Source organism: Micrasema longulum, unplaced genomic scaffold (genome assembly GCF_059751315.1).
Source record: "Micrasema longulum isolate JH-2025_06_02 unplaced genomic scaffold, ASM5975131v1 h1tg001261l, whole genome shotgun sequence".
Classification (NCBI taxonomy): domain Eukaryota; kingdom Metazoa; phylum Arthropoda; class Insecta; order Trichoptera; family Brachycentridae; genus Micrasema; species Micrasema longulum.
This window is the reverse complement of record NW_028278448.1, coordinates 1-110,942: the sequence shown is the minus strand read 5'-3', so window position 1 is coordinate 110,942 and position 110,942 is coordinate 1. Positions and strand designations below refer to the sequence as shown.

Below are 110,942 nucleotides of genomic sequence, written 5' to 3'. Positions count from 1 at the left end.
CGCATTTCTTCTGGTCTTCAAACTGCTTAATACCTCCCTAGGGAGTAAATCCAGTCTGTCTTTGAACGCACCTAAAACATTGTTGGTTAAACTAGCCGGTATAAGAAGAGGTTTAAAAATTGGAAAATTGTTTTCAGGCGTTGCCTAGTAGGTGAATTGGTTCAGCCGGATGAACCTCAACCATGCGATGAGGATTTCAGCTCTTTTTTTATTTATTAAATCATCCATTTTTTTTGCACTCCCAGGAGTTACAACAAACTCGTTTTGGGACATAATAATATTTACATAAAGGTATGGTAATAAAAATAATAAAGTTACAAGTAATAATATAGCATAATATGTACATAAAACTGAAATAAGATAGCATAATATGTACATAAAACTGAAATAAGATAGCAAAAAAATATATAATGCAGAGAAATTTAAACAATCCATAATAAAATTTAAAATGAAATACGAGTATTTACATATTGTAAGAAAGAAATATCCGAAGAAAAATAAGAACTTAAAACTAAAGTTCACCTTCCACGTACCTCCTCAAGTAGTAATTTTGTTAATGAATACAGTCATTATTTGGTCCTATAGGACTCCGGTAGCTTGTTGTACTCACTACAAGCGAGGTACAGCAGAGACCTTAGACCATACCTTGTCGTGCGTGATCCAGGTACGTGAATATTTTGACTCTGTCGCGTATTATACTGATGGACGTCACGATTGAAGGTATAGCCGATATTAGTGAGAGTCTTTATTTACACCTTGACGCACCGTTTTTGCAATCTCATAATGGCGGTACGACCAAAAATGGGAGAATGACAGTAAGTTTGTAAATGTCTTTGACATGCTATACCGTATATGTTTCTTATAGCTGTATTTTGTATTACTTGCATTTCTGATATACCCTTTTTTGTGGCAAATCCCCAGATGCACGACAAGTATACCATATGAGAGTGTATCATTGAAAAGTACACTGCGCGGCGAAGTGAGATCGGAAGAACTCCCCTAAACCTATGCATTATACCAGAGATTGAAGAGATTTTAGATTTAACATAATCAAAATGATGAATCCATGAGAGCTGTGAATCTATGTAGATTCCCAAATATTTTTTCACGTCAGTCTTTTCAAGATAATCATTTCCAAGAGCGATATTGAGATAAATATCTCGTTTTTTACCAAATGTTATGTAGTTAGATTTTTTAACGTTGAGACTGAGCTTGTTGATACGAAGCCAACTTGCAAGAATTTACTTCACAAAAGTCAACAGATGGAAAAACGTAGCAGCGGACACAGAGAGACACAAACAGACCCATTACCCTAGACACCCCCTTTACGACCATCGAATGGCTCCTCCGAGACTGGAATCGAGAAGGAGTTTCCTCAAAGTCACAACTGACTCGGAGACCTCTGCAGAAAAACGCACAGAGGATCTGTGGAGAGAGGAACTCGGCGATAGGCTCTGGATAATGCCATCTGAAAGCACAAACACCGCCCACAATTTGGACTTCCCTGCGTGGAAAGTTCTCAATAGACTAAAGGTAGGGGTGTCTAGGTGCAAATACAATCAACAGGGGTGGGGTTTTCTGGAGGGAGATGACATGAACTGCGATTGTGGCGAGGTGCAGGATGATCCTCATCTGCTGCGGTGCCCACAAACGCAGTTGACTTGTGATGATAATGATTTGAGTCTGGCCACTGACAAGGCGATATCTGCCGCTGCACACTGGAGTGGCAAGATCTAAAGTCCGGACCGGATAAGTAAGTCAAGTAACAGGTGGAAGAGTTGAGAGAATGTTAAACAGTGTATAAAGTGTCTACTTAAACCAGCCAATGACAGGTCAAAAGCCGTGTACATGCCTAGACTTCGATATTCCCTTCTCAAAACGTTTTCTCTCTCTGTTGCAACAAATTTGGATCATTGACATGTCAAATTAGTAGAGAAATATTAAGCAGATGTTACAGTCTATAGTGTGATTAAATGCGTATAGAAATAAGAATGCAATCAGTCTATTCTTGAACCATGTGTTCAGCGTTTATGGCGCTTACGAGTACTAAGATATCGTAACGAGAATGGAGAAAATTCTAAAGTGGATGTAGAGAGCTAATCTAAATGGGTATTGAATAGCGTCTTTCTTTTACTGTGCCAATCCGTGTTCTCTGGGCCTCGATTATGAACGCTATCTTCATCTGTTCATATCGAGACATGGGGGCCACATGAACTGAAGTACTCTCTTATTTATTTATTTATTTGGTTTACAAATGAAAAGATAATACATAATACGCATAAATATTGAAACAATTTTGCTTATTTTTCATCAGTTACATGTAAACACTTACTAATAACTATGATAGAGGAAATGCAAAAAAAACTACTATTTTGAAGAAAAAAAATGGCGGCCTTCGTGGTGTAGTGGTCAAGACGCTTGACTCACACACGGAAGGTTCCGGGTTCGATTCCCGGTGAGAGCACAAAAATTAAATGTGATTTTTCTCAAGCCTGGGTGTTCTGTGATGTAATTTTTTTCACTTTTTATGAAATTTATGAATAAAAAAATATGTATATTAAGTAATGAGACTGAGTGTATTTAGCGCCAAACACTCGAGGCTTGAAGTACTTACGTGAAATGATGGGAGTACGTAATTTGTGAAGTGCATTTGAGATAGTTATAAGTGTAGCATTAAGCATTATGTTACTCAATACTGTTTTCATAATCCAAAAATAGTGATGTAAATAAAATAATTCGATCATTATAATTTGGAGGGTACAGGGTATAAAGGGTGGATGTCATTTTTTTGTGTTTTAATTATATCAACAATGTTTTGAGTTTGTCCAAATTTGTGTGTACAAGAACTGGATTCAACCCCCTAGGGAGCTATTTTATTTTATTGAAATAAACAATACTTAGTGCCTTTTACATATAAGTTGAATATAATAAAATACATACATGCAAGTGAAATAAGTAAAATATAGCATTTAAAAGAAATTATTACTATATAGTTATTTGCAAATTAAGGAGTCAAATTTTTTTTTACAAAAAGTTACTAAAAATTCTTGAAAAATGAAATATTTGGTGATACAAATATTTTGAACCTGTAAAAAAAAGAGAAAAAAAAAGTAAGAAAGCAACACATATTAATAAAAAAAATAAACACTTTTGGATAACACTAAACGAAGATTTTTCTTTTTCAAATTACATGTATTATTATTTAAATCTACTACTTAGGAAACTAATATGAATATACACATGATTACATACTGTTAAAAAAAAATTGATGAGAAAAATATTTTGTACTTTTAAATAAAATCAAGAAAAAAAAACATTAATTTAAACAATTTTAGAGAAAGAATACTAATTGATCTAGAACTATTAGGTACTAGCTTCTCCTACCCATGAAATACAGGTGAAGGGCCGTCCTATAATAGGTACACTAAACTGAACATGCAATGAGTCACCAACGTCTTAAATTGCCTAGAGCGTGAAGTCTTTTGATGACTGCATTTTTACTATATGAAGTCGAAGTATTTAATATTAAAATATTACATATTACTATTAATATAAACATATTACAACAGAGATGGAGAACATTTTAGAGAAGGGATTATCTAAGTCTAGGACTTAAAATTAACAAAAATGAAGTAAAAATTCGATTAGTGGCCCTTTTGAATTTCAGCAGCGGTATATTTATGGAATAAATAAATACCAAACTGTGGTTGAGAAACCGGAAGTGCGTGACAGTTCAAACACCTCTGGGCCTCGATTATGAACGCTATCTTCATCTGTATATATCGAGACGGTATACTTAACTTCTGTACTATCTGTATCTTACCTCGGTATGTTCTACCTACTTGTCATATCCACATTATATGATCGAAACAAGCCAATGGAATGACCGCAAACAATTACTCCGCGTTCCTTACGTCATTAACATTTAAAATAGTTATCATTTATATTTTTTTATATATTTTTTTGAAAGCATAAATTACATGTACTTTTTTTCGCTTCCTATATTTAAGTTAGTAGTAATTATTACTATAAAACCATGTAGGACTATCATATGATTAATTGTAAAGGATCTTTACAGACAAGCCATATTCATTGGCTTGGTGAATCCGGTAAAAAAAAATAATTTAAAAAATGTTTTAAAATAACTAAAATGTAATATTGTATGTAAATAATAAATAAAATAAAAAAAAAGTTAAAAAAAATACAGCTTAAATAGGCTTCTGTAATAAAACGTGCTCACTTCAAAGCGATTATAAATCCCAATTCAAGCAAAAAATGCTCGCTTGAATATGAATTTTGCATGACTTTTGGAAATCACCTAGACGGTACACTTAACGATCGTCTGTATGTATCTACCGATGTGTACCGATCGACTACAAAGCCGGCTCCTATAACGTCTCGATACATACACTCGGAAAGATAGTAAAACAGATGGAAAAAATATAATAACTAAATTATTTTTTTAGAGTGGTAACTTTCTGACGCATGTAATCTGTGTCTGACGCCTAGATACTCTTATTTGTTAATAGGAGGAAACCTAGCGACATTATTTCCACATCTAGGCGTTCGTTTTATTGAAGTGACAGTTATGTCGGAATTTAATTCGACTTCGAAACTTACTTATTTCTCTCTCATATTTTCAATAGGCTTTTAAGAAAAAAAGTGCCAACCTCAAAACGATTAAAATTGGTAATAATTCATAATTAGAGGAAAAATTGCTCGGTGGAACAAAATTTTTGACACTTTTAATGCGTAGATAAACGTATCGAGGGGTTCTAGACTTTTATCTTCAACTATGACGTCATACTGAAGCTATGTCATTTTAGAGCGTAGATATGTGTACTGTGACGTACCCTTCCCTTGTTTCATATCGATGTACCTATCCAAAACTAAGAGGTAAGGGGTCGGTAGTGTATCTTCGTAATCGCTCAAGAAAATTTATCTTCAACTATACCGTTATGATGAAGGTATGACGTCTTTATCTTCCTATCACAATCGAGGCCCTGATGTGATTTAGTGGTTTATAGCGGTTTCAATTTCCCACAGTTAATATAATCTATATAGAAGCACTTAGACTTCGCTTCTTATAACACTCAGTCAAGAAATGTCCACATGTGTTATGTCAAAAGAAGTACACATCGCACATCCGATAAAATAGAGTCATAACTCAAAAAAATCTGAAATAAGTTAAGCAAATAGAATAAATTATTTTTAAAACTTCATATGCTTAAAAATTGTTAAGTGGATTTTTTTTAGTTTTTTTATTTGTGAATAGGTTATCAAACTAGGCCAAATTTTTATTATGTATCGTATTATCATCGCTACGGTTTTTCAAGGTGATTTTTTGAAATTGACTCTGCGCGTGACGTCACTCGTTTTCTTCGGTGAGTTGTCCTGATTGGTGGATTGGCTTCCCTAAAACCGGAAATCTATCACAACACTCTGATTTAGAAGAACTTGTGACTTTATTAAAAGTAGTTAAATTATCCAGTTGATCAAACCAGTAAAATTATTCTCAAAGGTTCTGAAAAATAATTGAGTCTCTAGTATTGTTTTTTTTTTTTTCATTTTAAATTATATATTTATATTTGTCAATTGTTTATAACCTCTATATATGTAAAAGCTCTTCGAACGTTAATAAATAAATAGATAAATTATATGTAAGAAAACGATTCAAAAACATTCTGTCGGCCTAATGGTGTATTGGTCAACGCGTTTGCCTACCATGCAAGAGGTCTCGGGTTCGATTTTCGACATGGTTGACACGAAATCGGCACGGCTCAAAAGTCCGTGATTCAAATCCCACCCTACCCCAACTTGATTCCCATTTTCTAATGGTGATACTAAGGTAGGTACCTAAGTTTTAATAATAATAATAATCATAGTTTATTAACAAAAATAACAATTACTTTATCTACTACATACACACTAAGGTAAAAGATTTCTATGGATCATGTCTAGTCTGCCTAACTAGGTACAACCTGTTTTAAGGCAGACATTTTTATGCAAAATAAACAATAACATAACCTACTAGTTAATTGACTATACAGTTATACAATATTAATTTATACCATTTATTATTTAAGAATGTATTTTGAGTAAATTTTCCGATTTTTCTCGACCTAAACCCAGTAACCATTTTATACAAATTTATTTAATTGAATCCGGGTCATGGTTTAACAATGTTCGGGTAACATATTGAGTATTTTGGGGCCCAGAAACCTAAAATTTCTTTGCCCGAATTCAGAGTTTGCGGTAGACACCATGACCCATCCTCGAGTTTGACTTCTAGTAGTGTGGAAGTGTTCCTTTTGGGATTTGGCAGAATAATTTGCTTTCACAAACATTATTATTCTAAAAATATATAATTGCCTTAGATCACAAATTCCTCAAATAACTTGATGATGGGGTACCTGAAGGGCTTTTTAAAAATTATTTTATATATTTACTTTTGAGCAGATTCGAGAGGTTTGAATATTGATTTATTAGTGCCTCCCCATCCTATTATGCTATAAGGTATAATTAAGATACATAAAATATAATATAGTTGTTAGAGATTGATAGGGATAAGATGTTACGTATCGATTTGAAGATATAGGAAAGTTTTCTAATTTTTTGTGTTATGTATTCTATGTGTTCTGTCCATTTAAGATATTTATCAATAATTATTCCCATATATTTTATATGGTGTACTGATTCAAATATTTCAGAGCATATTTTTAATTGAAGGTTTTGTTTAGGCTGTTCCATTTATTTAGTTTAATCAGAATTTCAAGTCAAGTTGACGTCACTAAAACTAAAATTGTCAAAATGTAAAATGTAATTAGCCTGTATTTATTTATTTCGACGGCTTACGCCTTTGAAAAAGTATAAAATAATGCAACAAAACACCTGTACACAGTATAGAAAATATAGATACATTAAATAAAATCAGCAGAAAATAAGAAAGAAAAATTGAATATGAAATTATAACACGGGTATGCAGTAAATTAACAATAAATAAAGGGTTTAAATATAAAAAGTATTGAAGTAACAGAGGCGATGTATCATAGGCATAAAAAGTAAAACAAGAATCACTTAGTACATTTTTATAATTTAGAAAAGAAGTGATTAAAAAGTAATGATTTTAATTTGAATAAAGATAAATGAAATAAATCTAAGCACTGTTCTTCGAATAGTGCTTTTTTTATGAGATTTTTAATTTTTTTATTTATTTAATGCACAAAATACACAATTATATGTTTTTTATGTCCCGACTTGTTAGAAAATTCCGTGTTAAGTCGGGACTCTTCGATATAAAAATCAAAAATATTTATTTACATATTAAAACAATATACAAGTGATCAAAACAATGTACAAAATAATAATAGAAAAATATAAATAATAAAAATTTATACATGTCGAAAAATGGAATATAGAAAAGTTATATAATAATACATACGTATGACAGTGATGATATACACATGTACGTATATGGATAATAATGAAGACAGCAGCGATGTTATATATTTATTCCCGAAGCAATCTCATACAGTGGTCTCTACCCCTCGATACAATCCAGTTATGGATCTTCATCTTAAATATAGACGTTGTTTTGGAGAACTTAATATGTTCATTCAAGACGTTGAACACTCTCGGAGCTATATATGAAAAGTGTCAGCGAGCAAACATCGTACGCGTTCACGGTATTAAAAAGTTTAGGTTACGCGAAAACCTCGTACGGGCATTCTGTTGGGACCTCCTTCCGTAGTCGCCTGACCCAAAAATTGTCAATACATTTTTGATATAGATTTGACGAATTTCAAGAACTTTTAGCAATTGAAATAATGGTTCAGATGGGTAGGTCGGAGGGTCCCGAAGCATAACTCTAAGAATAAGTTTTTGCGTCTTGATTAGGGGGTTCGTGACAATTGTCGAGCATCCTCCCCAGCCAATTATGCCATAAGCAGCCACCGATCGGAAAAGCGCAAAGTAGACATTTTTAAGAGTGCTAACGTCCAGGATGTTTCCGAGTGAGCTAAAGACATGGCACAATTTTCTTAATCTAGATACCAGGGACTGAACCTGTGTCTTCCATCGCAAATTTCTGTCAATTACAATGCCTAGATTTATTTATTTATATATTCATTCAAAATTACACTAGTTTAAACATTTATAAACTTACTCAGGATTTTTAGGCTCTACCCGTGTCAAGCCACAATAAATAACAATAAAAATACATAGTAAAATTAATTAGATCAAATTATAATGACATAGAATCTAGAAAAAAATGCAAATGTAATAAATAATCAAATTCCAAAGAATACAATGCAAAAAAGATAATCAGAAATAATATTTAAAATATAAATTATACAAATTAAGAATCGCACATAATCAAGTATACAAAATAGTGGTATCATTAAAAATATAGTAGTGTTAAAAAAAAAACAAAATGATAGTATCATTTAAATCAACAGAAAAAGAATATATATGTAAAATCATAATTGAAATTGAACGGAAAGTGATCAGTGTGTGAATTATGAATGCATTAGCTTCAGATTAAATTAATCAAATGAACCAGAACACATTTTAAACGCATTACCCATACATGTTTTTATTGGGGTACAATCTATTTGTACCGTGCCGCGCCTCATTGAGAATGTTTTATATTGAAGTTATTATCGCGTTCAGTGTTGATATAACACGATCTTACTTACGCTGAACAGATGTGGGGGGAGATCCGAGTGCATAACATTAATTTGTATAATACACAGCACATGTATTCGGTTGTATGTACAAGATTAAATATTTTATTTTTTTCTTAAACAAACACATGTATGATGAAATTTACTTGTGACTTCCGGTAAATTCGAGACGTGTTAAAACAAAGACCTCAATCTGCATCATTGTGTTGGTCTGAAACATTGACGTGTTAACATACATCGACATGCTTTGAGCCCTCAAAAATTATGTTAAAAATCATGCTCAAACGCTCAGTTATGCCCAACGCGTATTCATCTATTTAAACGCCTTATCGGATTTTACATATTCACCTATAAAGACAGACGTGTATTTTACACAAAAGTAAAAAAATATATAAATGATTTTAAGAAAAATATGAAAAAACATATTTAATGTTAATATAAAGATAGCCATGTATTTTAATCAAAAATCATCTTTACATATTATAGTCCTTAAATATAGCTTGATTAGAATGACAGTTATCAGCAAAAGTGATGACATAACTTTGAAGTTACGTCTAAGGAGTGATCAATATTGACACACAAAAAATCATTCGTATCTGGGGTGTCAATTTCTTTTTTTAATACAATGCTTGACATATAAATCAACATAATTATATAAAATCAGCTTTAAAACTAAAATAAACCTTATTTTTAATGACGTTCTTACAAGGTTACATCATTTTGCAAAAATGTTAGAGATGGGACAAATTGATCAATGTAAATCGATCGAATAAAAAAATTTTTTTTTTTTTTTTTATATTTAAAAAAAAAGAAGAAATATTTGCGTTCTTATGATTTACCCAAATATTTCACTTCGAGGGCCATTTTCAACGAGTTGTAAATAACTCACTATTAGAAAATGGGAATCAAGTGGGGGTAGAGTGGGATTCGAACTACAGACCTTTGGTCCGTGAGTCCGAGACACTAGCCACAGGACCACAACCCGATTAAATGATTTGATGTTGTTCATAAAAAAATAGTATAAAATGACTTATTTTTAGTCTAAAACACAATATAATAGTCTTGTTTTTGCGTTTTAATATCAATTTTCGGAAACAGAGTTTCCTTTTTGCATAAAAAACTGATAAAATCGATTTGATCGGTACATGGTCAGTGATCAGTACTTTACCACCACTAGTCACATTAGTTTGGCAGCTGTCATTTCAATCAAGCTATATTTTAAGGACTATAGTAAAAAATATAACATACATATATTGCAGTGGAGAAAGCAAAATTGTGTTTTTTTCGTATAAGTTATATTAAAAGAATATTAGAAGTAGTTTAAAAATATTAGAAATAGAATAAAGATACAAGTCGATAAACGATTCTTATTTAGTCGTAAACGGTACGATTTAATAGTTATTCGACCTCCAGCCAAGCGTGACGTTTATAATCGAAACCAGAACGCCTGCTTGTGTCATGAAAGTGTGTAAAAAAAAAAACGTTTCGGATAAACATTGTAAAATGGATCGTGTAACTTTTCATTTGTGAATATTTGTTCATGAGTGATTAACAAAGTTAAAAACAATTAATATTCAAATATATTTTTATTTTTTTTATAAACGTCTTACTACGCTTAGCGGCGCAATTGCGAGGCTTTTCTTGGTTACAGGGGTGCACTGATAGAAATACGTTTTTAAAGTATTATTTTTTTATTTATTTTACGCTTTATATACATATACAATTTATATAAAAAAGGGCTGACATATACTATTAAAAATTAATACAACTTTCGGTCAAAGAGGATTGGCCTACAACTCGGTTTAAATGTACAATCTACTTCCATTGTCCATAAGGACAATTAGTAAGTACTCTATACTAAGTACTTTTTTATATAGGTATAGTAGAACTCTAATTATCCGAATCAATAAGGAACTTCAGCCCTACGAGAAATTGGATAAAAAAATGTTTTCTTGCGCGGGGTAAAAATTAAAGCATTAAATTGTAAGCAAAGTTTCTTGAAAATGTACGAATTAAAAATAAAAAAAACGCACTACTTTGAACGACGTCACTGGTTCATATGAACCAACAAAAATATGAGAGCTATGAAGGATATCCGGTTTGTTTACCGTAAACGAACCAAATCGGGAGAACTGACATGAAAAATCTCTGACGTCACACGCGGAGTTATTTCAGAAATACAAAACTTTAAAAAATCCTAGCGCTGTAAACCAGCCAATGAAATGTCATAAGCTTTGTAAATGCACCTCTTTCAAATGTTCTCTTTCTTTGTTTAAACATGTTAATGTTAATACATCAGGGCTGCGATTATGAACGGCTGTCTTCATCGGTATATACAGAGACGGTATAAACGAATGTCGATATTTATGTACAAAAGTGTGTATATTTGTATGAAAATTCAAAGTATCTTCGTCGGTAACCGGTAATTGAACTTGTTTAAAAAAAAAATGACGTATTCTATTTTTCATACTTAATTAACTTAATTTTACTTTGTAGATAAATTTTAACTTCCATCAGAATACGTACCCCAGTAGCTCAATCACAAATAACTATCGAGGTGTTTAAAACATGCTAAGCATTTGAGCGAACACAATGAACAATAATGAACATGCTTAAGTTATTGCAGTCATAAGTCAACGCGTGCGTAATCTCTAAGTCAACGCTCGTTACGTTTTGTTTTTTGTTTTCCTCGTAAATAAATACAGTTCATTGGCGAAAAATCGGCGTATACTATAAAAAAATATACAATTTATTGTATTTGCAAAATAGTAAGGAGTATCTTATACAAAACAGTTAAAATTAAATTACAATTACTATAGTCCTTATGTAACATGATTAGAATGACAGTTGTCTTTGTAACTTTGTAGTAAGATCAAAGGAGTTATTTATATTGACACACGAAAAATCATTTGTATCTGGCGTGTTAATTTATTTTTTTAATACAATTCTTGAAACATAAATCAACATTAATCTATAAAATCAGCTTTAAAACTAAAATAAACCTAATTATTAACGGAGTTTTTAGAAGGTTACATCATTTTGCAAAAACGTTAGAGATGGGACAAATTGATCGAATAAAAAAATAATTAATTTGATGTTGTTCATGAAAAAGTATAAATGTCTCATTTTTAGGTGAATAATTGTGTTAAAGACACTATAACAGGTTTGTTATTGCGTTTTTTATATCAATTTTCAGAAACAGAGTTTCATGGTTGCATTAAATAACTGATAAAATCGATTTGATCGGTGATCAGTAATTTCCCATCACTAATGAAATTAGTTAGACAGCTGTCATTCTAATCAAGCTATATTTTAAGGACTATATGGCGACTGCTTTTCTTGACATTGGCCTGCCAACCGCCGGCCAAATGCAATAAATAGCATGATAAATAATAAATAAATAAATAAAAATAGCTGTTTTGGAATATTTTCCATATTTACACCGGTGAAATTCAAATATGTGATTGCGCTGCAGGATTATACACAGTGTTCACTAAACCCTGTCACATCCGAAACCACGATGATCAGTGTGAGCAAGAATTGGGACATAAAAATAATTTTTAGAACGAATAATTTTTTTTTTTTTAAATATCAAAAAAAGCAAATGGTTGCTTACTTCTGCAGAGGAGTAACGAGGAAGGGGAGAGGGGGGGTCTGATATGCGGCCGCGCTCCCCTCACTTATCCCCTACAGAAGTAAGCATTTTTTTTATTTTTTAAACAGTTTATTTTTAAAAAAAACTTTGTTCCAAATAGTTTTTAAATGTGCTAATATGTCTTCTTGCCCATACTGATCATCGTAGTTTCGGATGTGACAGGGTTTAAAGAACACCCTGTATATACGTCGCGAAACGTAATTTTGTTGACATTTAATATTAGGTGTTCACGGATGTTGCATTGTGAACGCGAATACGACTAACAACCACGGTGAGAAATTGTTATCGCGTCGCTTATCAGCACGTCGATAGTTATTTGTGAGTGAGTTACAGGATGCGGATTTATCGACGGTCCCTTCCAACGCACTAGATACTATCAAAACTCAATTTTGTAAGGTTTACAGGAGAGCAAAAACAAAGCTTGATGTTTTTTTAAATTATTGATAATATACAATCTCTAATATTATGACAAAGCGACATAGATTGACGCCAGTTTTAAGTTGTCTCGCCTTTTCTCTCGTGGGAGTCGCAATCCCAACAAGGACCTAACGTAGGCGATCCTGCAAGAATGTCGTCGTAGTAAAAATGCTTATTTGGAAGACAGAATGGTCATAATTGTTGGCCAATCCAAAAAATAGTCCACCAGACATCACCCCCCACGCGAGTGATCTAACTGTCAAACCAGAATGTGATTTATAATCATTTAATTGCAACCTAAGTGATTAGGACAGGTGAATTGTGTTTTTGAAGTTCTGAGGAGTCTTTCCTTTGAAACGTTCATTCTGCAGAACTCATGTATAAAATGACTGGCTTTTACCCGCGGCGTCGCTCACATGTATTAAGGAGAAATTATTTACGAATTAATTAGGCTAATTTGATTAATTACGTTTTTTATTTTATTAAACTGTTCAAAAAAATATCTTAAAATTAATGCTTCACAAAGATCGCACTTTTCCCTCTTTCCAATTGTTCCAAGAAGCTAAACTTTTAGGTATAAGACAAATATATTGTTTTCAATGTTGAAAATATATATTTAAGAACCAAAATGTATTTACAAGCAATTAAAATAGATCAAGTCAAAGAAGAAATCGTGTGTTAGAAACACCACTTTGTAGAACGATGCTAGCACAGAGACATGCATATTTTATAGGCCCAAATTTTTTAAAATTATTTTTTACTAAAAAAGTTTTATTAATCCCAAACTTTCAAAATTTTCCTCATTTTAAAAAACACGCACTATCCTGGATTCAAACTAAAGATATTAACTCTTTTTTCTATGATATATTTTGTTGTCCTTTAATAATGAGTATTTTTTTGTTTTTTTATAATTTTTTTCACTTTTTAATTACAATAAAAAAAGTACCTTATAATCTTTTACAAAATATTTTCTTTTCTCTTTCTTGTATTATCTTTCTTATGTTGGCGGCCTCCGTGGTGTAGTGGTCAATACGCTTGACTCACGCACGGAAAGTTCTGGGTTCGATTCTCGGTGAAAACACAAAAATTAAAATGTGATTTTTCTCAAGCCTGGGTGTTCTGTGATGTAATTCACCACTGTAATTGGGCTTCCTGGCCTGTGGTGGTGCAAATAAAAAAATAATAAAATAAAAAACTTAAAGTAAAAAAAAATATACAAAAATATTATAACTTACATTATAACTTACTGTAATTGGGCTTCCTGGCCTGTGGTGGTGCAAATAAAAAAAATAATAAAATAAAAAACTTAAAGTAAAAAAAATTATCCAAAAATATTATAACTTACACAAACATTTCTTGTATACCCACGAACAGGCCATGCATTTGTTGGATTTTTTTGTTTACTGTTAATATGTATTTCATTGCTATGTAATTATCCTTTATTTTTTTAATACTCTGGTTTACCTCTTTAATGAAAAAAAAAAAACTTTAAAAAAATAATTTAAAAAAACTATGTTATATAACTAATTTAAGGTATGTTTCACTTTTGTAAAATGTTCCCCTCGGCACAGGACACACCCCAGTGAGGGAAAATTATTCTGTATAAAAAAAAATATACAAACATTGTAAAACTATAAATAAATAAAAATCAAGTTTGTCAATGAGGAACTTGGAAATTGGATACAATAAATGTTTTCTTGCGCGCGGTGAAAATTTGAGTATTATATTGTACGGCAAAGTTTCCTGAAAATGTAAGAAAAAAAAAATTCAATATAATCGAACTACTTTGAATGACGTCGCTGGTTCATATGAATCAACCAATGATAAGAGTCATGGAATATTTTCGGTTTGCTTGCCGTCAATGGACCAATGGGCAGAACTGATCAATAATAAGCGGAACAGAACCTCTGTCGTCACACGCGGAGTCATTTTAGGATTACAAAACTTTAAAAAATCATAGCGCTGCGCTGATAATACAATACACAAAAATTGAACAAAAAATGTTTTGGCTTAGTTTAATGGTCTATAAACAAATAAAAAAAATATTTTAAAAACCACTGAAATTCCTCGTTATTAATGTTTCTAAAGGAATGCTTTGCTTTGAAAGGGCTACACTTTGCTTCATATATGGCCACACTGATGATTATACGTCAAATGATGTACATAAAGGAAAAAAATACGACTTTCCATTGTAATGGTTACCCAATACCCATTAAACTCACGCCCCTCCCTTGATCCCTTCACTTTTTTTCCAACTATACCTCCACATCAAACATTTTCATAAACGATAATCAGTGCATGTTATAGGGTTACCAAATCAGCATGTTGGTTAACATGTTTGTGCAACTATGATGAATGTGTACAGTGGGTTTTGCAATTTAGTTTAATTGGTGTCCTGACGAAGAGACGGGTACGTCTCGAAACCGGTAGACATAGAAAAGTCGGTAAGTCGTTATATAATGCGAAATAATATTGTAATAACATGTGTATTTTCTTGAATAAAGTCTCGTATATAAAAAAAAAATATTAACCAAGTACCTTAAAAACATTATTTTACATATTGGTTTAGATTAGAAACATTTAGTATTAAAAATACTTTGAACCAGTTAAAAAAACCGAGAAATCAATTTTGAATAACACTAAACGATAAAAATATATATGTATGTATTTGTTTTTTTAATATTGGTTTTTTAATATTGTTCTATTTTGTTGTAAATTTATTTTAACTTTGCTAGAATTCCACTCGTCCATGCGCTTTGTAGCTGCAAGATTATCGGTTATCTAGCTTTCATATCTCAACATATTACAACAGAGATGAAGAACATTTAAGAGAAGGTAATATAGAAGTCCAGGCATCTACGGGGCTTATGACCTGTCAATGGCTGGTTTAAGTGGCCACTTTACACACTGTGTAACATTCACCATTCTGCCTATATTTGAACATCTATATTCCTTCAATTCTTTCATCTGTTGATGTTCTTCTCTTAAATGTTCTTCATCTCTGTTGTAATATGTTAATATAAACAGCTCCCCAGGGAGTTGAATCCAGTTCTTGTCTACAAAAATTTGGACAAACTCAAAATATTGTTCATATCTCAACTTTAGAAAAACCTAAATTTCGTAAATGAGGTTTAGAATTCCAAACGTCTATGCGCTTAGTAGCTGCAAGACGTATTGTAATCTTACTCCTTTGTATTATTCATATTATTATTTTTTTTAAATATCAATTATAAACTAAATTTATTTGTCAATTTTTAAAATGTGTAAATGGGGGCTAAATTTCTAATTGTCTATGGACGTCAAGACGTCCTGTAATCTATCTCCTATCTGTTATAATTTTTCACTGATCTAAATTATCCAACTATATATATGTTTTTTTTGTTGGGGGAATTAGCGATTTGGCAATTAGCCCGCTGCTGTGCAAATAAAATGTACGAAAAAACTTAAGTAAATAAAAATAAAAGGTGATTACTTAAATATTTGATGAATACAATTTGGATTGGACGGTCATCGAACCCGAGATTTCATGATTCGTGACCGAAACACCTCTGTTAACTGTTAGATTCTGAATAGCTGTTCCAACTGTTTTTAATTTAGTTACAGACTGTCTCGATCTAGGAATTCAACCTTAAATGCACATTTCGTTTTTGTAATGTAACATTTTAACTGAAAGCCGTCGAATGGCCGATATTCACCCAGCCGGACCGAAGGGGGGGGGGATTCGAATCCCCCATAGACCGATTTTAATTCGATAACTCAAGTATTATTAAAGCTAATTGCTGTACATTTTTTGTAATCGTGAAATTAATAAAAAGAAGCATTTTCCTAACAATATTATGTATCTTTTTTGGGTGATACCGTGTATGTTGGATTTGATCCGACGTTTCGGCTACCATTGCAGGAGCCATCTTCAGGGAAAACTGTGTGTTTTATAAAGAAATGTATGTGTTTATGTACTAGTAATTTGTACCGTGTCACAGTCCGCAGTAGGCACATTTCTAGTTTTGTAGGAAAGAATAATTATGTTTATGTACTAGTAATTTGTACTGTGTCGCAGCCGGCAGTAGGCACATATCTATTCGTTTTTGTCATATGTAGTGCTGGGAACCATATTGATAACAGTGACCGTGAAAACCTTCGCACCTATTTAAGCATTTCCCTGTTTTTATTTTTAATTTTTGAAATAGTTGTTTTTTTTAATATTTTTTTATTTTATTTTTTTTTATTTTATTTTATTTTGGAAAGCCAACAGATTACAATATTTATTAATTACAGTGTAGGTTAAATTATATATTAAGATCCAATTACAGGCCTTCTCGTAAGCTAAAAGATAAATATTACTAATAAGAAGTTAAGAATAGATATTAAATTTAGATATGTATGTACATTTTACAGTGCGGATAACATAATAATAAGTATACATACATATGCAGCGAGTATAACATTTGCGATAATTATTGAGCCTTATAAGAAGAACAACTTAATTGAAGAAAATAATAATTATAAAAATACAATAAAAAACTCAAAAACTAAAATAAAATAAAGTGTTTATAATAATTAACCAAATATCAAACTCACATACACATGTACATGTACATATCCATACACAATGTAACTGCACAGGTAGGTATTTCGGTTAAATAAGATATTATATAAGAGAATATTAAAAAACATATTTAAAAAAATAAAAAAAATAAAAAAAAATTAGTGAAACATAAATTGATTTTCAATTACTTTTCTAAAATTGTTGCATGTTATATTATTAATATCAATATGGTTAAATTTATTGTTATACAGATTGCAAGTTCTACATATATAAGAATTTTGGCAAGCATTAGTTTTATATTTAAAAATATGAAATTGGTTTTTGTTTCTGGTCTGCGCTACAGGGATCCTAAAACCAATTAGGGATAGGAGCTGTGGACAGTCAACCTGATTATTCATAATTTTGTACAGATATACAAGGTCAGCTACGTTTCTACGGGTTTTCAGTGGTTTTAGGTTAAGATGAGTGAGAAATTCATTGGTTTCATTTTCTGAAATCCTTAATTTAAATCTGCAGTATGATATAAATTTTGATTGAATAGATTCAATTCGATGAATGTATTTTTTATAATGAGGGTTCCAGGCAGGTGACGCAAATTCTAACTGACTTCTTACATATGTACAGTACAATAGTCTAATGGTTTGTATATTACTAAAGTCATTGCCTATGCGAATTAGGAAACCCAACATTTGATAAGCTTTTTTAACGACTGCATTAATGTGAGCTTCAAAAGTTAATTTAGAATCAAGTATAATTCCAAGATCGCGAATTTCGTTTACTCTAGAGAGGATATTGTTATCAATTGTGTAGTTAAAATTAGTTTTTATTTTATTTCTAGTGAAGGTCATTACATAACATTTATTAGTATTTAGTTTAAGGTGATTTAGTTTGCAGTATTCATTTAGCCTAATAAGATCTTCTTGAAAATTAGAGCAATCTTGATGTGAATTGATTTCAGAATAAATTTTCATGTCGTCTGCAAAAAGTAAAAATTTGGCAAATTTAAAACATTTACTGATGTCATTGATGAAGATGATAAAAAGTAGCGGCCCCAAGTGCGATCCTTGGGGAACACCTGAGGGCACGCTTACGTCCTTTGAGATAAACCCGTTAATGGCCACTGATTGAAGTCTATTACTTAAGTAGGAAACGAGCCACCTGTACAGATCACCATGAATACCCAAACTCCATAGTTTAGTAAGGAGTATGTTGTGTACAACGGTGTCAAAGGCTTTGGAATAATCAGTGTAGACTACATCTATTTGAACCCTTTCGTCCATAACCTTTGAAACGTATTCTAAAAATAATGTTAGGTTGGATGTGACAGATTTAAATTTGACAAAACCGTGTTGATTTTCAATAATTATGCTCTGGACAGCATTGTATAGTTGATTGTAAATAATTTTTTCAAAAATCTTACTCATGACACACAGTTTAGATATCGGGCGGTAGTTTTTCACATCATTTTTGGAGCCAGATTTGTATATCGGGGTAATGAGGGCACGTTTCCATATGTCAGGAAATACTCCCTCACTTAGTGATATTTTAAATATTAGTAACAGGGGTTTGGCAATTTCATGACAACACATTTTGATAAAATATGATGGAATATTGTCACTTCCTCCACTTGAGCTATTAGAGAGATTCTTAATAATATTAACAATCATATTTAGAGACATAGGAACACTAGAAATATTAACACAATCATCTTTTTGTACACTCGTATTAGGTGTTTGTGGATGAGTATGGTAGTTGAATGAGGATGCAAAGTATTGCGAAAGCATCTCACAGACTTCTTTAGGATTATCTGCTTTTGTGTCCCCGAATATCATTGATTGTGGTAAACCTTGATTTTTACGCTTACTTTTGACGAAATTCCAAAATAACTTTGGGTTTTGTTTAATTTTTTGTTCAGAATTATTAACAAAACTTTTGAAACAAAATTTAGTCATTCGTTTTTGTCTTGCGCGTAATATACCAAAATCAATTTTATCGAGAGGATTGTTGAATTTTTTCCATTTTTTAAACATTTTGATTTTCTCTTTGGTTAGTTTAATTAAAGCAGGGCTGTACCAAATTGGGTAAGAATTATTTTGACTACACTCTCTTGTGGGGACATTGGTGGAGATAACGTTTTTCACTTTCTCATAAAATATAGGTACTGCTTAAAAATTAAAACAAAAAAAGACGTAAATAAAACAAGGGTCAATTTCACTTTATGTACATAAGCATTCGGCAAACTAACAAAAACTAATAAAATACACGAATGAGTCAAATATGTGTACGCGAAAACATTAATAAATTATTGCGCGGTCATAAACACTTCCAACGTTTTTAATTTTTTTTTTTAAAGAAAAATTAGCGTTCCCATAATTCACCCAAATATTTCAAAAATGGCGACGAGTTGTAAATAACTCACTATTAGAAAATAGAAACCGAGTTGGGGTAGAATGGGGTTCGAACCTCAGATCTCTGATCCGCGAGTCCGCAACACTAGCCACGGGACCACAGCCCGATTCAAAACAGCTTTTAAACGTTTTTTTAACGACAGACGCCTGGAGGATCTTCGTGGACACCATACTGTGTTTATTTATTTTTTTTATTAAAGAAGGTAAAAACATGTACAGAAAATATAAAAGGAAAAATAATGAAACCCACTAAACCGCGAAACCGGCTGTCAGCAGGTTTCTTATTTTTCCATTACAAAGAGAAACGTTAGAGAAATTAAATAAATTTAAAAAGTAATATAAACATTATTAAGAACTAAAAGCATACCTAATTTTCAAACAAAATTTAATTATAAAAATTGAAATAGATGATATTAAATGATAATCAATATAAAGCTTTGTTACACATTAACCATTTAATTATTTTTTTCTTGAAATCTTTGTCAACATTTTCTTTTAGAATGATCTTAGGAATCTTATTAAAAATTTTAGTAATTGTATAAAGAAGTGTTCTTTGGCCATACTTGTTTACAAACCTCGGTACTGACAAGCTTTCACGTTGTGCTAGCCTTGTATTATGTGAATGTAAATGCCTCTTCTGGTAGTTACTATCAAATCGGTATCTAGTAACCAATTTGAGCCATAGAATAGCATTTACGGACAGGCACCCTTGCTTTTTAAAAAGTTCGGGTACCTCTTCTTTATCAAGTCTAGGTGATCTGTTAATTAATTTAAGAGCCGAGGTTTGTAAAGATTGAATTTTTTTAATGTTGGTTTTACAACTAACGGAACTATGCATTCCGGATGACCTAGCTGACAGGCGTCTTACGCTTATATCAGCTACGTCTACGGCGAGAAAAGGTACAAAAGATACCTCTACGCAAACAGCGCACTAAATTTGGTGAACGCGCATTTGCGGTCGCAGGCCCTATGGCATGGAATGCTCTCCTAGCAGAGGTGCGAGGCTGTGAGAGTGAAGTGATGTGTCGGAAAAAGCTTAAAACCCACTTGTTCTCTAGCATGTGATAACAAAATAAATTGTTTTGATTAAATTACTAATTTAAAAGCTTTAATTACATTTATTTGTCTATTGAATCACTATGTAAAGCGCCCTTGAGGTATTATATTACGAAAATGGCGCTATATAAGTTATCCATAATAATAATAAGTGTGAAATTGTTTTTTAAATTATAAATAAATATTATATTTTAATTTTAAACTGGTGTAACTTTGAATCGCAAAAATATACGAATCAATGCTAAAAGCTAACAGTATTCCTGCGAAATTATTTAATTTTAATTGGATTTAGCATATGTGAGATTGATTCATGTGTAAAATTCTAAAACTAAATTGAAAAACGATTGGTTTGGTAATTAACATTATGTACTGTTAAGCCATTTCAATTTAATTAACACCGTCTGCCTACATTAGCTAAACATATATCTAACAGTAAAAATCGGATCAAGGCAAAGCGATTCGCCGATCTTCCTACGTATATAATAGAAATTATCAATTAAGTATGTAGAAAAAGAATAAAACCTTGTCCATTTTTGGTTAACCTAATTTACATTTCAAATACCAAGGAGCTAAAAAGTTTTTATAATAGTTTTACATGCAAAAATTATTTTTTTGAGAAAAATACTTTCCTTGTTTTACATTTCAACAGAGAAGAAAGTACAGTAAAACCTCTATCTATCGTTTTTAAAGGGACCTTTTGAAATAAACTATGAATGCGGGAATAAGAGGTCAATACACAAGGAGATAAGATCGGGTAAAGATACCGCCCTGGAGCTCAATCACAGATGGCTATCGACATGCTAAAAAACGTGCTAAGTATTTGAACGATCACCACGAACAATCATGAACACGCTGAAGTTAAAGCGGTCGCGTTGCAAAACGCCATAGATAAGTTCCTGTGCGAGATTCAACCAATCCTCTTGAACTGACCGAAGTTGAATTTCGTTTTGCAACGCGACCGCTTTAACTTCAGCGTGTTCATGATTGTTCGTGGTGATCGCTCAAATACTTAGCACGTTTTTTAGCATGTCGATAGCCATCTGTGATTGAGCTCCTGGCAATCTGAATAACCATTGGCAGGTTAAAATTCTAAAAAAGATTAAAAGTTTCAGGTGTAAATAAATGTATTTAAATAAAATTAGAAAGAAGAACAAAAACAAAAAAAATATTGAAGTTTATTGCATTGGAAATAATCTTTCATCGACGTTTGTTTTTTTACTGTTTTATTCCCGTAAGTCAACATTATATTTTCGACTTAGCAAATAATATTTTTTTCGACATCAGTTAGTGAATGTGAGTGGTAGAATGTTTTTAATCTTTCGAAGATAGTGTATGCTTCTGAAAATGAAGGTACAGGCGGCGGCTCCTCTTCATCAATATCGACCTCTTCAGCTGTCTCCTTCAACCTCGCGTCACACGAGCTTTCGATAGTTTCTATCCCACATGTTGGGATATTTTATTTATTTATTTATTTATTTACACTCTTATCAAAATACAATTCCACGTTCACTTTGCCCAGCTAACAAGGGTACATACACATGTACGTACACACACGTACGCATGCACATACATACATTTATAAAAACAAATAGAATTTATTTATGCGAAAATTAATTATTATTTAAATTATTCCTTATTTTTTATATTTTATTTTCGACATCCAGTAAGAATCTCCAATCCATGGCATGCATGAAAGAGCGAGGTCAACACCTTCCGTAACTTGACAACACTCCCGTCTTTCCACGATTCTGGCAAAAGGTTATGGACCTTTTTGCCTACGTAGTGTTGTCTCGATGCCAGAACAGTGTTGACCCCTTCACTTAGTATCAGGTCCCTATTAGAGTATCTTGTATTATTGTTGTGGTTGAGGCTCGGGTAAATGTCTCTCTTTATGTGTGTAACCACTACCGTTCTCAATATATACTGTTGAATAATATTCAGTACTCTACAAGTCACTTGCATAACGAAATGTTTTTTTTTAATTACTCGGATTAAAGATTTCTATGCAATTGCTACAGGTTCAAGGTTCAATTGTCGTCAAATGTGACAAAATTGTTAAAATTCGTCTGTATCAAGTCTTAGCCAATCATCTTCAGAAACCTTAACTTGTTCTAATTGTCACTTTATCTCTCTTTCTCTTTCGAACGTTCTGCGCATTAGAACATACACAAAATATTAAAATATGTCAAATACGCATCGTAATTCAAACGATGAATGCGGTAAAATGGTGGATAGAGAAACAATCGATGCGATTAATTTTTGTATGTTTTATATGAAATTATTTCGGAGTTGGAAGAAATAAACGACACATCCGGAAAAAAGGTTATTCGAGGAACGATATATAGAGGTTTCACTGTATTTTAATTCAGTTCGGTGCCGAAATACGGCGTTTATTGACAAAAATAGACAGGCGCCGCAGGGTTGCGTTTCATACAAGCTAGACGGTAGAAATTGACTTTTGAATTCTTGAACAATGACATCATGGATAGGCATATTCCCAGATAATTAACATAGCAAAGTTATGCTTCATTTGGATGGTTAATACAAGCGTTAACTATTGGGTGCATCCGAAAATAAAAATATTTTTTGTGATTACTTCTCTCATTGTCGCGCTGCGTACGATCAAGGCTGTATTTGGTGTTTGCTTTTGGTTCCAAAAAAACTGGAGTTTCTGTGGTAGGTATGTACTATATTTTTGCTCATAATTAATTTAAATTATGCGACGTGTTCCTATAAAACAATACAAAGTTGGTAATATAGAAGTTTATTATGTTAATTGGATTAATTACGTTTTTTTTTTATTGTTATTATTATGTTAACTTTGTTTAATAGGTAATCTTAGGCATGTTTCACATTTTGTAAAATGTTTCCCTCGACACGGGACACCCCAGTGAGGGAACATTATTCTGTATAAAAAAAAAGAATACAAACAATGTAAAAGTATAAATAAATAAATATTAAAAAAAAAAAAAAAAAATTCAGGGAGTTCTGGATTTTGAGGATATACATATAGTAATGCTTCGGGCGTTTCGTGAAGGTGGCTAAAGAAGGTGAATTTTTAAGAGGTAGCTCATTCTAAAGTCTAGCACCTTGAACATAAAAGGAATAGCTGAAAATTGATGTGCAATTTATTTATTTTTTACAGAAAAAAATAGTCAATTATGATATAATAACATAATGATATTGCTCACTTGTTCGTCCTCTTTTAGAATATGCATACGTGATCTGGTCTTCCTTCTATGTAGGCCGGATAAATCATATCGAATTGGTGCAACATCGTTTGCTAAGAAAGTAGCATGGATGATTAGCCTCGAGAGGGGAGGCTACATTTACGGAGAAATGGAGGCAATGTTAAAAATCTCAAGTCTACAAAAACGTAGAAATAACATTGACTCCATATTTATGTTTAATTTGCTGAATGGCTTAATTGATGTACCATCGTTACTGGAACAAGTGGCATTCAATGTTCCAATCCGAAATAATAATGTGCTGTTCCTCGATCAACACAGCGCAAACTATGGCTTGCATGCACCAATGACCCGATTAAACTCGAGACAAGATCTGGACTTTTTTGGTGTAAGTCTTTATAGTTTTAAAAATTCACTAAGATAGACCAGATCTTCTCTTGAGGTAGTATTTTTTTTGTACTAGTTTTAATTTTATTGAGTTGTATTTTATTTTATTTTATTAGTGCCTGTATCTATTTTAAGAAATTGTATTTACCATCGTTAGAATGGACTGCATAAGTCCGTCAAATAAATAAATATTATTGGCGACATTTATATTTTATTTAATTTCTCGAGTGTTTTCTAAAAGCATTATTTTTTTTTTTTTAATTATTATATATATACGGCCTAAGCCAATAACAACAGTTACATGAAGAAACATAAATGCAAGAAACTGAACAAAAAGAACATAAAACTATTTAGCAAAGACAAACAAGGGCAGAACAATAATAGTATACGATATATTAAAAAAAAAACGAAAGACCAAAAACTTTGAGCTAAACCATGCCAATCCAACATCATTCCACACTGTTTAGTCGCAAAGAGATCTACGAAAAGCCGGAAGATCTATCCCAAAAAATTCCAAGTCGTGTGATAAATTGACTAATCATTGCATTAAAATTGATTTTAAAAATGCGTACATAAAACAAATAATGGATAGTTTAATTCAATTAAGGTTTTTTGTCGCAACTCATTGCATCATATTTTTATTCTTATTTTTCAGACACGATTTCCAGACAAGAATTTTCTTTTAACATGGAAGAGTTTTTTTTATTATTTATTCATAAAAATACACATACAGGATGTTCTTTAAACCCTGTCACATCCGAAACCACGATGATCAGTATGGACAAGGAGACATGCTTTTTTGATATTTTAGTTATTTAAATTTTATTCGTTCCAAAAAAATATTTTACGGTAGCAATATGTCTTCTTGCTCATACAGATCATCGTAGTTTCAGATGTGACAGGGTTTAATAAACACCCTGTATATTACATAAAATAATAATAAAGTATCCCAACTCGGTTGGTATACAACATAATAGAAAGTGGAAGCATGTACATTATTAAATAAATGCAAAAATAAACATAAAATATTATTACATAAACATACATATATTTCAAGGGGCATCTGGACAACACGCTTAATAGTATATAAATCTACGCAATATCTCGCTGCAGTCTCCTGCAATGGTCTCTTCTCTTAGTTTATCGAAGCAATATAAGTTTGTAGGAGTATATTAAAGTGAAATGGATAAATTTGAACTAAAAATATGTAATATGTTAGAATTATAATAATAAAAATACTTTATAGTTTTATTCCACTTTTATTTATAATTATTTTATAATTTTTTTACCAGTGACCGGGTTTCGTCGTGACCGAAATCGTCAGACTGGTATTTTTTGACATTGTATTTAGTAATGCATAGAAAACTATAATTGGCCATGAATTTTGGTTTATTTGTAAATATTTTTTTTGTTGTTGTTTTTTTGTTGTTTTCTTTTAATGAATAAAAAAAAATGAAATGATAATTTTCAAAAAAATAGTAATCATATTTGGCACACTGGTGAATAATTAAATAGAGATGAAACAATAGTTTGATGTTATTTTTTTTAAATAAGCGATGTCGCGTCAGCATTGCCAAGCGCGTAGTAGAGTAAAAAAACTAACTGTCAACGTATATCAGTATTTACGAATTATCTCTTCTTCCATTTCGTAACATCTCAAAAAGTTTCACTCGATTTAAATCTAGAACTAACAGTTATTTGCATATGAATGCGTCTTTGCTAAGTTTTCACTGACTATACAATTCTTCATGCAAACGAGGCGAAAAGTACCGTAACGAAAGTTATGGTTGGCAATATTTTGCGTATGTCCAAATCTTTGTGAATAAATTTTCATATAAGATATTTTTTAACAGATATACGGTTAAATGCCACTAAATAATCGTATTTAACCACTAACCAAATTTTCTATGTCTACCGGTTTCGAGACGTACCTGTCTCTTCGTCAGGACACCTATTAAACTAAGATGCGAATTCCACTATACCTTAACCATAGTAATTCACAAAAGTGTAAAACCAACGTGCTGATAAGACATTTGATTTTAGTAACTTTAGTGGTTGCATACATTAGTCGGCCTCGTGGCGTAATGGTCAGCGCATTTGCCTACCATGCAAAAGGTCTCGGGTTCGATTTCCAACATGGTTGATATGTAAATATTAAATTTAGTTATACTTATGTAAATTATAAATATTATTTAAAATGGTGTTTTTACACTAGAATATTTCAGATTGGTACCTGAAGCGTAAAACTGATCACTTTACTTTCATGTAACAAAAATTATAATGATACGCTGCGATTGGTGTACGAATGCAGTGCCCTATGCACCATAAGGTGCGGAAAGGAAATGATGATGATGATGAGTGGTTACATAAAATTATTTACAGGCACTTAACAAAACATTTCTTAAGGGGCTTAAGTCAAAAAAGTAGTTTTTCAGGAGAGCCATCAAAGTTTTGAGTTTGTCTAAAAATCGGGAAAACAGCTGCCAAATCATAAGGATTCATCTGTTTTGAGTAATTTTTTTTTACTTACTTAGAAAATCGTTCTTGACATTTTGTGTTTTTTAAATTTTGCATTTAATTTTATTTTTAACATGACTAAAGTCTTTTAAATCACAAAATCGACAAAAAGTATAACTTAAGACTTTTGACCTGTGTTACGATTGATTAGTATCAATAACTTATGATAAATACACCAAAAAATGCGCAAAAAACTAGCTTCTTAACTGTATACCTAAGTCATTTTGACAATTTTATGACTTAATCCCTTTTTTTTAATGCGACGACGCACGCGCATGCGACGCGCACGGAAGATTTGATCACAAAGTTCATGTTTAAATATATATATTTTTTTTTTTAAATGAAAAATATGAACATGACATAATTGTACTCCCCCTGAGGTTGCAAACTCATTCTGGAGTAGTATTCTGAATTTTCTCTATCCCCTAGGGAGTGTTTTATTTGGGAACTTAATTTTTTTAATGCGACGACATTTTGCTTCACATAATGGCCACACTGATGATCAAACGTCAAATAAATATGAACGCGGGAAATCAAACATGATGATTTTCATTTAGAACATTATTGCGAACTTAAGCATTACCCTAAACATTTAATTAGGTTGAATTAACCGAACCGTATTAGTTTTTTTCCCGTTTTTTAAAACAGTGTATGTCATCAGTGTGGCCATTAAACGAAGCAAAGTGCAGTTGCATGCAAAAAATAAAAATCCCCAAATTAACCGCCCTCTAGGGGGTAGAGAAGATTCAAAATGGTAGTCCAGGGACGGTAAAGTGCAAAAGGTAAATAAAAGAAACTTTTGAAATGACACAGGCAATACAAATCATCAGTATGGCCACATATGAAGCAAAGTGTAGTCGCATGCAAAAAATAAAAACACACAAATTCGCCACTATCTAGGGGGTAGAGAAGATTCAGAATGGTAGCCCAGGGATGGTATTCTGAATCTTCTCTACCCTTCTTTTTCTCTAAATTGTTACTTTATCCTTCTCCTTTCCTTCCCATCCCCTCTCCTCTCCTCTCTTCATAGTATGGTGTTAATTGTTTTTTTTTTATATATCTTTATTTTTGTTAATCTTTGCTTTTAATTTTTGTATAAACTTGTAAGATTCAATGTGTCCATGTATTTATAATTTTCTCAAACTGAACGGTTTGGGTAGGTAGGAAGAAATTGCATTAAGGCAATATGCCCACCCTTATATGTATATATATTGTATATGTTTATAAAGTGTCAAATAAATAAATAAATACCCCCTAGATAGTGGCGAATTTGTGTATTTTTATTTTTTGCATGCGGCTACACTTTGCTTCATATGTGGCCATACTGATGATTTGTGTCATGTGTCATTTCAAAAGTTCCTTTTATTTACCTTTCGCACACAGAGCTTGAAAGTGCCATAAAGAGTCACGAGTGACACCCAATTATGCGTCAGCAGTCGGCACATTAGCATTCCCGTCGCACTCAGCCGGCTGGCGAAACACCTCGAGGCTCTGAATTTAACAAGAAAGCGTAAAGATACACATCGAACTTAGTGATGCGTCGTATTTACGTTTGTACAAGGTAATGATATAACATATTATGCATAGACAACATCAAAATGTTACATTGTTTGTTTATTTACTTATTTATTATGCACTTTGATCAAAAAGTTACGGGAATTTGTATTTTAAATGAAGCACGCTTAACGTGAGCGCCGCCTGTAAAATGAGTAGTTTGTTTGGCGTCTGTTTTTTTCTTCCTTAGTTACATGGATTTACAAATTATATTAAACACAAAGTCCCTCAAGTGTATCTTCTTTTGAAGCCAATATCTGCACAGTACCTATGTGAATTATATTACTAAAATTTTTTTAAATTAATATTTGCGTTCTTATGATTTAGCCAAATATTTCATTTTGAGGGCCATTTTAATTCAAACCACGGACCTTTGATCCGTGAGTCCGAGACACTAGCCACAGACCCCAACCCGATTCAAAAGTCCTGCTGCTCTTATACAGGGTGTTCATTAAACCCTGTCACATCCGAAACCACGATGATCAGTATGAGCAAGAAGACATATTGGCACATTAAAATATTTTTTTAGAACGAATAAAATTTCAAAAAATAAAATTTCAAAAAAGGGAAATGGTTGCTTACTTCTGCAGGGGTGAAACGACGAGGGGAAAGGGGGGAGTCTGATACTGCGCCGCGCTCCCCTCCATTTGTTTTTTTTTTTAATATTATGTATTTAAAAAAATCTTTGTTCTAAATATATTTTAAATATGCTAATATGTCTTCTTGCCCATACTGATCATCGTGGTTTCGGATGTGACAGAGTTTAAAGAACACTCTGTATGTTGCTTCGATTTTTTATACTTAACCTACATTAAGTAACCATAATTTTATTTGAAAAACATTACATATTTTACCATATTCTACGTATTTTTTAATTACTGTTATTTTATTTATTTTTTTACAAAATACGTAAGACGTAAAACGTCGTAAAAATAATAATTAAATATTAATGAAATACATATTAACAGTAATAATAGTAAACAAAAAAATCCCACAAAGGCATGGCCTGTTCGTGGGTATACACGAAATGAATATGTTTTTTTTCTACTACAATAAATAGACAGGTCCAATATTTTTGTGTAATATGAGAAAAGAAAATATTCTAGGAAGGTAGTAAAACAGATGGAATTTTTTTTACAGTTTTAACATTTTACGGTCAAATGCTCTTGTAACGTTAATAGGGCAGCTAGATAAACGTAGAGAGGGGTTCTACACCCGTCGATACAAACTGATGTACTTACATCAGAACTTGATGGTGAGGGGATCGGTAGTGTATCTTCGTAATCGGTCGGGAGAGGAAGAAAAAATATTAGTATTTTTTTTTTATTGTGGCAACATTTTGACACCTAGATGCACTGTCGCAGCTATTGTAAAAATCACGGTCCAAGAGACGATTTATGAAGCAACACCAAACGATCCTACCACGACGAAACACAATTACTGGTGACGAAACATGGGTTTACGTATATGATGTCGAAACTTCTTCTTCTTCTTCAGCCTTCTGTTCTCGACTGCTGGATATAGGCCTCTTCCATATTCTTCGATTTTCCTCGGTCGGTTGCTACTTGCAGCCAATTTTTACCCCCTACAGCAGCTGTCGTCGGACCATCTTTTTTGAGGTCTTCCGACGCCTCGCTTATTCTCCCAAGGTCTCCATCTCTTGTAACACCAAACGATCCTACCAGGATGAAACGCATAATTACTGGTGGCAAAACATGGGTTAACAATTATGATGTCGAAAGCGCGTCAAAGTCGATCAAGAATCAAGGTTATGCACACAGTTTTTTCTTTAAATCGAGGCGTTGTAGTAGTAGCGAGGCGAGTAGGGCTGAGCTTCCTCATTGCTGTACTGCTGATCTTTGGCTCTTTCCTTTTAAAACAGTTTTCGGGTATGTGGAGGGAGTACTTTACGCTGTGTTAATACTGTGGGTTGACCCGGGTATTGAAACTAATACAATACGGCTACAATTGCGCATATAAATCTAAATAGATCGATACACTTAAAGGTATTATGTCCAATTTTCATATGGGATTTGTAACTTTATATTCACTCACCGAGCGTATTTATTGTAGCACGCTTGAATGCAAGGGTAACCCAATAACCGGAAACAAACACGTGTGAATTTATTTCCACAATATTATCACGTTTTATTTACAAAGTAGAAATTATTTATTTATTCTAAGGAAGCCGATTCCACTAAAGTCCTTAAAATGTACAATGATTAGAATGACGGTTGTCAGAAAAAGTGACGACATAACTTTGTAGTAACGTCAAAGGAGTTATTTATATTGAGACACGAAAAATCATTTGTATCTGGCGTGTTAATTTATTTTTCTAATACAATGCTTGAAACATAAATCAACATTAATATATAAAATCAGCTTTAAAACTAAAAAAAACTTAACTAAACCAAATTATTAACGACGTTCTTACAAGGTTACATCATTTTCCAAAAACGTTAGAGATGTGACAAATTAATCAATGTAAATTGATCGAATAAAAAAATTATTCATTTGATGTTGTTCATGTTCATGTCTCATTTTTTGGTGAATAATTATGTTAAACACACTATAATAGGCTTGTTTTTGCGTTTTTATATAAATTTTCGGAAACAGTTTCATGATTGCATGAAATAACTGATAAAATCGATTTGATCAGTGATCAGTAATTTCCCATCACTAATGAAATTAGTTTGACAGCTGTCATTCTAATCAAGCAATATTTTAAGGACTATAGATTGAGAAATATCTATCTCTTCTTCCCAAAAACTCTGCGACCAGAGTATAGCGATGATGCAGTTATAGATTACAGACTATTGGGTCAGGGGTCTTCTAGTCACTGCTGATAGGCCCTGCGCCCTCCAAGCCCACGTCCATAAAGAGCCTGGCTACTGTGTGGAAGGCGAGAGTTTACATTTTGCTAAATCTCCCCCTCCAAGCCCAGATCCGTCAAGTATTGGGCTATTGGGTAGGGGGCGAGCTCTTTAACATCCTCAGGTTGAACCCGAGGATGAGGCTCCTTTTATGATGTAAAGCATCACATTCACATAAAACACGTATGGGTGTTTCCTCATCTGCACTGCAGAACCTACATCTAGAAGTTTGGGAAAGGTTTATTCTAACAAGGTGTTTGTTTGTTCAATCTGCAGTGCCCTGGGCGGGCTCTAGTGATAACCCTCACTTGATGAGGCTGAGCTTTATTAGATCGAAGGCAAACCTTTGCGAGTACCCTTTGCTCTGATGCCTAACATCCAAGTATGATTTAAGTGCACCGTTCTCCCTGTTCCCGGCACACACTTTTCTTTTGATATCTTATTCCCTAATAAACATACTTCCCAAATAAACAAATCTGTTTCATAAATGATCAATCTATCTATATATATAAAAGGCAATGTTCGTATGTGTGTCCTCGATAGACTAAATAACGACTGGACCGATTTACGCGTGGATTTTTGCGTATTGATGAGCTTTGTCCGAAAACAGTTCTAAACATCTTTAATCTGTTCGGTAGAAAAACGTTAGGATCGTAAATGCTTTATTCATTACCAGGGCTGCATTCGACGAGAATGCATATACTAAATAATTGGGAGGATGTTGTTTTTTTATGTTAAAAAGTTTGTATTTGAATGTTTGGAAACAATATTCATTTTTTATAGATCCTAATACGATTATTTCCTTAAATTCCTTAAAATTTCTACCAATTTTTTTTTTACCGGATTTTAGGTTATAGGTACCAAAATAATATTAACCAACATTTAATACATGTTTGAAAATCGTATTCCTATATTAAGTTCACCCTTGTTAGCAAAAAGAGCAGTTTGACATTTGCAAAAATAATTATAAATTTGAGTATTTATTATTTTAAGTTATGGAATTCAATCATAAACCAGTACCTGGATACCTACTTACAAATGAAAAGTTACATCATACACAATCAGGCGTTTTGGTTTTGAATTAAATGTAAAACTCACGTCAAAACCAGGCTGGCGGTTAAAGAACGACTAAATACGCGTTGGGCATGACTGATCTGTATGTGTACATAATTTTAACGAAATACTATAATTGAATCGATCCATGTTAAAAGGGCATAAGTCGCACTTTTGGTGATTTCGACATTTTTATGTAAGAATATTTAAAAAATACACATCTTACAGTCTCATTTAATATCTAACAAAAAGGCTCTAATCAAACAAATATCTTGTAGACAATTGTTATAGCGATTTTGGTTCCATGTTAAAAGAAGACTAGTCCATTGACAAGTCCCCTTTAAACATGGAATTAGAATAAATCATTTTATTTAGTGGCAATACTTTATGAGTGTCCTGGCAATACGACAGCTGTCAGTTTAGTGGTTTTACCTTGAAAATCCAACGTGACACGCTGCAGTATATTTAAGTCATTTCAACATGGATAAAGAGGAGAATCTGACGAGAAAGTGGAAACAAAATTCTGCTAACCTAGACCGTCGAATGTGATCACGATGTTGACGAGATGGTAAAAAATAAATGAACACTTATTTTTACATCGAATTCCTTTAAATTTATTGATTTCCAATTAAGATATTTTATTATTATTTTATTAAATATTTAACTGTAGGAAATAGGCGGACGCCGTGGCGCAGTTGGTTAGATGGCCAACTGTGAAACTGGCGTCTCGGGTTCGATCCCGCCAGTTGCGAGAAAAAATCCAAGAATTTTTTTTTTCTCAATTGGTCCGGGTGTTATGGTGTGTGTTTCATTACCTCCTTCCATATCCCCTCTACCCCCACTGACAAGTCTAAAAAAAAGAGGCTAAGCGGGTTATTTCTTTTTTACTGAAAAAATAATAAAACATTTTTGATTTTTTTTCGTTTGAATAAAAAATATTTAAATGCTAAAAGGGAACAAGTTCGTGGATTAAAAAAAAGTACAAAAAAAAAACTTACCAACAAAATAATATTTTTTATAAACTTTTATATCTTACTTATTTATACCAAATTATGAATTAAAAATATGACGAGTTCCTTAAAGAAAATTAAGAGACAGTTTTAATCGATTTTCCCAAACTTTGAGTCTATGGACTTGTGCCCCTTTAACATGGATCGATTCAATTGTTATCAAACTTTCGACCGTGTTCATTTAATCTATATATGAGTATATCAGCAGACATTGTTTAATTATTTTTTTATATCTAAATATGTTCTTTATACGAAACTCCTTTGTTATGGTATTTTTGTAACATAATACTTTTCAATTTGAATTTTATGTTTTTCACATATTGAAGTGTTTATATTCTTTGTAAGGTAAAAGGCACTGCGTGCCGTGTATATTACTAAATAAATAAATACTCAAATCTAGCAATAACAAAGCATTGTCGGGTTTAGCTCGTAATATAATATAATGATCCGTCTTACGCTTTATAATAAGTTCAAGAGAAATATCCCGAGGTCCTAGTAATTGTTCATCATTAAAACGTATAATAGTCACAGGTAATTGCTGTTTGTAATTGCCTAGGTACCTAGATGCCCTGAATAAGTCGACCAATGCAATAAAAAATGTTGTAAAAATAATGTTTAGTGTCGAACATAATGGAAACGTCTGATACTTGATTTTGCACAGGTAGGGGAAGGGCGAGAACCCAATTATAACATTCTCAGACTGGCCACACGGCCAGGTATGATTTTTAAGTGCATAATCCTGAACAAAATAACGGTTTATAACTCTTTATCGGAGAAAATATCTCTACCTGACATTTCGCATAAGATAATGGCGTCGCAAAAGTTCAAATTTAGAGTTGCCACAGCTTAAAAAATAGGGTACTTTTGGCGAAAAATGATTTATTTATTCAAATATGGAATAGGGTCAAAGCGTCAAAGGACCAATGAATGACCGTTTAAGGTTCAGCTAGTAGTAAAATCCACATTACTGGACTGGTCACCAGTCTGAAGATGCCCATTAGAGGGTGAACGCGCTAAGTGGTCAAATAAATAAGTGAAAGTGTAACAAGTATTTTTGAATTAATAACTTATTTGTAAATACAGGGTGTTCATTAAACCCTGTCACATCCGAAACCACGATGATCAGTATGAGCAAGAAGACATATTGGGACATTAAAATAATTTTTAAGAACGAATAAAATTTAAAAAAAATAAAATATCAAAAAAGCAAATGGTTGCTTACTTACTTAAAAACGTATTTAACCAAATTATCATTAACATAATAAGAAATATAAACTAAAATAATCATAAAAAACATAACTAATTTATATTGACCTGAAGCAAATTTCATAAACAGGACACAAATGTTTACCTATTTGGCTTGATCCACTCATCGATCCGTGCGCAGCCCACCTCCACCATCCATTTCTTAATGGCAATTTTATATTGTGAGTACTTACTAATTGTCCTTATGGACAATGGAAGTAGATGGTACATTTAAACCGAGTTGTAGGCCAATCCTCTTTGACCAAAAGTTGTATTAATTTTTAATTGTAAACATTAAATTGTTCATTAAACCCTGTCACATCCGAAACCACGATGATCAGTATGAGCAAGAAGACATATTGGCACATTAAAATTTTTTTTTAGAACAAATAAAATTTAAAAGACTTAAATATAAAAAAACAATTGGTAGCTTATTTCTGCATGGCAGAAACGAGGAAGGGGAGGGGGGGAGTCTGACACTGCGCCGCGCTCCCCTCACTTCTCCCCTGCAGAAGTAGGCAACCATTTGTTTTTTTAAATATGCTAATATGTCTTCTTGCCCACACTGATCATTGTGGTTTCGGATGTGACAGGGTTTAAAGAACACCCTGTATAAGTTATTACATCATTACAATGGAATTCCATCAAGAATTGTCAATAAATCATTTTAATAAAACAGATTTATTTTATTTTATTTTTAATATTTTTATATAACAACGTTGTTTTTTCTTAGTAAAAATAATAAAAAAAATAAGATAAAATACGAACTACCGTCAAAAAACTTAAAAAGTCTTTTCAAATACTCTAAATATTTTTTTTGCCGATTCTAAAGTGATTCTGAGAACGAGTTCAGGCTGGAATGTCCGGTGTAATCTACACTCTTAAATCAGTATTCATAAGCTATTACTATCATCACGCCATTCCCGCAGGGATTAGGCAGAGAGGATAGACCGCCACACATCTATCTTGACATACAATCCACAAAATAAATACAAACACGTGACACTAAACATGGTGATTTTCATAAATAAAACAACTTTGTTTTTAACCACTAATATTTATTTTCCACCTACCGGTTTCAAAGCAAACAAGCTTCTTCGTCAAGGTTTACGTATCTAATGAATTGATTCCTTTTTTATTCTTATCATTTTAACTAAATACTCACGTGGACCCAATAAACCAAGTCGTTTTTTCCTTACACGGGTGGTAATTTGATATCACTATTTTCGAAGTTAGACAGGAGAGGACTAAAAGAAATATTGGTTATTTGGTTATTAATTATTGTTTTCTTATTATGAATCGCTTTTTTAATTTCTAAGTAGTCTAATTTTAATATTTTATTTTTAACATGAAGTACTTTTAATCCAGTGTCTTTATTGAAGTTATGATTATTTTCTATCAGATGATTTGCGAACTCAGAAAAATTATTATTATTTAATCATTTTAAGTGTTCTTTTACTCTAATATTAAAGTTTCTTTTAGTTTTTCCAATGTAGATTGAATCGCAATCATTACAATTAAATTGGAATATCCCAGATTTATTATATTTATGGACTTTGTCTTTGTGATTTTTTAACAATGTTCCTATATTATTAGTTGTGTAAAAAGCCGGTTTAATATTTGATGGTAGGGAATTAGATAATTGTTTTAAAAAGATTAACATTTAGAAAATTATTGCGACATTAAGGATTACCCAAAACACTTCATCATTCCGTTTCAGCACCTAATGGTGCATAGGGCACTGCATTGGTACACCAATCGCAGCTTATGTTGTTTTTTTGTTATAACATGAAGGTTAAATTATCAGTTTTACGCTTCAGGTACCAAACCAGGGACTATAAAATATTCAAGTGTGAAAAGCACCTTATAAAATTAAAATATCATATCAACCATATCGGAAAACGAACCCGCGACCTCTCGCATGGTAGGCAAACGCGGTGACCATTACACCACGAGACCGACAAAACGTTTAATTAGATCAAATTGACCAAACCGCATTCGTTTTATTTCCGTTTTTAAAGGCTTATAATGCCGAACTATGAAATGTCATTATAAAGTTGTTTATTTTAGTCCATTTGACGTTTAATCATCAGTGTGGCCATATATGAAGCAAAGTGTAGTCGTATGCAAAAAATGAAAATCACCGAGCTGTACACAGCAGAAATCTTCTCTAACTCCGCGAGAAGATTCAGAATAGCAGCTCAGGGAGCACAGAATTTTTTTTAAGTGTATGATTTAATTAATCAAAATTAAATAAAGGTTTCAGCTCTTTAACTTCACAAAAATCAACAGATGGAGTAATTTAAGGAATATAGATGTTCAAACATAGGCAGAATAGTGATAATAATGTTACACGGTGTATAAAGTGGCCACTTAAACCAGCCATGTTTAAAAAAAATATTTTTGTTCCTATATAAAACCTGTGATTGGTCTTGTTTTTTCAAGTTTTTCTTCACGTTTTATTTATAACTATGATTATGTTTATTTATTTATACTTTTACATTGTGTGTGTTCTTTTTTTTATACAGAATAATGTCTCGCTGTGTCCCGTGCCAAGGGAAACATTTTACAAAATGTGAAACATGCCTAAGATTAGCTATTTAACAAAGTTAACATAATAATAACAATAAAAAAAACGTAATTAATATATTTAACCTAATTATCATTAGCATAATAAACAATAAAAAACTAAAATAATCATAAAAAACGTAACCAATTTATATAGACCAATGGAACAAGTTTCATAAACAGTACACACATTTTACCTATTTGGCTTGATCCACTCATCGATCCGTGCGCAACCCACCTCCACTATCCTACGGTCTATTCGCGTCAGAGTGTTTCCATACTTTCTCGGGTGTCCCGCAAGGCTCTAACCTGGGTCCATTGTTGTTCTCAATTTTCATTAATAATATTAAAAATGTAATTTTGAACTCGCGTTTTCTGTTGTTTCCGGATGACTTAAAACTGTTCTTAAAGATAACAACTTCTGACGATTTTCGTCTTCTCCAAGCCGATATATCTAATATATTTATTTATTTATTATGGATAACTTATATAGCGCCATTTTCGTAATAAAATACCTCAAGGGCGCTTTACATGGTGATTCTATTGTTAAGTTAATTTAATTGAAGCTTTTAAATTTGTAATTTAATTAAAATAATTTATTTTGTTGTCACGTGCTACGGATTTATTCAAATGATTTAGAGAACAAGTGGGTTTTAAGTTTTTTCCGAAACATCACTTTCACAGCCTCGCACCTCTGCTGGGAGAGCATTCCATGCCATAATATATCTGAATGGGGAAGGCGAAAAAACTAAGGTTTAATGTTTCCAAGTGTTCGGTCACGTCCTTCACTAGGGCCCAAAAAACTCTTTCTTTTCGCTACAAAATGAATGACCAGAATCTGATACGAACATCGAATGTTAAGGATCTGGGCGTTAGATTTGTAAGCACTCTGACATTTCATGAACACATAGAGACAATCAGTGGTGATGCATTGAAGATGTTAGGATTTGTTCTGCGTACTGCCAGGGTTTTCGAAAATACCCGCGTACTGAGAACTCTTTACAACTCCTTGGTGCGAAGTAGACTCGAGAGTGGCTCGATGATTTGGGGGCCACATGAACTGAAGTACTCTCTTATGATAGAGAAAATCCAAAATAAGTTTCTGAGATATCTCTACATGAGAGAGTGCGGGTATTATGACTGAGTTTCTCCAGGGTATGCTCGGCTACAACAGTTTAGAGACTAGAAGGAATGTGTATTTGACTACACATTTTTATCGATTGTTGCGCTGTATGATCGATAATTCTGAAATTATGATGAGCATTGGTTTGTATGTTCTTGATAATTACCTAAGACAGCGTCAGCATAGATTGTTTCATATTCCGATATTCAGGACCAACCTGCCTATGGCTATGCCTGTTGGAAGGGCTACCGCTATGCTGAACAACATCGCTCTGGATATTGATCTGTTCCATGTATCCGAAGGGGTTTTCCGGAGCAGGATTCTTCTACTACTTTGGCATGAGTCTCTTTCGTGTATTTTTTTTTCTTTTTTATAATATGTACGTATTGAATATTTTTTTATAATGTATATGTTATATTTAAAATAAATGAATTGAATATGTTGATTTAAAAAATAAGCAAAAGTTTTCAAAAAAAAATTTTAGCATGCCCAAATGCTTGCAGACTGGCTGGATTTCCTCCCTAGAAAGTTATTTAGATCTAAATTTGTTGCAACAGAGAGGGAAAACATTTTTGAGACCGGAATATGGAAGTCTAGGTGAATGTTACACATCGTGTAAAGCGGCCACTTAAACCAGCCAATTACAGGTCATAAGCCCTGTAAATGCCTAGACTTTCATACTCCCTTCTCAAAAATGTTTTCCTTTCTGTAGCAACAAATTTAGATTATCATATTACGAACATGCCTATTATTGTACACATTAGCGTTATGTTCGTAAGACGGATTCTATTTTTCGCTATTTGCTATTCACACAGAAAATAGTCATTCTGCTGAAATAGCGTCTTATTTGTATAACATAAAAAATAATGTGGAATCGAATAAGACTTGCAATGCCAAACAAAATAAACTGAAAACTAATAATATTATCGGATTTGTACTGATTTATCGAAACATAAAATTGATGAATTTACACTATTATTTTAATTAAGCGAGTAATATTTGTGTGTTTAAATTTTTACTAAAGTTGAATAATTTTATAAGCGCCGTTCATTGTGAAATTCCCCCCAAGGGCGCTGTACAATAAATACATATTCCAGCACGTCTTGCATCTACAGAGCGCACAGCCGTTTGGGATTCTAGTTCCTCGTTTCAAATTAAGATTTATTTCGATCTAAATTTTTGCAACAGAGAGAGAAAACATTTTTAAAAGGGGAATATGGAAATCTAGGCATTTACAGTTCTTTAAACCCTGTCACACCCGAAACCACAATGTTCAGTATAGGCAAGAAGACATATTAGCATATTAAAAAAATATTTAGAAAGAATATTGTTTCATTTTTTTATAATAATTAATAATATTGAAAAAAAACAAATGGTTGCTTATTTCTGCAGGGGAGAAGCGAGGGGGGCGCGGCAGTGCGGTTGACGGTGTATCAGACTCCCCCTCCCCCTCCTCGTTTCTCCCCTGCAGAAGTAAGCAACCATTTGTTTTTTTTTCTATATTATATTTTTTAAGATTTTAGTCGTTCTAAAAAATATTTTAATGTGCTAATATGTCTTCATGCTCATACTGATCATCGTGGTTTCGGATGTGACAGGGTTTAAAGAACACCCTGTATATACGCCCAATGGGCATTTTTAAGGACATATTTATACATAGAAAATTATTATAAAAAAAGTATAAAGACTCAATGGTACGAGTATATAGTAGACTTTGTGGGAGTGGAAGCGGGAGAGAGGTGTTTATAATTGAATTTGATTCAGTGATCGATGAAAGAAGACAACTTGTTATCAAAGAAATCAAGACTGGTATGTTTGTTGGCAGACCTAAGAATTCTGGGCATAGGGGAGTGAAAACCACAGTTATGACCTGTCATTGGGTGGTTTAAGTGGCCACTTAACGCACTGTGTAACATTAACCATTGAGTGAACGCGTCGAAATGCGATTTCTTAGACGAATATGTGGAAAATCAATGTATGACAGGGTTACAAATTACGAAATCAGGCGAGAGTGTAAATCTGAGTCAGGTATAATTGATAAGATTAAGAAAGGGTCTCCGAGATGGTTCGGGCATGTAGAACGAATGGATGACGAAAGAATGGTAAAACAGGTATACATGGCGAGAATGAATGGTAACGTGGGACGAAGACGTGGCATGATCAGATAAACCAAACTCTTAAGTCTGGTCATGTCAAAAGCGGGTAGGACCGAATGGCATGTATGAATGTGGAAGAAGCTAGAAATGTATGCCAGGATAGACGCGTGTGGTAGTAGTAGTAGTGAAGAATTTTCAACAAAGCTGCACCGTAAAACTAAGCCAATGATTAAAACGCGACTATTTTTGCTACATATAAAAGAGAGGGTTTATTTTTGAATTTGTTTATGTTTGCATCGTGATATCTTCCAGATGCTGTCATTACAATTTCCTGTTCCGCGTGGAGGCATTGACATATAATACATAGACATGCCCTATAGAGTAAAATATTTTAAAACGCAGGACACTAAAACACTAAAACGCACCCATAGTAATTAAGTACTGTTTATTTACACCAGTAGCTCAATCAGAAATAACTATCGACGTGATAACAATTTCTCACCGTGGTTGTTTATCGTATTCGCGATCACAATAGAACATCCGTGAACACATAATATTAAATGTCAAAACATTTACGTTTCGCGACGTATAATCCTGGAGCGCAATCACATATTTGAATTTTACCGGTGTAAATATGGAAAATATTCCAAAACTGCTATTTTTCTTTCTTTATTTATTTATCGTGCTATTTATTGCATTTAGCCGGCGGCTGGCAAGCCAAATTTCAAGAAAAGCAGTCGCCATAGTAATTGTAATTTAATTTTCACTTTTTTGTACTAGATACTCCTTACTATTTTGCAAATGCAATATATCGTATTATTTTTTATAGTAAACGCCGATTTTTTGCCAGTGAGCTGCATTTATTTACGAGGAAAACAAAAAACAAACCGACACGAGCGTTGACTTAGAGATTACACACGCGTTGACTTATGACTGCGATAACTTAAGCATGTTCATTAATGTTCATTGTGATTGCTCAAATGCTTAGCATGTTTTTAAGCACGTCATATAGTTATTTGTGATTGATTAGGCTGTATTAATAATAATAATATTTGGCTGATTTATATAGCGCCATTTTTTGTAAAAAAATCACCTCAAGGGCGCTTTACAATTGTATATCTAAACTTACCTTCTAACTAAACTTAAGTGATACATTATATTTCCAGATTTAAATTTGGGGGTATGATAGTTTAAAGAAGTGGGATTTTAGTTGGGATCTGAACTGACTGGGACTGTCGATGATTCGTAAGTTTGAAGGCAATTGGTTCCAGGCAGAGTGGCCGGCGGCAACAAAAGCACGATCTCCAAATCTAGTGTTTGGGGAGCGCCGGATTACAACAAGTTTTCCTCTTCCTGAATCAAATGCTGACCTAAGAGTAGATTTTCTTTGACATGTATTTTCCCTAATACAAAGGTCCGATAGGTATTTTGGAGCCATTTCATGAAGGGATTTGAATACTGTCCAGCACAGCTTGTATTTTACAGTATTTATTCTACAGTATCGCCGAGTATTGAGTATCTACCATCACCGTTTCAGCTCTTTTACTTCATAAAAATCAACCGACGGAAGAGTTGAGGAAATGTAGATGTTTAAAAATAGGCAGAATGGTGAATGTGTAAAGAAGCCACTTAAACTAATGTGTGGGCAGTAAATTTTTTGTTGAATTATGGATAAAAAACCGGATTAAAATGGCGTATTTTTTCAATGAATAGCATTTACTTTTTCTAAAATTTTCTAATTTTTTTTTTTTTAAGAGTTCTAGCATTTTAACAAAATATTTATCGTATTCCTCCAGTAGCCTACATTAAAATTGAAAATAAAACGTATACCCACACACAGGCTTTGTCTTTATGGGATTTTTTTGTGTTTACCTATTGTAAAATAAAAAGAAAAAATTGAAATAAATATTTAAAAAATTAAAAATAAAGGCAACCAGTGACAGGTCATAAGCCCTGTAAATGCCTAGACTTCCATAATCCCTTCTCAAAAATGTTTTCCTCTCTGTTGCAAAAAATAAGGTTTAAAAACACTAAATCTCTGAATAAAATTTGCATACAATCGATTCTTTTATATGCATATAACTATTTGGATAAATATTCGGATCAAGATACGACATGGGTATATAATTATTAAATTTAATGTCATGATTAATGATGCAAATATTATAACGTTTTGTTCATGTATGCTTAACCTTTCCGAGCCCGAACGCGAAAAAAATCCCTATGTTCCTGAGGGGGTACCAGGAATACCCCAGCTAAAATTCTATACATGTAAACACAATAAATTATTATTTTTTTTTTTTTTTTTTTTTTATGTATCGTATTATCGCGCTATGATTTTTAAAAGTTGTGTACTTCTGCAATTACTCCGCATGCGACGTCAGAGGTTCTCTTCCGCTTATTCTATCAGTTCTGCCAATTGGTTTGTTGACGGTAAGTAAACCAGAAATCTTCCACAACTCTCTTATCGTTAGTTGATTCATATGAACTAGTGACGCTGTTCAAAGAAATTTGTTTTGATTTTTTTCAAATAATCTCTTCGTACATTTTCAATAAATTTCGCTGTATAATTTAATGCTCTAATTTTTACCGCGCGCAAGAAAACATTTTTTGTGTCCAATTTCCCGTTGAGCTGAAGTTCCTCTTTGTAATGTTTGCTGTTTGCATGGGAGGAAAGAAATGACAAATGTAAATATTTTATATACATTCTTAACATTATGGCGTAGGATTATGCAAAAAAATATTTGAATATTTTTTATACATTCTTAACATTATGACGTAAAATTATGCTAAAAATATTTGAATATTTTTGACACATTCTTAACATTATAGCGTAGGATTATGCAAAAAATATTTGAATATTTCGATACATTCTGAAAATTATGGCGTAGGATTATGCTAAAAAATATTTGAATATTTTTTATACATTCTTAACATTATGACGTAAAATTATGCTAAAAATATTTGAATATTTTTGACACATTCTTAACATTATAGCGTAGGATTATGCAAAAAATATTTGAATATTTCGATACATTCTGAAAATTATGGCGTAGGATTATGCTAAAAAATATTTGAATATTTTTGATACATTCTTAACATTATGGCGTAGGATTATGCAAAAAAATTGATTAATATTTTTTTGTAAAATTATGCTACCTGGGCCCCGATTACAATGGGAAGTTAAATTTATTTACATGTTAAGTTAATCTACAAAGTAAAATTAAGATTTGTGTATGAAAAGCAGAATATGCATACATTTTTTTCTTCCAAACATGTTCAATTATAGATTACGGACGAAGATACTTTAAATGTTCATGCAAATATACTCATTTTCGTACACAAATATCGGTTTTTCTTTATAGACAGTGGAAGATAACTCTGTTAACTTCCCATTGTAATCGGGGCCCTGGGGGACCCTAGATACACGGTTTAGGCCCGGAAGGGTTTAAAAACATAAGTAAATGAATAAGTCAAAATTAATTCAAGGATTTTCCGCAATTTAATTACGCTTAAAGACTGTTATTGTAATTAATCGCACGATCGTATAAAAAGTGCAAGAAAATAAATAAATATGTATCGTAATCAAACGGAGCTGGTATTCCTTTAGTAATTTATACGCTGTATTTTTAATATGTTTGATTAAGTGGCGGAGTTGAACTTTAAATTATCCAGTAACATAAATTATAAAACATCGAATTGGAGAATATTTAACGGGAAAGACGATTAGCACAAGGGAGCGTCTTTTTGTAGTCAATATTTGACTACCGGCTCGAACCTTATCGGCGAGTTTTATTACACGCGATAACTAAAAAAAGTATTCAGAGATAACTGAACAAGGCATTCAAAGAATGTAGAATATGCTTCGACTCACCTCGATAAAGTTTTCTGAAGCGCAGTCGACGCACAAAAACAAACCAGAACTGTTAAAACTCCCGAAAAAGTTTCAACGGAACGCCCAGAGCCCAGACAGACTCGAGCCACAAAAAGAACAAAAAAACATATTCACAAATACCGTTCGGTCAAAAACAAAACAAATACGGTGATTCACGGCGACGAAATGTCAGATAGCGAGTTAAAAAACGTAAACACAAGTGCACACAAAAACTTTTGAACTGAATCGAAACTTAAAACAAAAACTTCCCACTTTCGTTTTCGTACGTTATACAACACTCGTTCGGAATTATTATATTTCGTGTCGCCCTAGCAAACCGATACACGTCCAGCGTATAATTAAAAGTTTTAGATAAATGCACACTCCCGACTCCCACTACAGCACGAATTGTACGATGTACGCAACACGCACGAACTATCCGAGCAGATGTTTGTCAAAAACGAAGTTAGGCATAGATAAACTAAGAACAAGCTTACATTTTACAAAATATATCACGCGAGACCTTCAACTTCATTGAAAAGCTTCGATAGTTTACATATAGATGTCACTATTCGCCACCGTGAAGATGTCAATTTATGTCTTTTTAGAAACTTTTAAAAATGATAACTAATTTGGTAGTTTGTAATTTACTATGAATGAACACCGAAAAACAAAAGTTGCCAATGTTTATAAATGAAATATAGAAATTTGTGAAATATTTAAATATGCATGTAGGTAATGATTATAACAATATGAATTGTAATATTTCTGACATGAGAAGGAATTTGTATATTTATAGTAGGTATATCCTAATTATTTATGCACCGAATGTAAAACAATTTAAATAATGTTGTTTAAGTATAAGAAAAATGAACAAATTAAAAAAATATGAAAATTCTAAAAAAAACAGACTCTTCGGAAAACTTTTATGTCTGCTCTTTGTGTTATTATACACATTTGATATGAATTACAAACTATTTTATAAACAGGAGTCGATTTGTCACTTATGGAGTTTTGACCTTTGAACTTTTTCTTGCATTTTCATGTTCTCATCAGGTTCTTATTTAGGTCCACTTTTATTCTTCATTTTCATAAATTAAATTACTATCGCGGTGGTACGAGTTTATGAGTTTTGTTAAATGTGATAAATAATGTATGAGTTTGGGGTATTCAGAAGTAACTAAATTTTAATGTTTCTAAATGTTATATTTTTTGAACACCAAGGCATTATATACTATTTTCATGCTGCGCAATATGAGAAAGTCTTCGCTTACCATTGTCAAAGACTTGAGAGTTTTATGTTTGAAGTAAAACTGAAATTTCAAACTAACATAGGAGCTGTCTGCAACAATTTTGGGGAACGTTCTTAAATACTCATAACTCTAGGAGAACAATATTTTATTAATGTATTTGAAATTATTTGATTATTTTTTTAAAAATATATGGAATGCATGGCTGAGACAAGCATTTCCAACAAAATTAGGAAAGGTAATGCGACAGTTTGGCGATTGAAGTTAGATCGAATGGTAAAAATACGGCCCAAAAGATTAACTTATCGGATATCGACGATAGCAGAAAACGATAAGGACATAGCACGATCAAATGCAACAAATATTTGAAAATTAATGAAATAATGTAAAGGAAGCAAAGACTTGTACGTAAAAAATAGAAGGGTATAGCCAGAGCCATCTTGGGCTATGCAGGGGCCTTGGGCATACAGCGTGAGAGGCCTTTTTAAAAGGGGCGTTTCAGAATTTTGAAGCCCCCACCAGGCCGAGGGTCCTGGGCTCATGTCCCATGTGTTCTTATGGAAAAGACAACCCTGGGTGTGGAGTTATATCCTATCAGTGTGGAGTTATATCCTACCCTGTGGAAAAACGATAACTGCGTGACATTTTTTTTTAGTTAGATTCCGTGTTTTGGTTTTTATTTTAATCAATGTTTTTCATTTATCAACTGGCAACACTGCGGCATATTAGTTTTTGACTTTGACATTTTGCGCTTGCAAAAAATTGTCGGTGGTGTTATTATTGTTTACATTTGATAAAACGGCCTCAAAATTGATTTCCATCACGAAATGATACGAATTAAAATGGAGAAACGAAGTAAAAGAGAAAGAGCGGAGAATTGGACAGAAGAAGAACGCAATTTGCTCAAAAATTTAGTGAACGAACGGTTTGATATTATCGAAAATAAAAACACCGATACCGCTACAAATATGCATAAATTAGAAGCGTGGAAAGAAATATGGGAAAGGTAATAAATAAACATTATTTAAATCGTAATTCTTATGCGAAAAAATCACTGTTTTCATTCAATTTCATTATAAATTAAAATTTATATCCTAACCTCAAAAAAATATTGATGTTTGCATTTAGGCTTAATTAAATAGAGATGATGCTTCATAGGACGATACGTTGAAATAATGTTCTGAAAATGATCGCTGTCGCGTCATGCCGCATCAACATTGCCGTGCAAAACGCATATTGGAGTAAAAATGATAAATATACAAAAAAAGTCAAAGATAATTTATTCTTAATCGAGAATTTGACGCAAATCAACTTTGTACCTCAAAGGATAAACCACAGGAGTCATTTACCGTAGTGTTCAGGAAACAAGATCATGCAATTTTCAAAACATAACTTTCAATCTGTAAAGTATTTTCAATATAAAATAATTACACATACATAGATGTTTTTTGTGTTAAAAATTTGTGGAATTCAGGTTGTTATTTCAACTAAAAAAACAGTTTTATGACAAAAGTAGACTATGTAATTTTATTCACATATAAAATAGCCTATTGTGATAATGTCTACATTTTTAACTTCAAAACTGCAAAAAGTGGACTCCTGTGTTTTATGCTATAAGGTGCTGAACTGAATTATTTAATTGTATTGTGCCAATTGTACTTCTCGCTGGAATAAATTTTTTCTAAACTGTAAATTTTTTTAATTTTCGCTTGGCCGGTACAAAATGCTAAATCGGCCAGGACGCTGGAAACAATGTGTAAAACCAGGACAATCCTGGTCAAACTGGGACGTATGGTAATCCTACAAATAAGGCATGTTTCAAAATTATATAAAATGTCTCTCTCGGCTCGGGACACCCCAGCGAGAAAATATTTTCTTTAATGCAAATAAAGTAATGCATAAATTGTAAAAAAAACAAATAAATAAAATAAAATAAATACATGGAAAGTGACCTTAATTTCACGCTGCACTCTGCTGTAGACATAGACTACCCCCTCGAGAGAACAACGGTATGACTGCTATAAAAACCGTGATGCCCTTACCAAAAGCACTCAGTCATTGGCAAGTCCTTCGCCTCATCTCTTTGCGTCATTATTATCCGAGATCACATTTGTAAAAAATCTCTGTCGAATAAATTGTTATTCTACGCAACTTAACTGTGTGTTTTAATAAAATAATATTCTATATATTACAATAAAATAACTTTGTTTTCTTTTTATCTACCACTTTATTTTAAAAATAAGACATAGAGTTGTTGGAAAAAGTCCAGAAAAGAGCAACTAAAATGGTAGTTTCTCTACAAAATAAATCATATAAGGAGCGCTTAAGGGAGCTCAAGTTAAGTTCACTGGGAGCGCAGGCAGCGTGGTGACTTGATTAAAACATTCAAAATCTTAACTGAGCAATACAATGTAACCGAGTTGAAATCAATGTTCACTATGAATGAAAACCGCCATCTCAGAGGCCATTTATTGAAACTAAACACTACCTCCTTCTCATCCAACCCCAGGAAGAACTTCCTGACAAACCGAGTCGTGGAGAAATGGAATGGCCTTCCCGAGAAAGTGATCGGTGCTAGTTCAGTGAATGTTAACTAGATGCACACAGCAATGTATAATGTTTAATAACCATGTACACTTGATATACACGCATCAGCTTAATAGCTGCTAGTGTATTATCAATATTAATAATAATTTAATAACCAACTATTTTTGGCAAAATACTATGCCTCCTTCGAGGTTAATCACAATCTAGCATGATAAAAATTTTTCACAGTGAGGCTAGAGTAGGTGTGGCTAAGGGAGAAGAGAGGGTGTAGAAACTGGGGGTTTATGTGTGGATTTAGGGAGAGGGAACATAATCAAAATAGGTCTATTACTTAAATTTATTTGATAGAATTAACCGATTGTTTGCGGCGATCTTTGTGATGTAACTTTTAGTTGTGTTTTTAAACAGAAAAGAATCGATAATATTTTTGTATTATAGTGACACCTATTCGCTCCAAAGTAAAGCTGACAGAAGAAATTAGAAGTTTAAGACGTGTTTTTGGGAAGGTTACCGAAATGCATAAAAATGTGCACTCGCCGCAACATGAGATTTCTGAAATGCACAAATGTGTGCTCACCGTAATCAACGTTTAAAACTGTGCCACTTGCACCACCCCATCTGATTATACCGTTCTCCGAAATTGTATTGCCCCGAGTTTTGATCCCAATTTTCTTACTGATTATTTTGAAAATGTTTGTTTTTAGGTTTATATTACTGAACCAAAGACCTAGAACTGTACAGAAATTAAGAGAGCAGTGGAAAAGAATGAAACTACATTCTAAAATGATGAATAAGAAAGGTATGCTATGTTTGATCGTATGGTGTTGACCTAAGCTGTGTCTGTTTTTTTCGTTGGGTACAATGAAAGCATCCACCCCTTTCCCGAAACTGTTCATAAAGACTCGAGTCTTTCTTCATTTTCACATGTCAATATGATTTTTTTAAAAACTAATTAAGCGAAAAATTTTAATATTTCTTTACAATCAAACCGCGGAAATAACAAAACAAAGAAACTTTAAAAGTTAAAGCTTTCATTGTACCCCTCACTGCAGTATTGTCAATTTGTGATCAATCAAATACTCATGGTCAGCACAATCACCTTTTTCAAATTTCCCAGTATGACAGTGAAGGAATACAGTGTTAGTTCCAAATTGAGACTGCGGCTGCACTCTCGTTTTGTTGGGTATTTTATAAAGCGGAATTTTTGTAAAAATCACCTCAAGGGCCCTGTACAATAAATACATATCCCAGCACGCCTTGCAGCTACAGAGCGCATGGTAAGAAATCTAGCCCTCATTAACACATTTTTAAAATTGACAAAAAAATTTAGTGTATTAATGAAATAAAAAAGTAGTAATAGTAAAAGAGTAAGATTATATCACGTCTTACAGCCAGTAAGCACATGGATGATTGGAATACTAGACCCCATTTACAAAATGTAGGTATTTTATAGTTGGTAACATTTACATATGAAACTTAAATTACCAATCTTCGTGCAGCTTCAAAGTGCATGGACTTTCCTTTCAGCTTTGCCTTTTGGCCCTGCCGGGGGCGGTGGCCTCCCGCTTACACCGGGAAGCCTGACTGGGACGGGAGCAAAAACACGGTAATGCATATATTTAAGTCACCAAGCCTCGACACTGTCGATGTGAGGCTGGCGGTTTAGGTGGACGCACGCACAGCTCGGTCAACGAAAATGTGTTAGGAGGACTTCGCTCGGGTAATGTTAGTTACGAATTGTTCATTTTCAGGCCTTCTGGATAAAGTTGACATGATGATGGACAACTCGTGTCACCCATCCTCTGAAAACAACACGCAATGTGGAGACGTTTACACTCCTCTAGAAAATGGCGGAACCACAGTAGGACAGGCGGAATACAAATACGCAAGAGACTCCCTACTGGTATTAAATATTTATCTTATTTTATATTTTAAGCATTTACTTTTTTGACCACTTAACGCACTGTGTAACATTCACAATTTTACCCATGTTTTAACATCCATATTTCTTCTATTCTTCCATCTGTTGGTTTTAGTGAAGTTAAAGAGCTGAAATTGTCGTGAAGAGGTTTATCTGATTTTTTAAAAGTTATGTGGTTATACCACACACGAGATGCATATTGAACTTAAAATTATTATTATTATTATTGACATAAAAGGAATATTAAAATATTACAACAGAGATGAAGAACGTTTTAGTGAAGGTAGTATAGAAGTCTAGGCATCCACAGGGCTTATGACCTGTCATTGGCTAGTTTTAAGTGGCCACTTTACACTCTGTGTTACAATCACCATTCTGCCCATATTTAAACATCCATATTCCTTCAATTCTTTTATCTGTTGATGTTTGTGAAGTTATATCTATACTACTGTACTACTACTACTTCTATACTACCTTCTCTAAAATGTTTTCCATCTCTGTTGTAATATTTAAGCATTAACAGCTCCCCAGGGAGTTGAATCCAGTCCTTGTCTACAAAAATTTTGGACAAACTCAAAATATTGTTGATAAAAGAAATATTCTTTTTGCTACTGGTTTTATGTTCTTTTAATTGTATATTGTAAGAGCCCTCTGGGCGTTTATTAAATAAATACTGTGTTTTGACATCTCATAACCCAGTAGGTATATTTTCTTTCCTGAGTTCACTCGCAGATTACAGATTACAGATATTATTTGAAGCTTCTCTATTTGGAGAGTAGCATTTCGAACATTATTTCCTAAAGACCATTTTCGTTCAATAGTATTCTGTTGACATATGACGCCAATTCTTTCGTCCGCCCGTCTTAGTTAGTGGCGCTCAGCTCGGTGCTGTGTCAATTTTTGGCACTATTATTTTTTAAATGAAACGAAGCGGACGGCGATGGTCACGTGACATTTTTGATGCAATATTATTGCTATTGTGTCTAATGAATGAATTAAAAAAAAAAAAAAATTGAATAACCCGCTAAGCCTCTATTTAGAGGCTTTTCAGCAGGTGGGATAGAGGGGATATGGAAAGAGGCAATGAAAAATATACCACAATACCCAGACCAATTGATAAAAAATCTTTCTTAGATTTTTTCATACAACTGGCGGGAATCAAACCCACGACGCCAGTTTCACAGCTAGCCATCTAACCAACTGCACCACAGCGTCAGCCATTGTTTTTTTTTATAGTTTATTCCAAAAAAAAAAAATATTAACATTCCCCATTACGTTAAAGAAAAAACAATTTTTGTGTAGGTCCATATTGGGGAGTGACATTTTACAATAATGTGTATATTTTATTATTAATTATTAAATGTTTTCAGTATAAAATGTAAATTACAAATTTTAACACATTTTTAAAAATCTTTATGTATTATTTACTTAAACATTTTTCGCAGAACCCGCCCAAGACGAGAAATCTTCTGACAAGAATGTACCACACAAAAGGAGGCGTCGAATACAAACGGTCGTTATTAGAATTAAATAGAGTCGTAAAGGAACAGTTGACGAACTGCGCATTAGAAGAACATAGATTAAGAATGCATCAGTTGAAGGAGGAACATGAAATTAGGATAGAAACGGCGAGAGAAATGCACAGTCTGCAGTGCGAGAATGAAAGACTAAAGGGAGAATTGATTAGAATCGAAATAGAAATAAAAAGAAAGCAATTGAATGATTTTATATAGCAGAAAATATCATGCGCCAGACGAACAAATATAATGGCTCAATCCAATCCTGGAGAAATGGAGAAAAAAATCATTGATTAATAGTCTTTATGTGGGAAAGGTAGTTCTGTACGATTTTGATGGTGTTGGTGGTGGAGCCCCTACCCCAGTTGAAGATTGACAGAACAAACGATGTTTGCGTTCGATGCTTATTTATTGGATGGTGGATAAGGTCGGTTATGGAGCGCGAGAATAACGTGGAGTAATAGCTTAATTGAACTGACTGCACTTTTTGGAACTGGCTGACTGACTTGCCGCATGATTGGGTTGAGCTGACTGGCGTTCTCTCGTCCTGTGGTCTCTTTTACTAGCCGAATTCCTTTGTTCTTCGTGTCTTCATTGCGGGAATGAAGTTAATGCACTCCAGGACGTCGCACTGGAATATGTCATCTGATTAAGTTAGTCTTGCAGAATATGCTGTATTGTATTCAATAGAAAATGCTGAGTTGGTTCTTGGGTCATTGCTTTATATTATAATAGAGCTCGCCTGCCTCGATGACACAGTGCAAATCTCAGGTAGGTACCTCGTACAGCGCCTTTGGTACGATCGATCGAGTGGAGATACTTGCGATCAAAGGACTGATAGCGTTTAATATCTAGAGACCAGATGATAATTGAAGATCGCAGTGAAATTTAATCTTCGAGGAACCTGCTGTCATCCTTACAGAATCATGCAGACCGGCTTTAAAATTTTGCGCATTTTATTTCGGTTTCCAGACTCTTCAAAACACGATATTGAGTCCTCCGTACGGTCGATTTCATTGTAAAGACTTTATAAATCAAATAAATTAAAATATGTTCAAAATACATAAATGAATAGGTCTCAGCGCGTTTCAATTTGCGCAGGAAGATTTAAAAAATGACTTATTTGTCCAAAATGAAAATTCTTAAATAAATTACACGTACAAAAGAGAACGATTCTAAATCAACAAAACGCATCTATTAGGAGTGGAGTGCATAGAACTTTCATAGTGAAAATATTGATCTTAAAAAATCGTAAATTGTAATTAAATGTAAATATTGTGTAAAATGGTGTCCGATACATGTCTTTTTTTGTACTAAACACCCGTACGTATTTTGACATCATATCCTTTTACCTTATAAATTTGATTATATCTGGACATTTTGTTATGCTTTAAAATGATATGGCAATACAGTCGAACTTGGTCTATATGAGGAAGACGGGACCGACTGAATTTGCTTGTTATAAGCATTACTTGTTATACCAGAGAAAAGTTTTTTAAATCCAATGGCCATTACATATTGTCACTATTGAAAATTATAATAAATGCCTACAAACATGCCACTTTCAAAATTACAATTGAAGATAAATAAACATTCATATTTTTTTTACAATGTTGACAATATGGATAAAGATACAGAAAACTTTTTACACACTTCGACATTTTTCTCGCAACCTTCTATTTTACAAATAATTGTTACTTTTTCATAAATTATAACACTTCTATTTGTTAGCAGTCATTTTTACAATTCAAGGGTTAGGTTTTAACTTATCTGACATCACCCACTAGTTATGTTCATTATGCATTGACCATAGAACATAAAAAAAGAAAAACATTGTAAAAACTCCCGAAACAAGGATGTCATTCAAAAAGAACAAAGATAGTTGCCCGTACTTACTAAGTTCACAAAGCTTGATTTTTTATTCGCAATTTCAACCATAGGTGTGATAATTTATTTTAATTAATGTTGTTGTCAGCGAAAACACCAATTAGGTACTTAGACCTTTACTCAGTGTCATAAACATAAACCGATCCCGATGCCCAGCGGTATCAGTACTGATTTAAATTTTTTTGTTATTTTTTACAACATACATAAGAGGTAAAACAGAGTATTAAAAAAATAAAGGATAATTACAAAGCAATAAAATGAAATTAACACCAACAAGCTACAAAAAGTGGCTTGGTGGGATTTTAGTTTTAGTAAAAATACAACAAGTTAAATTTTTTTTAAATTGTAAAAATGTAAAATTATGCTATTAAATTAAAAAATATATATATAAATTAACAGTAAAAATAGTAAACAAAAAATTCCCACAAAGGCATGGCCTGTTCGTGGGTATACAAGAAATGTTTATGAATTTTTGCTCTTATAATAAATAGGCAGTTATAATATTTTTGTGTAATATAAGAAAGAGAAAAGAAAATATTATGTAAAAGATTATAAGGTCCTTTTTTCATAGTAATTAAAAAATATAAAATATTCCTTATTATTAAAGGGCAACAAAATATATCATAGAAAAAAAGAGTCAATATCTTTAGTTTGAATCCAGGATAGTGCGTGTTTTTTAAAAGAAGGAAAATTTTGAAAGTTTGGGATCAATGAAATATTATCAGTAAAAAAAGAATTAAACATTTTTGGGCCTATAAAATATGCATGTCTCTGTGCTAGCCTCGTTTTACAATTTCTAACACATGATTCCTTCTTTGACTTGATCTATTTGAATTACTTGTAAATAAGTTAGTCCCCCATTTGGATTTTATTACGTAGGTTCTTATAATTATGTTTTTCAACAATTGAAGAGTTTTTGCTCAACTGTTGACAGTATTTTCGTTTGCTATGTCTGAGAAGAAGCTCGCTATAAAAGTGAATAAATGTGTGGAGAAAACCACAAACTAAAATGTCAACTAATGTTTCCTCATTATATCCGAGATCTCACAATTTCCGTGACCGTTATAACCAAGTTCGACTGTATTTTGTTTATTTAGTTATGAAAAATGTGATTGTTTCATTCCATATAACTGTTTTTATTTATTATTATGCAATTTACATTTATTGTGTAAATAAAAAATAAAATATTTTTATATTTTGATCTCAAATTGTGTTTTTATTTATTATTTCTGTGCATTAAGTTCATGCTTCTACCAGCTGAGACAAATCAAATGCACTAGAAAAAATTGCTGGTTGATGCCGCCCATCAATTAATAACTGCTTTTAGTGCCTAGTAATAATAATAATAAATTCGGCTGATTTATATAGCGCAATTTTTGTGAAAAATCACTTCAATGGCGTTTTACTATTGTATGGAATCGGGTTGTGGTCCTGTGGCTAGTGTCTCGGACTCACGGACCAAAGGTCCGTGGTTCGAATCCTACTCTACCCTAACTTGGTTCCCATTTTCTAATAGTGAATTATTTACAACTCGTTGAAAATAGCCCTTAAAATAACATATTTGGGTAAATCATAAAAACGCAAATTTTTCCTTTTCTTTGACGTGTATTTTCCCCAATACAAAAGTTTGATAGGTATCTTGGAGCCATTTCATGAAGGAATTTGAATACTGTTCAGCAAAGCTTGTTTTTTATTATCTCTGGGCTTTTTAACCAGCGCAAACCTCGTAGATGTTGTGAAATGTGAGAATATTTTTTACTCCCGTAATTAGCTTTGATGCGGCATTGAAAACAGATTAAAGTTTATCAGTTTAGTATTTAGGAGATTTTCATATATTCTATTACTGTAATCTAGACGCGAAACGACATAAGCATTCTGAAGAGCTTTAGTTGCCGATTATGATAAAATTATAAATAAACTTATCAATGAAACTTCTTGGTTTAGTTTTACTTTTTATTATTTCGACCAACGAGCGCATTCGCCTAAGTAGGCATCTTCAAGACTGGTGAATTGTTTACAACATTTACAGTTATTATACTATTCTTAACATATTTTGGAGATAAGATCAAATAAGTATTTCAACAGGGGAAAGAAACATAAATATTTACAACTAGTTTGCTAAACAGTTCATTTTTGGGAGTTTTTGGACCGAGATTGGGATTAAGCTTTTATTATTTAAAAGGTGACAAAGGAACACATGGCGAAATACAACAGAGTGGGAATAATTCATATTTAGGTATGTAAACTTCCCTGTCAAAAATCAAGTATTGTGCTAACTTTATCTGTTAAAATGTGTATATCCCCCTCTGTTGTATTTCGCCATGTGTTCTTTAGTATAAAAACTGTAAATGTTGTAAACAATTCACTAATCTTGAAGATGCCTACTTAGGCGAAAGCGCTCGTTGGTCGAAATAATAAAAAGCAAAGCTTTACCAAGAAGTTTCATTGGTAAGTTTATTTATAATTTTATCATAATCATTAACTATGGAGTTTTATCAAGAAATATCAACAAAAAACATCAGCTTTAGTTGCGTCTATAGGAATATTTCTCCATACAGATTTGATTTGTCCGAGTGGAAGAAACCAGCACTTGCCGTTTTATTGACCTGAGAATGAAGAGAAACAGTGGATTATTGTAATGGTATCTACACTGGCTTACCAATGAATAAAATGACCTGCTTACAGTCTGTATTAAACGCCACAGCAAAACTTATTTTTGGAATCTTTAAGTTAAGTCATATCACTCCAATGATTCGTAAACTACACTGGCTACGAGCACCAGAGAGGGTGGAAAACAAACTGTTGGCGTAAGTATAAGGCACTGCGCAATTCTGCCATAATCTAAAGGGACTTTGCATTCCAGATGAACTGGCTGACATACGTCTTACGCTTAGATCAGCTTTATATACTGCATTAGAAAAAGTATTGTTTAATACCTGTTGTATTGTATTGTATTTATTTAAGATAGTTGTACAAATAAAATTTGAACATCTGGTTATACCTTAACTAATAAATAAATATTTTTACATAAAAATAATTTCATAAACAAAACATAGTTAAAACAATATAATCCTAATAATAATAATACCTTGAACCGGGTTGTGGTCCCGTGGTAGTATTGTGGACTCACGGGAAAAAGGTCTGAGGTTCAAATCCCACTCTACTACAACTCGATTTCCATTTTTCTAGCGCAAGTTATTTACGACTTTGGAAAATGGTTTGAAAATTTAAATAGTTGAGTATAAAAAGAGATCATCTTTTCCCAGGAATCACTATGGCGAATACATACAATAAGCAGTTGTCCTGGCTGCGGAGTAGCGCAGGACCGAGATGCTTTCGCTGTAGTCATCGCCAACGTCGGGGGATCTGACAAGGCACCTCAAGAAGAAGATAAAAAGAGAACTCAAGTATTTCTCTTTTTTTTTTAAAAAAACCTGTACAATACAATGGAGATCCCATGGCCTGGGATGCTCTCCCAGCAGAAGTGCAAAAAAATAAAACCAGTTTTTGGTACTTAAAAGTGTTATTTGACTTCATAGAATCACTTGGTGAAGATCCCTTGAGATATTTATATTACGAAAATGACGCTGTATAAGTTATCCACAATATTTATTATTATTATTGTTTGCTAGTAATCATACAGTTGATTTTGGAAAATTGTGGCACCTCGCTAGGGCCAATGAGTTTTGAGAATACGCGTCTCAAAGAACCGCGGTGGTTTAACTTTGTAAGGAATGCAGAAATAAGAGAACAGGTGCAGCAAACTCCGGTGACTAGTGTTATCAAGCGGAGGCGATACGGTTGGCTGAGTCATATACTGTGGATGACCCCCAAGAGCCTTAACCATGCTTGCTACTTTACAAGGCATCAGGTTCTCGACGTCCCGAACGTCCACTGCTAAGTGTTTTTTGGCAGTTCATTTTAGAACTACGGGACACGAACCTAACTTGGAAGGATGCACAGGAGCTGGCTCTAACTAGGGAGCGGACATTGAATGATGATGATAAATCATACAGTTTATTTCATATTCCCGTATTTTCACTTTCATTAGATTATGCCACTAGAGTGATGATTTTTTTACACGCTTTTAGATTTCCACCATTGGCACGTCCCAACCGTTAATTTTTTTTTGATCAATTGTCTTTATTGGAACTATGACCATCCAAAAACCTTTAGAAGTACTATCTTCTGTTTTCAGATGCATACAAATATGATAACTATTTTTAAAAAAAGCTAAACGTAGATTTTTTTTATCTAAAATAGTGTTTTGTGGTAGGGAAACGGGAATACGAGACTTTGATTTTGTCATTTTCAATTAGGCATATTCAGTCCGATGTGCAGTTCCCTTTTTCGCACAGTATTCGGGGAGCCATCTGCGAGAGAGTGACAGAAAAACCATATTCAAATGCCTATTCATCAAACCACTCTCATGCCGCATATCCTCTTAACTTGGCATCAGGTTTTCTAGAGCTCAAATTTAATTTTCAAAGGTAGCAATAAAATTACTTTGTTTTATGAACCAATTTTTTTATTGTCACAACAGACTAGTTTCAGCAACTCACACTGCTCTCTTCAGGGTTATATTATTTATACCTTTTAAATATAACAATGAACTACAAAGTTAGTGCTACAAATATCCAAAATACTCAAATTTAATATCTCACTTAATTTGAGTGGATATACAAGTGATATATATTTATGAACTCTTATGAATTATGCATTCGAAATCCAACAAAGAGATAAGTTTGTATTCATAATAATACACTGGCAAATGTTTATGTTTTAAATATTTCAAATATAACATCTGACTTATAATGTGACACATTCATTGTTCTAGTCAAACAAAGAAATGTAATATTATTAATGCAAAATCTAAAGACTTATTATAATAACAAGAAAATGATGCATCACAATTTTAAAACAGGTTTGCGATTACAGTATCGAGAAAAAATTAAACAAATGTGAGATTAGAAATCTTAGTCGAGGGATCAGAATTTGAAATATGATCGAAAGCCATTCATCCCACAATCTCGTGAGAGAAAATGGAAACATCCAGTAATTGGAAAAAGGATTAAAATGAAATAAGATGTGATTCAGTTCGCTGGAAACCGAGTTCAATTATACCTTTCCGATTTGTACTCTTGCCTGATTTCATCATTTGTAACCCTGGCATGCATTGATTTACCACACATTTGTATAAGGGATAACCGTGTTTACTTTGCTTTCATCCATTCTCTGTCAGTTCTGTGTTTCACTTCCATACAAAAGCGAGGGACTTAGACTCCGTTGTGCTCTGCCAATCTAGCTTTGATTGACATATATTTACTAGCAATTACTGTGCTTAGTGCGCCATTCATTTAGTTGCCGGCATTCACTCTCCTTTTTTTAATTTTTTTTATTCAAAATTTCTGTTTTTTTACAATAAACATAATAATAAAACAGAGTATTAAAAAAATAAAGCATAATTACATAGCAATGAAATACATATTAATAGAAAAATAGTAAACTAAAAATCCCAAAAAGGCATGTCCTGTTCGTGGGTGTACAAGAAAATGTTAATGAATTTTTGCTCTTTTAATAAATAATGGATAGTTATAATATTGTTGTGTAACATAAAAAAGAAAAAATAAAATATTCTGTAAAAGATTATATGGTATTTTTTTTTATGGTTATTAAAAAAGGAAATAAAAAATATTAAAAAAAAACACAAAAATATTCCTTATTATTAAAGGGCAACAAAATAAATCATAGAAAAAAAGAGTTCATATTTTTAGTTTGAATCCAGGATAGTGCATGTTTTTTATAAAAAGGAAAATTTTGAAAGTTTGGAATCAATGAAATATTATCAGTAAAAAAATAATTAAAAATTTTTGGGCCCATAAAATACGCATGTCTCTGTGCGAGCCTCGTTTTACAATGTGGTATTTCTAACACACAATTCCTTCTTTGACTTGATCTATTTGAATTACTTGTAAATAAATTTTGGTTCCTCAATATATATTTTAAATATTGAAAACAATATATTTAACTTAGATCTAAAAGTTTAGCTTCTTGGAACAATTGGAAAGAGGGAAAAGAGCGATTTTTGTGAAGGATTATTTTTAATATACATTTTTGAACAGTTTCTAATGGTTTAATATGATTGTTGTAAGTTCTCCCCCATCTAATTATTCCATAGGAAAGCGATGACTGTACAAGTGCATGATATACCATTTTAATCGTATATAATCAACATGTATTATAAATAAAACACTTTGTAGGTACTTATACGCCTTTTGATTTTTTTTTAAACTTACACACTATACACGAAAACGCCAAGACCAATGTATAAAATGGGGACAATCACAGTCAAACCGTTATGTTCCTATGGTAAAGCTAGGGTTTCCTAGGACAGCGGTGCCCGTATTTTAACGGCCGTAGTGAACGGTGATGCAGTGAACAGCCGTCGTAAAGGTGACTAGAGTGTGGTTTTCTAGGAAAACGGTGTTATCAACACCATTTAACACCGTTTTCCTAGGAAACCACTCTCTAATCACCTTTACGACGGCTGTCCACTGCATCACCGTTCACTACGGCCGTTAAAATACGGGCACCGCTGTCCTAGGAAACCCTAGCTTAAGCCTATAATATGTAACACACTACCCTTATTGTTTATTTAAATTTGGTCTTCCGAACTATTTGGCTTGCATATTTTAATTGGCGCTTTTGGTCTAGATGAGCCTGTAAATATTGGAATGCAAACATTGTGTCTCGCCGCCCCGCCTGTAAATTTGTAACCCATTTTTTATTATTAATCTTTTTATTTTTTACTTGTTTATTTTTCCATACCTACGTATACTTACGAAGTATTTTAATAACAAAAATACAGTTTGAAAAAATACATCTTAAAATTAAGCTATGACATAAATTGGAAAAAATACCCACAAAGACTTCAGCGTCTGAGCGTGAGCCATTCCTTTTTTAATTATTAATAAGTATGGCATATAAATATGATGAATAAAGTTTTATTTTACCTAAGACAGTGATGGTTGAAGAAAAATAAATAAATATTTGGTTTTGTCAATGTAACAATATTTTTCACAAATAATAATTATTTTCAAACAATTGTAAAAGTTCACATGAAAACGGAAATAAAAGTCAGAAAGTAAGTACTGCGTCGGAAATGTTTTTCTCTAAAGCAGCCCTAATTGATTTTCACGTTGGTATAACTTTTGCTTGCACAAATGTCATATTATGGTAAATGTTATTTTCGTTTAGTTGGTAGTGTTCTGGTGGTTCGGTATCGTGTGGGTGACGTATGTTTTCTTCGTATATTTGTACTCTAAAATACGCGATAAAACAACAATAAAACATTAAAAGTTCCCAAATATATTGATTTCGCGCTTCTAGTATAAACACGAATAAATTGTGGAAGAAATATACGTAAGTCTGACAAGTTTTTACTCATAAATTGAAATTACAAGCCCACACAGGTCACTTTCTACTGCTTCAATATTAGTATTTTATGAATTACTTCATAAAATTCTGTATGAAATACAACACGGCATACGTCGCTTTATCAAGTATGTCGCTTATAGTTTGCTAATGCGCAATTTGTGTTGCAAATATTGTACAAAAATTAGGAAATCCTTTTTCCATTATGCATAAAAATGACCAAATTTCGCGTCCCAAATTAAAGCGATTTTAAATCGTTGTCCTTGTGTTAATTTTAGATGATGTCGTCTTATGTCTTAGATTTTCTTAACGACGCTAAACCCACTCGTTTAAATTAATTTCGCCTTCAATTTCTTTGTATTTCAGAGACAATTTGGATATTTATCCTAATTTTGCGAAACAATATTGAAGAGAAAAATTCAAATATTTGTGAACATCATCTCAGAACAACAAATCGGTTCAACATATATTATTTAGGATTAACCAGAAGCCAATATACGTAATAATGAGTTAGAAACAAGTTTGTCTAAATTTTTGTAGACAAGGACTGGATTCAACCCCCTGGAGAGATGTTAATATTAAAATATTACAACAGAGATGAAGAACATTTCAGAGAAGGTAATATAGAATTCTAGGCATCAACAGGGCTTATGACCTGTCTTTGGCTGGTTTAAGTGGCCACTAAATAAAGCATTAATAATCCACATAAATAATGGTTTCACCTTTTTAACTTCACAAACATCAACAGATGAAAGAATTGAAGGAATATATATGTTCGAATATGGGCAGAATGGTGAATGTTATACAGTGTATAATGTTTCCACTTAAACCAGCCAATGACAGGTCATATGGCCCTGCAGATGCCTAGACTTCTATACTACCTTCTCTATTTGGCTTAAGCCAATTACCAAATAAAGCTCAGCCTCATCAAGCGAGGGTTATCACTATAGCCCGCCCAGGGCACTGCAGATTGAACAAACAAACACCTTGTTAGAATAAACCTTTCCCAAACTTCTAGATGTAGGTTCTGCAGTGCAGATGAGGAAACACCTATACACATTCTATGCGAGTGTGATGTTTTGCATCATAAAAGAAGCGTCATCCTCGGGGGACCACTGGTTAAACCTGAGATGTTAAAGAGCTCGCTTCTTACCTAATAGTCCGATACTTTACGGATCTGAGCTTGGAGGGGGAGATTTCTCAAAATATAAACTCTCGCCTTCAACACAGTAGCCAGGCTCTTTATAGACCTGGGCTTGGAGGCCGAGAACTATTCACGGGTACCCGTCACAATAGATCTTCACAGGTCGCAGTGACGTCAGGAGCTTTCATAGCACTGACGATATAGAAGTCTGGGCATGGAAGAAGAAGGAATTGATGGAAGAAATAAAGATATCGAAATATGCAGAATGCTGAATGTTACGCAGTGTGTAAAGTGGCCACTTAAACCAACCAATTATATGTCATAAGCCCTGTAAACGCATAGACTTCTATATTCCCTTCTATAAAATGTTATTGATCTGTTGTAATATGTTACTATTTATAACTCCCAAGGGGGCTGATCCAGTTCATGTCTACAAAAACTTGTGCAAACTCAACAAAATATTGTTGAACGTTTTTTTTTTTTTTTTTTAATGCAAACCTTGTAAAATAATAAATTAAATACGTTTTCTTTTCCAGGTAAATTTATGGTGTAATGAACATTCCTCCAGGCAGACCTAAATTCTTGAGACCAGGTTAGTTGCTAGAGTATTTGCTATTTATTTATGCTTCATTAACTTAGTTCATATCGGGCTTTACTTATAAACTTTGTATAAAGTTACGCCAAGGCATAGTGGTAGAATAAGGATGGAAATAACATCCTTATTCCTACCACTATAATGAGGATGGTATTCCCATCAGTATTCTGCCACTATGCCAAGGCGTAACTTCATACCAAGTTTATGAGTAAGGCCCATCATCTTAAGAATTTGTTATTTTAATTATTTAAAAATATATTCAAAAAGATAATGTTAAAATTAAAAGTTCAGCTGAATGACGAAGTTCAGTGGCTTTTTGTTGTTGTTAAAAGACTTAAAACTAAGCCAAAAATAAAATAAAATAGTTATATTTCGTGTGGGGACCAGAGAGTGAGAGACGAGGATGTTTTGTTGTCTATGGCCGCAGTGCCCAATGGACCTATATAAGGGCGAGTAACACGTCACTCGCCCTTCTCTGTCTTCCCCAGTATTCAAATTCACCCTAAAAGTTTATTTGTGTAATACTCTGTATTTTCGTGTGTAATAAACCAAAAAATAATTTATTATTTTTATTTTATTATTCCTTGAGTTTAAATCCGTTAAATCCATTGAATCCATTCAATCATATGTTTTACACGAACTAACAAATAAATACTATCTAGTAGAGTATAATAAAATACCTCTACAATCGTATTATCGGCGCAATGATTTTTTAAAGTTTCGTTTTCTGAAATTACTCCGCGTGTGACGTCTCAAGTTCTCTTCCGCTTCTTCTCGGTCAATTCTGCCGATCGGCCCGTTCGCTTACCGTAAACCGGAAATCTTTCACGACTCTCTTATCATTGGTTGATTCATTTGAGTTAAAATAAAATAGTGACGTCGTTCAATGTAGTTTAAAAAAATATTTTTTTTCGATTATTTTTTTCATACATTTTCAATAAACTTAGCTGTACAATTTAATGCTCTAATTTTTACCGCGCGCAAGAAAAATATTTTTCGTATCCGATTTCCCGTTGGGCCGAAGATCCTCATTGCAAGTATGCGATTAGATCCCACTAATGATTTTTTGTATATTTTTTATTTAAAAAAGAACATTTTTATTTTTTTTTAAAAATGAGCACTTAACAGTTTACAAATAAATGTTTTCATTTATTATTCCATTTCTGCACCTTATTGTGCATAGGGCACTGAATTGGTACACCAATCGCAGCGTGTCTTGATCATTTTTGTTACATGAAGGTAAAATGATCAGATTTACGCTTCAGGTGCCAATCCAAAACCTATGAAATATTTTAGTCTTAAATTATTATGAAAATATAACTTTGTTATTAGTGTTACACAGTTTTATTCTTTTACAAGAACACTACTATAGTTTCGGGAGAGCACTCCTCCCATCGACGGGTGATATAAAAATCATTGCCTGTTTTGCCGTACTGGCCAACATAATATTTTTAATTGAATCGGCATTCACTTCGTAACACTTCATTATAAATTATTATGAAAATAAAACTTGTCTATGGGATGAGTGCTCTCCCGAAACTATAGCAGTGTTCTTGTGAAAGAATAAAACTGTGTAACACTAATAACAAAGTTTTATTTTCATAATAATTTATAATGAAGTGTTACGAAGTAAATGCCGATTCAATTAAAAATATTATTTTAGTCTTAATCACATTTTAAAATAAATATTTCATGTCAACCACGTTTGGAATCGAACCCGAGACCTCTTGCGTGATAGACAAACGTGCTGAACTTTACACTAAGAGGTAGACAACACAAATATATGTACTTATGTGATCATAGGGAAATATCACATATTATGAATACCTATAAAAATATATGAAATTGATTTAGAAAATTTATTCTATTTTCAAAATCAATATGGATATTGTGAAGAAATGTCTTCATACATAACTTTAAGGTGATTTGAAACGAAAATATGAAACTAATTATTCATAGATGGCGCTTTTATAATTTTTTATTGAAAAATGCCATTTTAACGTTTATTTTCAATGGAAATTTTACAAAACTTATATTGATTATCACGAATACTATAACAATATAATTTAAGTCCTTTTTACAAAATCGTGTACAAAAAAAGATGAATCTTTTTTGTTTTGTATACGATTTTGTGAAATGGGCCCAAATTATATTACTTATTTTAATTTTATTTTTTTATAAATTTATTGCAAAAAAATAATATACGTACTTAATAACAGGGAATGTATATAAAACCAATTAATGTAAAATGAAAACGGAGTGTTCTCTGTTTATGATAGTCTTCATCTAACATGGCACAGCCTGTTCTAAGATGGAGATTTTCTATCTTTAGAGCACTATATTAATTAAACAATAACATGAAAAAGAAAAACTAAAACTAATTAATTATAAATGCCTAGCTAATCAAATGTAAGAAATTAAAAATCGTAATTATACAAATATAAAGTATATATATATGTGCCAAGAATACACGTTACTTAAACATAAATAATACAGTATAATAAAACAAATATAAAGCAATGAAATACATGTAAATATAAATAATATGTGCACCAATTATATAAAGTACTACGTTTTTTGATTTACATATATTTTTCAAAAAAATCTCTCGCTACACTATTTACATGTGCAGTTATTTTGATTTAAAAATTTGTTTTACATTTTGAGTCTTTTATATTGTTATGGTATTTGTTACAATCAAGGTTCCCGCAAACGAAGTTTTGTAAATTTTCTATTGAAAATAAACGTAAAAATGGCATTTTAACTAAAAAAATATAAACGTGCCATCTATAAATAATTAGTTTCATATTTTCGTTTAGAATTACTTGAAAAATAAATTATAAAAAAATATGTTCCGAGAAAAACACGACATGTTTGGTATTGATAATTGTGACGTCAATATTCGTGACAATGTTCTGTAAAAATTTTAACGGTTACAAACAAAGTTCATGATTAACATGAATCGTGACGTATTATTACACCCTTATTACTTATTATCAAAAATTATATTAAAAAAAGTGATATTTCCCCATTACAAAAAATGTAAAAGTCAAATTAAAAATAAATAAGTTTTAACCCTTTCCTTTTTTTTCCTATTCGCTATCATTTACTTTATATTTGTCATGTTTCCAGCTGACGACCATGTCTCCGTCCTGCCCATCACCGACGACGCGTGGTCCGGGGGCCGGGAGGGGCCTGCCATGGCCCTGAGGGCCCGCGCGCCCGTGGGCCCGCACGGCCAGCGCTCGCGCCTCCCCGTGGCCAGGAACCGCGACCACCTTCTGTTCCTCCTCCAGCAGTACCAGACCCTCGTCGTCGTCGGAGAGACGGGCTGCGGGAAGTCCACGCAAATACCGCAGGTAATTTTACTTATTCAATTAATAACACTATTTTCGGTATGTCCAAACATTTTTTTTCATCGGCTATCTCTCCGCTGCTATGTATACGCCTCTTTTAATGTTTTCCAATCTCCTCTGTTTTGAGCATTTCTTGCGACAGGGATGATATATCAGTGGCGAACGGTGATTTTATTTACAGGTAAGCTATAAAAAAATCATTTATTTGTACCCACATAGTAGGTACATAATATAATGAAAGTGATATATACTATTAATTGCTATTTTTTCTGTGATTCTGTGTAATACAACAACTCGCATCTATGAAATCATCTCAAACGACGTAACTTCGTGATATATTATATTGTGTAGCTATATTATCCATTAATTTAACTCATAACTTATTTAGAAGTTTATAAAAAATATCACAATGAAATCAGTCCGTATAAGGTATTCTCATTACGATTGAAATGTAAACTGGCCGATTTGTTCTAGAAATGAATAATGACAAAAACGGCCGCGTCGAGCGCCACATGTTTTGCGTGTCATATGTCAAAGGTATCATCTCAAAGAAAATAGTCACTAAGAAATGTTTGAAAAGCTGTTTTCCAAATCAAAAATCTTTAAAGAATTTGTGTAATCTGCAAGTTTACTCTAAGAGAAAAATCCCGCCACTGGGTTTTCGATGTTCAAAATGTAGTCCACTTTTTTGTATGAAGAAATAAGCTGGAGTGATCGGCTAGTTCCTTGGCTCATTGCTGGCGCTGGGCGCGCTTTATTATGCTTTATATTCGGAGAAAAATACAAATGGTGGCAATGGTTTATAAGAAATAGTAATTATTTGTTGGTTTTTCTGTAAATAAAGTTACCGTAAAACATTATTATGGATAGTCAAATATAACGGTAAGCTGCGCATAATCGCTTCTATACCGGGTTCGCCCCTGTCATATACCCAGTCCACCTTTTCTGGCGCCGTCCTACTGTTATTTCATTATATTATTTATTTATACATCAACGGTTCAAAGAACCTGTTCAGACCAATACTCAACTAAATCCATATATACTTATCTGTTCTTCCCATTTCCTAGCGCACTCCACGCAACAATAATTCAACGTGTGAGTGCCGGTAACAACATTAAAATTGTAGTACTAATCGAACCTCAATCAAGTGAAGTGCTTAGCAAATATTTCATCAGGCGAGCTGTGCCAGCGTCCATTTAGACCGCCAGCTTCACCAGCCAGGTTCCAGCACACGTCACGCCTCATCATCAGCAGGTTAATGGGGTTGCGCAAACTTCCTCATCCAACAATACAGTCCACTCTAAATTTTCTTCCCCCTAGGACAAGGTATTCTTCACACCTCGTCCACTCCTCAACATGGTCCTTCGAGCCGGATTTTTACAAAAAAAAAATCTGAAATAATCACAGCAGTAAACAATTAATTAAAAAATGTAGTAGAATAATCAAAACTAAAACAATTTAGTGAAAATAAAATATATAGAAAAATAACACTAAAAAGTATAAATGAAACATAACATCTTTAAATAAAATGAAACAATTAACACTATAAAATCGTATGTTCTAATTATAAATATGACTAAGTAAATTTGTTGCAACAGAGGGAAAGCATTTTTGAGAAGGGAATATGGAAGTCTAGAGATTTACAGGGCTTATGACCTCTCATTGAATGGTTTAAGTGGCCACTTTACACACTTTGTAACATTAACCATTCTGTCCATGTTTAAACATCCACATTTTCGCAACTTTTCCATATGTTGGCTTTTGTGAAGTAAAGGAGCTTAAACCTTTATCGTGTAGGTGAGATTCATCCGACTGAACCATTTCACCTACTAGGCAATTTAGATCTAAATAAGTCCATAGGAAGGAAATCCAGTCTGTCTGCGAACATTTGGACATACTCAAAACATTGTTGAATTAACTAACTGGTATAAGAAGAAGTATACAAATTGGAAAATTGTTTTCAGGCGTTGCCTAGTCGGTGAATTGGTTCAGCCGGATGAATCTCAACCACACGATAAAGGTTTCAGCTCTTTTACTTCGCAAAAGTCAATAGATGGAAGAGTTGATGAAATTTGGATGTTAGAACATGGGCAGAATGGTGATTGTTACACGGTGTGTAAAGAGGCCCCACCAAAGCAATTATACGCTGAAACAATACTCGCTTACAGATTCGCAAACTCTTCTTACTCAAACGTAAGACACAACCCCTACAATGCATCACATACTAATAATATAATCACTAGATCCTCAACACTAAGACAACCTAAACAAATACATACTAATACCACTTTCGGACAAAGAGATTTTGAGTTTTATGCTATTAAAATATATAATCTGCTTCCACCGTCCATTAAAACAATTAGTAATGATAAAATGTTCAAAAAGGCTATAAAAAAATTGATTGTGGAGCTGGGTAGAAGTAAAATGGATTGTCTCATTCGCCTAAACCGATATTGAATCACCTGCTCGACAAATGTATAGTTTTTGTTATGTTTTTGTTATTTTTCAACAGATGGACGAGTCGAAGGAATATAGATTTTCAAATATAGGCAGAATGGTGAATGTTACGCAGTGGGTAAAGTGGCCACTTAAACCACCCAATGACAGGTCACAAGCCCTGTGGATGCCTATACTTCTATATTCCTTTCCTTCAAACGTTCTTCATGTCTGTTGTAATATGTTAATATTAACAGCTCTCTAGGGGAGGGGGTTGAATCCAGTCCTTGTCAACAACAATTTGGACAAAATCAAAAGAAAGTTGTATTTATGTAATTCAAAAAATAAGATAACGCTGCATTATTTTTGGCACCTGAAGCGTGCGATTTATCGTCTTACCTTTACATAATGCTGCGGTTGATGTTACAAATGCAGTGCACAATACACCGCTAAGTGCCGAAAGGGTCAATAATTATTTGTAAAAAAAACAGTATTTTGTTTTTTATCAAAATACTTGTGGACTACGAACCAATTATGGTAATTGGTTTTTGTTTGTTTCTTAATGTTTTTTTAAAATGAAATTAAAATACTTTGTGTAGACTTTGAACGAAAACATAAGTTTGCTAGTTGTGCATAAGCACGTTTTTATTGCTCTCACAACAATCTCTCTTCTTTTTATGCATCTTTTTTTACCAAAATACATGTGGATGGTAATTAAGACTGTTATTTTAAGAATATTCTTATAGATTTTTGTATTCTAGTTATTTTTGACAGATATTTATATATCGTACGGTGTTTTAGTTAATATGTTATGTTAGTTATCTGAATAATTATTTTTATTTATTTACTATAAGAATATCTCTATTCTTTTCAGATGCGGCAGTCTGACCGAACCGTCTTCCGCCGTGTCGCTTAGTTTTAAAATAGTGCTAAATGTTCTCAAAAATAATTGTGCATAAAAATAGTTTTAAAAGTGGAAAGGTCAAGTGAGTTTTTTTAAAGTGAAACGAAGTGTATTTAAAAATAATTATTTGACTGTGTGGTAAAATGAAGTAAGTGCGCTTAAGGTTTAATTACTGATTTGATAACGTAAATATATATATTTTTTTTTTGTACGTCAAAATGTTTGCAGACAGGCTGAATTTCCTCCCTAGGGAGTTATTTAAATCTAAATTTGTTGCAACAGAGAGGGAAAACATTTTTGAGAATGGAACATGGAAGTCTAGGCATTTACAGGGCTTATAACCTGTCATTGGCTGGTATATGTGGCCACTGGACTTACTGCGTTACATTCACCATTCTGCCCATGTTTAGTGAATTTATTTTTATTAAAAATAAAAAAAACACATTCGGTTCTTTACGAATACTATTAATTTAAATAATTGATCTCGGTATTTTTAAATAATAATAGCGTATTTATCGTCAAAAGAATTTTAATATCCAGAATTCATCCATTTGTTATGAAAATCTGTTTGAATAATTTATTAAGAATTTCCGTTGTTATCGTAATAAATATGATGTATTCCGACCTTGTGCTTTGTAACGCGAGTGTTTACCGTTCCACTGACTAAAAAAAAACAGTTTAAAGACCCAAAGTCTTCCTCTTTTGTAAAAAAAAAAAAACATTGAAAAAGCAATCGAGGCCCTGGGCCTCAATTACGGACGCTATCTTGATCTGTATATATCGTGACGGTACACTTAACTTCTGCTCTATCTGTATCTACCTCTATCTACCTCGGTATATTCTACCTACTTGTCATCTCGACATCATATGATCGAAACGAACCAATGAATGACCGCAAAAATTATTCCGCGTTCCTCACTTCATTAACATATAAAATAGTTCTCACTTATATTTTAAATAGACTTCTGCGATAGAAAATGCCCACTTCAAAGCGGTTATAAACTCCAATAAATCCCAATTCAAGCAACAAATGCTCGCTTGAACATGATTTTTGATTTTTGACACTTGCCAAGACGATATGCTTAACGATCGTGTATATTTATCTGTGGCAACTTTATTACGCCTAGATACTCTTATATGTTAATTAGGCAGAATCTAGCGACATTATTTTTTGCATCTAGCCACTCGTTTCGGAAACTGACAGTTATATCAGAATTAATTTAGACTTTAAAATTGACTTATTTCTGCCTTATATTTTGAATACGCTTTTAAGAAAAAAAGTGCCTACCTTGTTTACAACCAAATTTGAGTAAATCGTAATTAAAGGAAAAATCGCTCGGTGGAACAAAATTTTTGCCAATTTTGATGCGAAGATAAACGTATCGAGGGGTTCTAGACCCGTCAGTATAAACCGATGTACTTACATCAAAACTTGATGGTGGGGGGGGGGGGGGTCGGTAGTGCATCTTAGTAGTCGTTCGAGAGACTTTTATCTTCAACTATGACGTCATACTGAAGCTATGTGATTTCAGTGCGTAGATATGTGTACTGTGACGTACGCTTCATATCGTACCTACCCAAAACTTGAAGGTGGGGGTCGGTAGTGTATCTTTGTAGTCGTTCGGGAGACTTTCATCTTCAAGTATGACGTCATACTGAAGCTATGTCATTTCAGTGCGTAGATATGTGTACCGTGACGTACGCTTCCCCTTGTTTCATATCGACGTACCTACCCAAAAATTGAAGGTTTTTGGTCGGTAGTGTATCTTCGTAATCGCTAGAGAGAATTTATCTTCAACTATACCGTCAAGATGAAGGTATGACGTCTTTATTTTCCCATCAAAATCGAGGCCCTGCTCTGACTAGTACCGTAATCGCGCGACAGAGACGACGCTCTACAATGTCGAGTTAGCCGAAATGGCCGGCAGTCTCTTTCAAAGTGCCGACGTACGATATTTTATGCCGAGTACTGTACTATAATGTTTTGTTCGATGGAAAATGTTTTCACTCTCTGTTGCGATATATTTTTATTAATATCTATTATTTATATAAAAAATAATCGGATTGACTACATAATTGGATTAGTTGCAGCGGGGAGGATTGCAATACTATTACTTTGTATGCCTGCCTTGTTTGTACGAGTAGATTGAAAGGGCTTCTGCTTATAATTCCGTGGCTTGGATCTATAATGCCATGCCAATGACAGATTTCTTTTTTTTAAACTAAAGTTTTGTGGAGGGTCGATGTCAATAAAGTATTTTATACAGGGTGACTGGAACTGAACCCGCCATAGCAAATTCGCATGTAGAGGAGGTCATTTGCTAATTATTGGACCTTACTTTCTTTAACTAAAGTTTAATGGTTTGAGAGATTTATCAATTTTTAAACATTATTGATATTTTTCCAAAATTTGACGTTCAATCATTCAGAACTCAATTTTTTAAAAATATTTTAGTATTTTTTTATTATTTGTTGGTAGTCGTAAACATTCGTGATTAAAATACATCAAAACTTCCCTCAAACTAGGTTTAAAAACGCTTTTTAAAAAAGGTGACGAACTAGAGAACTATAGTCCTTAAAATATAGCTTGATTAGAATAATGACAGTTGTCAGCAAAAGTGACGACATTACTTTGTAGTGACGTCTTAGGAGTGATTTATATTCACACACGAAAAATCATTCGTATCTGGCAAGTTGATATATTTTTTTAATACAATGCTTGACATATAAATCAATATAATTATAAAATCACCCTAAAAACTATAATAAACCTAATTATTAACGACGTTTTTACAAGGTTACGTCATTTTGCAAAAAAATAGAGATGCGACAAATTGATCAATGTAAATCGATCGATTAAAAAATAATTAATTTTTTGTTGGTTATAAAAAAAGGTATTTTATGTCTTATTTTTTAGTAAATAATTGTCTGAAACACACTTTAATTGGCTTGTTTTTGTGTTTAATATCAATTTTCGAAAACAGAGTTTCATGTCTGCACGAAAAAACTGATAAAATCGATTTGATCGGTAGATGATCAGTGATCAGTAATTTCACATCACTAATGAAATTAGTTTGACAGCTGTCATTTTAATCAAGATTTATTTTTAGGACTATAACTTAAGAGTATAATAAATAATTGAAACACGTAGTTTTTTTTTAAATTATTTCAGGTTGAATTTTATCATAATGTTTTTTTTTCAAAGCGTAATACCTAATTTTAACCCCGGTTTGAGGGAATTTCCGACGTAATTTAATCACTAGTGTTTATGACTTTCAACAAATATTGAAAAAATAAATACTAAGATAATTTTAAAAAATTGAGTAAGAATGCTTGAAGGTCAAATTTTGTATTTTTTTTATTTAGTGTAAAAATTGACATATCTCCCAAACTATAAGACTTTAGCTATAGTCCTTTGAATGTAACATGATTAGAATGACAGTTGCAGGAAAAAGTGACGACATAACTTTGTAGTAACGTCAAAGGAGTTATTTCAGTTACAGTGCTGCAGAGCAGCGTTTATTTTATAATTAAAAAATACATATAAGAATTTGTTACCCACTAAGTCTAAAGACTTTTCGGTGGGACACATTTTTTTTTCGTATTGACACACGAAAAATCGTTTGTATCTGGCGTGTTCATTATTTTTTTTATTACAATTCTTAAAACATAAATCAACATTGATATATAAAATCAGCTTTAAAACTAAAATAAACCTAATTATTAACGACGTTCTTACAAGGTTACATCATTTTGCAAAAACGTTAGAGATGGGACAAATTGATCGAATAAAAAAATAATTCATTTAATGTTGTTCATGGAAAAAGTATAAATGTCTCATTTTTTGGTGAATAATTGTGTTAAACACACTATAATAGCATTGTTTTTGCGTTTTTCATATCAAGTTTCATGATTGCATGAAATAACTGATAAAATCAATTTGATCAGTGATCAGTAATTTCCCATCACTAATGAAATTAGTTTGACAGCTGTCATTCTAATCAAGCTATATTCTTAGGACTGTAGGGAAAGTAAGATCTAATAATTAGCAAATAACCTCCTCTATGTGCGAATTAGCTATGGCGGGTTCAGTTCCAGTCATCCTGTATACACTAACATACACGGTAATGTTTTAATAATATTCGTTATCGAACACGTCATACAGATTATTATAACGCCACAAATGCATTATCGTAAAAGAGATAAACAAGTTATTTTTAGTAACCGATCGAAAGAAGATTGTCAGCCGGAACCGAAACTTATTTCAATAAATTAAAAGTCTCAATTTGTTGCAACGGAAAGGGAAACCATTTTTTAGAAGGGAATATGGGAGTCTAGGCATTTACAGGGCTCATGACCTGCCATTGGCTGGTTTAAGTGGCCACTTTACACACTGTAACATTCACCATTCTGCCTATGTTTGAACATCCACATGTCCTCAACTCTTCCATCTGTTGACTTGTAAAGCGGCCACTTAAACCAGCCAATGACAGGTCATAAGCCCTGTAAGTGCCTCCCATATTTTCCTCTCAAAAATGTTTTCCCTCTCTGTTGCAACAAATTTAAATATTAACAACTCCCTAGGGAGAAAATCATTCATTCAGTCAATTTGCAAGCATTTGGACATACTCAAAACATTGCCGTTTTTTTTTAAATTGATTTATTTTAACAAAAAAAATAGCATACATAATTGTATTATTTAAAAGGCCAATTTACACACTTGTAACATTCACCATTCTGGTTATGTTTGAACATTCATATTTTTTCAATTCTTCCATCTTTTGATTTTAGTGAAGTTAAAGAGCTGATTTTGACATGTCCATCTTCAAGTATTTGTTGGATTCGGTCGTGCCATGTCTTTCTCGGTCTTCCTCTATTTCCAGAGAACATTTTAGAGTAGGGAATATAGAAGTCTGGGCATCTTCAGGGCTTATGACCTGTCGTTGGCTGGTTTAAGTGGCCACTTTGTGGAACATTCACAATTCTGCCTATATTTGAACCTTCAACAAAGGTTTCAGCTCTTTAACTTCACAAACATCATCAGATGGAAGAATTAAAGGAATTGTTCAACACAGATGTTTAAATAAAAGCAGAATGGTGAATATTACACTGTCTGTAAAGTGGCCACTAAATCCTGCCAACGACAAGTCTTGTAAATGCCTGGACCTTTTCTTAAATGGTCTGCATCTCTGTCGTTATATGCTCATATAAAGGATTGAGTTTTTCTACTGACATTTCTTGGTGGAACTGCATTTTAATTATAATAATACAAATATGTACAAAGTTTTATTTCACTTATATATGTAATTTTTTTATTTTTTATTTTTTATAGAGTCTTTATTCAATAAAATATACATATTATTACAATATTAATACATTATAAATAAAACAAAGTATTAAGATATATTTTGTCCCGATAAACTATTCAATAATAGTTTGTCATCGGGTGCTCAGACATTAGTTTTAATTAATAATCAAATAAGAAGAGTACAAATATAATACTATATACGTATAAAATAATAAACATAAAAATAGTTTAAAGATTTTTTAATTTTTTTTTTAAGTAAGAAAATAGAGTAAAATAATACAATTAAAATTAAAGAATAGTAATTTACTTAAATATATTTTAAATATAAGAAAAAAAAAATAATAGACACATATATAAATAGTGTGTGCTCATAACTGTAATCAAAACAAGATAAAAAATAAATTAAACAAAGTAACATAAAATATATAAATAAACTAGCGCACCCGACAGACGTTGTCCTGCCCGAACGTTGGCTTGCCTGCTATTAGCTAGGAAAATTACTTTTCATTAATAACTGGGAACTTGTTTATGATTGAATTCTAAATATAAAAATTATTAATATTCAAATATTGAATGTAAGTAGGTACTTGTTTACGGTTGAATTCCAAAACATAAAATGATTCATTTTCAAATATAGAATTCTTTTTGCAAATGCCAAACTCAGCTCTTCTCATCAACAGGGGTGCACTTTATTCATGAATGCGATTTTCAAAAATGTATTGAATGTCAGTTAATATTATTTTATTATGTATTACCAAAAATCCAGTTAAATGAAATAAGTGTGAAGAAACTATGGAATGTAAGGAAAGAATCTGATTAGGATTCATTAAAAGCGAACGCTGTTTGTAAACATTCAAAAACAACAAAAAAATACACATAAAATAACATATTACCATTTTTTTATGTGTATGAATTCTCGTCGAATGCAACCCTGGTAGGTCGACGAATAAAACATTCATGCTCCTAACTTCTTTTTACGTATTAGATTGAAGATTTTAATATCTACGAACACGCGCAGCGCAAAGATCTACGTTTCGCTGAAAACTGCACGTAAATCGGTTGAGTCGTTTATTTATATATGCTGTATTAAGTGAGTGCATAACATCTTAAGAACTAATATAAACTTTTAGTAACATTAATTTTTTTTAAAAATCAAAATTTCTCAATAACATATTTTTTAAAATTAATTTGAAATATTTATAACTTTTCTATCTCCTTTATTTCTTCAGGTAACTCAAGTTTAGGATAAGTTCAGTGACATCACACGTATATAAGAATTATTATAACGTCACACGTATAATTAATTATCGGGTTGTGGTCCTGTGGCTAGTGTCTCGGACTCACGGACCAAAGTTCCGCGGTTCGAATCCCACTTTACCCCAACTTGATTCCATTTTCTAGTGAGTTATTTACAACTCGTTGAAAATGGCCCCCAAAATTAAATATTTCGGTAAATCATAAGAACGCAATTTTAAAAAAATATATAAATAAATACGAAATATAATGATATACGTATTATTATTAATGAGGAACTTCAGCTCTACGGGAAATTGGATACAATAATTATTTTTCTCGCGTGCGGTAAAAATTGGAGCATTTAATTGTACCGCAAAGTTTCCTGAAAATGCACGAAAAAAATAATTATAAAAATTAAACTTATAATATTAGAAATCAAACACTGGTTTGAGTCTACTGAACACTTTATTTTATTTTTACAAATATAAAAACAACAATTTCGTGACAATTGTTTCGCCTTATTAGGGCATTTTAAAACAAATGTGAAGATTAGATGGATTGAATGTCCTTATATAGTTATATATTTCAAGGTACTTAAGTAGAAAATAAAAATAATCTTACGAACTATAGCATGTAGATTAATCATAATTGAGGGAAAAACCAATGGTTAAGGGTGAGGCTAAGTGTTTAATAGGTAATGGGGAATTTTGGTATTTATATTTGAATTTCGGAAAAAAATATAATAAAGTAAGTATTTTTTGACATACAAGTATGTATTGTGAGATAATTAATGAAGCTTTATAGTTTTATAACTTTAGATAATTGTTTACATATTACAACAGAGATGAAGGAAATTTAAGAGAAGGTAATATAGAAGTCTAGGCATTTACAGGGCTTATGACCTGTCATTGGCTGGTTTAAGTGGCCACTTTACTCGCTGTGTAACATTCACCATTTTGCCTATGTTTGAACATCCACATTTTCTCAACTCTTCCATCTGTTGACTTTTGTGAAGTAAAAGTTTAGTTTTTTATTGTTTACTTTTTAGCACGAACACTTTGCAAATTTACTATTATGCTCAATGTTTGTTTTTGTAAATTTATTGATAGTTTTAAGTTGCTAGAATTTCACTCGTCCATGCTCTTTGTAGCTGCAAGACGATTAGTAATCTAGCTTCAATAGGTAAATGTTATCAACTATTAAATATCCAAATTTAGTAAGTGAGGTCTAGCATTCTAACCGTCCATGTGCTCAGTAGCTGCAAGACTTGTTGTTATCTAACTTCTATTTTTATATATTTTTTTTTATTAATTTTTTTTAAATATCACGAAATCTCTAAACTTTATTGTAAAATAAAAAATGTAAATAGGGGCTAGATTTCTTATTGTCTATGCGCTCTGTAGCTGCAAGACGTGCTGTAATCTAGCTCCTGTATATCATAATTGGAGAAAAGGAACAAGAATCCCAAACGTCCATGCGCTCTGTAGCTGCAAGACGTGGTGGGATATTTATTTATTGTACAGCGCCTTTGAGGTGATTTTCACAAAAACGGCGCTATAAAAATTATCCATATATATATATATATAAAAGAGCTGAACCCTTTATCATGTGGGTGAGATTCATCTAATTGAATTATTTCACCTACATACTAGGCAACGCCCGAAAATGTTGATTTTTCAATTTCTATACTTCTTCATGGACCAGGTGGCAACTATATTTTGAGTTGATGTTGATTTTGTTGAAGTTGATTTTGATGCCTAGACTTCTATATTACCTTCTCTCGAATGATCTTCATCTCTGTTGTAATATGTTTATATAAACAGCTCCCCAGGGAGGTGAATCCAGTCCTTGTCTACAAAAAATTGGACAAACTCAAAATATTGTTAGATAATTGTTGTAGAAAATTCCTCGATACAGTTCATAAGATTATTTTATTTTCTACTCAAGTACCTTGAATTATTCAATCCACCTAATCTTCACATTGGTTTGAAAATGCTCTAACAAGGCGAAACAATTGTCACGAAATTTTAGTTTGTATATTTTATATTTTATTTTTTATATTTGTAAAAATAAAATAAAGTGTTCAGTAGACTCAAATCCGTGTTTGATTTCTAATATAATAATAAGTTTAAATATGGAGTTTTACAAAATAAACACCAAATCTACTTTGAATGACGTGACTGGTTTATACGAATCAACCAATGATTAGACAGTTATTATATAACCACAAAGTTTGTGCTTCAAATATAAAATTTATAATACTTATTGAATCTAGCCGTGTCAATAAACGGGAATTGAATTTACGTTTATTTCGAGTGTCGATAGTCGTTACGTTGCGTCACACGTCTAGCAAAGTGCCCGCCACTTAACCTTTCCAGCACTAACACTTAACTACTACTACTACCGTCACGCCATTTTCCGTAGGGGTAGGCAGAGAAAATGGACCGCCACACACGTCTATCCTGGCATGCATTCCTAGCTTCTTCCTCATTCATACATCTTGTCATACATGTCCTTCGGTTCTGTCCGCTTTTGATAGAGTGATGTGTTTCACGCCGTTTCCACGATGATCAGAATGGGCAAGAAGACATATTAGCATATTTAAAAAATATTTAGAACAAAGAAAATTTTTGAAAACAAAATATTTAAAAAAAACAGCGCGGCGCAGTAGTAGATTCCCTCCTCCCTCTCATCGGTTGTCCCCGCAGAAGTAAGCAACTATTTGCTTTTTTAATATAAAAAAAAAATAAAAATATATTCGTTATAAAATAATATTTTTACGTGCTAATATGTCTTCTTGCTCATACTGATCATCGAGGTTTCGGATGTGAAAGGGTTTAATGAATACCCTGTATAGATTGTACATGTAAAAATATGTACGTGAATTGTCTGTTGTTAATAATTTACAATTTAATGGTTATTAAATAACGTCTTATCACTAATACCTAAATCCTAAGTCATTGCCAGTAAAACTATAAATCAACTTACGTCCTTATACATCGGACAACGATGTTTCTGACTCCCCCATAAAGCCTGAATCTATACTTCTATCGTCTACGCATCTCTCAGACATCTATTACATTGTCGCTTTATTATCCTGGTGCCTATGTTCAAATAAAAAAAAATAGGTAAATAGTGTTAAAAATAAATTCAAATATATTTATATTCTTACGCCGTGATCACCCTATGAGCGTTGGAAAGGTTATATGCCGATAGCTCTACCAGCTCCAAACGGAGAGAGTCTGAATTTGGTTTCCGTTTCGCAGCAGTTGGTGACTTGTTAGGTTGGTATATTGTGGACCGGTATTTAATGTTGCCTGTGTCCATACATCCATCTTACAATATTTTAAGCACACGCTTAAATGACTTTCATCCTTGCTTTTCCAATTCCATACAAGGCATTCCACCCAACTCCATACAGTCTACACACGTGCGTTTCCAGAAATTATCCAGCAGCCAGTGGGCCACATGGTGACGGTATCTACCTACTGTCTACAAAAGCTTCTCTTCGGACATCTTTGTTAACCATGAAGTTGATACAGTGCTTTATTTATTTAGTTTTTTATTGCTTACTTCTTGGCATGAACACTTGACAAACTTACTACTATGCTCTATATTTTTTTGTAAATTTATTGATATCATTTTGACTTTGCTAGAATTTCACTCGTCCATGCGCTCTGTAGCTGCACGATGATTGGTTATCTAGCTTTCATATACCAACTTTAAAATACCTAAATTTTGTAAATGGGGTCTAGAATTCCAATCGTCTATGCGCTTAGTAGCTGCAAGACGTGTTGTAATCTTGTCTTGTATCTCTCCTTTTTATTATTCATATTTTTTTTTTTATATCATTAAACTAAATTTATTTGTCAATTTTTTAAATGTGTAAATGGGGGCTAAATTTCTAACTGTCTATGCGCTCTGTAGCTGCAAGACGTCCTGTAATCTATCTCCTATCTGTTATATTTTTTTATTGATCTTAATTGAAAACGAGGAACTAGAATCCAAACCGTCCATGCGCTCTGTAGCTGCAAGACGTACTGGGATATTTATTTATTGTACAGCGCCCTTAAGGTGATTTTCACAAAAATGGCGCTATATAAATTATCCAACTATATACAAGCCAGTCTGATTAAAAGTTAGGTAACCATACTATTGCCATTTTAAAACTCGTTTTTTTTCAAAATCGCGCTTATTATAAGTCAAATATAACTCAAATTATGTATTTGGAACAAATTTTACTTCGTCTCCGTAGGAGTACCAATTTGCGTAACCAAGTTTCGTCTAGGTTTTAAAAAGGCGTAATCTGCCGGTCGAAAAGTAATTATATTTTAGTTATGTAAAACTTTCAAGTGTGTTTTATCAGAAATACATTAGACAATGATTGTTTTTATCTAAGTTTTATCTACTTTATTTTTAATGACGCAATTTTAAATTAACAGCGTTTCAAAATGGCGAAATCGTATGATTTCTTTACTTTTAACAGACTATATTATATAGCAATAAGAGTCGACGCCAGAACTCCACTGTTGACCCTTTCAGACCTGAATAAATTCCTGTATAATTTTTATTTTTACTATGTGTGTGCTGAAGGAATTATTTGAATTTTTTTAGCAAGCAAACAAACCATCACGTCATTACCCCGTAGGTGTAGGCAGAGAGGATAGAACGCCATATCACTCTATATTTGCATACAGACATCGCTTCCACTACATTCATACCTCTTCTACATAACTAGAATCCCAACCGGCTATGCGCTCTGTAGCTGCAAGACGTGCTGGGATATATATTTATTGTACAGCGCCCTTGATGGGAATTTCACAAAAAACGGCGCTTATAAAATTATTCAAAACAAACAAACAAACCATCACGCCGTTTCCCCGTAAAGGTAGGCAGAAAGGATAGAACGCCACAACACTATCTTTCCATACAGACCCCGCTTCCTCTACATTCATACATCTTCTCATGCACGCACGCCGATTCTTCCTACTTTTGACATGCCCATCTTCAAGTATTTGACGGACTCGATCGTGCCATGTCTTTCTCGGCCTCCCTCGTTTTCTACATCCATCAACATTCGCATCGTAGATCCTTTTAGCCGTTCTTTCGCTGTCCATTCGCTCTGCATGTCCAAACCAATGCAGCACCCCTCTCTTGATTCTGTCGATAATGCAAATCTCAGCCTTACACAGTTCACGAATATTCCTTCAATTCTTTCATCTGTTGATTTTTGTGATGTTGCAGAGCTGAAACCTTTATTTATGCGGGTGAGATTCATCTAATTGAATTATTTCACGTACCTAGACTTCTATATTACCTTCTTTAAAATGTTCTTCATCTCTTAATATAAACATCTCCCGGGGAGTTGAATCCACTCCTTGTCTACAAAAATTTGGACAAACTCTAAATATTGTTCAAATTATGTGTTTGAATGAACGTCCGGGCTTAGGGGTTGATTTTGCTTCCCGCGGCAAGCTTTTATTTGCCAAGATTGATTTCGGTATACCGCTCACCCTGTTCACGTGTGTCATTATATTATTTGCAAGTCAGAATCCAGCTTATTGATAACCGTTCTTATTTCTGACGTTTCTGGCACAAATTTTATCCAAATCGATGCTGGAAATTCTGGACACGTTCCAGGGCCCCGATCACAATGGGAAGTTAACAGAGTTATCGTCGACTGTCTACAATGAAAAACCAATATTTATGAACGAAAATTTATGTTTATTTTTTATTTTATTTATTTACAATTTTAAAAAACCCGTTAGGGTTACATTAGAAATGTAATATTGTCTAGTCATTTTATGTCTCGTCTAGTCTAGTTAGTTCAGTCATCATGTGCTTTTTCAGATTGATTTTAAATTTGTCTCCATTAAAAGTTTTCAAGTAGTAAGGTAGGTCGTTGTAGTGTTTAAGTCCATTATGTAGTATTTTTGACTGTCCTGTGTTTGTCTTTGCTTTTTCAATATGATAGTGTTTTTGTTGTCTGGTGTTATATTTATGTATGTCAGCATTTTTGACTAATATTATGTCGTCGTCTTGTATGTTTCCCAGTGTTATTTTGTGCACAATTTTTAAGGTCTCAATTTTAGTCAAGTAGTTTATGTCAAACTGGTGTGTTTTTTTGTACAGTTCAGTCGTAGAGGTCAGGTAGGGTAGGTTGTATGTTAGTTTAAGAATTTTATTTTGTTGTCTTTGTATTCTTGTTATGTCTGTCTTGTTGCCAGTTCCCCAGAAGGCGATCATGTAACTCAATTTACTTTTGACATAGGCTTCGTACATCATAATTTTTTCCTTTCTCGGTATATAATCTTTAATTTTGTAGAAGAGGCTATGTAGTGATGCCATTACTTTACTTTAATCTATATACGAGCATATACTCAAATCTAGCAAAAGCAAAGCATTGCCGGGTTCAGCTCTTTATTAAACCTCCCTCCCCGGTGATGTGTAGCTAGTACACATTGCGTCTAATAACTATAAAATCTTTATAAATATTGGGTTTAGATTTTCAGTATTCCTCCATTACACACCGTTTTGGAGAGTCCGATTGTATTTTTTTTTTATGTTAAATAAATAATAAATAAATACTCATGTGTCTGTGTCAACTAATCGCTCGTCCCATCTCAGCACGGGACTTTTAGTGTCATGGAGTTGGGACTTATGTCTCAAATAATGTGTAATAAACTACGTGCATGTAAATAAACAAATTAATATAATATATTACAAAATGTGTTCTGGTAAAATCTACCTTAGCAAGCAAATGTTTGTCGCAGGAGGCAAAACTAGCAGTTCTCAATGGGGTTCTGGTGCCGACCCTAATGTATGGGAGCGAAATATTGAATTAGAAAAATAATGATGAAAGTAGGTTGAATGCTGTCGAAATGCAATCTCTCGGGCGAATATGTGGTAAAACGATGTATGATAGGTGCACAAATGTCGAGATACGTGCACTATAAAAGGCTGATTAGAGCATTAGACAAAATATACTTTAAAAAAAAAATTATACATGTGAGAATATTATCATTATTTTTTATATTATAAAATGTACAATAAAATAACAAAAACATAACATCAATTATACATTTGTAGAGCATTTGATTCAATATTGGTTTCGGCGAATGAGACAATCCATGTCACATCTACCCATTTCCACTATCCATTTTTATAGCCTTTTAAAACATTTACTCATTTCCAATTTTTTAATAGACAACGGAAGTAGGTTATAGATTTTAATTGCATTGTACTCAAAATCCCTGATACGAAACTGTTTCTTAAAAACCAATTATCAGAGTCGTGTGGCAACATTATGGCCGCTCCGAAAATGAAAAAGGGCGGGATATACGATGTTTGTTGTAACTCTTTTTCCGGCTCTTAGAGGTAGGAAATAAAATAATAACTGTTATTTAGACACAGCTTCTTATAACAGCTTAATTCGTGAATCGGTAACTCTTACTGCTATTTCGTTTAAATAACCGAAACGCCTTCTCTACTATGTATGGCTTGTGAGTAATCAATTAATTAGCCTTGCAAATAGGAATGGTCAACCGTACATACGAATATTTCTCTAAGCGTTTGAACAACTTAAGTCAAACGACAGCACATGGTTTTACATAAATGTAATTATTATGCTAATTAATTCTGTTTAAAATTGCCGATTTCTTATATATCTAGCGATAACCTCCTTATTCGGGACAATTGGAAATAATGCCCAAATATGTATTTCTTTATTAATCGTATAAATAATCAACTTTGTATAATCTTCTTACCATATAGTGTAGGCCCTGTGGCCTATTTTTCAAGAGCGATTAGCCTCCCGCGAGGTCAGTACCCAGTTCTCTTTCCATCCATCTCTTTGTTGGTCTGCCCGGGAGTCGTCTATCTTGGGGTTGCTGTGCAATGCAATATGCGAGAGTTTAGATTCTGTAATGTCCTGCCGGTAAAACAACGCTGTGACCACACATTATGGTAGATCACTTTGTTGTTTCGGAATATAGTATACGAGATTTGGGTATTATACTTGGCTCTAAACTTTCTTTTACAATTCATGTTATCAATAAATCCTTAAAAACTCCTTGGATTTATTAACAGAAGCTCAACTGACTTAAAAAATATCAATACCCTTAAAACTCTCTTCGGTTCCCTAGTTCGCCCACACCTAGAGTATTCCTCTGTTATCCGGTCTCCATATTATTTATTATTTATTTATTTATTTTAAAGAAACAAACAGTCGACAATGATATAATAACATTAAAAAAAAATACAGTTTAAAGACAGACCAGCAAAGTTTCTAAATATACATATTATTAAATTGTGTTACAACAAAAGGATGTGTTTATGCGTATTTGTATGAGAGTAAGTGTAGATGTGTGTTTATGTGTATTAGTGTGGGAGTAAGTGTTCAGGAGTGTGCATCATTAAATAGTAAGTGGGATCGTATCGCAGCCAGAAATAATAAGTCCTAATTTATTTTTAAATATCAATATTATATTATAATTTAACATCAATATGTTCACATCAAAAATATTCAATCAGTTCAACGTCGATTTTTAAGAAAGATAGACTGAAGGTTGGGCTTATCCAGAGACCAATATGCGTATAATAAGTTAGAAACTAGCTTAAATATATCTTCTCTTTAATACCGTCAAATTAAATATTCCAACTAGAAACCTCAGACAAAACTTACTCTTTCATACCGATATCCATAGAACTAACTATGGTTTTCATTCCCCTATGCCCAGAATTCTTAGGTCCGCCAACAAACATACCAGTCTTGATTTCTTTGATAACAAGCTGTCTTCTTTCAAACGATCACTGAATCAAATTCAATTATAAACACCCCTCTCCCGCTTCCACTTCCACCAAGTCTACTTTATACCATTTTGTCTTTCTACTTTCTTTTATAATAATTTTCGATGTACACATATGTCCTTAAAAATACCCATTGGGCGTATATATAAATAAAAAATATTAAAAAATAGAGGGAAAACATTTTTAGATGGGAACATGGAAGTCTAGGTATTTACAGGGCTTATGACCTGTCATTGGCTGGTTTAAGTGGCCACTTTACACACTGTATAACATTCACATTTCCTCAACTCTTCCATCTGTTGACTTTTGTGAAGTAAAAGAGCTGAAACCTTTATCACGTGGGTGAGATTCATCCGGCTGAACCAAATCACCTACTAGGCAACGCCTGAAAACAATTTTCAAATTTTTATACTTCTTCTTTTACCAGGTAGTCAATTCAACAATGTTTGAGTATGTCCAAATGCTTGCAGACTGGCTGGATTTCCTCCCTAGGGAGTTATTCATAATTACATTTATTTCAACAGAGAGGAAAGATTGATAAGCCAATGACATGTCATAAGCCCTGTGAATGCCTAGACTTCCATATTCCCCTCTCAAAAATGTTTTCCCTCCCTGTTGAAATAAATTTAATTATGAAAAACTCTCTAGGGAGGAAATCCAGCCAGTCTGCAAGCATCTGGACATACTCAAACATTGTTGAATTGAAAAATAGTTTCACGCACCCACCACGCAAGATTAAAAACTTAGGGTTCCCTGATCGTTCCCCGAATCATAGATTACTTCTGAGACCGAAAATTACGTTGCGAGCTTTTTGTGCATGCTCCATCCTCAGGGCTGGTAATCCAAACGCTCTCGTGGCCGTATTATCTCGTGTATTTGCTCACAAAATACACGAGAAAAACTGTTTTCTTGTGCCGCGAGAGTGGTTCAGAATAGCACCCTAGATATGTGAACTCCCAGGTATTTAAAGCAGTCCACCTTCTCGATCCTCTGTCCATTATCATACAGAGGCTGATCAGGGTCAGGGCAGGATTTGTTGCACATAATCCGAGTCGTTTTGGTATTGATATTAAAAACCCTGACGAGTAGAGTTTTCATGCAGTTTGTCAACAATTTCCTGAAAGTTTGAAAAGTTCAGTTTGAATAAGAATATTGTTATTATGTTAATAAAATTAGTATAAAACCACTCACCGACTTATCTGTCTACCGGTTTCGAGACGTAACCCGTCTCTTCGTCAGGACAACAACACTACGCCAACATGCAAATACCACTACACGCCTTCACCATAGTAGATTTGCAAAAATATAAAATCGACATGCAGGTTAGACACATGCTTCACTACGCCACCACCATTTTTACTAAATAATAAAGATAAAAATAATGTATGCACGATCGAGTCCATCAAATACTTGAAGATGGACATGTCAAAAGTAGGAACAATCGGTGTGCGTGCATTAGAAGATGCATGAATGTAGAGGAAGCGAGGTCTGTATGCCAAGATAAAGTGATATGGCGTTCTATCCTCTCTGCCTACCCCCACGGAGAAACGGCGTGATGGTTTGTTTGTTTGTTTTGTTTTCAATTAAGGTAATTTATTAAAATTATTTTTCAAAGCGGAATAATGATTTTGTGTTGCCCTAGGCCGCTCCTATAAACGCTTTTTTTATTATTTTTATGAACAACTTATACAGCGCCATTTTCGTACTATAATACCTCAAGGGCGCTTTACAAAGTGATTATATAAAGATATAAATTTAATTTTAACTTTTTAATTTAAGAAAAATAATGTACTTTGCACCACGTGCTAAGAATTTATTCAAATGATTTAGAGAACAAGTGGGTTTTAAGTTTCTTCCGAAACATCACTTCACTCTCACAGTTTCGCTTGTATCAAAGGTAAATTTTGATTTTCGGATGTTGTTGTAAAATATGGATCTTTTTCTCTCTAAAAATTTGTATATATTTTTAAAAATTCATTTTACAATTTTTACACAAAATTCTTTGAATAATAAATACACAGCCGTTACTGGCCACGAGATTCTTAACGAAACATGGTTTATTAAATTTAGCCACAAGGCATAGTAATTATTTCAAAACAACCGAACCGGTCGCTATAAATACACGTGGATTCTATAAGGCTATAAATAAAATGGATTTCTACTAATTAACTGATAGCCAAAATATGTCTGTATTTCGTGGGTATACTGGCAAGAAACGTTAGCTCGTTAAACGTTAAACGTTACTCTACTTTGGTACAAATTAATTTGTCAGCATGCGTCGCACTCCGAGTATAAACTCAAGTTGGTACATGATTACAACACCAGGTTTACTAGTATGGAAGGGCTAGCTGTTCCTAGATACTGCAATAAATATGGCAAAAGGACACTGCAATACAGTATACCTAAAATATTAAATATGTTACCAAACAATATTAAAATCGACGTTTGCTCAAATTATGGTTATTAGAAAAAAGTTTTTTGTATTAGTGATAGTTTTTAATTTTTCAAAATGTAATCTGTAATTGTTTTTCAAGTTAAATTATTGTTAATGTAGGTTAAGTGTAAATAATCAATGTAATTTATAAGAACCTGCTGACGAGTTGTATGTACGCATATGCAACTCAGCAGGACTTTAATTTAAGAATATTTTGTAAATATTTTTTGAACTAGAAAATATGCGGATTTGACCTAATGATGCAGTTTTGTAAAGTTTTTATTATTATTATTATTATGGATAACTTATATAGCGCCGTTTTCGTAATAAAATACCTCAAGGGCGCTTTACATAGTGATTCTTTTGAATTTGAAATTGAATTATAATAATTTATTTTGCTGTCACATGCTACGGATTTATTCAAATGATTCAAATGTGAAACATCATCACATGCCACGAATATTCGGCTGCTATCCGGTGTTCGGCCTATTCGGCTACTTTTTTAAACATTCGTTAAAATAGTACGCAGTATTCGGCCGAATACCGAAAATCAAATCTCGAAAAAAATCCCGAATTCGTGGCATCTCTATAGTCCTTAAAATATAGCTGGACATTGTCAGACAAAGTGACGACATAACTTTGTAGTAACGTCTAAGGTGTGATTTATATTGACACGAAAAATCATTTGTATTTGGTATGTTAATCGGGTTGTGGTCCTGTGGTTAGTGTCTCGTTAATCTCTAGAGTAGGATTCGAACCAAGGACCTTTGGTCCTTGGTTCTACTCTACCCTAACTCGATTCCATTTTCTAAAAGTGAGTTATTTACAACTCGTTGAAAATGGCCCTCAAAATTAAATATTTCGTTAAATCATAAGAACTCAAATATTTCTTTTTAAAAAAAAAAAATATTTTTTTAATACAAAGCTTGACATATAAATCAACATAAATATATAAAATCAGCTTTAAAACTAAAAAAACCTCAAATAAACCTAATTATTAACGACGTTCTTACAAGGTTACATCATTTTGCAAAATGTTAGAGATGGGACAAACTGATCAATATAAATTGATCGAATAAAAAAATAATTTGTTTAAAAAAGTATAAATGTCTTATTTTTTGGTGAATAATTGTCATAAACACACTATAATAGGCTTGTTTTTGCGTTTTTATATGAAGTTTCGGAAACAGATTTCATGTTTGCATGAAAAAACTGATAAAATCGATTTGATCAGTGATCAGTACTACTACTAGGGGTAGGCAGAGAGAATGGACCACCACACACGTCTATCCTGGCATACAATCCTAGCCTCTTTCACATTCATATATCTTGTCATACATGCCCTTCGGTTCTGTCTGCTTTTCACATGACCAGACTTAAGATTTTGGTTTATCTGATCATGCCACGTCTTCCTTGGTCGTCCTCGTCTAACGTTGCCGTTTATTTTCGCCATATATACTTGTTTTACCATTCTTTCGTCGTCCATTCGTTCTACGTGACCAAACCATTTTAGAGACCCTTTCTTAATCTTATCAAGTAAAGTAATTTCCCATCACTATTGACAGTAGTTTGGCAGCTATCATTTTAATCAAGCAAAATTTTAAGAACTTTAGTTTCCAAGTCACAAATGAATTATTTTTCTGAAGGAAATAATTTGTCTGCTAAGATTTGAACGCACTCAAAATATTGTCTCCAATATTTATTGTTTAATAACATGATTGAGATTCGGATAAATTTCTTGTATACTTTTTTTGATCCGTATAAACTGACTTTACTTCATGACGCCTACAGGTGGTGTGACTGTTTTATATGATTGTTTTCCGTTTATTTATAAATTGTGGTCACCTGACAGTTAATGTCTAACATCTACATATTCATATAGACGGAGTTGACATCTGACAGTTGTGTCTCGCTCGCTCGATTATTCTCGCTCTTTCTAATGACTTTGAGGGGGGAGAGATAATTTTCAGTAGTTGGCGACTTTATCAAAATGGGTTCAATATTTATGCATTAAAAAAAAAAATTAAAAAATGTACTATGCTTATCAACGATGTACTTAAAAAGATACGCGGTTTGACTTTTCTTCATTCAAACGCATTCGCATATTCTCTGCCTGGATTATGGCACTATAGCAAGTATGGACTTGGAAAAACAGGGATGAAAGTAGGCTAAACGCTGTTGAAATGCGATCTCTCAGGAAAATGTGTGGTAAAACTATGTACGATAGATGCACAAATGTTGAGATCCGTACATTAATTTGAATAAATTAATTTAAAAAAAAAACAGTATAAATATGAAGATATACAGTATAAACAGTAATCCTAAATGCACCCTTGTACAAGCATTACTACTACCCATTCTAGATTACGCTGATGTTTCCATGACTGATTTAAGCTGTGAGCAACTCGATAAACTTGAACGACTTCAGAATACATGCATAAGGTACATTTTTGGTCTTAGGAAATATGACCACATTTCTGATTATCGTAGGCAACTGAAATGGCTCAAAATTAGACAGCGGAGAGACTATCACTCCCTCTCACTTCTGTTCAATGTACTTCATAGTCCTAACGCTCCTATATACCTGCGTGAAAAGTTTCAACGCTTATCAGTTCATGGTTTACCTCTTCGTTCTAATTCTCGAGGCACTCTCTTAATACCCATCCACAATTCCTCTTACTTCTCTAACTCATATAGAGTCCATGCGGCTCGACTGTGGAATCATCTCCCATCCACCATCAAAGATGTTACTACATTATCTCTGTTTAAATCACGTCTGAAGAAACATCTCCTTTCTCTTCCTTAATCTCTCCTCCATTCCTTTTTCCTCTTTCCTCTTTTTTTTCCTTTTTCCCATTGAGTAATAGTTTTGATTTAAAGTAATTTAAAAACAAATCCGTTTATTTCTATTTTCATATATTTTTAGCTTTTCAATCTTTTTTTTTCTATTGAATATGTTCTGTAACTTGAATTATAAAAATAAAACTTTTATTTTATTGGTTGGTTGGAAGAAATTGCCATTTGTCAATAAGTCCGCCAATGTACAAATAACATTATGTACAAAGTTAAATAAATAAATTTTAAAAAATCAGTTCAGTTTAGGGGTGCATAAATCGGGAATACGAGTCCTAGATTTTGTCCATTTTAGCTGGGCATAATCAGTCCGACGTGCGGTTGTCTTTTTCGCGCAGTATCGCGGAGGCATCTGCGAGACAGTGACAGAAAAACAATGTCCGAATACCTATTCGTCAAACTGTGACGACTGAGACAGGTACGAATCCTAAGTATGTAAAAATTCTGAAAATGTACCCTGTAATTTTTTCCGAATTGCCAGAAAAAAGTGCGACGATAGTAATAATTTAAATTATAATAGGCATACTCGTACCTCGTACCTCTCGACTAGGTGCCCCTAGGAAACGACTAATTTCACTGATATTTTAATCAGCACTCTGTTCATATTATAAAGGGGGCTTAGTATCTGTTTATTCTTCTCTTCTTCTTTTCCACATCCGCTCCTAAGTGGAGCGTGTGGACATCACCAGTTGCCTCCAGGAGACCCTATCGCCAGCCAGCACTCTCGCCTCTTCCCACGCCAATCCAGCGCCCCTTAATTCCGCCGAATAAAGTCTAAAGATCGTCATCGACGGCCTTCCCGGACGGCGTGAGCCCGCAGGTTTAAAGAAGACGCAACTCGGGTTTAGGTTCTCCCGAGGCATGCGCAGCACGTGTCCACGCCAGGTCCACCACCGCATCCTCAAGACGCTCATTATAGGAGGCTGCTGCGTCCGTTCTCGCACTTCAATGTTAGTTATAAAAACTAAATGAATTTATTTAAACACTTTATATACATATTCAGTTTACATACATATGCTTAAGGGCGGGCATATTACCTTAAGGCAATTTCTTCTTTCCTACCCAAACCATTTAATTTGAGAAAATCAGCAGTACTTGCCTATGAACATTAAATTAATAATTTCATTATATAACAAAATATTAAACAAAACATATTTATTTTTTGAGAAGTAAAAATTGACTAAATATCTACACTTTACTATGAAGAGAGGAGGGGGTAAAGAGGGAGGAAAACGAAAAAACTTTAATATTCAGTGACATAGTGACATTTCGTACGTGATTTGAATGTAAATAAAGAAGTGGCGTCTCTGGCATTAGTGGGTAGATTATCCCATAATTGAGCAGCTACTACTGTGAAAGAGGAGGTAAAAAATGAGCGGTAAATGGGTATTGAAAGGGTTCTTTCGTTACTAGAACGGAGAGTTAGCTTATGCTGTGGTAGCGATTGGAAGAGCTTAGTATGTTCTCCCTTTTATTTTGATCTTTGTAATATGAACAAGTAGAAGAATTTGTGTATCTGGGAAGCATGTTTTCAAAAGATGGAAGAGTAGAAAAAGATGTTGAAAGGAGAGTGAATGCGGGCAACAAAATGAACGGCGCACTGAGCACAGTAATGGCTAGTAAAAATATGTCAATCGAAGCTAAACTGGTAGTGCACAGCGAAGTTTTAGTTCCAACACTTATGTATGGAAGTGAAACATAGAACTGGCAGAGAAATAATGAAAGCTAAGTGAACGCGGTTGAAATGCGATCTCTTAGACGAATGTGTGGGAAATCAATGTATGACAGGGTTACGAATGAAAAAATCAGGCGAGAGTGTAAATTATTGTGTTCTCACCGGAAATCAAACCCGGAACCTTCCGTGTGTGAGTCAAGCGTCTTGACCATTACACCACAGAGGGCAGCTTTGTAATAACAATATCGCAAACATGTTTTAAACAATGCTACTTCCCAAAAGAAAAAAATGTAAATCTATAATTTTTATGTTTAAATTTTTTTTTTAACTATTAATATAGTAATGTTCAGCCTTATTATTTACCCAAATATTTCAATTATGGTGACCATTTTCAACGAGTTGTAAATAACTCACTTAAATAATGGAAATCAAGTTGGAGTAGACTGGGGTTCGAACCTCTGACCTCTGATCCGTGAGTCCGCAACACTAGCCACGGCACTACAAAAAAATAATGTCATACTCAGAATGCCACAAAAACCACATAAAATCTACAGTAATATTATATATCTACGTAAAAATACTAGTAAGCTATTTAAATGAGTAATTTTAAAAGATAACAGTTAGATGTGGCTGACTGTTCCACACAATTTTAACAGAAGAAAATGACCCCGATTTAGCGTTGATACCACGAAAATAACGCTCAAATTCTCGTGCGCGAGAAAGTGACAGACGCAATTAATCAAATCTAGAGTAATAATATTATAGATTTTTTTCCACCACTGTGACGCGAAAATGTTTTTCTTCTTCTTCACGTGTCATGTCGGGTCCCCCCGACGCCGACGTTGACGATCACTCGGGAGAAAGCTTCTCTATCCCGAGCAGTGCGAAACAGCTTCTCCCCAGCTCTAATCCTGGTCCATGCTCGAATGTGGATGTTTCGAAGCCAGGAAAGCTGGTTTTTTCCGACCTCTCTACGTCCCTCGATCTTCCCCTTCGTGACGAGCTGAAGTATGGCATATTTATCACCTCTGAACACATAGCCAAAATATGATATCTTACGGAGCTTGGCGTTAGTGATCTATTAGTATTGGCTCTACGTAATACTTCATTGTTGGTTATCATATCGGTCCAAGATATTCCTAACATTCTACGGTGGATCCACATGTCAAATGCTCCAAGGCGGTTTATAATATTAACTTTTAGAGTCCACGCCTCTACACCGTACAGTAAGACAGACCATATATAACATTGACCATTTGTTGTCTCAGCTTAAGGTTTATATATCGTCACAAAGAAGATTTTTATTTTGTTTAATCCTGTTCGGGCTGCTTCTATTCTGCATTTTATCTACACGTCGGGGTCTACGTTTTCAGTGATGAAACTGCCTTAGTACCTAATTTTTTTTTCAATATTGACACCATTAAGTTGGAGATTTACATTTAGACGACTCTATCGGCTAAAAAGCATAAGTTCAGTATTGCTTCCGTTAATATTTCAACCAAAACGATAACCGACGGAGTTAATTTTTTCAAGCAGTTCTTGAAGGTCTTGTATATTGTCTGTAGCTAAATCACAAAGAACTATCGACGTGCTAATAAGCGACGTGATAACAATTTCTCACCATGGTTGTTCATCTTATTCGCGATCACAATGGAACATCCGTAAACACCTAATATGAAATGTCAAAATATTTACGTTTCGCGACGCATAATCCTGCTGCGCAATCACATTATTGAATTTTACCGGTGTAAATTTGGAAAATATTCAAAAACTGCTATTTTTATTTATTTATTCATTTATTATTTATCACGCTATTCATTACATTCGGCCGGCGGTTGGCAAGCCAAATATTAAAAAAAACAGTCGCCATGGTAATTTTAATTTAATTTTTCGGCCTCGTGGTGCAGTGGTCAGCGCGTTTGCCTACCACGCAAGAGGTCTCGGGTTCGATTCCCGACATGAAATATTTGTATAAAGAGGTTTTTTTACACTAGAATATTTCATAGTCTGTGGACTGGTATCTGAAGCGTAAGACTGATAATCTTATCTTTATGTAATTTTTTTATTATCAAGATACACTGCGATTGGTGTACTAATGTAGTGCCCTATGCACCATTAGGTGCGGAAAGGGAATTATGGATGATGAATTTTCACTTTTTGTATAAGATAATCGTATTTTGTATTTTGCAAATGCAATATATTGTATTAATTTTTATAGTAAACGCCGATTTTTCGCCAGTGAACTGTATTTATTTACGGTGGAAACAAATAACAAACCGACACGAGCGTTGACTTATGACTGCGATAACTTAGGCATTTTAATTATTGTTCACTGTGATCGCTCAAATGCTTAGCATGTTTTTAAGCACGTCGATAGTTATTTGCGATAGAGCTACTGCAATTAGAACGGTGTCATCTGCATATCTAAATCGGGTTGTGGTCCTGTGACTAGCGTCTCGGACTCACGAACCAAAGGTCCGTGGTTCGAATCCTACTCTACCCCAACTGGATTCTCATTTTCTAATTGTGAGTTATTTACAACTCGTTGGAAATGGCCCTAAAAATTAAATATTTGGGTAAATCATAAGAACGGAAATATTTCTTTAAAAAAATTAAAAATTGATGTCACACTGTTTATTTATTTATATACGGCATTTCTGCCATTTACATATATGTGGTATAAAGAGTGCTTAAAAATAAATATATTTAAAAAAAAATCGAGTATGAAATATTAATATACTCGTACTGTACACATTATTAATTACTTGAAATACATATATATTTTAAAGAAATTATACAATAACAAAATACATTAATCAATCAAATTATAACTATTCCAACCCAATCTTCTGAAGATGATTTGCTTTTTTCCGAGATTCCGACCTTCACTCCGAGATTTGTACCAATCAGCGCTTCTTTTGAAAATGCTTTTACTTTAAGAAAATAATAATTATTATGTTTTTCGTCACTCTGTACACAGCGCAGTTGCTTCCTATAATACTAGACTGAAGTGTCGCACACGCGATTAGTTTAGTTTATCTTTGCCCTTCTATCGCGGTAGACATGTTCGCGCCTCGTTACGATATAGCGATACGTTATATCGACTATCGACGTTGTAAAGCCGTGATTTCGTAACTAATATTATTGTGTCAAAAGTTCAACGAAATGTCAAATGCTCACTTTTGTTATCGAAACACGTGTTCACAGTTACAAAAAGTGACGAATAATTTATTTTAACGAAGGGGGAGAATCTTATTATAGAATGAAGAATTTCAGTGGTTTATTATTATTTTTCGTTTGTTATAGACTCAAACTGAGCAAATTTTTTATTTGTTAATTGTCTCAAACTCAGCCAATATTTAAAAATATTTGTTGATAGACTTAAACTAACCCAATTTTTCGTTTTTTTTATTTCTTAAAAGACTCAAGCTAAGCCAATTTTGATTTAAAAAAAATTGTTTATTGACTCAAACTAAGCCATTTTTTTATTATTTGTTAATAGACTCACACTAAGCCATTTTTTTTATTTGTTAGTAGACTCAAACTAAGCCACTTTAAATTCTTGATTTGTTGATAGACTCAAATTAACAGAATTTTGTTTTTATTTTATGTTTAATGGACTCAAACTAAGCCATTTTCAAAAATTTGTTAAATGACTCAAACTAAGCCAATTTTTTATTTGTTTATTGACTCAAACTCAGCCAATGTTTAAAAATATTTGTTGATAGACTTAAACTAAGGCAATTTTTCGTTATTTTTATTTCTTAAAAAACTCAAACTAAGCCAATTTTGATTTTTAAAATTTGTTTATTGACTACTAAGCCATTTTTTTTATTATTTGTCAATAGACTCACACTTAAACATTTTTTTTTATTTGTTAGTAGACTCAAACTAAGCCAATTTAAATTATTGATTTGTTGATAGACTCAAATTAACAGAATTTTGTTTTTATTTTATGTTTAATGGACTCAAACTAAGCCATTTTCAAAAATTTGTTAATTGACTCAAACTAAGCCAACTTTTATTTTATTTGTAAATATACTAAAACTAAGCCTATTTTAATTTTTTTATATTTGTTCATAGACTCAAACCAAGCCAATTTATTTTATTTTTTTATTTGTCAATTGACTCAAACTAGGCTTTTTCTTCTTTTTTCATGTGTTAATAAATTCAAACTTAACCATATTTGTTAATACACTCAAACAAAGCCATTTTTTTTGTTCGTTCATAGACTATATATAGATGTTCAAATATGGGCAGAATGGTGAATGTTTCACAGTTTGTAAAGTGGCCACTTAAACCAGCCATTGACAGGTCATAAGCCCTGTAGATGCCTAGACTTCTATATTACCTTCTCTTAAATGTTCTTCATCTCTGTTGTAATATGTAAAAATATTTTATTGTTGTAAAAAAAAAATTAGCACTCTTCCCATCGACGGGTGATATAAAACTATGGGTGATATAAAACGAGGAGTGCTCTCCCGAAACTGTAGTAGTGTTCTTGTAAAAGAATAAAAATTGTGTAACACTTACAAAGCTTTATTTTCATAATAGTATATAATGAAGTGTTACGAAGTAAATGCCGATTCAATTAACAATTTTGATTTTGCGTTTTTATATCAATTTTCGGAAACAGAGTTTTACGTTTGCATGAAAAAGCGGATAAAATCGATTTGAGCGGTACATGGTCAGTGATCAGTACTTTCTCATCACTAGTCACGTTAGTTTGGTAGCTGTCATTTTAATCATCTATATTTTAAGGACTATAATGCATGTATTCTGAAGTCGTTCAATTTTGTCGAGCTTCAGTGCGTGGTTTACCGTTCACCTTGTCACCCCCCTGTCAATGTCTTACGCAGACTTTTCATCCCCAGTAATTAAAAACTAGCCGGTTTTATAAAATTATCGGCGATGCCGTTTGCCGCTACGTTATGCGCACCGCTTTATATGACGCGTTACGAATGGGCATACAAGTAATAGTCGTATGAACACCTCACTGATAATTTCTTATCTTATCCGCGTTTCCTGGTTTATGGCTTCAGCTCAGAAACCTCAGAGTAACAATAGGGAAATATCACGCCTTTACAATATTACATTAATACTGGCCATCATCATTTCATGTCCACAAAGAGCCTCCATGCGTCTTTGTCGGCTGCCAAACCTTCTTTATTTATTTATTTATTATTATAACTAACGGCCGTAGCCGATTTGTACAAAAATAAAGTTAAATACAAAGTCATATAATATTAGCGGACCCGACAGACGTTGTCCTGCTCGTAGTAGGTACCTAGCATGCGCGGTCCGCTCATAGAACGCATGGAACCATCGGTTCCCCTACATTTTGGCAAATCATGTTTATACAATAGCATATTTAATAAATTAATTATCAGTCATAATACCTAACATTAAGATTACTATAAACAAATTATGTAATAATAATTAGATTAATAATCGCGATAAATTGTGAAGGAATTTTATTATCGCCTTAAAATATGCTAAAAAGCAACGTAGCCTCCGGCACACCCATTTACCAGCGCTGTCAAGCAAAAAAGCAAATAAATAAATAAATGATTTTTAGAAGAAAAAGAGAAATATCAAAAATATCTTTTTTTTCCCTTTATTAGGGCCTACTACCAAAACTTGATAACATCGGCCAAAAACAAGTTACTTTTATAAACATAAACAGACAGGAATAACAATATACATACAAACAAAAGACAAGAAAAATATAAGTACACGAATAACATCAAAATATCAATTGTAATAATAAACACAAATCCAAACCAATAAAAATTTCAACATAAATTGAAATAGGCACTAACAGAAAAACCCACCAAAACCTGATAGTGCCTATTTAACAGAAAATAGAAACTTACAGTAAAATTAGAAGGAAGATAGAATTTAATAACTAGAAAAATTACAACAAAATAATCAAAATAATGACAAACTTAATCTTATATTAATGATAAATTATAACTATTAAAATTAAAATTAAAAATTAAACGTCGGAAGTAATAATGACAAAATATTTTACATAAACCTAAAAATGAAAGATAAATTTACTGTAAAAAAATAAAGAATTAATTTAAACATAATTATTTCAATGACATAATTATTACAAATCATAATAGGGAACAGTTTGAACTTAAAAAAATATAAACAGAATTAAATAGGTGCGAAGGTTTTCACGGTCACTGTTATCAATATTATGTATCTTTTTTGGGTGATACCGTGTATGTTGGATTTGATCCGACGTTTCGGCTACCATTGCATTAGCCATCTTCAGGGAAAACTGAAGATGGCTCCTGCAATGGTAGCCGAAACGTCGGATCAAATCCAACATACACGGTATCACCCAAAAAAGATACAAAATATTGATAAACAGAATTGATCAATAAACAATTTGTTCAAGAAAAAAATTGAGATAAATGAATTGGAAAGGTTATAAAAAACAAGTAAAATATCAAATAATTTTTTGTGAGACGACCGGAGTTTGACGTTTGCAAATAGAATGCCATATTCGAAAAAATATTTATTTTATGTTTTGGAATCAAGTACCTAGATACCTACTTAAATGAAGCATTTTAAAATTAACAATTTTAAGTTTTGGAATTTAATCACAAAAAAGTACCTAGGTACCTACTTATCAATGAAAAGTCTTTTTCCAAGCTAATAGCAGGCAAACCACCGTTCGGGCAGGACATATATATACCATTTATTATTTAATAATGTTTTTAGTAAGTTTTCCGATTTTTCTCTACCTTAATCCAGTTACCATCTTATTACTAGTTTATTTCATTGAATTCAGGTCGTGGTTTTGCAATCTTCGGGTAACATATTGAATATTTTGGGGCCCAGAAACCTGAAATTTGTTTGCCCGAATTCAGAGTTTGTGGTAGACCCCATCCTTCAGCCCAACGTAATCCGACACATCCCGACCGCAAGTTTCGGCTGAACCGAAATTGTGGACGAAGCTCGTTTTACTGGCCGAAACTGGCTAAAACCGTAACCGAAACTTCGGTCGATCACTAAAAATTAAAATAGGTGTCGAAATTGTAAAAAAAACTATACGATTTCATACAGACGTCAGCAATATAAGTTTTTCCTTGTTTTTAAAATTAAAATTTTATAAAAACATACTTATGTATTTATTATCGCCATCGTGCCATTGTAAAAACATAGTTTTAATTTATTTCTCTTAAATAAGTACCTACTTATTTATTTGAATAAATTAATTGTGTTAAATATTTTTTTGCCATAGGCCCATTTTACACGTATCATCCAAATCCGCACGGCACAGTACACATAGGTTGGATTGATATTATTTTAGTAATGATCAGCGCGTTTGCTTACCATGCCAGAGGTCTCGGGTTCGATACCCGACATAGTTGACATGACAAATTTAAATAATATTTCATAATTTAGATAAATAAATAATTTAGATAGATGAATAACATATTTTTTAGATCGGGTTGTGGTCCTGTGGCTAGTGTCTCGGACTCACGGACCAAAGGTCTGTGGTTCGAATCCCAGTCGACCCCAACTTGATTCCCGTTTGCTAATAGTGAGTTATTTACAACTCGTTGAAAATGGCCCTCGAATTGAAATATTTGGGTAAATCATAAGAACGCAAATATTTTATTTAAAAAAAAAAAAGCAAATATCCAGTCTGGCACCTGAAGCGTAAGACTTATCATCTTACCTTCATGTGACAAAAATGATCAAAAGATTTTGCGATTGGTGTACGAACTCAGTGCCCTATGCACCAATAGGTTCGGAAAGGGAATGATTTTGATGATGAAAATGGATGTACGCATTTATAGAGCTTATAATCTGTCTTCGGCTGGGTTAAGTGATTACTTGTTCCCATTCTGAATATGTGAATATAGAAGCCACTATAGGCAGAATGGTGAATGTTATACAGTGTGTAAAGGAATCACTTAACCCATCCGATGACAGATCATAAGCTCTGTAAATACCTGTAGCTCAATCACAAATAACTATCGATGTGCTGATAAGTGACGTGATAACAATTTATCTCCATCGTTGTTTATCGTATTCGCGATCGCAATGGAACATCCGTGAACACCTAATTTTTAAAGTCAAAATATTTACGTTTCGCGACGTATAATCCTGCGCAATCACATATTAGAATTTCACCGGTGCAAATATGGAAAATATTCCAAAACTGCTATTTTTATTTATTATTTATATTTATTATTGCATTTGACCGGCGGTTGGCAAGCTAAATGTCAAAAAAAGCAGTCGCCATAATAATTTTAATTTCATTTTCACTTTTTTGTATTAGATACTCCGCACTATTTTGCAAATGCAATATATTGTATAATTTTTTATAGTAAACGCCGATTTTTCGCCAGTGAACTGTATTTATTTACGTGGAAAACAGAAAACAAACCGTATTTTATACAGTTTTTTTTACTCGACAGTATTTTATAGACCTCAACTACTTAAAAAATTTCCCTGTTTTGATCCCTTTTTCTTTAAGTACCGTTTTTAGCGTTCTAATTACATTTAAAGTTTAAAAAAAAAAACAAAAGAAAAGTTTAATCTGACATAATATATGGGTACTTAAAATATTGTCAAAATTCAAACTGTATCAAACGATAACCTGGTTTTTGAAGATTTCTCTTTGGATGGATTGGATGATGTTTTTTAAAGATTAAAATAAATGCAAAATTATTTCATACCATAAATGTAAACATCCTTTTATTTTTGATTATAAACTTAATGGCCAAGTTCTTTCGATTGTCACCTCTATAAGAGATCTTGGAGTGATCCTAGATAATAAACTAACTTTTCTGGAACACTTTGATAATATAGTAAACAGATCCTTAAAAATTTTAGGCTTTATTAATAGAACTACGTCTGATTTCCAAAGTATGCTTACACTTAAAACACTTTATTGCTCTTTAGTTCGCCCTATTCTTGAATATGCATCTGTAATCTGGTCCCCTCATTATGCTGTTCATATCAAGCGCCTTGAATCAGTTCAACATCGTTTTATAAGAAAAATTGCATGGAAGATGGGATTGGAAAGAGGTGACTATTCATATTCTGATATGGAGAGGTTTTTAAGCATATCAAGTCTTGAAAAACGCAGATGCATTGCAGATATAATCTGCATGTATAAAATTATGAACTGTCTCATTGATGCCCCTGAAATTTTGCAAAAGATTCTTTTTAACGTTCCCACCCGTAGACTAAGAAATAATGAAATGCTTTTCCTCGGTCACTACAGGACCAATTATGGTGCACAGTCGCCTTTGCCCAGAATGATCAGGCGGGTGAACGATCATCAAGATCTTGATTATTATGGTGTAAGGATGTCTTTCTTTACAAATCAGCTAAAGAATCTGTATAGTTAGCCTATGCTTTTTACTTAATCTAAAAAATCTATCATCTGTCTTTGCTGCTTATTTCTGTTCCTTATATTTTTTTATTCCTTTGTAAAAATTTCTTTTAATTGTAATGTTTATAATGGACTTTGTCCGTAAATAAATAAATAAATAAATAAAATATACTTGTGACGAACAGTAAACATGTCTTATCGTATGAATATTCTTTTGTCATGTTGGGCCAACTAGGAAAGTGCATTATTTCATTTTACCACTAAACATATTGTGTTATCATCAGATACCCATGCCATAATATCAGAGTTCTCGTGAGAGACACGAATACAAAATGTGCCAATAACAATGGATAATAGTCTTACAACGGCCATTGTTAACAGTGACAATCGCGCGTGTGTGACAGAGTACTAAATGCTTGTGCGTATAACTGACTCGGACGTAAGTGTGTCAAAAAGTTTCCAGAATGCCGGGAACGTATAGATAACCGCAGTACTGAGTGAAAAGTGATTTCAAGATGATCGGGCCTTCGTCGCATATAAGCAAGTTCTTGCTTAGCCTATTTTTCCTGCTGCTGGTCTTCTTTGTCTTCATGGACGTCAGCATGTACCTCAGGATACAGAACTATCCGATTAGTTCTGACAGTCGCAGGTCTCCGAACGACGCCCTCGAAACCCAGGACCTGAAGAATTGGACTTCGTACTCTAACGGATCGAGGAAAGATTACTCGGCAGAACCGCCGAAGAACTTTCAGGAATCCGTCAGCTCCAACATTTTGTCGTCGTCAACTCAAAGCGACAGACGAGTCGACAGGGCTTTTGGAGTAGACGCGCCTGATTACGAGTCCGTAACGTGGGTCCCCTGCTACATCAACCCTCTATGTTACCCGACTGTGAAAGCCCTGATGCTGGACCATACAAACCACTACCTCTTCGCTCCTCTGGTGTCGATTTTAGATGCTTTCGTCGGCATATCGGATCGAATGCCGTATATAACGCCAAATATTATATCGTATTCGCACGTGGGTCTGGCTGTGATCTCCGGAAAGTTGATTTCGATAGATTCTTTGGCGTATCGAAGAGTAGGCGTCGTGCTCTTCCAGATACGAACGCTGCTCGACGATCTAGACGGCCACGTCGCTAGGTCGAGGAAACACATCGTAGGAGAACGCTCCGAAGTGGGAACGGCCGGGTATTACATAGACGGAGTGTGCGATCTTCTCGGATGCATATTCTTGGTCATCGGGATTTTCTGTTTCCTGAAAAACAACCCGCCCAGGAGAGGGTACGTGAAAGTGCACACAGTTTTACCGCACTACAACGAGAGTATAGTCACGAAGGAGACGATGGACTCGAGCGGCGAAGTGGGCTTTGTTTACAAGCCGAAAGTTTCGATGGAGAGGATGTTGCGGAAGATACTTCTGTTTTCTGGGCAACTGATGATGTCTTCGGTGGCGTGGAACCGCTACATCGACATCTACCAGGAGTCCCTCGAGCGGGACGGAGACGATCTCGGCGATTCTCAGCACCGGCGGCAGCGGACTATCTTCAGATCAGGTTTGTTCTTCGGCGTCGCTTGGCTGTGGAAGATCGTTAACGTGCACAGTTTTCTGCACTGCATCCTGTTCGCCATTTTCTGTGATAAGCTCTGGGAGTTCCTCAGGTTCGTCCAATTCTTCGGATATGCCATTCTGGTCATCGCCGTTGGACTGACGGAGATGCACGTCTTCAGAATACAGACTTTTATTTATAAATTTCAGTAGCCAAGCTCCTTTGTAGACTGCTTGTAATAATATTATTAAAGATTTATGTAGAAATACTATGTTACAAATTAACTTTAAAATATGCTTTGCACTATTTATTAAAAAAAAACATTCAAATTCATTATATTGAAACGGGCCGTTAAGGAAACACCTGATGGTGCCTAGGACATTGATTTAATACTAGAGTTCAAAAATATCACGATCCAACCTAATATTAGGAACAATATTTTGAGTTTGTCCAAATGTTTGTAGAAAAGTACTGGAGTCAACTCCCTGGGAAGCTGTTAAAATTAACATATTACAACAGAGATGAAGAACATTTTAGAGAAGGTAATATAGAAGTCTAGGCATCTACAGGGCTCACGACCTGTCATTGACTGGTTTAAGTGGCCAATTTACACACTGTGTAACACTCGCCATTCTGCCCATATTGTTATACATTTAATGTCAGGGAGTTTAATCTAGTACTTGTCTACAAAAATTTGGACAAACTCAAAATATTGTTGATAAATCCACCTGGTCCATAAAAAAGTATAGAAATTGAAAAAAAAAAATTTTTTTTCAGGCGTTGCCTAGTATGAAGGTGAAATAATACAATTAGATAAATCTCACCCGCATAAATAAAGGTTTCAGCTCTTTAACTTCACAAACATCAACAGATGGAAGTATTGAAGGAATTTGAGTATGGGCAGAATTGTGAATATTACACAGTGTGTAAAGTGGCCACTTAAACCAGCCAATGACAGGTCATAAGCCCTGTGGATCCCTAGACTTCCATATTACCTTCTCTAAAATGTTCTTCTACTCTGTTGTAATATGTTAATATTATGAATGAGAAAGTGTGCTTGCCTGTTTTTAATTTTTTTTTTATTAAAGGAATAACCCGCTAAGTCTCTACTTTGAGGCTTGTCAGCTGGTGGGATAGAGGGGATATGGAAGGAGGTAATGAAACATACACCACAACACCCAGACCAATTGAGAAAAAAAAATATCTGTTTTTTTTTTCTTGCAACTGGCGGGAATCGAACCCGCGACGCCAGTTTTACAGCCGTTTAACCAACTGCGCCACGGCGCCTCTTTGTATGCCCTTCACGTCGCAACGGAGCAACCGATCGACGTGATGTTTTGCATAGGGATAGCTGTGATAGAATTTTACTCCCTCGGAAAAATTCTTAGTGGAATAATGAATAATTATTTAAACAGAACAAACTGTTGGAGGGCCGGCAATCGATACAGGCTACTTTTGATCCCGAAAACCAAATTATTCTATCGTTAAAATTCTCATTGGTAAACGACAAATCTAATTTATTAACTAATTTCTTCCTAGTACAACACAAAAATCAACAGATGGAAGCGTTGAGTAAGTGTGGATGTTCAAACATGGGCAGAATGGTGAATGTTTCCCAGTGTGTAAAGTGGCCAGTTAAACCAGCCAATGACAGGTCATAAGTCCTGTAAATGCCTAGACTTCCATATTCTCTTCTCAAAAATGTTGGATAAAAGCCGAGTGAACGCGGTTGAAATGCGATCTCTTAGACGAATGTATGGGAAATCAATGTATGGCAGGGTTACGAATGATGAAATCAGGCGAGAGTGTAAATCTGAGTCGAGTATAATTGATAAGATTAAGAAAGGGCATCTGAGATGGTTTGGTCACGTAGAACGAATGGACGACGAAAGAATGGTAAAACAAGTGTAAATGGCGAAAATGAACGGTAACATGAGACGAGGACGACCGAGGAAGACGTGGCATGATCAGGTCAACCAAAATTTTATGTCTGGTCATGTCAAAAGCAGACAGAACCGAAGGGCATGTATGAATGTGGAAGAAGCTAGGAATGTATGCTAGGATAGACGTGTGTGGCGGTCCATTCTCTCTGCCTACCCCTACGGGGAAATGGCGTGATGGTAGTAGTAGTAGTAGTAGTAGTACCTCTATCGATATCAAAAGGTGATATTTATTTTGAACAAATATTACCAAAATACACGGTAAAAATCAGTGTCCCAAGCACCATAAGGTGCATTTTAAATTTAAATCTATTTGAATAGCCGCCATTATCTTTCACACGTTTTTCGTTACTCTAATTTTAAGTCAAAGCATAATTAATTAAAACTTAATTCTTATTTTTGATAATTTGACGATATAATGTGTACCTATGTGTATTAATGTTATTTATGTCACAAACTGCTTACAAAATTATTGTTATAGTTATTAAAATAGTTATTTTTAATATGTTATTAGCGTCTGGAAAATCAGTTATAACCGGTTAAAAAAAATATTTGGCTGATTTATACAGCGCAGTTTTTGTGAAAAATAACGTCGAGGGCGCTTTGCAATTTTAAATATAAACTCACATTCTAAGTTACATATTAACCGTATTTTTATATTATATAACCGGTTATTTAAAAAAATTAAAATAGATAAACAATATTTTGGGTGTGTCCAAAATATTGTAGACAAATTATGGATTTACTCCTCAGGGGTGCTATTCTAATTTTTTTCTTCCCCCCTAGAGAGTGGTTAATTTGTGAATTTTATTTTTTTGCGTGCGACTACACTTTGCTGCATGCATCTATGGATTCCGCACTGACGATCGAATTTCGAGGAAAAAAATTCTAGAAGGGAATATGGAATTCTAGGCATTTTCCGGGCTTATGACCTGTCATTAATCGGTTTAAGTGGCCACTTTACGCACTGTGTAGCATTCACAATTCTGCCTATGTTTAAACATCCACGTTTCCTCTCTTTCTCAAAATCTCGGATTTTTTTAACCAGACTAGTACGATTCTGAACGCTCTCTAGGGGATGGAAAGCCTTTGGAATCACACTGCTTTAATTGTTGCAATAACGTAAGTATTAAGTGATCACAAAGTGAAAAATGTTTAAATTAAAAATATCTCAGAGTAATAACGCGCTACCGCTTATAGAGCCGCCCATTTGCATAAAAAATGATCTAGGATTATCAATCACGAAGTTAGCTACAGTTTGCAGCTAAACAATGGGCCGTAGGTATTCAGGACGAGAATTGCAAAATCGATGTCAATTTGCGTCGTATTATTATTGTTATTAAGGATAATTTATATACCGATATTTTCGTAATATAATATTTCAAGGACGCTTTTTAATAAAATTTTATGCATAAATAAATAAAATGAGAGAGCTCGGTTTTTTTAAATATATTTTTTTTATTTGTTAAAAGACTGTTAAACTAAGCCAATTTTTTTTTTTTTACATATGTATTATCAGCGCTATGATTTTTTAAAGTTTTGTATTTCTGGAATAACTCCGCGTGTTTGGTCAGAGGTTCTTCTCTGTCAGTACTCTCGACTGCTTCATTTACGGTTAGCAAACAGGATATCCATCACAGCTCTCATATCATTGATTGGTTCTTACAAACCAGTGATGTCGTTCAATGTAGTGCGTTTTTATTAAAATATTTTTCATTATCTTTTTCGTACATTTTCAAGAAATTTTGCCGTACAATTTAATGCTCTAATTTTTACCGCGCGCAAGAAAAGATTTTTTAGTAGGGCTGAAGTTTCTCATCAAAACTTTCAAACTAGTCATTTGAGGAAAACATTTTTTTTGTTATCACGTGCTACGGACTTATTAAAAGGATTCAGAGAACAAGTGGGTTTTATGTTTTTTCCGAAACATCAATTTACTCTCACAGCTTCGCACTTCTGCTGGGAGAGCATTCCATGCCACAGGACCTGCGACCGCAAATGCGCGTTCACCGAATTTTGTGCGCTGTTTGCGTAGAGGTATAATAACTTTTCCTCTCGCCGTAGACATAGCTAATCTAAGCGTGAGACGCCTGTCAGCTAGTTCATCTGGAATGCATAGTTCCCTTAGATATTCCGGAGCAGAGTAGTGCAGTGATTTATACGTAAGCCAACAGAGTTTGTATTCCACCCTCTGGGGAAAACGTAACCAGTGTATTTCCCGAAGTAGTGGAGTGATATGACTGAACTGAGAGATTCCAAAAATAAGTCTCGCTGCGGCATTCAATACAGACTGTAGGCGAGTCATTTTGTTCATCGGTAGACCTGCGTAGATACCATTACAGTAATCGACTCTAGACACTACGAACGCATTTATTAATTGACGGGCGGCATCAACCGGCTAATTTTTGCGTGTGCTTTTAATTTGCCTCAGCTGGTAAAAAGTATAAACTTATCGTTTCACTAATTTGAGCGTCAAGAGAAAGTTCAGAGTTAAGGAAGACTCCCAGTAGTTTAACGGTGGGTAAAGCGGTACTCCTTACATCGGGTAGTGCCGTATCCTAAATCAAATTCTGTCGTCTGGCTGAAGCCATCCATAGTTTCGTTGTTCGTAATTATGAAATTCAGTGCTATGGGTAATAGGATATAAAAAATCGTTTCTTACACGCCGTATGAAGCTTTTTTGAAATGCATGAAAAAATTGATAAAAATGAACTACTTTGAAATGTCACTGGTTCCGATGAACAATAACCAATCGTTTTTATTTAAAGTATTTACTTTGAGGTCGAACATTTGACTGAATTTTATTAATATTTGTATATAATTGCTCACCGACTTTTCTATGTCTGACGGTTTCGAGACGTTTTCATCTCTTCGCCAGAACGCCGATTAAAGTAACATGCAAAACCCACTATACACCTTCACCATAATTGTTGCGCAAACATATGCCGGTTTGAAAACACATGAAAAGTAGGCAACCCTTACATGCACTTTTTTTACGCGTTATTACTCTGAGAAAAATATGTATTTTTTAAATTCAGAATTACGATAAAATAATTTGCGGGTTTTTAAGTCTAGTCTATTATAAAAATTACATTTAATTTTAAAATTATTTTATGATAACGTTTTGTAAATTATGTTACTCAAAATTATAATGTAAAACCCACACTTGCCAATATTTATATGCATATTCCTTGTGCCATTCGCACCACAGAAAAAAAGTGTTGCTTTGTTCAAATGTTTATTTTTTTAATAAATAAAAAATGTTGTAATAATGTTATTTAGCGAAAACTATCGTTTATGTGGAACAAAATGTTGTAATAATGTTATTTAGCGAAAACTATCGTTTATGTGGAACAAAAAGTTTGGAATGAGCGAAATAAGATAATGTTTCTTTGGCCAAATTCGGTTTTGTTTTTCAAGATACATTCCGTTTTGAGTCGATACAGCTAGAGTCCACCGATTTTCTAACTTTTTTATGCCGTCTAACTTTTTGGAGTAGTCCTTCGGAAGATCTCCAGAATAGGCCTCAGTTTCAGCCATGATTTCCTAATTTGACTAAAATCGCTTACCGGTGAGCCATCTCTCCAGGTTTGGAAACGCGTGGAGGTTGCTGGTGGCCAGGTCTGGTAAATACGGTGGCTGAGGAACCTGTTCAAACCCGATTTTGTACAATCTTGCTTACGCAACTAACGATGAATGAGCAGGCGTGTTGTCGTCATGATATATATTTTTTTCTTCAAATGTGGCTAATGAATTTGACTTTTTTAAGATAGTTAATGAATATCTCCATCATCATCATAAGCTCGACAGCCTTGGCTGAATCCAGGAGTGTCCTCCACTCTTGCCGGTCTTCTGCCCTTGCTCTCCAGTTCCTCACTTCCAATATTGTCATATCTGCGCTGATGCAGTCCATCCATCGCATTTTGGGCCTTTCTGGTCTTCGTCGTCCTTGTGGTACAGAGAGAGTTAGGTGTTTTATGGGGTTTTCGTTGTGCGCTCTAATTGAATGGCCAGCCCACCTCAAGCGTCCCACCTTGATGGAGTTGATTACATCAGGCGCTCGGTACATATCGTATAGCTCTCTGTTGTAGCGACGACGCCAATGGTTGTTTTCTCTCACAGGGCCATAGATAACTCTGAGGATTCTTTTGAATGATGCAATGGTTCCCTCAATATTTTTTGTCATATCCCAGGTTTCGGAGGCATATGTCAGGATTGGTTTATCCCATATCTCCATGCACATCTCAAAATACGGAGGCCAGAACCTTTCCCGTCCATTGTTTGTGGACACTTCAGAGCACTTTTACGCGGAGAAACTCATTGTTTTGACGCTTGCATGGACTCTGATGTGTAGAAATGTATCTATGTTCCATCCATTGTTATGCACCACCGCAAAAACTCCCATTAGATTTTGCGTAAATATTGCGAAATTCTGCTGGGAAGTCGTAACACGAATTAGTTTTTGGGCCACTATTAGCAAACGCGGCACCCATCGCGCGCAGAGCTTCTTCATACCCAAAATGTCATGTGTGATATTGAACACACTACCATTCGACATCTCTGTGGTCTCAGCTAGCTCTCTCAATTTCACTTTGGGGTCATTCGACATAGTATCATGGATTCTTTCCACGTTTTTTGGTGTACTGACGTCTTTTGGGCGTCTAGATCGTTCAGCTTCATCAGTGCTTGTACGGCCACAACGAAAGTCAGAAAACCACTTTTGAATCATCTTCATCGACGGTGCAGATAGTACTTATCTAGCTTGGCTTCGGTCTAGGTTATCGTTTTCTTGCGTAAATGATAATGTTTGATCAGAACACAAAACTCAGATTTTTCCATTTAAAAAAAACTCGGGGGTTTACTTCTCACTGCTGTGACTTGTGATTGTGTAAACAAAAATGGCTGAAATTTTGACAGGCGTCTAATGAAGGATGAAGCTTTTGGTTTACATTAATGCATACTAACGCCATCTCTTAGGATTATTCCAAACTTTTTGGTCCACCTAGTACAATATTAATATAGGGAATCTGCTTATTGTGAATTTTGATTAAGAATAATAATTTTTAAAAAAACAGTACTTCGTTTGACAATTTCAACACCAAGAAAGGACGGCGCAAAATATTCGTTCAGTTCTCACCCAGAGACATTGGACTTCCTGGAAAATATATAAAATTTAAGTCCAAAGGATACCGAAGTTTGTGGTCTGTCGCCACCAAAAAGTTAAATCAGCCACTCAACTGAACGGCTAGGCCGTTCTGTTTGAAAAAATAATATATGATCGCATATATATCCCCTGATGTTGAAACATATCCCAAATCAGCAACACGGTTTCCTAAAACAACGGTCAGTTTTATCAAATCTAACAATTTTCACAGATTTTGCAATACAAAACATGCGTAATAACAATCAGACAGATGGTCATATATACTGACCATTCCAAAGCATTTGACAGGGTGAATCGTCAAATTTTATTAAATAAATTACGGTACCTGGGTATACAGATGGTTTACATCATACGTAGAAAAAAGATTACTAAATGTAACTGTTGAAGGCTATAAATCACCATACCTTCTGGTGTACCACAGGGTTTTCACCTAGGCCCTTTACTCTTTAACGCATGTACTTATGACATAGACAAATGTTTTAAATATTGTAATTACATTATCTTTGCTGATGACATAAAAAATTCACACGACTGCGCAAAAATGCAAGAAGACCTTGACAGACTGTTTCAGTATTGCATTTATTCGTCCCCAGCTAGAATACTGTACTCCTATTTGGTCACCTTACTAAAATGTTAGTATTATTAGACTAGAAAGGGTCCAACAAAAATTCTTTAAACAGGTCGTCTACCGGTTAAGCATTAACTTCTCTAATTATGCTGAAAGTATGCAGTACCATGGAATAAACCCTCTCATAAATCGTAAAATAATGTTAGACCAGTCATTTTTATACAAATTAATCAATTATAAAATTGATTCCCCTAATCTACTTGAAAGACTTCCATTCCGTGTGCCGTCTAGACCGACAATACAAAGTCTTCTGTTTTACACAGACACGCGTCAACAAACTATTAAAAACAATCTACAATACCTAGAATATGCTAGCAATATTACAATAGATTTACCGAGGCAGATATTTTTATGACAATGTATGTATTAAGTTAAAAATCATATAAATATTGAGAGAAGCAGATATTTAACTATATTATTATACAGGTGACTGGAGCTGAACCGCCATAGCAATTTCGCACATAGAGGAAGTCATTTGCTAACTATTCGATCTTACTTTCCCTAACTAAAGTTTTATAATTTGGGAGATATGTCAATTTTTATACTTTATTGTGATTTTTCCAAAATTTGACCTTTAAGCATTCAGATAAGTTTTTTCATTATATTAGTATTTTTTTATTATTTGTTGATAGTCATAAACATTTGTGATCAAAATACGTCGGAACTTCCCTCAAACTAGGGTTAAAAATAATTTATTACGTTTAAAAAAAATACTTAAAAAACTTTACGATCA

The 110,942-nt window shown here is 33.4% G+C and overlaps 3 protein-coding genes across 4 annotated transcripts; all 3 read left to right on the top strand.

The window, feature by feature from the left end:
• The first annotated feature begins 46,266 nt into the window (after positions 1 to 46,266).
• LOC148276195 (uncharacterized) lies at positions 46,267 to 54,563 on the top strand. Its single transcript, XM_088234607.1, has 4 exons — positions 46,267 to 46,510; positions 48,756 to 48,850; positions 49,803 to 49,954; positions 51,418 to 54,563. Exons 1-4 carry the CDS (start codon positions 46,332 to 46,334, stop codon positions 51,703 to 51,705), a joined length of 714 nt encoding a protein of 237 aa, XP_088090733.1. The 5' UTR covers positions 46,267 to 46,331; the 3' UTR covers positions 51,706 to 54,563.
• Positions 54,564 to 60,612: 6,049 nt separating this feature from the next.
• On the top strand, positions 60,613 to 103,243 carry LOC148276193 (putative ATP-dependent RNA helicase DHX35). Of its 2 annotated transcripts, XR_015823836.1 has the most exons (5): positions 60,613 to 60,798; positions 62,491 to 62,546; positions 65,682 to 65,908; positions 69,216 to 69,393; positions 101,214 to 103,243. XR_015823836.1 is itself a non-coding variant. In XM_088234606.1 (4 exons), the coding sequence occupies exons 2-4, from the start codon at positions 62,507 to 62,509 to the stop codon at positions 69,255 to 69,257; spliced, it is 309 nt and encodes a 102-aa protein (XP_088090732.1). In that variant the 5' UTR covers positions 60,613 to 60,798; positions 62,491 to 62,506; the 3' UTR covers positions 69,258 to 69,964. The 2 variants fall into 2 exon arrangements, 1 of the variants encoding a protein (XP_088090732.1); XM_088234606.1 differs by lacking the exon at positions 101,214 to 103,243 and having other exon boundaries at positions 69,216 to 69,964.
• Cpes (Ceramide phosphoethanolamine synthase) lies at positions 101,445 to 102,689 on the top strand. Its single transcript, XM_088234605.1, has one exon. The coding sequence runs from the start codon at positions 101,445 to 101,447 to the stop codon at positions 102,687 to 102,689; it is 1,245 nt and encodes a 414-aa protein (XP_088090731.1).
• Positions 103,244 to 110,942: the final 7,699 nt, after the last annotated feature.

What these genes read in the sequence shown, in the direction of transcription:
- Cpes (XM_088234605.1), top strand. Translation starts at nt 101,445, where the DNA reads ATGATCGGGCCTTCGTCGCATATAAGCAAGTTCTTGCTTAGCCTATTT.
- LOC148276195 (XM_088234607.1), top strand. Translation starts at nt 46,332, where the DNA reads ATGATACGAATTAAAATGGAGAAACGAAGTAAAAGAGAAAGAGCGGAG. An exon ending in TGGAAAGAAATATGGGAAAG is followed by an intron (nt 46,511 to 48,755) that starts GTAATAAATAAA and finishes GTTTGTTTTTAG; the next exon opens with GTTTATATTACTGAACCAAA. An exon ending in ACGCAAGAGACTCCCTACTG is followed by an intron (nt 49,955 to 51,417) that starts GTATTAAATATT and finishes CATTTTTCGCAG; the next exon opens with AACCCGCCCAAGACGAGAAA.
- LOC148276193 (XM_088234606.1), top strand. Translation starts at nt 62,507, where the DNA reads ATGAACATTCCTCCAGGCAGACCTAAATTCTTGAGACCAG. An exon ending in ACCTAAATTCTTGAGACCAG is followed by an intron (nt 62,547 to 65,681) that starts GTTAGTTGCTAG and finishes TCATGTTTCCAG; the next exon opens with CTGACGACCATGTCTCCGTC. An exon ending in AGTCCACGCAAATACCGCAG is followed by an intron (nt 65,909 to 69,215) that starts GTAATTTTACTT and finishes TATTCTTTTCAG; the next exon opens with ATGCGGCAGTCTGACCGAAC.